The sequence below is a fragment of the Mesocricetus auratus genome, unplaced genomic scaffold (genome assembly GCF_017639785.1).
Source record: "Mesocricetus auratus isolate SY011 unplaced genomic scaffold, BCM_Maur_2.0 Super-Scaffold_100010, whole genome shotgun sequence".
Taxonomy (NCBI): domain Eukaryota; kingdom Metazoa; phylum Chordata; class Mammalia; order Rodentia; family Cricetidae; genus Mesocricetus; species Mesocricetus auratus.
This window is the reverse complement of record NW_024429194.1, coordinates 58,450,552-58,561,568: the sequence shown is the minus strand read 5'-3', so window position 1 is coordinate 58,561,568 and position 111,017 is coordinate 58,450,552. Positions and strand designations below refer to the sequence as shown.

General features: G+C 41.9%; 1 protein-coding gene across 2 annotated transcripts; it reads right to left on the bottom strand.

Moving 5' to 3' along the window:
* Positions 1 to 7,231: 7,231 nt before the first annotated feature.
* Stat4 (signal transducer and activator of transcription 4) lies at positions 7,232 to 99,715 on the bottom strand. Of its 2 annotated transcripts, none has more exons than XM_021235566.2 (24): positions 99,181 to 99,715; positions 96,344 to 96,488; positions 93,332 to 93,476; positions 46,656 to 46,754; positions 43,322 to 43,414; positions 39,275 to 39,353; positions 36,265 to 36,350; positions 34,605 to 34,756; positions 31,296 to 31,454; positions 30,573 to 30,665; positions 27,451 to 27,510; positions 27,186 to 27,203; positions 27,004 to 27,097; positions 25,847 to 25,891; positions 16,828 to 16,911; positions 15,347 to 15,445; positions 13,121 to 13,256; positions 12,369 to 12,418; positions 12,058 to 12,152; positions 11,673 to 11,809; positions 11,262 to 11,453; positions 9,272 to 9,338; positions 8,775 to 8,883; positions 7,232 to 7,522 (listed from the first exon to the last, which is right to left on the bottom strand). In XM_021235566.2, the coding sequence occupies exons 2-24, from the start codon at positions 96,469 to 96,471 to the stop codon at positions 7,496 to 7,498; spliced, it is 2,247 nt and encodes a 748-aa protein (XP_021091225.1). In that variant the 5' UTR covers positions 96,472 to 96,488; positions 99,181 to 99,715; the 3' UTR covers positions 7,232 to 7,495. The 2 variants fall into 2 exon arrangements, with proteins under 2 accessions (XP_021091225.1, XP_012979422.1); XM_013123968.3 differs by having other exon boundaries at positions 96,344 to 96,472.
* Between the last annotated feature and the right edge of the window lie 11,302 nt (positions 99,716 to 111,017).

Genomic DNA, 111,017 nt, shown 5'->3' with positions numbered 1-111,017 from the left:
TGAAATACAAGATACATGGCACATGTCATTTTTTTGTGTGTCTTCACCTGTTTTAGTATTGGTGTTAACTCAAAAGACAAAATGTATAGAGTAAATACAGATTGCTAACGCATTGTGATGATTTATCAGAAAATTGGCTTGTTATAATTGATGTAAATCTTCGTCTATTTCTGGGGTATGCAACTGCCAAAACTATTGGGAAAACAAGTAGGATCGAAGATTACAGGTATACTCATTGAAAGAGTAAGTTTTCTCTGTGTCTGAGGTTTACAGACTAGACATGCAAGTTCCATTGGGAGACACCATTGGCTATTCTAGTGCATCAGCGGCTACAGATGAGACTTTTCCTCCCTCTGTGTCCCACAATCATACTCTAACTTTTTCTCTTCTTATGACATGGCACATTTTAAACCTGCTGTGTGCACATGGTATGTTTCTTCCCAATACACTTTTGGGAGAATGGCCATGTACTGCCAAGTCAAATTCTTTTCATTAATGACAAGTGGTACGTCTTGAAAAATTCTGCTAAACATTAAAATGCTGAGACTGGAGAGGCGGCTTAGCGGTTAGGAGTATATTCGCTTTTACAGAGGGCTTGAGTACCCACTACCCACGGTAGGCAACTCATAACCATCTGTAACCCGTTTCAGTTCCAAGGGATCCCGTATCCTCTGGCCTCTGAGGGCACCTGCAACATGTGGTGCGTATAAACTCATGTAGGAGCGCACATACCCACATAAAAGCAATAAACATAATTTGTGAAAACGTGTACAATATTCTTGGACTTAGAGGAAATCTACCACAAGGAAATGATCAGATATGTGTGAAAGGTTTTTGCTAGAGGGCACTGTTACCAAAGCTCTATTTATATCAGTGAAAAGTCTTCTAGCTGACAAATTGAAGCACAATTCATGTGACAGAATATCAAAGTTATGCTGACAGAGACTATTACATTGAAAAGCATACAATTAACAGCTAAATTAAAAAAATAAGAATAAAAGGTAGTCCTATTGTAAGGGTCCTGCAAATGTAAATAAATAAAACCCAGGGAATATATTCTAAAACGCTAATGTGAAGATAGTGGATCGCTTTCACATACATTTTTACATGTCCACGAATGACCTGGCCGGGCTTTAGGACCCTGCGCGGCCTTTCTGTGCTTGCCGCTAGGGGCGCTGCGCCGCGCGGGCTGCGGGCTGCAGCGCGGCGGGGGGGAGAGGCGGCTGCTGGGAACAGCCGCACCACGTGCTTTCGGGGAAACCAGCCGGCACCGAGAAGCCGCGGCTCTGAGAAGAAACCGAAAAGCGAAAGCACCTGCGGCAGGCAATGCGCAGGCGCGGGCCCGGGGCTTTCCCAAGGCTGCCCGCCCCGCCCCGCCCCCCTTCCAGCCCCGCCGCGCCGCCCACTTCGCAGGATCCGCTTGAGCACGGAAGGCTGTCCGGAGGCTGGGTGGACGTCTGGGGACTTGGAGGGAGTGCAGGGTCCTCCTTCCGGTCACCCTTCCCTCCCCCGCGTGCATACGGGCTACCTCAGATGCTGAGCCGGAGATGGGGGTGTGGACGCCTCATCCTCCCCCAGTGCCCCCCCCCCCGCTAACCCTCCCACCCCTGCCACCCAGAGTGATCAGAAAGTTTGAAACGACTACAGAGGGAGGAGAATAGCTTGTCACTGGAAAATGATTCTGCCTTTGGTTGGCAAAGAGCACTGGGCCTTGCCTGCCATTTTTATGACTTAACTGAATCCGGGAGGCAGGCGGCTTGATTTAGTCACTAAAGGCTTATAGGTGAAATTGGCAGCAGTCTAGGTAGGGTGTGAAGGACCTGCCTCACTGGCACACACCATCAGGCCACTTCTGCTTCCACACCCCAACATGCAGTTTGTACATAAAATCCCACGAGGCATAGTTTCTTTCCCGCATTAGAACACTGGGCCAGCAGGATAATATGCAGAGCCCAGGACAAAATGAAATGTGCAGCAAAGTGCAAAACCTACTAAGGATTCTGAGGCAACAGTCGGGCAGCAACTCAAGAACAGAGTTCTGTAGAGTAGAAACCATCCCACACGGAGGTACACGATGGTGACGGTGGGGGGCATCTTCCTTTCAAACCAATCCTGTTGGCTGTTCATTTGAACACAGATATAATGAAGAAGCAGATTCTATACCACCACTCCTGTATTGAATTCTTCTGGCTTTTCTACAACATTGGCACTCGTTTTCCTCACAGAGGATCCTACATAATTTGGTCCCATCAGCCTCTTCCTTTTTTCCCCCTCATTTTATCTCTGTCCATACTTCATCAGGCTCCTCTTCCGGGGTTCCTGAAGTACCCCAAGGTTTTACCTCCTGGCCCTTGGGACACTAACTGGCTGAGTTCATGGACTGGCCCCTGCCATGTTTAGTTGGGTCAGGTCCTTGGCAAGACCTTCACTGATCATGTCTTCCAACAATGTTTTACAGTCCATATAGCACCAAAGCTGCCCCTCAGTACTATGGTCTGTTTTCATTTATCCTCACCGGAGCATAGTCATTTCAGGACAGACCTTTGCTGTGCTACGTCTTTGCTTGACCCCCATTTCATGAAAGAAACCTAGAATCCCAATGCATCTCTGTGTAACGATCACCTTCTCTCCTATAAATACATGGAATGCCACTGCATGCTCGCCATGGGAGAATCGAGCAAACAGACACAGCAATCACTTGGTATCTATGTGACTCCAATGGGAAATCCTGCATGAGAAACACAATACTTGATACGGAGCAGTTCTCAAAATGCATTACTATCATTAACACTGGGGGTTAATTCAACTATTTAGACTCTACATAGGCCCTTGGGCCTACCGGGCTGTGCATATGTATTCTGAAAAGCTTCCCTACAGAATGTAAATGGGGCCAGTCCTTTGTACCGCCCCCATACTCATTGCCTGTTTCCCTTGCCTAGATGGTTTCTATATTTCCTTACATTTGTAGCAACGACTGTCGGGCCTGACAAGTAGCAATGGACATGGGTTAAATGTAGGCAGGGTTGGAAATATTTCAGGGACACTGGGTTCACCTGTGAGGGGGCAGACATGGGGGCTGTTAGGTACACACGAGAGGTCCCTAATTCAAAGCGAGGTTGGAAGTTAATAACCATATGATTCTAGATCATTTACCAGAGCTTAGAAGTTCAACTTGCTGTAAAAATGAGAGGAAGTCCATTCTATGCTGTATGAAAAACAGGTGTGTTGTGGTTAGACAGGGTTGGTAAAGGAGACTGTTCCGTGAGTTTAGAGTTTGTAGGTATTACAAAGAGAATTCTAACTTGGTCTCGCAGGCCAACCAAGAAGTAAAGTGAAGGAATGAGCCATTGTTCTTTTCGTGTTCAAACACTGTGTCATTAACTGTCTATGAAGATTAGATTGTGCCAGGCTCTAGGGATCATGCAAACAGTGCTGTCTTTGTCCCAGGCAGGCAGATGTGTGATGACACGGAAGCCCTGTGCTAGGGACTCGGAGGCAGCTGTGGAAAAGTCATGGCATGACCTGAGCCTTTCTCCCAGACGCTGGTTGACACATGGGCACATTTGGCTGGAAGGCTCTTCGGAGCCTGAAGCACGTGCAGACGTCATCCAGGGGAAGAGGGTTGACAGATTGGAGAATTGAGAGAAGCAGCCGAGGGAGGCGAGGTAGTACGAGCCTCACAGATTTTGGAAAGATTTGTTGAGGTTCGTTGTCCTTATTGAAAGTTTAATGTTAAGTACACTTTTATATTATGGACCTTTTTGGCAGTCTGACAAAACCTATGAACATCTTCTGAGAATAATGTCTTTAGTTACTAAAATAAAGTTCATAGTATTAAAAAGGAAATGAGTTACATTGAAATATATCTAGTGAACTTGGTGATACATCAAACCAGACTGAAATCACCTTTGTGACATAGTGCAATTGCTTCTTCATGAGTGACCTTACATAGGATCTAGCAGCAGGCCTGATGAATGCAATTTATAAACTGTGCTTAGCATATACAATATTTTGAGGTAACTATGTAATATGAATTTAAAGTGGCATGAGTTATGATTTGCTACCCTTAATTCAAAATTGATGGAAATCTAAACTCAGCTAGAAGTTAGTAGAAATAAAGCTCTCAGTTTTGCTGTTCAAATTCACGAACCCCTGAATTCTATTCCTCTACTGCAGACAACTTGTGGGGTGTTGTGAGTCACCCTAAGATTTCAAGCAGGAGTGAACGGATTCCATTTTTGCTTTTAATTTGTATGATGTTTGTATGTGTGAGTGCAGTCACGTGTGAGCTCAGAGCCCATGTGGAGGTCAGAGATCAACCTTAAGGACTGAGTTTCTCTCACCTGGTGCTTGAGGAGGATCTCTTGTTTCTGTCAGACTGCAGCACCAGGCTGGCTGACCTCTGAGTTTCTATCCAATTCTCCCGGTTCCGCCCTCCGTCTCGCCATAGGTTACAGATGCAACCTGCTGCATCTCATTACTTAAGTGTGCTCTTGGGACCAAACTTAGGTTTCTGTGGTGAGTGGCTTATTTGTAGCTTTGTCTCAGCATCCTCTTTGTGATTTCATGACTATGGATTTGTTAGAATTCATGCTGACACAATAAAAAAGAAATCTTTCTGTATTAAGTAACTGACAAGCCAGATTTTAAAAATGCAATCAGTTCAATCACTGAATGTTCAGGTTCAACTTTTAAAAGCTACCTGCCCTTTTTCAGAAATGGGAACAAGTGTGAGCAGTACCCGATTTGCTAAGTCTGGACTGTGTCATTATCTATGCTTGACCCTAAATTCTATAGCCTCTACCTCAGGGAGTACACAGCCTCCTGAAACAGGTGAGGTGAAGAAAAACCCCTTGGCTACTCACGTGTGTGGAGGCCAGGTGCTTCTACCTTTCCCTTGAGATATGGTCTCTCACTGGCCTGGAGTTAACCTAGTAGGTGAGGCTGTCTGACCAGTGAACTCAGGAATGCTGCCTCCCCAGATCTGGGGTTACAGATGGAGGAGTGCATGCATGTGTGTATGCATGTTTAATGTGGGTTTTCAGCTGTAAACTCAGAAGCACCCCCCCCACGACTTATACTTTGAATACTTGGCCCTGGGCACTGTTTTGAAGGTTGTCAGTCTTTCAGGAGGTGGGGCCTAGCTGGAGGAAGTAAGTTCCGGCCTTTGAAGGCTAAATCGACTCTTAGCGGCCTTTGAAGGTTAAATCTACTCATAGTTCTGGATTGTCTTTTCTTCTGTCTGTCTGCTACAATGAGAAAAGCCTGGCCCTTTCGTCCCTTTGGTGCTGCCCCTCCCATGTGTCCCCATCATGATGGACTGAAACGCTTCCTCCATGCTTCTCCAAGGCATTTGGTCACAGAGGCTCTAACCTGCGGCTCTTACGAAGATGAGCTCTCAGGAATGGGTTGACACAAGCAGGTGAAACGTTGCCTTTCTGCAGCCTGGCACCTGCTCTTGTACTTCCAACTTTTGGAACAGTGAGAAATAAGCTCCTGTTGCTGGACTGGACAGTCACAGTACTTTTATAGAAGTCTACACTAAGCCACCTGTGGTGGTCGTCTATGGTGGAATTATGCGCTAAATTCCATTCCATTCCATTGCATTTCCAGCTCATGTAGCTGTTTAAGTTGTACTAAACAAGTATCTCCAGGATACCTCTGGCCAAATCCTGTCACCCCAAAAAGATGACCTCTGGAGCACAATCCTCACTTGAAGTATCTCAAAATCCTAGCTAGACTCAAGGACTTGGTTTTAGGGGCTGGTGGTTAAGGGCATGAACTGCAGTCACAGAGGACCCACATCTGGTGGTTTACAAGCTGCCTGCAGCTTCAGGGAAAGCCAATACCCCTGGAGCCTGAGGGCACTTACACATGCCTGCCCTACACATGGCTAAAAAATAATATAAACTAAGCTTAAAAAGAGAACTTATTTTGATTTTTCTGGATGTAAATATAAATAACCACTTATTGAATTCATATTGAACTCATTGTCTCTATTAAGAAAGCAAACCACCAGCTTCCATGTACCCTCTAGTCCAGCACAACAGCAATGACAGCTATGAACATATAGGGAACCTTGGCATTCTGTCACCAAGCCCTATTTTGAAAACTTTCTACAGTCTCTGTAGGTAAGAGTTTGTGTTACTTCTGATAAATTCCAGGGATTGAGAAGCTTCTAGATCCCTGTTTGACATCTTAGTCCAATGCATCATTTCCTGGTGGGAAATTATAAAACAGATTACTGCACTGCCCAAATTTATAGTAGTTCCTTCAATTTGACTGTCAGTTTCAGGCAACTTCAGGAAGCTGATTTCCAGAAGGCAGTAGGAACTGAGAATGTCCTAAAGTTGACACGGTCCTCATCAGTCACACACCCAAGACTACTATCGGGAGCAGAGGGTAAAGGACTAGGCTTGGAAAGCTGGAGGGCTGCTCCATAGAAATAGCCTATGGCTTAGCTGGAATGTGGGTGAGTAGCAAAGATAAGGATAATAATTGGCTATAAGTGTGTGTGTGTGTGTGTGTGTGTGTGTGTGTGTGTGAAGATGAATACATATGCATGAAAAGGCCAAAGGCAGAGAGTAAACAATGACATCATAGACCACAGTCAAGTTGAACTATTGTGCCAGAGCCTATTTATATTTACTCAGTAAAGTATCTCCCTTCTCTCTACCAGAGGGACGAAAACATCTTGTCCCTCCTGTAGTTTCAGGTTAACTTAACAGGATCAGAGACTAGTGAAATCAGAAGGGATTGCTGAACCCACCAGTCCAACATGTTCTAGAGATGTAAACTGTGTGTCCTACAGGTGACGTCGGGGATCCAAGCTTCCCAGCCTTCATTTCCTAAGACTTTTACCCATCTGTCCACTTGCAGTGTTTTAAATGTTAGTGCATTTGTCCAACCTACAAGGATGACTCTGGGTCCTTCTTCCTACTGAGAGACCCAACTTTGGTAGTGGCACCAGTAGCTGGGAACATCACAGAGGTGATGAGGTTGGCCTGGCAATCTGGAGGCTTCATGATTCACCCCCGAGGCCCGTGAATCCCTGCTGTTCATGTCCCATCATTCCCTCATCTACTTTGATGATTCTTATATGGGTTTTCCCTTCCTGTGGTTTTGAGTAATTCAGATAATGATATTGTATTCTCGATCCACCCTGAAATGTTAACACAGCTTCCAGAGCCAAAATCATAAGACCTGAGAAATAAAATCAGAAACAAATGCATGCAAAGAAGTCTTCTGTTATATTGTTACTAACACGGGTTTCTTAAAAGCTGTCTTTCTTCCACGTTTATTGGAAGCTTTGGTTTTTAGCATTTTGGTCACAGCACTCCCAGTTGGGGGTGTCACCTAGTGAGAGGAAAGCTTCGGATGTCTACCATTTTCTAGAAACCAGTATTTACAAAGCTGAAGAAATAAATTGTGATCTTTGGTGAAGAACAGTCTCCGTTTTCATCTGCTCCTGTCTCTGAAGAGTCACTTTACGCTGTCACTCAGCAGAATACGGAGACTTCATCTAAAATTGAAAACGGAAATGATTGTTAAGGAAGCTGTTTTGCAAATAAATCAGTTTCAAGGCAGTAAACACTCTTTTGTCTACTAAACAATCTGTAATCTTTCTACCAATTAGCTAAGAATTCATTAAAGTAACCAGGGCTGATAGACCTGAAATAAAAGGCATAATTCAAGTAGATTAAATACTGCATTAAGAACTCCACTCACGGAGGGGGGAGGGGGAGGGGGGAGTGAGTTGGGGAGGGCTGAAGGGGGGGCAGGCAAAGTGGTTCAGCAGGTGAAAGCACTTGCTCCGAAACACACAGTAATTAAAAACTAAAAGATCCGTTCATCACACTAAAAATAATAACATGAAAATGGCAACATGTAGCAAAAGTTCAGCTAGATATAAATAACTTGGTAAGCCAAGGACATCCAACACTGCATGGATCCTCCATCCTTGGAAGTCTTAAAGAATGTAATACCATTTGACTTCTAGCCAGGTACGGGTTTCCTGGGCATCCAGATCCCTGCAAGGTTTGTTCTGGTGTGTGCACCTTACGTAAATTGGGGACGTTGAACCCTTTTGACAGCATCGGGGAATGGAAGGTTTCCAAGTAAAATGGAAAGATGGTGACACAGCTCTTAAAAAGCATTTGGGCTCAGGATGGAGAGATGGCTCAGTAGTTAAGAGCACTGGCTGCTCTTCAAGAGGACCCAGGCTCCATTCTCAGTCCCACACGGCCACTCACAACTGTCTGTAACTCTAGTTTCAAGGGATCAGACACCTTCACACCAATGTACACAAAACAAAGTTAAATAAATTATTTTAAAAATGCTTATGCTTCTATTGCTTTTCATGCTCTACATGGAAGGGCCACGCAGACTGGGTATGCAACTCAAGAGAAGTTGGAGCTCGTGGTTCTTGAGCTTCTTAAGCAACTGCCAAGGTAGACTTACAGGCTTTTGTTGTGTGTGTTGGGGAGCGGTATAACCCATGGCTGCACCAGGGAGAGAAGGATAGGGATATTTGGCTCTCTGGTTTTGTGGTAAACACCTTAAAGCAGTTCTAGCAGGCTATGGTGTTTGCCCTTAGCTTCTGTACGCATAGCAACCCGCATGCCACACAAACAGCACCTTCTGTTACAGGCTCTTGAATTTATGCTAGCAACCATGCTTTCTGCTTGCCCAGGCAGTGCTGCAACCCCTGGGATTCACATGCCACCTTTGTTCCATTGTCAACCCCCTAGGCCACTGAAAGGGAGAGGACATACCGCAGTTTCAATTGTGGCAGGGCTCAGGTTTTCTCTCAGCACAGCATATACACTCGGAGACATGGGGAGAAGGTCTGAAGGAGACTGTGGCTCCATGGAATCACTTCGGCTTAAAGAGATAACAGGAGAATAGTACAAGGATTATAACATAATAGCTCGTGGTGACTTGCTGTGTCCAGGACTCGTCTAGTGCTTCATCTCTTTGTGGCACTCAGCTGCCTAATTCATCACTTCTTATCAGAGCATTCAATCTGCTATGGAATATATGGCGTACAAAAAGGCAGCATTATAATTCCAGCCTTAATAGACTGGAGAGTGTGCCCTGAAGACCAGCTTTATGTGTTCAAAGGAATGAGACACAAAATGTTTTATTGAGTATTAAACATGCTTTATCCTCAGTTATATGGACTCTGATCTGCCCTTAAATCTTTTAGGAAATCTTTTGGGGAAAAATCAATTCAATAATAAATATTTTACATGTGACTAAAGTTACTCACATTGTTGAAATGGGAATAAAAACTGAAGGAACGTAACCTTTGTCTCCCCGTTCTGTTGGTCTTGAAACTGAAAAAGAAAGGCACGGCATTGGGAAGAACCGTTAGCATCATTGATAAAAATTGGAAGTAAAACACGTAGGAAAATGTCTGCAATGCTCAGAAGAAAATAAATAATGTGGTTGTCTTGTAATTGCAAAAACTTTTAGTTGAATGGAAGAAATTGCCACAGAGGCGAATATGGACTGCATAGGCAAACAGTAAAGCTTTTAGCAGGCTGGCATGACTTCACATACTAATGACTCTAAAATATCTGGTGACAAGTGAGACACTACTTCATCATCTGTCTTTTCTGCTGCATTGTGGTTTGTCAGTAGTATCCAATTCATTTGCATATTGGGAAATTCATAGTGCTGTAGTGTCTCTCAAAGGTCCTTGCCTTAAAGGTTTGGTTGTCAGCCTGTGGGGCCACTGGGGAGTAGAAGAACCTTTAAGAAGTGGGGCCTGGAGGAAGGGAAGTCATTAGGTATGTGCTCTATAAGGAAGACTGAGACACCGGCCTCTTGCTTCTCTGCCCCCAGATCACATACTCCCATCATGATGTCTCATTGTAGGCCTAAAGGTGATGGAATCAACCTCCATAGACTGAAACCTTCCAAACTGAAAGCCCAACACACCTCTGTCTTTGACTGACACACATAGGAACACAGTTCTTTTCATTAAAACACCATCATAATTCAAAGCATGATCACCAGCTTGCCTAGAAGTAACAATACATCATGAAAACCACCACAGTACCACAGTAACGCTAATGGGCAAACCTTGGTCTTCTCGGGTGCGCCACACCAATCTAGTGCCAGTACAGTGTCCCAGCTTTAACTTGTATCAATATTTGTGTTTTGTTCTCTTAGACACAGAGTGAAACTGAAAGCCAGTCCTCTGGGTTTGCTTCCTTTTGTGTTTTATTTGTTTCAGATGAAGTTGGGTGGCAACAAGTTACACTGTCTGTGGTAGCTGTAGGCTATTCCACCATCTTAGAGCCCTTCCGGTGTTATCCCTTGGTACCTGTAGGGGACTGGGCTCTAGGAACCCTGGCAGGTACTGAATCCACAGTGCTCAAACCCTTTGTGTACAATAGTGTTGTATTTGTTTGGAATTTAAGCACACCTTTTTGTGTGCTTTAAATCATTTCCAGCTTACAATACTGCTTCAATATAAACGTTGTTTTGAAAGCTGTTGTGCTGTACTGTTTTTGGAAGAAAAAAGGTTTACATGTTCAATGCAGTTGCAGTTTTGAAAACCTGGTTTTGATCTTTGGTTGTCTGAATCAGATGTGGAAACTGGACAAAGAGGCCGACTGTGCTTTCATGAAAGAGAATGGTGAGCCCCTTACCTCAGACAGCTGAGTTTATGAGTTTTCTTTTATGTGCTCAATATTTACTGGATGCCTGTTTGGACAGTTATTCTTCTAGGCCCTTAGGGTACATGTGAGAAAAATATGCCAAGGTAGGAGAATAAAGCACAGATCCCCATGTCTCTCTTTGGCAGAGAATAAACACTTTGAGTAAGAATTACAGTAAGGCCCGATGGGGTGTATGACTCAGTGTTACAGTATCTACTTAGCATTCATTAAAGCATGAGTTCCATACAAAAATGCAGGTCTATAGACCTGCTGCATTTTCCGAAAACTTGTCATCATCATCTCTTCCTTCCTTTCCCTGAGCCGTAGAAGTGCAAAGATCAGCACTTCTGTTGAGGATGAACTCCAGGCTCTGCAAAGGGCTGGTTTGGCCATGGAGAAGTCTAGTTGCAGCTGTGACTATTACTCCACTAACCACTGACATAGCACTTTATTTCCTAAATCCTACCTCCATCTGACCCTGGTGATATTACACAGATCAGAGTAATGAAAAAGAGTCACTTCGTTCGCTGTGCTCTGATATGACAACATTTTCTAAAATCTCAAGAGAAGAGTAAATGCAAAGGCCATCACCTTCACACGGCTGGGAGCTGTAGTGTTTACCGAAGGCTTTGTCTTTGGGAATGTCAGGGTAGAGGTACTTCAGAGGGTTTTCAGGAATGTTCTCAGCCATAATAACCTTGTAGTCTCGCAGGATGTCAGCGAATGGCAGAGCTGACAGTCGCCCTTTGTTGTAGGGTTCTACAGAGTGGAATCTCACTTCTCCTGAAAACACAGAAACTGGAATATTTAGGTGGTTTATGGTCATTCCTCCCATCCCTGTTTTCTCCATAGCTAAAAAGCATGGCCTTCCAAAGTCTGGTCAGTGCAGACTGTCTGTGTGATAGAGGATGGCAATGTGGGCTTTCAGAACTCAGAGGTGCCTGTTTATAGGCCAAATGGACCAATTCACATTCAAACCAACAAGTGAGTGTGACTACATACCGTTTTCAGAGTGGTCCACCCAGGTGAAGGTAATCCCTCCAAGATGGCTCTCACTGAATCTTAACAAAAATGTCCCAGGCATTTTATCCTTGAGCAGAAGCCGTTCCTTCTCTTTGCTAACAAAGCCCATGACATACCTATAATTAGAGCAAGGGGCAAGACATAGTCTCATCTGATTATTATTGCATCTTCATTTATTTCATTCATAAAGAATAGACCTAACACAGCAACTACGGAACCCTCATATCATTACATAATACACTTGACAATGCATACATATGTAGTACATTATTATACAATATTCTCTGAAGAAACTACAATTGTGGTTTCCCCTAAACACATTTTAAAGAAAAAAGAAAGAAAGAAAAACAGTCTGAAAACTCACCCATCAATCCAGAGGGGAAGAATGTGTTTTTTAATTAGGTCCAGTATTGCTTCAAGCCAGGTCCAGAAGGTAAAAGGTTTGCCAGGCAAGTGTTCCTATCAGGAGGAAGACACATACATGAGAGGGAAAGCAACTGAAGCCGCACTGGGGCAGAACCCGATCGAACTTTCACAACTGTTCCCTTTGAGCAGGATAGGACCTTCTGTTACAGTTGCTCTCATCCAGGAGCGCCTCCAAAGCACAGGCAATGGCATGGGAAGCAACATCTGACCAAGAGCTCTCCACAGGGCATCCTGTGGAGATGTTTGTACCTTGCAGAACTTGGCCCAGGTGAGGTGACCATCACTGTAGTTAGACTGAACTAAAATGAAAGAAAAACGAAACAAAAATTTAACGACAGCAAGACTTCGTTCTGTGCTTGACTTAGTTTTTCCCCTCGTCCTTTGCAAGCGTGTCTTACGGACTTGCAGTGGAGGTGTAGGGTATGAGTGCTGTGAGGCCTCTTGTGCCAGGAAGTTCAGAATCTAATAAACAGTTTATGAGGGAGGAGCCAACAATGGCTTTAGGAAGCTCTGTGAATGGCAGGACAAACTGGCAGGGGGTGAATGGAAGCGTCCCTAACGTGTAGAATTCGGTCTTTGCCGGTGTTTTATAATTTCTGTTACCCTTTCTGTCCTCGGCCCAGCATGTTATAATTGGTTAACAACATCATGAATGAGTCACCCCACATTCAGAGGAAGTGTCTTAAGAACTCCCGGAAATCAGTGTCAATGGAAAGGAGGAGCACTGGTCTGGTCACAGTGTGGCTCTGCTGCCTCCTAGCTGTGCAGTGAGGTTGTGACCTCCGAGCCTCAGTGTCCTCAAATCAATACACTACTGTTGACTCCAAGGAACACTGTGAGAATTAAACGTGAAATGACACTTAGCCCTGTGCCTGGCAATATATTAGGCATTTAATAAAGAGTGACAATCATCATAACATCAATAGTAGTAATGCAACTGTTTTAAAACACTTGGGTGCCACCAACAGGCAAACCTTCTGTGCCGGCAGCCAAGCCCTTACCTGTCAGCTTCTCTGCCAGCATGTTGAGCTGGTCTGAATTAAGGCCACGGCCAACATAGGATGAAAACTGCCAGCTCATCACTTCCAGGAGTTGACTCAAAGTGACAGACGGAGGATTATTAAAGAAAACCAAGTTCTGAAACAAAGCCATGGTGATTATATCTGTTAATCACACGAGGAACATCACATTGAATACATCGTAGTCCTGATTTACATTCGGGGTCAAGTGACATCAACAACACAGATTGTTTTTAGGATTGATCTTTCTGGTTGCTTTTATTCCTTAATATAATACAAGTTGGGGATCCATCTTTTCCTGATAGAATCACTTGACATCTCCCGATATTCTCTGGACTACCAACTCAACTAGCAATCAAGGTATACAAATAGTTACTGCCCAACAGCAACTGGACAGATCACCTTCCCTGAAACACTATTCACCTTAAACATGTTTAAATTGACTCATCACAAAAGGGGGCACTACATTCAACAAAGATCACAAGACAGGAAGAAGAGGAGGGACGTGAAAGAATTCCCAGGGACACCATTCTCTCCTTGAGAAGTGTGCCTGGAAAATGACCAGTGAAGGCAGAGTCTAATAAATTGAAGGAAGGTAAAGCTAATAAGTCAACATTAGTTGTCTGGTTTGGTTTCGTGAAGAAGCTGTGACCTCAGTGTTCAGATCTTCACGCTGGAGCTGAGTTGCTCTGGGAGGGTGCTCTGGTGGCCCTGGTGGCTTCCTAGCAGATGTTGCTAAGGAAACCCAAGTGTGGTGCTGCACTGAGACTAAAAGAGAGAGGTACCACACTTTCCTCCCATGCCCTAAAGTTGGAAGAGATGAACAGACACATAGCTCTTAAAGGGAAGTGTCATTTAGTGCCAAGGGCGGTTCTTGGCCTTAAAGATCAGAGAATTATCCAGTGGATTATCTGGCCTGAGAGGAGTCAGCCCTCAGCAGTCTTCCTCTTTGCAGGATTCCTGAGCATCTGGAGATGAGGTCTGAGCCATTGGGGATGAGGGAGAATAGGGCTGAGCCATTGATCTGTCTCAGATGCTTAGATATCTGGGGACGAGGGTGAATAGGGCAGAGCCATTGATCTGTCCCAGATGCTTAGATATCTGGGGACGAGGGTGAATAGGGCAGAGCCATTGATCTGTCTCAGATGCCTGGGCATCTAGGGATGAGGGTGAACAGGGCAGAGCCATTTTCTGTGTGGTTTCCTTTTAGGACTATTGCATTAAACGGAGAAGATACTGAAATCTGGCCTATTTAGTGATCAAGTCTTACACAGTCACTCAGTGGAAAGAATTCTTCTGGCAGTAACTGACTTGAATAGAGAAGGAAGGTTTTATTTGAGTTGTTTCTTCTGGAACTAAATACTCGGCAACACAACACACAGTCTGGAGCTTCATTTTTCTGTTTTAAGAACAGAGCAAAGGGGAGTGTGGATAATCTCCCTGCCCCTCTCTCTGGTTTTCATGTAAAAACATCTATAACCACTGGCACAGTGACTGAAGTCCATTTTGTCAAGTGCCTCAAATAACCACCAGATGGCACTAATATCCAGCCTAAACCTTGAGAGGCTCAAATCTATACCTAATCATCTGCAAAATTTGTGCTGTCAGAACTCTGGCAAGATTGATGGACATTCTGGCTACTTATTTGGAAACTAATTCTGTGTTTTTCTAGAAGAGACCCAGAAAAAGTATGCCCAGAAGTGAAGGTAGTCAATAGCAAGTTCTGGCAGCCATTAGATAGAAAATTCTGGAACAAGGTGTTTCCCCACAGGACAGCCTCAGCATTCAGTGATGCAGTCCTGGGGTTGGTCAGAACTCAGAAATAATAGCCAGCACCTGTCACAATCACTAGCCAGAATTCTCAGAGCACAAGTCTGTCAGAACACATGACCTCCTCCTCGCCACTATTATACTTAGTTTTGAGGTGGACTCTTGCTGTGATACCCAGGTTTGACTCAGACTTGCTTCCAGTCACAGTCTTCCCGCCTTAGACTTCCAAGTGCTTGGATTCTAGATGTGTGCCACTGTGCTCAGCCTGAGCAGGACTAGTTAAACAAGACCTAACATCAGCTCCAGCCATGCACCTTAGACATGACATAGAGGGACTCACCCATCTACAGAAACCCTCACCACCACCACATGCAAATTGTTTATTAAAGGAAAGGTTAAGTAGGATGAGAAACGGAGAGGTAGGAATAGGAACTTTACCTGGCAATCATTGGTTGACACATTGTACCAAATGATGGATGCCCAAGCATTGGGCAGTTGGCTGACATTAGAAATCATCACCACAGGTAATGAGCTTGTCTAGTTAAAAAATAAAAGAAAGGTTATTGCAGGTAGTCCAAACTTGCACTGATGCTACTCTTGTACTCTTGTCCTTCTCTTCTAGAAGGCCATTTTAAGTTAAGCAAACCCCTTCTTCCAATCCTGGTAGCCAGGTGCCATGTGAAGAACGTTAGTACAAGCCAGAGCACAGTAAGAAAAGGAACAGGAACTCTTTCTGGGCACCTGATGCTAACAGTCAGTCAGTTTCCTCAGCATCTTCCTTGACGCTGAGAAATGATTATACTTCCTTATGCCACACAATGCCCCAACAGCCAAATACAACCAAAGTGGCTTTAGTGATGATTTAGTAGTTACCATCCTTTTAAGTTATGCTAAAGAATTTGATATGAAATTTACCTTGGGGGTGAACCACTATAATCAAATTATGACACAGTGCCTAATTGAAGTCCATACTGGAAGTAGGAGTTTTATTTGAAGCTGGAGAGGTGTGCTATGGGAGTTGGAGCTGCCCTGTCTGCTTCTGCAGAATAGTTTCGTACTATCGCCGGTGCAGTTTTCTATCGTAGGAAGCAAGCAGACTTTCACAGACTAGCCTGGGAGGCTAACCTCCATACGGTAGCCCCTTCCTAATAGACATAAAATCCCTGTGGCTAGTAAAATACCCAAGAACTGAGAAACCAAGGCTGAGGGGAATTTTACACACATCTGAATGCTGCAGACGAAAAGGGAAAGACAGACCCTAGAACAGCACACTCTGAAGTAGAATCACACTCAAGATACCTGAAGTGGGGCGTGCTAACCTACACACTCATTTATTTATTCAACATATGTGGGGCCGTTAGCATGTGCCAGGAGTTGTGTCCAGACCATGGTGTACAAGCAAAGCATGGTGCCTTCAAAGAGTTCATAATTACTGTGTTCAGTTTAGCCCCCCAAAGGCTTCTCTGTCCTTAGAGTTCAATGGCAACTGTTGAATGACTATAAAACAACACACCGCCAACATTCCTCCCCTTTCCTTTGTCCATCGCCACAGAGAAGCTCTCCACGAGATTTTAATATATAACTTAAAATTTTGACAATATTTCACTCACTATATGACACAGTTCAAGGATAGTTATTTCTCTTTATGCTTTCTATTGAGTATTCATGATTCAGAAAGTAAAAATGTGGGTAACAAATTATTCAACATATATTGAATTCACAATGATCATGATTGTGTTTTTTATCATTTTTATTTAACCAGAATGGCATCTCAACTACTTACTGGACATTTGATGCACCATTTTTTAAAATAATATGTAAAGAATATACAAAAACCTAGAATGACCGGGCTTTCATTATAAATGATGACTTGCTGCTGTGAATATTACTAGTGAGTAGATGTTTTTTGAAACACCTACCTCCAAGTCAATGGTGAGACCATAGAGGCAGATCTGGGTCTCGAAGGCTATGGAGTGCAGCTCCTCCGTCACCATGTGGCAGCCCTATGGGGAAACAAAGGAGTTGTTTTCTCACAAATGCAGTTTTTCTATTAGAGATCTGGAAATTAACAGTGTGAATGTCCTCAAAAAATCCCTATTACATTTTTAAAATAACATGAAGTTAGAAAATTTGTCTTTTCCATGAACAATGATTCTCAGTTTCCAAAACATGAATTCTTGCTTTTAAAACTTTGGCATATTTTTAGTAGTTGAAATGCAAAGTCATTCTTTATTCTAATTTTTGAAAATTAGTTCTTTGGATTTGCCAAATGACTAATAAAATAAGCCATCTATAGGAAGAATTTATAATCTCATAATGAATTGATTGGAAAACAAATCAAGACCCCTCTGGTTAAAGATAGCATGTGAGACATATATTTTCTTGTTTGCTCCAGAGACTTTATTAAGATACCAGAAAACAAAATTGTTGTCTAGATTCCCAGTGAGAGGCAGGAAAGTGTGGGAAAGTTGGAAGAGGTCCAAGGCTCTTAACTGCTCTGAGGCTGAAAAAAAGCCCAAACAAGCCAGCTAAGAACCCCAGCCCATGCAATGACTTCTATACCACTCCTTGACCTGTCAAGTGACAAGAAGATTTCTCTTCAGGGCAGATGAGTCAGTGGAATTAGGAAAACTTTGCATTCTGGGTAGAGGACAACTTGTGGGCAGTGGGGCAGAAGGAGGGTTCTATGGAAGTCTGCTGAAGTCCAGTCCCCATCTGCATTTGACATCAGGAAATACATCTTGGATGTAGAGCAGACCAAAGGCAAACTCCTTTCAGGAACTTCTCCCCAAGAAACAGCCAGCTCCTCATAATTCATTCTTGATTCTGCAGTCTTTACATATACACAGGATTTCTAAATAAGTTCTATGGCCTCAATTGTGAAACAGCAAGCTAATGATCGTTAGACATTTTACAAAGTCTCTCGTGTGAAATACAAGTGTAGAACAAACACGCAAAAACAAAACGAACCAACCAAACAAATAAACCACTGAAGAAACTACAAAAAGCGAAAGCTTTTTTGAAAAGTGAAAAATGTATGCCAGACTCAGTTTTTTCAACAAAGAAATGACAAATGACCCATTGTAATGAGTGACTATTGCCACCACTATGAGTCAAGCAACCATATATGAGTCCAAAGATGCCAACCACAATGGATAAATGAAAAGTCATACCAGCCCCCACCACTATAAATTTCCAGAAAACTGGAGATTAAATGGGAAGTCTAAGGTTTCAGGAGTGCAGAAATGAAGTACAGAATCAGAATATAAAATGACTAGACAGTTTTTTTTAAATTCTGAAGAAAATTATGTCAGTGTTCTATACCCACCCAAATTCTAGTCAAGTGTACCCACAGAGAATGTTTGAGATACACAAAGCCTCTAGAAGTTAGTTCCAGAAAACCTTCTCTCTGAAAGCTACTGCAAGAATTCCTCTAATAATCAAAAGAAAGTCAGTTAAGAAAGAGGAGGACATGGACCTAGCAGAAGAATGGGAAGAGACCCCTACAGGCAGATGAAAGGAACTTTAACACAGAAAAGAAAGTCAAACGACCAAGCAAAGGCAAACCAAGTAACGACTGTGAAACAGTATCAGAAGGCAAACAGGCAGGACTAGAGGGAGAAATTACAGCTCAATTCAGATCAACACTGTATTTTTAAATAACAGAAAACTTCACTAGCCATGAATATGGGATATAGTCATTCAAGAAAAGGAAAAGAAAAACCCAGATTGACATGCTTGACTGTAAATGAGGGAGTTTCTCCTTCTGATGGAAAGTTTGGGGCTACATGAGGGACAGGTTCTAAAATTAAGCAAAAACTCAAGGAACCACTATATCCCGAGAATCTGGAAAGCAATGCAAGAATAGGAATGTAATCATAGTATGCAAATTGACTCAGATGTTAACTTTTATATAATTGTATTCCTTTGTATAATATTATGAAAGTAGAGGGAAATTTATATGCATCAATACTTGCCATTAAAAAGGTCACAACTTAATCTTGTATTCAGGACAGAATTTAAGAATGTAATATGCAAAATTTTAAAACTCAATTAATAAAAACAGAATTATTCGCAGCTCAGAAAAGGAATTCAAGAGAGGAGTTTAGGTGAGAATGACTGGGAAAGAAATTGCCATTTTTCTCTGCTGACACCCTAAAGTACTTTGCTATGCCTACAACCAGCAGACCTGTCATCATCTAGAAGTTTATTAGAAAAATGGGGTGTCTAGCCCAGGCTTACAGAACCAGATTTTGCATTTTAACAAGAACTACAGGTAGAATTTGGGAAGCAATTATTCTTGATGCGGTCCATTAACATTTCATTTAGTCTCAAAAGGGACGTGGGCAGTTCTGTGATGGAAAGCTTAAACCATCCATAATACAAGCCTAGGAACACGTGGACAGAAATGGACTTGTCTACATTTAAAAAGTCAGGTGAGTCCTCAGAGGACAGGGTCACCTGGGAGAAGTGGAGGAATAAATAACAATTCTGAATCCACTGCATTGATTTTAAAATCATAAAAATTAGCCAAATATAGTATAAATAAGAACTACATGAGAGAACTTTAGTAATGCTGATCATGTTAAACTTAGGGTGTTTTACTCAGAAGAAAACACAGAGTGGAAAAGTCTTCTCTCCCTTGAGCTAGAAGGTCGTGGTATGCTTGATTACCTGGGTGTAGTGAAATAAGTAGACAGAGTTACATTACACTAGATTAACAGAAAGTTCCGTGCAATAAATGCTGCTTGCAAGTCCCTTAGACAACCACTGAAAGTATTCCTAGTACATGAACATACCAACTAGTACCTGATCATACCAACTAGTACATGATCGTAACAACTAGTACATAACAACTAGTACTAGTACATGATTATACCAACTAATACATGATCATACCAACTAGTACATGATCATACCAACTAGTACATAACAACTAGTACTAGTACATGATTATACCAACTAATACATGATCATACCAACTAGTACATGAACATAACAACTAGTACTAGTACAGGATCATACCAACTGATACATGATCGTACCAACTAGTATATGAACATACCAACTAGCCAATTTCTCTTCCCCACACAGCACTGACATCCATTGTTGGCTTCTGTTGGGGCACCAGACTCAAAACTGTATTTTTAAGGAAGATAAAAGCTCACGAGCTATGAGGAAAGGTGCTTACACTGGGCATGCACATCACCAAGACAACCAGAAAACCCGAATTTTCACTTAGGGATGCTCTTCATTTTTTAAAATCCAGTGCAATAGTAGATAAGCATGAGCAAACTACTTGAGAGGACTCTAGCAACAAGCAAATGAAACGCCAATAAATATTTAAATTTAAATATTTAATACCCATAAATCATGTCAACAAACTGCTACAATGTGGTCTAGTCTCTTGTTTTGACATATAGCCTTCACCTGACTTAACTGATTACTTCAGCACCTCAGAATTGTATACACTTGGGTGAGCAGAAAAGCGCTTTCTCTCCCCCGACCCCATTCTAGTCTGTAGCTTCATTCATATGAATAAGCATGCGGCTAATAGTTATTATGACTATTTTCCTCCGCTTTTTTTAAAGTTGTGACACGTGTGTTTAGCATGCAAATGTGGGGTCTTAGAACACACCCACACACATATTTGGGAGGGAGCTGGGTTAGGGTCATGGAGGGGTAGGAAGGAGAGGGGAAATGGTGTTAAAAGACAGTAGGCAAATGATGCTACAAACATCATGACAGTCAGGATTGTTCATTAAACTTAGTGGAAAATTTCATGCTTTAGGGTTTCGGTGTTTTTACGTTGTTTACCTGAAATCCCCTGATCCGTTAGGATACACATTTACAGCAAAAATACGGCAATGAGGCCAATATCCAACACACAGGACTGGATAAAAGAAGTCTGACAGAGAGATGCATCATTAATTTCCAGCTCTCCATGGCCATCAATCAAAGTTGTCATTATTTTGTCAGTGCAGCCCAAGCCAGACAACACTCAGCTCCATCGTCCTGGCCTCACTCCCTCAGTCTGTCCCTATTATTTTTCCTGCTGACTGTCTAGTAGCACATCCTGGAGCCCCCAACAATGTGAACAAATGCTTAAATCTTCCAGGAAGGGGGAATTCTTGTTTACTCCTCTGCATTTGCTTGTCTGATTGCTCGAGATGGGCGTCCTGTAACCTAGGCAGGCTTCAAACTTGCTATGAACTGACGTATACCTTGAAGTCCTCTGCTTTCCCTTCTGTCTGCCTCTGAGTATGGCGATAACGAGCATGCACCACATCCAGGCCCTTTCCTAGTTTAACAAGCTATAACCTACATAACAGCACAGGCAAAACTGTACTACGTAGGAAACAATCCTACCGGCAAATATTTACCAAGCATCTTAAAAACAAAACTAAGGACTGGCTTGGATGCTGGCAAATAACGAGGAGAGAGAATTAATGGTACAATCCCATGGTCACAGACTCATGTGAAACAGCAAAGTATTCTCCGCATGTACAACGAAGATACTGAATGGACACTGCGGGCAGAAAGGACCGAATTTATAGGAAGCCACTGCTACCACCGTCTCTCCTAAAGAAAGTGTTGCCACTCCTCCATTCAGTTCAAAGGAAAACCACTTGCTGTGAAATGCCAGGGGCTAGTTGGGTCCCGAGCAGTGAGTGTGCCTGTGTTTGAGAACATCGAACCATGAATGAGCATCTGTCTGGCTGTTTTGTGAAGTGAAACTTGCCACCCGGGCTTTACTAATAGCTTCTTCGTGCCTCATGACTTTCCATCCACCTACATCCACAACACTTCAGTCTGTGGCTAAAATTCACTTCTCAGTCAAGCCTATGGACAAAGCTGGAGCTGGAGAGATGCAATCCCAGCACCCTTCCGCAGTGTCCACATTTCAGTTCTCTCTCCTCCCTCCCTCCCTCCCTCCCTCCCTCCTTCTCTTCATCCCTAAGGACGGAGGAGAAAGGTCATTTCCAGGGAATGCTTATTTTACAGGATAGAGTGGTATCTTCAAAGTCTGGTCACTTGCGAGATGACAGAATCGTTTTATTTATCTACTTAGTGTTATTGTGACTCTCCTTGGAAAGGGACAAAGGTGGGAGAGGGAGGCAATGATTGCTAAGTGTCATGGTATGCTGAGACATTCCAAGTCGAAGTTTTAAAATTCATTTAAAACAACGTGAAGCTCCTCCCCTACTGTGCTCCTGAGGACTGTAAAATTTTAGTCAAAGAAGCTTGTTTAGAGACTATCTATTCTAATGAGTTAAAAAAAAAGTTAGTGTGTGTGTATGGGGGGGGTGGGAGACACATGCCACAACTCATGTGGGGCAGTCAGAAGACAACTTGTTTCTCTTCTGAGCATGGGTCAGCATGCTTGGTGACAAGTCTTTTTACTCACAGAGCCATCTCGCTAATAGAGCTTCCTTGTTTTGTTAAACCTCAAAACACATTTTCAAAATCTGTCCATCCGTGATCCTATCTGTAAAGGATTAAGTAAAGCCATCCCAGAATAAGCAAGGATGAAGAATGCAGAGCAACACCATTGCTCAGTCCCCAGTCCAAGGTGGGGAGGCCTAAGACCTTTTGGTCCCCTGGATCTTTGAGAACGGAGTGAGTCTCAGGCAACTTCCTCCCTTGTCTAAGTCAGTTATGGGTGCTTTAGAGCTAAGGGAAAATGGAGACACTAAGGAATGTGTCATCCCCAACACCTTGCCATCTCCTTTGCCATTTAACAGCCATCCAGTATGATTCTCACAACCACAAGAGCACAACTTAAGAATCGAAAGTTGTGTGTATGCTTGTGTTTGGTGTGTGTGTGTGTGTGTGTGTGTGTGTGTGCGCGCGCGCGCGTGTGTGTGTTAATGGTAGGATCAGTGCTGTGAACCTTAGGGTGGCACCAGGAAACTCGAGAAGTTTCCACAAGGGGGCAAACTTGAAATGTAGTGTGGGTTGGACTTGCATACTTTTGAGACAGACTTGCAGACAGATCCGGGATGTGCCCTCCCATGAAAGAGGCCATGTTTCCAACTAAGCATGTGTCATGTGGGCAGAGGACAAGTTGCTTCAGGTGGCTGAATGTTCCCATCCATGTAACACCTGCCCTCCCCAGAGAGGGCAGCATGGAGCCCTGATCTGCAAGAGCCACACCCACCTCGGCCCCATATACCACCAAGAAACTAACTCATCATCCTCATGTGGTCCTGTGAAAACCCTGGGAATAGTAGGTTAGCACTAACCATGTTCTGCAGACAATGAAATTGAGAGGAACAAAGTTAGCTCCCCCACGTAGAACCCACGTAGAAGCAGAGCTCAAATCAAGTGCTGTTTTCACAATCCCCAGAGGCATAGCAGGGATGCAAAGGGGGGCCCAGCAGGTAAAAAGCATTAACATTTCCTAAGGAATTGTTATGTTAATTTCCTTCTAGACTCCACAAGGAGTCTATGCTGAGATAACCCCCACTTCTGAACTAGCAGGCAATGTGTAAACTGGGGTAGGAGGAGGAGAAGTCCCCCTCTTCCAGAGACTGTAAGATCCCAAAAGGATGTACCCGAGAAGGATGAGCAGTACAGACTGCCAGGGTTTAGTGTTGATCCTTGTCGTTAACTGCCTGTGCAAACCTGAGCCCAGTTCAGCTCCCCTAACTGGAATGTATATGCTACCCACTTAATAGTGCTAGCACTGAATACCCAGTACATCAGGGGGAGCTGTTAAATGGATTCTCAGCAGGGTATGCACACATGCTGCAGGTGCTCCTAGAAAAGCAATAACAACCTTTGAAGCTTGAAAACAAGGTCATGGTATCCTTGCTTCCTGTCTTCCTAAAACGTGTCACCACGACGTTGGCCCTGTGGCTTTATGAACACTATCTCCTGCCTCCTAGTCTACCTTTCCTCATGTCCCTTTGATCATTTCTATTGACTGACCAAACCCCGGTGGCTGGATTATCTTTCTCCATGTTTCCTACTAGTCAACTGTTTCTTGAGCACATAAAACAGCATTTGAGCCCCAGGCTTGCTCTAAATGTACCTTGGCGTCATACTAAGAGCCTGTCAATAGGGGGAGCTCAAAGAATATCTTAAATGCAGTGGCCCCGCTTTAGCAAACTTGAAAAAATAAAAAAGAAGCAAAGTCATTGTATGGCTGTATGATTTTGTTATCAACTGGAAAATAAGAGGACATAAATCCAAAGCAATATAAGTAGACATTACTAATAAGACAGTGTTTGGATTTTCTATAGAGGAAGATGATTTACTTAGAGTTGTGTCTTCAAGGAAATCCCAGTACAGATTTTGATTTCACGTTGATAAAGATGTCAATGTGGTGCAGGAGTTGAGCTATTTAGATGCATTCCCATTGGATCTGTTTTGCTTAAGAAAAGTTCAGAATAATTGTGCTTGGTTTGTTCAGACTTGTAAATAATAACATTCAGGGATGTCAAGCTGAATGAAATATTAAGACTGTTCAAAATTCCACCGAGGTGTGCGTAATGGGCTTTTGTTTATAACAGTAGCTCAGGAAACCTAGGGGAAACTTCGTGGGAAAGAATTCCTCCTATGAATTTGTTTTGCTAGAACCCTCAGACTCCAAAGTTCCATTTGTGGCGTCACTGGGAAGAAGAGAGACTTGCTTGAGGCTCTGCCTGAAGCAGTATCTGCTCTTGCTAGGCCACACTGTGCAGCAATGTCTAAGGTACCACTGAGAGGATGAAGGGTTCCTAGAGGAGAACATGACTGGATGTTAAACCTGGAGGTAGGGCATGTGGCCTGGGGTGTGTGGCAGACTGGATTTATACAGCTCCTCCGAAGGATTCCAACATCTTTGTCCTAAGGGCTGTGGTTTAAAAGCCCAGTGACTGGATCTGTACAAACAGGACTGTAATGCTCCTAACTGCTGGGCAGATGCTTCGAGGAGTCAGGTTCACCTCAGCAGCATCTCCAGGCAGGTGTGTCAGGTGTCATCTCCTCTCAGAACACAAGAGTACAATATTTCTCTATTGTGTGATTCCAAAGGTAACATCTTCAGTCACTGTTAGGAGTGTGGACTCAAACTTACATTTCCCACACTCAAACATGAAGATAAAAAATATAATGCCAAATTTTCCAGGTCAGCTTCGAAGATGGCCTTCACAGTCAGAACTTGACCAATCTCTTGACTGGAATGTGAGTATTCAGACTGGCATGTCTGTCCAGTTCAAATATGAACTATTTTTAAGATCAAAGTAATAGATACTACACAATAAAATAATTGTTTTTTTTCAGCTATGATTTTCATGTAATGTACCATGATTTTTGAAACTTACTTCACATTTGTGGGAAAACAAATTATTTTAAGATGGTTTACCATGATGGAGAGCTAATTAAAGAAACCACGACACCTATATATTTTATAATATAATGAAACAATTTAAATCATGCTCTCTAAAAGGATTGGGCATGATGGAAAGCTCCTAGCCATGTGTAGCCGGGTCAATCAAAAGTTTATGAAACAATATATATGACATACTTATGTTTTGTTTTGTTTTTGAGACAGGGTTTCTCTATGTAGTCCGGGCTGTCCTGGAACTTATTCTGTAGACCAGGCTGACCTTAAACTCACAGAGATCTGCCTGCCTCTGCTTCCTGAGTGCTTGGATTAAAGGCATGCACCACCACTGCCTGGCTGATATATTTTTGAAGCATAGACGATTAGACTGATATACCTAGAAGTTAATGTTTTCTTTGCAGGGTGGTTTTTTTTAATTGTTATTGATGTATTATTTTAATTTCATCCTTCAAAATTTCCATATTATCTGCAATGATCAAGCTTTATGTATATAGTCAGGGAAACACAAATTTGATTTAATATAAAAATTAAGCAGTTTAAGAGCTTTGGGGAAACAGTATTGCAGGATGGTTCCTAGAAAACTTTCCCAAGTTACTATATCCTACCTCATTGCCTTTACTTCCAGCGCTGGATTTCATTTCCTTTGGTTGCTGTGTGAAAGAAAACAGAGTTGCGATGAAGGATCTTTTCAGAAACATATCAAGTTGGTCACACCTACTGCTGTCATCATGTTCACAGTCACAGTTTTGGCTTCTTTAACAATAACTCATATCATTTCACACACTGAAGCCTCACTTAGGCCTAGAGCCAATAGAAGTTAATGTTGAAAACCAATCTAAACCCAAATCATCACATATTTGTTTTTGCAGATGTTTTTCTGCTAACCAGTTTTGTGTTTTCAGAAAGTGGAGCCTACGGGCTGATGTTGGCTAAGTTGTTAATAAACCGGAGAAATATTATGTTTGTGGCAAGAAAGGCAACAGGGCCTTTAGAAATCTAAGAACGCAGAGGGAGGGAGAGAGAGAGAGAGAGAGAGAGAGAGAGAGAGAGAGAGAGAGAGAGAGAGAGAGAGAGAGAGAGAGAGAGAGATTGAGAGAGAGAGAGAGATTGAGAGAGAGAGAGATTGAGAGAGAGAGAGATTGAGAGAGAGAGAGAGAGAGAGAGAGAGAGAGAGAAGACAGGAAGAGAACTCTAGGTCAAGAGGAAGTGGTAAACAGGAGAAGCAACAGGATGGGGCGTGGTCGGAGCTTTCTAGACAATGCCAAGGTAGACTGCACAAGAGTATGCTGGGAAACCCCAAGAACAGCCCGGGGTTGTTCTGAAATGAAAGTGCTTTCTGCCACACGTTATTGGATGTCGCTTCCTGGGGGACTTTAAAAATGAAAGCAGAACTGCTCTACACTTAATACAGGCCTCTGCTGTTGTCGTGATCAACATGGGCCAGGCACGGTGAACGCTTGATCATTCTGCATTGCAGCTCAGAAATCTGTCAGGGTTCCTACTCAGTGTCTTTTCTACTGTTTTAATTTTTCAATGATACAGGTACTTAATGTTACCATAGTGAGAAGTAAGAAATTACATAAGAAACGTCTTTCTTTTACAGAAAGTAAACTAAATAAGAAACTACGGTACACTAAGAAACTTACATGTAAGGGGCACAACAAAATGCCCTGACTTATACAGCCTGTTAGCAAAGCTTGGTCAGTGTGTGGGTGGGTGGGTAGCTGGGGGAGATGCTGTCGTCATCGTATTTGCTACTTACCAAATGTCTAAATTCTACTGAGAGGCTCCCATTGGAGGATTCCTCGATGGACATGGCTTTGACTTGAGTTCCACAAAGCACAAATCTTCTATTGCTAGAGAGAAAAATTATCACTTTTAAAAAATGTTTGGGTCAACATGTACTTAATAGCAAGAAAAAAATCTACAAGGTAAATATCTTACCTTAGAGTCGAAACATTCCTGTAAAACCAAGAAAAGCCTTTAAAGTAAGCTGGTTATTAGACCCAGGAAGATATTTCTAACTACTTTTTCGTACCACATGGTGCATTATCTAAGTCTTGATAGGTAAATGTTTGAACCTGAAACCAAGTATTTGAAGTACAGTGATATGTAAAGTTAAAGAAATAGGTACAAAAGTTCAAAATTATTAGAGAAGAATTTAAGAAGTCCTTCATCGCCATAGTTGAAATGAAATTAGAAAACTTACTTGTCGATTGATGCCTTAACTTTCACCTGATAGTTGAGTTCTGGCAATTTTATTAGTAGTCTGGGAAGAGATGGGAATAAAGAATCAAAGATAAAAATTAGAAGTGGCAAAAGCTTTCTCTACATTTAGGTATATTTCTAGCATATACATGCAAATAGAGCATTATCTCCACTTCCATGCTAATGTGCTTTAAAATATAGAACCCTCTTGAGTTTGCTCTGTGACTCTCCTGGCACACGTCCATGCCACTACTGACAAGCACTTTCTACTTGCACTTTTTTTTTTCAGTTGATAGGTGCTAGCTAGATTGACCCATTCAGAAAAACAACTGTATGGGTTGAAATCTGGGTGACAAATATTTAAGAAAAGCTCTTTGCAAGTCTATTAACAGGACTCTATAGTCTTCCCATGCTACAGAAACAAATGTTTTATAAACTTAGCAAAACTAAGTATCTTTGATAATTTTGGTGGTGAAAATGTTGACAAAGATCAAACTTCTAAAGTGAATATAGAAAACCTCAATTAAAGCCGGGCGGTGGTGGCGCACGCCTTTAATCCCAGCACTCGGGAGGCAGAGGCAGGCGGATCTTTGTGTGTTCGAGGCCAGGCTGGACCGATAGCCTCCGAAACAATACAGAGAAACCCTGTCTCGTAAAAACAAAAACAAACAAACAAACAAAAACAACAACAACAACAAAAAAGAAAACCTCAATTAAATTATGTTTTTAATTTCAAGATTAGGAATATATTGTCATAGCAGCAAACATTATTATAACTAAAAAATACCCAACTTCCAACAAAGGAACAATTCATGCCCAGATGAGAAATCCTTCTTTGGACATTAGCTCTTCTATTTTTTGGCTCCCCCACCCCCAAGTCCCAAGGCATCCATGATATGCTTATGTCTGTGGGTTCATGGACTTGGACATCTGCAGACACACTCACTCAGTCGCTTACCTATTCTTTCATGCATGCATGCATGCATACATGCATTCATTCAAACCTTATACATTCATTTAATATATACTGATCTCGTTATGTGCATTGAGTATAGACTCAGATATCTGAAAACTCTTGAGCAAAGATTGGCTAATGGAGAAAGGTGGGCAAAGTTATGTGGAAAGAAAAGAATCCAGCCAAGTAGATGTCGTTTATAGAATGTGGAGGCAATGCATTAGAATTAGAGACACAAAGCCATAGCTCATCCACAGCTCAAGCAAAGATGTGCATGCCGTGAAGAAAAGGCTCCTTCTATGTGTTGACTGGAGCACAAGGTTGGCTCCAGGGTGGAGTGTGTAAAGTCAGTAGTGGATGGTGAAGACGGTGTGTGGGCTCATGGACATGGACATATATTTCTTCTCCATCGTCCTCCTTATTCTGCTCCAAAAGGATCTGGTCCACTACAAGGCACTGATGACAGGTCCCAGAGCAGTGGTCCTCAAACTGTGGGTCACGACCCCTTTGGGGTCACATGTCAGATATCTACATTAGAATTCATGACAGTAACAAAATTACAGTTATGAAGTAGCAATGAAAATAATTTTATGGTTGGGGTCACCACAACATGTGGAACTATATTAAATGGTCACAGTGTTAGGAAGGGTGAGAACCACTGCCTGAGAGTCTCCCATGTCACTCTCTCTTTGAAACAATGCTATGGCAAAGAGCAGCTTTAGAGGGAAAACTGGCAAGAGAGTGTGTACAAACATCGGGGAAGGAAGATGAGGACCCAGCAGTCAAGCTGAGGAGAGGACAGGACACCCGCTCCAGGATAGTGGTCTACGCTCAGGCATCATTTCAGACAAGTGCTCCCTGCTCCCTGCTTTCTAGACAGTTCCTTTTCATCTCCTCATTTTCTCATACAGCATTTCAACTTCCCTGTCATCTACACAGATGTCTCAAGTGACAGTAGGACATCCGCCACACCTCCATCCCACTTCCCTTGTTACTGTCTCCTGGCTTCCATAGAGGTATGGAGATGGGGAATGAACAACTTTTAAGAATGAAAATTTGAAGAGGAGCCTGGCTAATCACCTCTGCTTTCCATTCTTGCATCTTGGTGCAAAATTCATACAAAGAAAGCAACTGAGATTTTTTTTGTTTGATTGATTGCTTTTTCATGACAGCGTTTCTCTGCGTAGCTTTGTAGACCAGGCTTGACCTATAACTCACAGAGATCTGCCTGCCTCTGCTTCTGCTTCTGCCTCCTAAGTGCTGGGATTAAACGTGAGTGCCACCACCACCTAAGAAGTTTAACCAGGGGCTTTGAAATGTAAACTGAAAAATGCCTTCACTTTAAAAATTGGGTTCTAGTGCTGCCATGTGACCAAGAATTCTGTCATAGAACCCTAAGTTGCTCTCCATCATGGAATCAATAAAACCTTCTTAATCTGCTCAGCATTCCTAGTGATTAGGAACGTGCAACTCTGGGCCTGGAGTTTAAGGCACAATAAGCATCTTTGAAAGCAAGACTGAAACACACTGTCTTAAGTTTACTGGGGAAAACCTAAGTTTTCATTGTTCGTGCACATTAAAAGTGTCTCAAATACAAAATGAAAGCTCAGTGAGAATCATGCAAGCCCATGTGTCTCTAAATCGGGAGCTCAGCAAGTATGTATTGAAGACTGCAATGCTCCGAGTTTTTGTTGGAAACCCAGTAAGCCATTTCCTGGGTGGTAATCACAGGGGAAGTATGTGCCACTCATTTCCCGGATGTTCCGTTTTCCACCGTCCATCCCCATCCGTCTTTTCTATTCTATTCTCTCTGCTCGCTCTGTTACAGACCAGACTCAGCCACTCTTTGGGTAAGCTCACTCTCCCACAATTCTTCCCTTCTGTCTTTCCAGTCTTTCCTCGTGTTGACCTTTTCAGCCATTAATCCCAGAGCGCCCGAAATTATGATTGCAAATTTTCATGCTAATAGCCCTCATGTCTTCATTAATATCCCACGTTGTCATGTTCTTGACAAGCAAGCTCTCATCATAACTTTTCTGCAGGGATTTGCCAAAGTTCAGCCTGGGACCTCAGCGGGTGCTCTATGAAGAACGGCTGACCGTAGCGCGCCTCGATTAACAGTGGCTGCAGTGCCGTAGACATAAAACAACAGAACGGGCTCTGCCTACCTCAGTTTTGCAGTGAACTGAATGAGGGTTTTAAGTACCATCGGCCTCTGAGGGTGTGTTGGCATGCATGGCTGTCGTTCAACCACAAACGAGCTAGATGAAAAGGAAATGCCATTTGAAAAGGTTAAAAATATTAACCACGGAGAAACTGGATGTTATTTTCCCACAAAGTCCAAACTTTTTACACCTAGAAGATGCTGAAACCCCCATCCTACTCCAGTCTTCCCAACAGGTACTCAAGTGATTAGTGTAAAATAACAGGAAAAAAAAAACGCCTGAAGGTCATCTCTAATTAACAACAGTAATTCTTAATTACCAGTTATGGGCTCAATAAAGATAATATATATACCAATATATTTATATATATCAAAAGATAATATATATATCAAAAGGTACTTGATTTTAAAACATTTTGGACTGAATGTTGGGATTTATGATCCAAAAATTGGAATTTTTTTTCTGCAGTGATCTCACACCAAATGCTCTGCACCCTCATTTCCTGGATGTGCTCTCAAGAAGAAATCCTTCGCCTTCTCTAAAATGCAAAAGCTGAGTGGGCAGTGGGTGATGGGGTTGGTCAGCTTCCCGGTGACTGTTGCTAATTAAGGAGTAAAGAGTGGGAATATGGTTCTGGAGGTCTCTGGGGCTCCGCCACTGGGTCCTGGGGTCCCTACTGCTCTGCCCCATGTGGAGCCAGTATGATGGTGGCAGCCATGCACTTACTTCTTGAAAAGGTTGTAAATCAGGAAGGTGGCTCTCTCCAGAAGATGCGCTCTCTGGGTAGGGATGGGGTCTCCTTCGTAAGTCATCTTAGTAGACTGCTCCTCTAATTTTTCCAGCTGTCGTCTGAGTTGGAAAAGACTCTCTGCCAACAGTGTAAAGCTATGGAACAGTAAATGACAGGCTTTTGTTTTCCCTACTTAGTGACTGAGCCAGTTTAACAACTGACCATATTTCATAAATAATAATTAAATGATTAAATTAATTAAACAAATCACTTAATCCCAATTATGATTTATGACAATTCTTTATTGTTTTTTTCTAAACCTCCTTCATGTTAAATATTTTTCTAATTTGTGCTTTTAATTTACACACACCCTTTGTGAAATATTGTCAACATCTGGAGCCAAATCCCTTTTAATTGCCTTTTAGATCCTGTTAAGTGTTCATATTAAGAATATGGCTTTCACTAAGTCAGAGACAGGCCAATTTAGAATGTAGAGTACAAGCAATGGAGAATGTTACATATAAAACCCACCTTCCTCCCCAACTCTACAAATCTCCAGTTCCTGGGTGTTAGTGGAAAGTGATGGCGAGTCACTCTGACAGTCGTTACACAGTGTTTGGGAATGCTTGCTTCTAATGCCTGAGTGGAATTCTGCTCATTATGTGCCTATCTTGCCTTAGAGATGGAGGTGAGGGTTAGGTCAGCTGGAGAGGAACGAGAAAGACTGAAACAGGAAGAGGAAGTGGGCTCCAACAGGAGGAGCAGAGCACTTCAGCTGTCCTTACTGCCACTCTTCCCTCAAGTGTTAGACAGAGGGGACCAGGGGAGGAGCGGTGACCCCTGCTAGGTTTCCCTGTAGGCACCATCACCTTCATCGTTCCCTTTGTTGCTTGTCTTGTTGTCACAGCAGTTCTTTGGGTTTAGAGAACTGAGGAAAATCAGTATGTTTCCGAATGAGCGCATGTCTTTACTTCTCTTGAGAAGTAAGCCTGAACAAGCAGGGGCACGACACACTTCCATTTTCTGCAATTATCCCTTAGAAAGCAATTTTGAGTTTTAACTGATTTTGTTTCTCCCTGTGCTTTTCGATTGCTCTCTCAGACAGTCTTATTTCATATTAGAGTCAGAAACCTTTGTCAACATTTTTATCATGTAATGTAAAAAGATAGCATCTAATTTGATGTCATGTCTGTATTTTAAGTAGTGATGCCTTGCATTGACTGCTGGAGATTATGTCACTTGCTATTGTGTTATAATTTTGTTTTAGATCTTGCTATGTGGATGAGGGTGGATTGGAACATGTGTGGCTCCCGTGAAATGGTGGTGTGTGTCACCATGCCTAGCTTAACTTTATTTTTAAGTGGCCAGCAAATGTTGTGTATATTTTTTCATTTTATGCATGGTGTTTTGATATATTTGCATATTAAAGGATGGCCAAATCAAAACTAAAACATATGTATTGTCCCACACAACCTCCTTGCTTGTAAGAACAGAAAATTTACTTAGTAATTTTCAAGTATATAAGCTGTTGCTAACTACAGTTATCTTGATGTATTTTTCCAACTAAAATTTTGCATCCTTGACCAACATCCTTAACAAAGTGAATGTGTCTGAAAGCATAAAGCTAAATGCTTTACTCATAAGACACACGTTTTAAAAGCTGTTTTTAAAATTTTTGAAGCTAAATGTTTATTATATCCTTAAAGGCAATTCATTGTTGGCTTTAAAAAATCATTTTTGTTCCTCTTAGGGTCCCCTTTGCTACCTAATTTCTCTGGGGTTGCGGGTTGTAGTCTAGTTACCTTCTGCCTTACATTTAATATCTACTTATGAGTGAATATATCATGTTTGTCTTTTTGGGTCTGGGTTACCTCACTCAGGATTTTTTTCTAATTCCATCCATTTGCCTGCAATTTTCAAAACATCATTTTTTTTTTTACTGATGAGTAATACTCCACTGTGTAAGTGTTAACACATTTTCTTTATCCATCCTTTGGTTGAGGGGCATCTAGGTTGTTTCCAGGTTCTGGCTATTACAAATAATGCTGCTATGAACATAGCTGAGCAAATATCCTTGTGGTATGGATGTGCATCCTTTGGGTATATGCCTAAGAGTGGAATTGCTGGGTCTTGAGGTAGAATGAATCCCAGTTTTCTGAGAAACTGCCATACTGATTCCCGAAGTGGCTGTACAGGTTTGTACTCCCACCAGCAATGGAGGAGAGTTCCCCTTACTTCACATCCCTTTCCAACACAAGGTGTCATCAAGATCTCCTGGGTAAACTGGGGGGGTAGAAGGGCGGGGATGGGAACATGAGGGATCCAGAAGGCCGAGTTGAGAGAAGGATGGAAGGGGAGAGGGAGAGCAAAGAAAGAGATCTTGATAGAAGGAACCATTATGGGCTTAGGGAGAAACCTGGTGCTAGAGAAATTCCGGAAAATCCACAAGGATGACCCCAGCTAAGTTTCCTAGCAATAATAGAGGTGTCTGAATAGGCCTTCCACATTAATCAGATTAGTGACTACCCTAATTGTCATCATAGAACCTACATCCAGTAACTAATGGAAGCAGATGCAGTGAGTCCCAGCCAAGCCCTGGGCTGAGCTCCTGCAACTCAGTTGAAGAGAGGAAGGAGGGATCCTATGAATAAGGGGGGATCAAGATCATGATGGGGAAGCCACAGAGACATCGACCCAAGATAGTGGGAGCTCACAGACTATGGACTGGGAGCTGGGGAACCTGCATGGGACTGACCTAGGCCCTCTGAATATGGATGGCAGTTATGTGGCTTGATCTGTTAGAGGGGCCCCAAGCAGTGGGACCAGGACCTGTCCTGGTTGCATGAACTGGCTCTTTGGAGCCCATTCCCTATGGTGGGATACACTGTTCCGCCTGGATGCAGGTAGAGGGGCTTGGTTCTGCCTTAACTTGGTATGTCAGACTTTGTTGACTCCCCAAGGAAGGCCTTACCCCCTCTGAGGAGTGGATGGTGGGTGGGAAGGAAGGAGGGATGGGGTAGGAGGGGGAAGGAGGGGGAACTGGGTTTGGTATGCAAAATTAAAAATATTTTTTAAATAAAGAAAAAATCATTGGAGTCTTTTAAGATATCATGTCTGCATACTGAGGAATTCTTAGGCATGGGAAATGCTTCCTTTCCCTCCCCAAACGAGGGAAGCTAAGAACACTGAGCTGGTGGTGTCTCTGTGCACGGCAGTCCCCAGCTTGGTGTAACCTGCGTTCCCCCAGCACACTGGAGCCTGCACTTCCTGTGGTTTTCACTAGAAACTACGGTCGACAGCTTTACCAGTTTTGAAGCTGGTCCAGCCCGTTGTGGAGCGGGCCACCGATGCAGGCGATCTGCTGCCGCCTCTTCCAGTCCTGCAGCTCCTCTATCAGCATGGTGTTCATTAGCAGGTCCGACTCGTTCACTATTTGTGTCATCTTACTGAGCACTTCCTGAAAACAGACGGCAGGTGAGGACATCTGCAGAACACCCAGGTTCCAATTCTGCTTATAAAGCACACTGCTCTGGGAGATGAAGGTTTGACTAAAAATCAACCAGATACTTGATCAAGACAAGTTTCTATTTGATATAGCATTGCCTTTCCTAACAATAAAGTTGCTACAATTGGATAACATCACAAGAACTGTGGCCACAGCTGACATTCTCATGTTTCAGGTTAAATGTGTCCATTGAGAACTTCTGTGCCAATATTAAGTCTGGCTGTCCTAAACATGCGTTTGAACAGTCGTTTGTTTTACTTATTCCCGTGTGTATGGGTATTGTGCCTGCATACATGTCCGGATGATGTGTGTGCAGTCCCTGCAGAAGCCAGAAGAGGTGTTGGATTCACTAGGAGTGAATCACTTGGTGGTGAGCCACCACGTGGGGTCTGGGAATGCAACCTGCATTGTCTGGAGATCAGCCAGTGCTCTTAACCCCCAGCCATTGCTCCAGCGCCTCTTGCTACATTTTTTAAAGAATGTGACATTACCCATCTATTTGCAAACACACTGATTAAAACTTGGGTATTTCTGTGCTACTTTGTCTTCAGACTTTATTTGAGCTTAGGGAGGCATTGTGAAGTAACTTTCATAAGGATTAGGAGATGGAGTTTTCAATAGCATTGCAAGTTTGGACAAAGCATTTATAACCTTGCTATGACTTAGTTTTCTAAGAAATGTAATTGGGTGGATGGGCTAAATTATTTTCAGAGTTCATTCTCTCTTGAATTTTATTTTTCAAAAAAATAAGATGGCACATGTCAAATATAAACAGATTAACCATAAAAGCCTGACATTTTTATCTTGGACTAATTCCTCACATGCTTGCAATATTATGTATTCCTAGTTATATTTATAATCAATTTAAAGTGAAAATAAACTTATTTGGATTCATATAGGTTCATTCACTAAAAAGTAATCATTTAGAAATGAACTACTGATTCAACAGTTGTTGGTTAAATACCAATTGCATTTATTTTTAAAGACAGGTTAGAAGATTGAAGTCAGAGGAGTATTTAGTCTCTTGAAAATACTTCATTGAGCAAAAAAAAATTATGTTTGGTTGTCAACAAAACAACTGGGAGATTTCATGACTAGGACAGTATTTAACAATGCCATCCTCAGAATGGAATATAGAACATGAATTTTTTCAATAAAGTTTTAAGTCATCAAGTAATTTTTAACTATAAATATGTAGTGTAGCCACTTCAGCCTGTTAAATAGTGAAAAATAAAACTTGGTGCAGTTTTCGCCTTCCAGCAGCATTTCAAAGGCTGGGGGCGTGGTGCAGTGTGACTGTCCAAGTTTACTCAGTCATGGCGGACAGCTCCTGGAAATGCTGGCATCTTTCCATTCAGTGTAAACGGAACTGATATAATCTGAGGTCTTGGTTATGTTTGGTAGGATGAGGTTTAGGAAAAGAAAGCCTGGCAAGTGGCAGATTAAAATTCTTTGCCAACCTTTCTCTTGAAGTCCAGGCTGTTAAGCATTTCTTGCAATGTCAACACTTCTTGGTTCATCAGGATACTATTCTTGTCGCCCTGATCTGCAAAGGAGAGAAGAGCAGATCCAGAATCATCACCACCGGGGCAAGCCTTTTATTCCCCAAAGGCAAGTCTATCTCAATCCACCCCCAAACCAGCCTTGGACAGGACCAGGGGCATAGGCTGTCAGAGACAAAATGGGCTCCCGGTGTTGAGCATGGAAGTCCAGTCTTGGAATGTTCTCATCCTTCCAGGAAAGAATTCCAGCCAAGCATGCACAGGGACCCCTTATCTCTCTACATGACAGAAGGAGGATGCCCTTCACCTGGTACTCAGTTTGGTGGTGGACAAAGCAAGGGTTTTTAAAAATTTATTTAAATTAAAAACAATCTTATTTTACATACCAATCCCAGTTCCCTCTCCCTCCAGTCCTGTCCTCCCATTCCTCCCACCAATCCCCCATCCCACTCCCCATCCATTCTTCAGGGAATATGAGGCCTCCCATGGGAAAATCATCAAAGTCTGTCACACCATTTGGGCCAGAACCTAGGCCCTCCCCCATGTATTCCTCCATAGGGAATGGGCTTTAGGGATCAATACTGGCTAAAGGAAGGGCTTTTAATGGGCTTGTTTTACTGGATCTGCTGCACTAAGGAAAAAATGCTTGCTAGATATAAGGAAAGAGAATTCCTTGTGATCAAGATTAAATCACATGACTCATTCTGTGACCTCCACCTATCTCTCCCCAATCCATTCATTCTCTGCCTGGTAAAGTTATTTAGTCTCAATGAACTTACAGGAACTAATAAAACTAAAATTTCTATGTTTCTGTTTTCCCTACAAAATGGACTAGCATCACAGCAAAACTGGTCAAGGAAAACAATAGAAAATAAAACAAAATAAAAAATAAGTTAGCCTCTTGGATGGGAAGATATGCAATAGAACAATACCATAATGCTTAGTTTAAACATTAAACCCATTGGTACACACTGTGCCAAATTTCTCTGCAAATTGTTGCTAATCTTCAGGATGTTATTTCTGGTTCTAACAGTTCACAAGTTCTCTGCTTCTTGGATGTTTTGGGTACATTGATTTATTAGCTGAAACTTCATTAGCCAATACTTTCCAGTTTTCTCTACAATCTTTTTCTCTTGTTATCTCTCATTTCACTTGTATCCATGTGGGGAAAATATTGGTTGATTTAATTCATTAAAAATGATTTTTTAAAACATTTTTGGTGTCTGTCTGTTTATGACAGGCCATCGCACAACCCAGGCTGCCTTTATACTCCCGTGCAGCTGAGGGTGGACTTGAACCCTTCTTGCCTCCACCTCCTAAGTGCTGGGTTGTAGGGTTGTAGAAATAAACCACTACACACTTCTTAATTCTTTACAATGCACATGAAAACTGACAAATATTGAGGTAACATAGATAATAAATGCTGCATTCAAAATATTTTTATTGTTTAATGTATCTTGTTATATTGCAATTCTTAAATTTCATAGTTTATGTGGAAATTGTAATAAGTCTGTCTTCAATGACACTTGATGAAATACAGTGCTTTCAGACTTTTCTAGGATCATGCATCCCTTTGATAAGTGGTTAAACTTAAGTTGTGCTGCTTCTTCTAAAGAGAACATTGGAACATGTAAATAATCATGAACATTTTGAATATTTCATGGCAGTCATAACATTCTGAAGATGACAGGAGAATTAAACGCCTTCTTCAGAAAAATTATTTGATAAGTCATTCATACTGCCTTAAGAGTATATGTAACATTTGAATAGTTAAAGGGGATTTTGCAAAATAGATGTTTATATGTGCTTTCTTTTAAAAATACTTTGAAACATTGTAAAAGTGTTACATGGTTCCCATCTTTCCTTGTGATAGTTTGAATGAGAATAGCCCCGTAGCTTATATGTTTGGATGCATAATCCCCAATTAGTGAAACTGTGTGATACGTCCTCTGTTGTCTGACACAAGCACAGCATAATGATCAAAACCGACAGGTCTACACTGGCATAGTTTTGTCAACTAATTCAGACAAAACCAGTTAGAATCGCAACAATTATCCCAATAATTGCAGCATAGTTAGACTATCAGTCTGCTGTTGCTTGTACATCTCAGGACTTATAAATATTTTCATTTTCTCATCTATTTATTAAAAATCATCTAACTATAAAAACTTAATGTTTAAGTACACAGAGTCAAATAAATTCAGCCTCTTTATATTTTGACATTTATTCAATTATTAACATGTCTTAAAATACTTAAAAATGAAACTTTAAAATTGCATACACAAGAATATATATAATATCTAATTTTTTGGAAGTTAAAATAAATACAAATATGTTTGTGACTATGTGGCAAAGGTGTAAGATATTTTAACCATGCCTATCTGTAGATTATGAAGCTTTCATGTGATTTTTAGTTTTAAGAATTTTGCAATTTTTATTCTATGAAGTTCTACTTTAGAAGTTCTGAAAATTATAAGGACTCATCTAATATCAGTAACTCCCTGACTGTATTAGATGATTATTTTTGTTAGTTGGGTTTTATTTTTCTTTTAAGGAAGTTTCTTGCTATGTATCTCAGGCTGGCTTCCAACTCTCCATTCTCTTGCTTTAGCCTCCAAATCGTTTGAATTCAAGGCATGTGCACCACACCTAGCCAGAAGCCCTGACTCCTCAGAATGCTCTTCCAGGGGGAGACACGTGCTGTAGTGGGTACCATACCTCATGTAACTCGTGATTTACTTTGAATCTTTTAGTAAATAAATTATTGCATAAGCTAAATGGAGAGAAGGAAAAAGCAGACCTGGAAATATTCTTTGTCTATATTCCTCAAAAATAAAATTGGTAGGGAGCTCACATAAGGGAAATGATCAAATTAGCTTGCGACTCGATGACTCTAACCAGTGAAGAAGCCCAATAATTATGTCACTTTATGTCTCCATGTAGAGTCATAGACAGAACAATAACTTACCCATTGTCTGAATTGTTTTATACCTGTAGTCAAATTCATCTTGCAGATCTTCTAAGTATTTGGTGTCTTGTTCTGTCATCTTTATACAAAAGAAAACATGCTCAAAAGAAAATACCAAACTATGCTGCAATGTTTAAGCACCCCATAGATACAACATATGTACTTCTAAACAATTCACTGGAGGTCCCAGCCTCCAACAGCATCTATTGGAAGTCTACACATCCAGAGAGCTACTCCACAAAACCACTACATTCTGCTGGAAGGCCAAGTTAAGCATTCTCTTCCACCTTAAAAACATTTATATTTTATGTTTATGAGCACACATGCATGCAGTGTCTGAGGAGGTCAGAAGAGGGCATCAGATCCACCGGAAGTGGAGTGACAGAGTTGAGTTGCTATCTGGGAAACAAACATAGGTCCTCTGCAAGAGTAGCAAGTTCTTAGCCATTGAGCTGTCAAGTTCTTAGCCACTGAGCTGTCTCTCTGTCTCTCCCAATTTTCTTCCTTCCTGCTTAGGAAATCGTTCAGCATCTTTTTTTTCTCATTTCTCAGTTACAAGAGCTGCTAACCACATAACTTCATTGCTGGAGAAAACTAATCCTTTTGTCCTCTTGGATTTTGCTTCTCTCTGTAGTAGTGTACAATAACCAGAGAAGCACAGCTTATGACAATGCTGCCTAGGCAGTTTTTCTTTCTACTTCTTAAAATATGCCTGCATTTTTTTATTTCTGTCTTGGAATTTTTAAATTTCCCCCCCAAACCCATTAGTGTTTCCGGTTCAGTCATAATAATTGAGATCTTGAGTATTGGCTTTTCATGCATCGTCTTCTCTAGCCCTCTCGATACTCATCAGGAGTATATACTGTACCCATTCTTGTCTACTGTATTCATTCTTGCTTTTGCTGACAAAGAAACAGAGGTTTGAGCTGAGCAGTTGCTCACGCCTTTAATCCCAGCACTTGGGAGGCAGGCTGATCTCTGAGTTTGAGGCCAGCCTACTCTACAGAGTGAGTTCCAGGACAGCCAGGACTACACAGAGAGACCTTGTCTCAAAAATCAAAACCAAAAAAAAAGAAAGAGGAGGGGCACGGGGAACAAAATTTTAACAATGTGAAGTGAGTTGCCTGTCGAGGGAGACCTAGCAGCCTAGCTGTGGTCCCCAAATCCTAACCAGACTGCCCATTATGCATTTAGACTGCTTCCCTCATCCCAAAAGTCTTCTCTAAGGAAGCACACACCCTTCCCTTTCTCCACAATTTCTCCATAAATTACTGATTAGCAAAACTACCCAAGTTGGTGTCAGTACAAATTCATGTATCAACTCTGCAGCATATTGATACACTTGAGCATGTATCAAGCTTTAGCCTCTGTTTTTTGTTTGTTTTTTGCTTGTTTTGTTTGTTTTTGAGATAGGCTCCATGTTTCCCTGGCTGTCATGGAACTAGCTATGTAGACCACATGGGACGAAAACTCAGAGATCCCCCTGCCTCTGCCTCCAAGTGCTGGATTAAAGGTATGCATCACAGTTCATAAAATGTGTCTGCCCCTGTTTATAGAATAGAGGCGTGGGAGGGAGAGAATAAGGAAGGGAAGGGAAGAGAGAGGAAGGGGAAGAAAGGAAAAGGAGACCGGGAAGGAGAGGGACAGGACAGAGCCACATTGCTTCAGGGAGCCTTGTCAGGTCACATGAGTTGTATACAGTGCTCAGAACACTGCCTATTCTCAAGCTCGTGCCTGGCAAACATTAGCTGTGATTACTATTTTCCTCTGTTATCTCATGGTCTTGACATTTCAAATCTTAGAGCAGGAATTGACTACTGACTGTGCAGCATACTGTCCACCTGATGACAGCACCACAGTATTCCCGAAGCTTCATCAGGCCTGAACCTTACATGCATTGTCCTCTTGGCAACCTGCCACAAAAATCGTTTCCATTTTTCGTATAAGAAAACTCATAGACACATGGCAACAAGTACGCAGCTGGGAGCTCAGAGCCATCTAGATCTAGTTTAGCTTCTGTCTTCCCTGTTTTTAACTCCGCATCAGCACACTTGAAGCATTTCATTTGAATGTTAAATTTCTCAAGAGCAAAGATCTGAAGCAATCTGTGGACGACTTAAAGACAGGGCACTCACTTACTTGAGAGAAATATACAATTAAATATAGTTTTAAAGTAGGAAATATATTGTTTGACCTCCGAATTAAAAGATGCTTTCAGAGTCTTTTAAGCAAAACACTAAATAAATAAAAAGTGCATTAAACCATGACTTTAAAAATCAACAATAAAGCCAGGCGGTGGTGGCGCATGCCTTTAATCCTAGCACTCGGAGGCAGAGGCAGGCGGATCTCTGTGAGTTCGAGGCCGGGCTGGACCGACAGCCTCCAAAACAATACTGAGAAACCCTGTCTCGTAAAACCAAAAAAAATCAACAATAAAGTAATTAAAAGGCTTCAGATACTGTCATAGGTTATAGTAAATTTTTTGCAAAAATGGTAATAATTTGCAAAAGCTCTCATGATGGTCAAAATCCTTTTGTGAATGCTACATTCCAGAACATTCCACAGAGAGGTGGAGGTTATGGCCTAAGTGGCAAAGTCCATTGCTGGAAAACTACTGTTCTGCCTAGGGATCAGGTCTGACATCCTGGAATCAGAGCCTGTGCCCTAGATTGGGTTCTGGGATCTACTGAGGGTGCGTTCGCAGAAAGAACTTCCTGAACCGGGATAAGGTAGCAAGGAGCTGAGCAAGCACATGGTCTGTGCTGGGCTTCAGCTTTGATCCCATAAGGAACTCAGGAGCATGATCTGACCCACAGAGTTAACACCAGCGTGAGAGCAGGGGCTGGTGTTTCCTCTTTGGCTATGCCATTCACTTCATGTCTGAAGATGGCCTAGCCTTCTCTGGACAGACAATTTTAAAGAAGCACTTCGTAGCCAAATTCACAGACCTGGGATGATCTATGGGCCTGAGGGAAAAATCAGAGCAGAGCTATAATGGTGAACTCTGGTTGCACCAGACTTCTCAGGAGTTAACAAAGAATCCGAGAACTATGGAGCTCAGTGGAAGAGAACTGGCTTGGCATGCACCAGATCCTGGATTCAGTCCTAGCATATACCACTACCCACAAAAAGTACTGGAGACATCTGTGTACTTGATTCATATGCCTAAGTATCCTTATTATAATACAATAGCCACTGTCTGCTTTTACACGCTCATGCACTCAGTACAGTCCTTGGTTTAATGCCACAGGATGCTCAGGCACTGGCCTGAGGTCCACCGTGAGAGTCTGATCCTGTTTTGCCACGGTGGAAGCAAAGACATGTCTGTTTGTTTGCTTATAATGGAAGATCACTAAACTGCTGGTCTGGAAGTAAGCCCTTAGAAGTCCATTCACTTAAACTCTGCCTACAATTCAGTGTATGGAGAGCTTTACCTTGGTATGAGTTGATTTAGTTTTAGAGAATTGTTATTTCCACAAAAAAGACAACACCAAATGAATACTACATAGGTCCTTTATATACAACACAGTGAAAAGTCTGTCCCACTTAAAACAATCTTTTCTAACTAAATGAAAGTAACAAATCTATAAGACCAATGGGGAGGACAAAGCAAAATGTACTAATATCAGAGGAAATAAGTGACATAACAGGTTCTACAAATAAAGGATAATAAAACACTATAGAACTCAATTAGATTAAACGTATACACTTTTTAAGAACCACAAGTTACCAGACTTACTCTAGAAGACATAGTGTAACAGCTCAATATCAGAAACAAGTTGAGTTTAAAAGCCTTCTCATGTGAGAAATATGAGACGTATGTGAGAAACACTGCCCTCTGAGAACTGTCTGCACTGGCCTGTGGCACACAGGCTGCCACTAGCCTTTCGAGGCATCTACCTAAGGCCACTCACCTGAGACATCCACCTAAGGCCACTCACCTGAGACATCCACCTAAGGCCACTCACCTAAGATGTATACCTAAGCCACTCACCTGAGACATCTACCTAAGCCACTCACCTGAGACCTCTACATGAAACCACTCACCTGTACGCTGTTTTTAATGGCAGCCACTTTGTGCTCTACATTCCTTTGTCTTTCTGAAACTGAGGAACTTTGCAAGGATTTCTCCAGAGGTCCCTGGAAAAAAGAATGTATTGAAATTTCACTGTTGTTGATAAAACATGTTTATGATTTTTGTAAAGGATATACTACTCTGGGGCTGGAGAGATGGCTCAGCCGTTAAAGGCTAGGCTCACAACCAAAAATACAAAAGGATATACTACTCTGACCCGAGGTTTAGAACAACAGGATACAAAAATACTCTATGGCTATTAAAATTCCTGTTGAAAGAGCTGGGAATATAACCTCCTGGCAGAGAATGCACAAGGCTCCAGGTTCCCACTCCCAGAACAGAAAATAATTATGCTTGTAGTGTCCACAGTCAGAGCAACTCAAGATTTTCTCAGATTCCATGGTGAAAAGACAAAGGGGATGTCTGTTCTGTGTCTTTACTCCTGTTGGTTTGGGACAAGGGGTGCCCCATGTTGGGGGCCACTTGACCCATACACATGCCTCCTCATATTGGGCTCCACTTGTCCCCAACCAGTAGAAGACAAGAAGCAACGAAGAAGGAGCAACAGCTGAGACCAGGAGATCTTACACAAGCTGATCACTTATGCCAAGGAACTTCATTAAGGAGTACAACATCATATATACTAATTGGGGGAGGGGAAGCCAAAGTCAGCAGGGGCCTAGGTCAGGCAATATTGGCAAGGAGAACATGGGATACCTCAGACATTTGCCTAAGGACAGATAACCACAGTCCAGGGGTGAGAGTTAGGTCCCTGATAACTACAACTTGGCTCCTCCCAAGGCAATAGCTCCAGCCCTAACCAGCCTTGATAAGTCCACTCCAGACATGGACACAGAGCTAGTTTCCTTTGTCCTTTCTTTGGGACCTTAGAAAAAGTCTTTTGGCTCATTCTGTCTCTGCACACTGTAGAAAGTACTAAATGATATGATGTAGATAGTATTAACTTAAACAACTAAGCAGATTATAAAACACTAGACATAATTTCTACTTAGATATTCATGTAGATATATATCCAATAATATGAATATATACATAGGTATTTGGAATTAAGTAGGTATGACAAAAACAATACATATACCAAAATGTAATAGTAACACTAAATAGTAAAATTGTGTGCCATTTTATGATTTGTAAACGATTTTATTCTGTGTGTGTGTGTGTGTGTGTGTGTGTGTGTGCCATGTATGCAGGTGATAGCAGAGTCTAGAAGTCCCATGCCCTGCAGCTGGAATTATGGGCAGTTATGAGGTACCCAATATAGGTGCTAGAAACTGAACTGGGGTCCTCTGGAAGAACAGCAAGCGCTCTTAACCATGGAGCCATCTTTCCAGCTCCTACCTTCATGACTCAAAAAACGTTCATAATTTCCTACAGTCTATTTCCATTACTCTTGAACTTCATGTAATTTAAATTAGTGTTATAGGATCACATTAACTTGGGCTTAAATTAGCAATTGAGGGTGTTGAACCTGCTGAGATATGATTTATTTTTACTTTAAAGAAAAGGGAAATTACTAAAGGAAGTGGAAAAATGATTTGGTAAAGCAAAAAGGCCAAGTGGCTCTTCCAAACTCTATATCTTGGCCACAATAATAATCCGACCATGAGTGGGGCCTTAAACACCAAGTTCACAGCTATCTGAAGATGGGAAGAAGATATGTGAGTGGCCCCTGCACCATACAGATGAACAGAGAACAGGGTTACAAAGGTTGATAACTTGACAATACACAGCAGAGCAGTGGTGGACTGCCAGGAAAACCCTTGCTTTCAACTCTGGGTAGAGTGTCTTAGATCTATCCCACATCCTTCAGATTAGTAAATATTTCCCTCTCATCACGTCCATCTCCATTATTCCATTATTTGTCTACCTACATGAAATTTAAAAAAAATGCTCAGTCCTTTGTTTATGTAATATGCAATAGTAACATAATTTTAGTTTCTTTAATTAGTATGTGCTTCAAAATTTTGACTTGACTAATATTTGATATTTGGAGAGAGCAGAAGGCACACATGAGAGAGAAATGGGTGAGACAGACAGACAGCCACATACACAGAGAGAGAGAGGGGGAAAGAGAGAGAGAGAGAGAAAGAGAGAGAGAGAGAAAGAGAGAGAGAGAGAGAAAGAGAGAGAGAGAATGGGAATAACTATACATGTGACAGGCATAAAAATGGACAGCTCCGTTTTTAAATGAAAACAATACTATTCTTTATCATCCAAGAATACCTAGTTGTTAAAACTTGAAAGTCCTCCATAAACATCCACAATCTGATAGTAACTTGAAGTTTAAACGGTTAAAAATATATTTTTTAATTCTTCATAAGTTGTATGACTAAAGTATGGAGAATGTCATTTAGAAAATATATTATCTTATGAACTTGTTTCTTACAGGATTAACTGAAAAAGTGTGCCTTAGAGACTGTTGATTCCTCTACTTATCTTTGCTAGGTTCTTACTGGATTCAGAAGAATGAGATAAAATATACTGCAAACTACATTAGGGCAAAGAACAGTCGAACAAGTACTTAGGGAGCTTCTTATTTTTTTTTTTGAGTTAGTTCAAATAGTTTTTTTTTTGCTTTTTTAAATTTATTTTTCAGTTTAAATTTAGATTAGAAACAAGGTTGCTTCACAAGTCAGTTCCAGGTCCCTCTCCCTTTCCTTCCCCTCCTCCCGTGCCCTCCCCCGAACCCCTAGGGAACTTCTGTAAGTCAAAATTCCTGTTGGTGGAGTAGGTCTTGAAGCATCAGTCAGGTCCAGGCTGTGAAGACATACACGCCAGGGAGGCAGAGTCCAAACTGGAATTGGGAATCTAACTGAAATGTGGTCACTGTGTTCCTAGATTAATATTGTAAAATCTTAGACCAAAATTTAGCCATGGAAACATAAAGGAATCTTGAATGAACAGTCACGTGCCACACATCTGTGACCCCCCCACACTTGGAAGGAGGACAGAAAAATTCCAAGTATATATTCTCTATATAGCTGGCCTTGAGCTACATAGAGAGCTCAAGGCCAGCCTGGACTACATGAGATCCCATGGTCAAAATTAAAAAAAGAAAAAAGAATTTGAAAAGACTTGGTAATTGTGTCAAAAACTTTTCAAAGATGAACCCAAGACCTTGGGCATGAGTGCCTGGAAGACTGGTAGAACCAGCAACACAGAAGAAGAAGATTTTGCAGAAAACTGAACTCAAGGAGAAAGCAAGATCACAAACTTAGAAATTATTACCTGGCAAGCCACCAGTGAAATGGATAGTGCACACAACTATGGATCAGAAAACGTTACCTGGATAGGCATGTTGGCTGCAGCCAATATTCTCCTCTCTTCCCTTAAACAATTCGAGATTACCACAGCTACATGCATTGGATTTCCATGAAACTTGCCCTGAAAAATAGGAAGCAAAAGCAGAATAAAATGCTTTGAAGAAACACATGTAAGTCATAAGGCAGTGCATACTTGAAAACTAACAATAATATCCTTATAACATTATTGGGATCATTTTCAAAATCTATTCCTTTACAATGCCATGGAAACCTAGACTCTTTTCCAGGTGGGGGTGAGTGGGTGGGTTGTTTTTTGAGACAGGATATCTCTGTGTAGCCTTGGCTGTCCTGGAACTCACTCTGTAGACCAGGTTGGCCTCGAACTCACAGAGATCCACCTGCCTCTGCCTCCTGAGTGCTGAAATTAAAGGCGTGCATCACCATCTCCTTGGGAAATCTATATTCTTAATGAGAGGATGCTGCTCTCTTTGCTTTCCAAACTCTAAATAGTTGTTCTTTGAACTCTTCTTTATGTAAGACCCTGAACACACTGGAGGGTCATCTTACTTTAGGCACTAGGCAGGTTTTAGACACAGTGGTTATGTCGCTTTGAGTTCTCAAGAAGGATGCTAGCTGTACATGTGGCAGCTCTCTGTTTCAGACCAACAGTCTATGTTGTGATCCACAGTTGATGGCATTCCTGTCAACTACCTCAAACTTAACACTATACTCAAGCAAAACTATATGTACCCACATGTCAGCAGTAATATTTTGACATTGAAGCATGCATACATTTTATCATCAAGGTTAATGGTGCATATGTTGTTCATTGGCAGCCTGAGGCACAAATCTAGCTATCAGATACATTGTTGTAAATGAAAATTATGAATCCCTTCAGATTGTCATAGTGCCTAGCAATGAGCCAGCACTCATTTATGCTACCTGCAAAAGCTATGTTCCCTAGCCCTGATTTGCAGAACTCTCTGGAAAACCATAATTTAGCTGTAGTGTTAAAACCTCTTTACTAGACTCTTTGGAGGCAAGATTAGCAAGAGGCACTGGAGACAATCACGCTAATTGAATCTCTGCCCTCCTCTCTTGAGGTGGTACTGAGACTCACGAAATGGCCAAAAGGTCAATAGCAAAAAAAAATTAGCAGTCTGAAAAGCAATCAAAAACAGATTATACAGATAGCAGCTAAACCAAAGGATCTTTCTGGGGAAAAGAGTGAGGGCTGTTGGCTGTTGGCTGTAAACATTATGGCTGTGACTTCCGTGGTAATATATCAGATTCTGTGTCAACTAACATTTCCATTTGTGAAATCAGGGTGGAAAACCAACTATTCGGGTCCCTGTTCTTCCACATTCACTCTTTAAATATCTTTTCCTTCTTTAAATCAGAAATTTCTAGCAGAAAACAAGGGGATTGACTGAAACTCAGAAGGCACAGCTATTAAAGTGACCCTGCTCCGTATGTGGGAATACCATGTTTCTATGACATCTACAATTTCACAGTCTATTTGAGCTTGTGCCTGCTAATATTGACATCTCTCGGATATTTTCACTTGCTTGCCTTTAAGTGTTCTCCCTCCTCCCTAAACCTATGTCTTCTCATCTTTTCCCTGAAAGTCATTAGAACATGTTTCATTGCTAAGAAGAAAGGTTATTTTTAGGGCTAATTTGGAAGCTCTGCGATTAATATAAATTGAGAATTTGTCCTTCTGGGATGAGGGGTCCCTCTAGTGCTGCAGGCACACTGTGTTGTCTTTGTTCTTCTCTTGATGGAAGATCTCCCATTGAGGTGCTGTGCTCAACACTGCTGTGCTGAGCTCATCTTCATTCTCCCGCCAACCTTAAGCTTCCATTACCATCGTCTCTGCTGTCCTCCATGCCTTGTGAGGTTAAGTCATTTGTTTCTTTCCTTTGTTATGGGTCAAGCATCAACACTTTTTTCATCGAAGAATGTTTTTACTTTCCTCTTAAACACCCCCCTAATTCAATGCCTCCCTTAAATATCTGAGACAAAATGTCTTATGAAAAACCACTGTGTATTCAATATCAAATCACTATTTTCACTTTCCTCGGTATTGACATGTTCATGCCCACCTTTGAGTAGTGACTATGTGTATAGAACTCAGAACAGCAATAAAATGATTCCCAACATGTGTTGGTGACAAGAGAAAAAGCAATTGAGAGGGAGATGTGGCAGTGGTGTCCTACTTCTCTCTCTGTTAAGATATTGTGAAGGTCGTGCTCTCTGCAGTGTCCTCTTACCGTCTTTCTTTCAATGCCAATCAACAGACGCTTTTTAATTGCAGCACAGTCGGCTTTATTAGTCTTTTCCCCAGCGATTAGGATTTTAATGATGCTAACTTTTACTAAGTTTCTGGAGTGGGGACTTTTTTCTGCGTCTTTTTGAGTCTAGATGAGCACTGGGATATTGGGTTGTAAACATCCTTAGGGCTGTGAGTACTGCTATAATATCATCACCTCGCATGCTGGCCAGCCCTTCTATTTGTGAAGCAAGAGTAACTTTGTAATATTAAGAATAACAACACTAGTAACCCTAATATACTAGCTTTGTTGTTAATTGCAGTTTATTTGGAGCTTTTTACTGAGGAGGGTTTCTTTTAATTTTTCCTTTTGTATAAGCAGTTCCAACAACATTCATTGAGAACCCTTTGTTCCCACTTTGCTGGCCCAGTTCTGCCATTGTAAGTCCCGTGTTCCCACCAACATGAGAGGTCTTCTTCCTGTCCTCGGTTCCATCTTAGAGATCCGTCTCTATGTCATCAGTGAGGTATTACTGGAGCTTTCCGGGAAGTCCTGATAGCAGCAGAAGAGAGCATTTTGCATTTCCACACAAATTTCAGAATCAGCTTGTAAGATTCCCCTACATGTGCGCACACGCACGCGCGCACACACACACACACATACACACACACACATAAAATCTCTCACATACCTCACACATTCACACAATCTCTCTCCCACACACATTTCACACACCCCACCCATTCATACATGCACACACACACACACACACACACACACAAACACACACACACTCATGTACCATTGACAGTTTCAGTATCACTGATACTTTGGAACAGTTAAGGGGGATTTGGCATGTATATGGTTTTGTTCTGGTCCAGTCATATCATGATTATAAGTGTCTCTCTATTAAACATTCTTAATTTCCCATAGGAGAGCCAAAACATCTTTTGTTGGGGTTACTTCTGTTTAGTTGATACTGTTTTGATATGAGAATATCTGATACCTTCCTGTTGTGACAGTTAAATTTGTGTTTTGATTTTGAGTCTAGCAAAGTTTCTGACTCCTATGGATTCTAATGATGTATTTGTAATATTAGTTTAAAATTCTAAATTTTTATCTGAAGATTCTTCTAGATTTTCTACACCCACTAATCAGCTCTTGAACAACATTGGTAGAATCTCCATCCTTTTTAATCATCTCATTTCCATCTTGCCTTCAAGACTTGTTTGGAAGTGTACTGGTTAATTTCCAAACACAAGGATTTCCATCTACTTTTTCTGCAACACAATATCTTTTTGTTTGTTTGTTTTTGAGACAGGGTTTTTCTCTGTAATAGTCCTGGCTATTCTGGAACTTACTCTATGAACCAGGCTGGCCTTGAACTCACTGAGGTCTGTCTGCCTCTGCCTCTCAAGTGCTGGGATTAAAGGTGTGTGCCACTACCCCATGGTTTCACGACTTCTTTTTTTTTGAAGAGGCAGGTTGGTTGTAGAAACCATACTTGATTAGTATTTAGTGAGCTTTTCACTATGAAGCATAAATCCCTGGAGGCTACTTCAGAATGGACTTGTCTTAGGATGTTTAAATGATTATTTTTTTATGTAGGTTAGAAACAATATTGTTTCACATGTCAATCCCAGCTGCCTCTCCCTCCCCTCTCCCCCCTGACCTCCCTACCAGGTCCCCCAGTCTCCTACCCAATCTCTACTCTGATCCCCATGGAGGGTGAGGCCCTCCATGCTGGATCTCCAGTAACTGTCATTTCATCCAGGGCAGGACCTAGGCCCTCCCCCAAGAGTCCCAGCTGAGAGAGCCTCCCATATTGTGGCATGGGCACTCAAAGTCTATTTGTGTGCCAGGGATAAACACTACCCACAGCCCCATAGATTACCTAGGCCTCCTCACTGACACCCACATTCAGGGTGTCTGGGTCAGTCCCACACTTTCCACACAGCCATCAATCTGGAGTCAAAGAGCTCCCCCTTGTTCAGGTCAACTGTTTCTGTGGGTTAAACCAGCCCAGTCTTAACTCTTTTGCCCATCAGTTCTCTCTTTCTGACATTGGATTCTAGTTCCATCAGTTGCTGGATGAACATTCTGTTTCCCAGACTCTCTGGCATTGGAATTGTATGCTGGCACTCCCCTGATTCATGTCTAAAATCCATAAATGAGTGAGTACACACCATGTTTCTCTTTTTGTGACTGGGTTACCTCACTCAGTATGGTTTCTTCTAATGCCATCCATTTGCCTGCAAATTTCAAGATTCCATTGTTTTTTCCCACTAAATAGTACTCCATTGTATAAATGTACCACATTTTCTCTATCCACTCTTCAGTTTAGGGGCATCTAGGTTGCTTCCAGGTTCTGGCTATTACAAATAATGCTGCTATGAACATAGTGGAACAGACGTCCTTGTTGTATGAGTGTGCATCTTTTGGATATATGCCTAAGAGTGGAATTGCTGGGTCTTGTGGTAGACTGATTCCCATTTTCCTGAGGAATCTCCATACTGATATCCAAAGTGTCTGTACAAGTCGGCACGCTCACCAGCAGTGTAGGAGCATTCCGCCTTTTACACATTCTCTCCAGCACACACTGTCATTGGAGTTTTTGATTTTAGTCATTTTGACAGGAGTTAGATAGAATCTCAGAGTTGTTTTGATTTGCATTTCCCGGATGGCTAGGGATGTTGAGTACTTTCTCAAGTGTCTCTCAGTCATTTTAGTCTCCTCTACTGTGAATTCTCTATTTAGTTCCGTACCCCATTTTTTGATTGGATCCTTTGGTGTTTTGGAGACTTGCTTCTTGAGTTCTTTGAAAATTTTGAACATCAGCCCTCTGTCAGATGTGGGGTTAGTGAATATATTTTCCCAATCTGTGGGTTGCCTTTTTGTCTTGCTGACCGTGTCCTTTGCCTTACAGAAGCTTCTCAGTTTCAGGAGGTTCCATTTATTAATTGTCGGTCTTAGTGTCTGTGCTACTGGAGTTATGTTCAGGAAGGAGTCTCCTGTACGAATTCGTTCAAGGGTGCCTCCCACTTTCTCTTCTAACAGGTTTAGTGTGGCTAGATTTATGTTGAGGTCTTTGATCCATTTGGACTTAAGTTTTGGGTTTCATGACTTCTAATATCCTTTAATTTTGACAAGATAGAGATTTCAATGGCATCAGCCACTAAGTTTGTTGATATCTGCTTTGTGGCCCAGCATATGAATAACATGTAAAAATTTCATGCTACCTTTCAGGGAATGAGTGTTCTGCTTTATTAAGCTAGGAGTCATTTAGCATGAATTTCTGTTTTGGTGCTGGCTTGTTTTAACTATTAATTTTATAAGTTATTGAAAAAAGTATGTCAAAATCTACTTTGTGAGTTGTTCTGTTTCTGATAGAAATATTTAGATGTCTAATATATTGCTTGTGATCAAAGTCCTTCATAGCTATGAATTGACCTTTATCTCCAGTAACAATTCTTACTTTAATCAAGATGACTAACTATGACATAATGCTTTTTAGTCACATTTTATCTTATTCCAAAAACTCTATTTTAAAGTGGATATGGATAGTTATTGAGTAACTAGCATCACACATACATAAAGTGGTAAATACACATGAAATAAGCATGGCTAATACATTCCCAACCCTTTTTTGCATTTTAAGAATTAGCTTTCCTGAAACTCATTTAAGCTCAGATTCATAGGCTGCTGTATTCTTCCACAGAGCAGTCCTGCGGGCTGTCCACATGTCAATGATGCATTTATCTAGGGTGCAGACAGCTCCTCAATCCTTTCTGTAAGGTTTCATACTGGAACTTTCACCAGAAGTCCTCAGTAGCAGATTTTCAGACAAGAACTGGCCTTCGACTCCTTTCCAGGTGACCAGCTGGCTTGTTGACTGATGCACTAAGAGTCATACTGTCATGATTGGCAATCGCATTGGTGTGTAGTTAGGGTGACTGCTGTGAACTGCTCACCTAGCTGTCCTTATCCATCTACCACTATGGCTTACTTCCAGTGACATCACTGAGCAGCTCTTCTGTTTATGTGTAGGAGTGTTTTGCCTGCATGTAAATATGTGTACCCTGTGCATGTCTGGTACCAGCAGAAGTCAGAAGAGGGCATCAGAAACTGGAATTACAGATGGTTGTAAACCACCATGTGGGTGGGTGCTGGGAATTGAACCTGGGTCCTCTGGGAGAGCACTAAATGCTCCTAACCTCTGAACCATCTCTCTAGCCCCTGTTCTTGTTCTTAGATATTGTTGTAGAGTTTAAATTTAAAGAGAGTGCAATGGTAGTAATCAACTGATAGACAGTAACAGGGATGTTGCCTTTTATGATCTGAATCTTATGCCCTTTAAAGATTTTTTTCTTTTTCTCCTTTTTTTTTTTTTTACAAGACAGGGTTTCTCTGTATTGTTTTGGAGGCTGTCAGTCCAGCCCGGCCTCGAACTCACAGAGATCCGCCTGCCTGTGCCTCCAGAGTGCTGGGATTAAAGGCGTGCACCACCACCACCCGGCTTTTTTTTCCTTTTTTAAAAAGAAGATCCCTAGAAGTGCAAATAATGTAATTTTAGGTCTTGCCAAGGCAAGCCTGCTTCCCACCCTCTGTTTTATTAAACATATCTTTCCACTTTTCTGCAGTGCCGTTGTGTTGGAAGTGAAGTGTGTCCTCCTCAGCCAGCAGGATGCTTCTGAACAGATGTGCGTTTTAAAGCTGATGCTGTACAATGCAGGATGCTTCTGGTACAAATGCGTGTTTTAAAGGTGATGCTGTGTAATGCAAGATTCACTTCTTATGACCATTCAGAGTTCTTCATCTCTTTTAAGGAATCTGACCATTGCTGTTGCCACTGCCAGTGTGACCAACACTGTGTACATCATGAATTCAGACATAGAATACAACCTATCACCTAATAGGTGGATCCCTTTCTTACATCCCATACAGCATTTAATGTTGCTTTCCAAGAAAATATGAGGCTGAGTCACTTAACCAGTAACAAATATGTATTAGACAAATGTCAAATGTGACATGCTCTTGACTCATTCTGTGCACGCAGCTATTTGCTCTAACTATAAATTGTTGTGTTCTATTTTGATGACATTTAGAAAGCAATTAAACAACATGTGTTATCACAACAGTGTATAATTCAAGTCAAGTGACAACCACACATATAGCTATGACCTAATTTCACATCATGCACAATAACAATGACACAGGGACTGCCACATGGCAACGGCAATTAAGAGGTGTTGAATATAAGATGCATCATCTGATTCAGGGGGCAGTTTCTCAGTCACTGCTGATGGGGCGGTAAACAGCAACCACAGTTTGGTAGTTTCTGATAAAACTAAACCCACTCTTGTCATGACATCTGGCAATCACTTTTCAGTATCTCTTTAAGGATGTTGGGAACTTATTTACACACAAGCACCATCTATGCATAGAAGTTTGGGACATCTATATTAATAATTGCTAATATTTAGAGGTTGCAAACGTCCTTCAGTTGGAGAATTGATCACATAAACTATTGTACACACAAACAAGATATTATTTAATATTCAAAAAGAAGACAAAATAAATTTAAAAACACACTGCTAAGAAACACTTCAGTTTGGAAGGGTTCTGGTTTTATAATTTCAAGAAAACTTAAAACTAGGGAGGTAGGGCTCGGCAGATTGCTCAGTTAGTGCTTGTCACATAATAGTGCTTGCCACACAGTGTGAGAATTTGAGTCCTGTGCCTTGAGTCTAGGCATGGTGGAATGCACTTGCAATGCTTGCTCTGTAGGGCAGAAATGGGTGGGTCCCTGAAGCTCAACTGGCCTGCCCATGTAGATGATTGGTGAGCTCCAGGTTCATTAAAAGGCCCTGTCCCAAAAATAAGGTGGTGAGCAACTGAGGAAGACACTCTGAACTGACCTATGGCCTTCAACTTCATGTGTACCCACATGGACACATGTACCCGCACACACACACACACACACACACACACACACACACACACACACAGTAGGAAGATAGTAAGAGAGTCGGTGGTTGCCAGGTGTTTGGAAGGGAGGAACACAGATGATATGGGGTGAGAGTAGAGAAACTGTCTTTTGTAACATCGTTGTGGTGGAGACACGACATTGTTAAAACTCAGAACTATAATGTAAATTATAGATTTTAGTTAATACACTGCCAGTTCATCAGCTATAACAAACGTATCGCATTAATACAGTATTTAAGAGACTGGTGGGAGAGAGGATGGGAGGGTAGGATGTATGTGGGAACTCTGTACTTCCCACACGATTTCCAGGAATCAATCAATCTATCTATCTATCAATCTATCAATCAATCTATCTATCTATCTATCCCCTCCCACCTTAAGCTGCCCTCTCGATAGAAATGAATGAAGTATAATAAAGTGCTTTCCTCAGACAAAGTTAGACTTAAATAGCACAGAATGGGCCCTAAGATCACTAAGTAGCTGTGGATGACCTTGAACTCTAGATCCCTCTGCATCTCTGTCTCTCTGGTGGTACAGTTTCCAGTGTGTCCCAACCACGCCCAGCACAAAGCTGGCTTTGATGAAACAGGAATGAACTGTAGGTTCTCAAAGGTTTTGCTATTTGTTTTGGCTAGTCTCAAACTCATAGAGAACTACCTGCCTTTGTCTCCTGAGTGTTGGAAGTAAAGGCTTTTGCTACTACACCCAGCTTCCAAAAGGTATACATTTTAATGACTTTTATTCATGCCAACACCAACACACTTTAACTGGCTAAAAATCAGCTGCAAGTGTGTGTTCATTTGTGTATTTAAGACCACACTTCCTGAAGGCACTGAGAGTCTTTCTGTAAAATTCGAGTACATTCTTGGCACAATGTTCTATGTCTGTTTTGATTGGCTGATGTTCATTGTCAGCTTGACAGTCTTACTATAAAGTCATCAGGGAGACATAACTCTGGGTACATCTGAGGGAGTTTCTAGATTATGTCAGCTGGGGTAGGAAGACAAGACAAATGTGAGTGCCACCGCTCCATGTGCTGGGGCTCCTGGACCTGGCCCTTGTAGGAAATTAAGGTATACCAGGCCTAGAGAGCCAACCTGAGCCGGGCAGTTGCTATCAGTGGTATTGATCCTGCCCAGCCAATGAGGGGCGACTATGAGTCCTTCCTGAGGCCCTAGCAACAGGAGCTGTCAGAGGTACTGATCATGACTAGCCTATGAGGGACAACTGTACAACGTCAATGGACAAGAATGCCTGGGTGCTGAGAGAGTTTGCAAGTTTGTATCCATTGCTAAGAGTCTGCTGTTTCCTTTCTACCTGACTCCTGAGGCCTGTGTCATTGACTTTGAGCCTTCTCACCCCTTTCCCCAAGGGAGCCATTAGGACCCAGCAAAAGGCACTGTCACCTGTCTCTGCTTCCTGACTGTAGGTACAGTGTGACCAGCCACCTCACACTCCTGCCTTTCTCAAGTGGCTTTCGTCAGGCACTCTGTCACACAACAAGATGAGGAACTAATTAATGCACCCACGAAGACTGAATCTACTTGACACCATTGCTCTGTACAGCCACAGCCACAGGACCTGACTCTGTGCCTCGGACATTAACTTGGTGACTTCAGGTAAACGATATGTTAATCTTCATTGCTTCATTTGCCCTATTACTTGCGAGACTAACCCTTGAGAAGAGCACTCCAGACAATTGAAAGACCTTTGCAACTTGTAAAGCACACTAAATAATAGAGGGTTTCTGTATTGCTTCAGGGTTATGTTAGGGAGTTTTAACTCTCATACACGTAAATCAACAACAACAACAACAATAACAGTGTTACAAGAAACACTAATTTCGTCCTAGTTTAACAGACATGACCAGACTGATTGATCTGTGTTCCAGGAAGTATAAAAGGTACTCAAATATAAAATACAAAACTACAATAAAAAAGAAGTTTCAGAAAATGTGAAACTGTGCTTTTTTTTTTAAATAAATGACAGTTGGGGACTTTCCTGGTATTTCTTGAGGACTCAGAAGAAAGGCACCAAAAGTGACTCTGAATAAAATAATTAATCTCTCAGCCCACAGCTGTTAGCAAAGCCATCAGCAAATGCTACATTTTTTCTTGCATAGAAAAGGCACGGAAAGCAAGCGTCCAGCCCTCAGCAGTAATGGCCTTTGACAGCAGGCTCAAGATGGAGATTCCTACCTCTATTACAATCCTTTGGTATTAGAATTGCTTTTAAATATTTAAGCGTGTGTCGGTGTAATGATTAAAACTGAATAGAAATGATGAAGCACGCACTAGCAATATATATGCAATATATATATTGCAGATCTTTCACTTTGATTTCTGCAGAATTTTGATTTTGAAAATTGTCCATCAAGTCAAAAGGGAAGTTAGAGACCACTCTGATGACTAAAATTCCATGCCCATGGGGAATTCACAGCTTGCAATTGATACACTTTAAGTAGGAAATTAGCAGATGTAGATGTAACTTTATCATTCTTGAACACAAGAAAAATAGTCCCTGTATTTACGAACTGCCTACTGTATACTGGGTACTTTACAGGCAGCTTTAATCCCAGATAGATCTGGCAAGGTACCCATCAGGAAGCATAGGTGTTACATCACTTGTGGGCATTATATCACTTGTAAAGACTCATAGAACCAGAAACTTAAGGAAAAGCAACCTCAAGTCCAGGTGATTTTCAGGCTACAACTTTGGTTTTTGCAAGTCACTACTACCTCAAGACAATAGCAATCTGATGCCTTTTTGGTTAATAGACTCTGTGAACCATAAACTGCATTTATTTTACTTTGTCAGACAGGTTCAAGGCAGTTACCATTTTATGGAACCTGAAGATGGGTGCAGTGTTTAAACAATTAGTAGAGAGGTGCCACATGCTGATTATGAAGTAGGTGGTTTGGACTGAAGTCACAGAGGTCTGATGACTTCCGGAGGTTCTACTTGTTGATAAAGGCAGCCCACCACAGCTGCTGAGTGCTCCTGTGTGCCCTTGCGGAACCTAATGAGGAATGCCGAGGGTGCAAAGCCCTGACCACTCTTGGCTCCTCTTCCCTCTGGGATATTCTTAGTAGCAGCCTTGATGAAGTAATGCAGCTCTTAACAGTATGCTCCCAAGTTTGCTGCTTCCATACTGATGGGGGAGGCAATTTTAGATTCTGAAGTGCACCACAAGTGCAGTACACTATATTGACAATGATCAGCTGTATTGATAAGCACAATGTAAGAGAGAATTGTGGGAAATATGAGAAAGCTGGTACAGTTCCATTCAAGTGGGAAAAATGAGTCATGTCTGACAGCACACACTCCTGTAATCCCAGATTTTAGGAGGCCGAGGCAGGGGGACAGCAGGTTCATAGCCAACCTGATTTACACAGTGAGACCATGTCTCAAAAAAAAAAACAGACAAAAATTGTAAGGCTTCTTTTGTGCAGAGTTTCATATTAATTAAAAGATGAGTTTTTAAAAAGTATTAGAATTGACAAAAAGTTGTGTGTTGGAGGGGCTGTTTTAAACCAAGATGGTACTTTCAGAAATGGTGTAAAAAAGATAGGCTTTTTATTCAATTAAAGGGGGGGTTTTGGTGTGTTAAATAATGAAATCAAAAGACATGGTAAACTAAGAAAATATTAACTCATATGGATTATTAGTATGTGCAAAGATGTGTTTAAGGTTTTAAAAACTTATGTATATATACGTATATACGTATATACATATATACATAAGTGTGTATACACACACACACACACACCTTTGAAGCTGATGGAAAACCCAGTGTAAAAGAATGGGGAATTCACAAAAGAGTACAACCAAGTGTGGGAATGGATGCCCAGCCTCACAATTATCAGACAGACAGAAAGAAAGAGGAAAAGAAGAAAGAAAAGGAAGGAAGAAAGGAAGGAGGGAAGAAAGGAAGGAATAAAGAAAGGAGGAAAGAAAGGAAGGAAAGAAGGAAGAAAACAGTTTTCCAAATATTGGCAAAAATGAAAGATAATTAGAACTGTAGTTGGAGCCAGAAAGATGACTCTGTGAGTAAAGGTGCTTACTGTCAAGCCTGACAGCCTGAGACCTCCACAGGCGTGCCCTGGGATGCATACCATATACATCTCTCTCTCTCTCTCTCTCTCTCTCTCTCTCTCTCTCTCTCTCTCTCTCTCTCTCTCTCTCTCACGCACACACACAGAGGCACACACATGAATACACACACACACACACATATATATATAGTTAGTGAAAATGCAGAGTCCATTCTTTCCTATTTTGCTGATGAATTGTGAATTTGTGACATCTTAGAAAGGCAATCTCATATTGACCAAGTTTTAAAATGCTTATGATTTTAACCAGTAAGTACATTTCCAGCCCCCTATCCTGTAAAACTTAAAGCAGGGCTCATGATCTACGAACAACTGGAAGAGCGGAGATTACATACAGAGCAGGAATTGCCCGGTAAATCGCAACGCAACCACACTGCGGACTGTTTGTTACCATTGATAAGAGAGGACTTCTGTGAAGTGAAATTTGGAAAGCAGAGAAATGAATAATAAAGTTTCGCTTTTGTAAGCGGTAAACTCTTGACATCATCACTTAGAAAACTCTGTAACCGCATGCATACATTCCCATGGGCATAATTCACATACTTTCCACTTTTACTTACTCATGGAATCATGGACACGAACGCCTGTATATTTAGCTGTTAACACTGACATCTGCAAGGGCGGCGATGGTGGGCACAGAGGTGAGAAATAAACAAGTGAGGGAGAGTTTAATAAAGTCAGATGTGTGATTCAGTCTGCTTCAGGGGAAGTGATACTTGTGTGTTTATGCAGCAAAAGTACAAAAGTATGGCAACTGAAATGTAAACAGTGGTTGCATTATTTTGGTGGAATTTTAGGGTTTTCGTTCTCTCTTCTTTCTTTCTTCCTCTTTCTTTCTTTCTTTTTAGACATGTCATTATCATTTAAATTCTCACAAAGGCCTGCATAATGCCAGGCGGTGGTGGCACCCAATTGTGTTTGCCTGCGTCCCTCCCTCAGACCCTTACTGATTTAGAACTCATTAAAGAGATGTATTCACCTTTCTCTTATCTTTAATCTCAGCACTCGGGAGGCAGAGGCAGGTGGATCACTGAGTTCGAGGCCAGCCTGATCTACAGAGCAAGTGCCAGGACAGACTCCAAAACAATACAGAGAAACCCTGTCTCGAAAAACCAAAAAAAACCAAACCAAAACAAAACAAAAAACAAAAAAAAAAAAACAAAAACTGTAAAAAAAGGAAAAACAGTTTTTATTCTAATAAGTTTTATTGGTAATTTTAAAATTTGGTTCATGTAACGATCAAAATATAGGGCATTAGAACCTAAAACAAGACATGGAGAATCTTCCAATCAGAAGAAATAAAGAAAGCTATTCTGTGGGTTGACATTTGAGAAGCAGCCTTCAAAGAGCCAATAAATGTTCCGTTGAACAAATGTAGAAATTCACCCCAAGTGTGGTGGAAGCATGAATACTAATTGAAACACTGAGAAATTGAACTGAAAGTGTTGCTAATGGCCTGTAAATAATGGGGGGGGGGCTAGTGCTTAGATGACCTGTAAGCCAACTGCAGAAGTGAGGAGGACAGGACCCAGGACCTTTTCAGAGTGCTGAAGCTGGTGTGCGGGCACCTACAGTGAACTTACCAGTGGTCTCTGCTACTCTAAATGTCTGCATGTGGACACCCTTCTCCACTAGAACACTGGGAGGAGATGTTAATAGAGTTTCTGCGTTTCTCAAATGTCAACCTCTTAGGGTGGCTGGCCCGGGCCTCCATGACCATCTTTCCATTTTCCATTTCAATCCAAATGTGTTCGCCTGCATCCCTCAGATCCTTACTGATTTAGAGCTCATTAAAGAGATGTATTCACCTTTCTCTTATCATTTTTGGGTGCAAACTCACACCAAGCGATGCATTTGTGTATTTTGTGTCTTCTGGGCATGAATGCCCTTGACAGCCTGACCCAGCAGCATTGAACACAGCCTTTGTGGTGATGATTTACCTAAGTGAATTCCCTGGAATGTATGTCTTTAGGATTCGAGGTCAAAATCAGAGCTTTAGACCCTTTCAGGACATTGTCAACAGTGACATTTAGAGAAAGGCCACCCCACTTTTTCTACCTTGATCGTCTCCCACCTGTGAAAGCTCAGCCTTGCTTTCTCTCCTAAGCGATGAGAACTAAGTGGGATGTTCACATGGTCACAATCAATTGTTAAATTAAGGTCAATTATATATGTGTTTTTGATTGCAGAAGTAAAAATATCCTTTATGGGAAATTTTTACATTGCAAAATCACTAAGATTCAGGAAGATCCACAAGAAAAGAAAGATCATCTAAATCCAGTATATTTTCTCCATGTGTGTAGCCTGTAGGCATACATTAAAAATACATTCCAAAGTGTGCTATGTATTGTAAATCTGCTACTTCACTTAATTGATACTTCATTGCATTAAAATTCTTCAATGATGTAATTTTAGTAGTGGACTGATTTTTTAAAATAATTTTTCCATTTAGATTATTGTTTTTCACCATCAAAGTGTTTTATTATTAGCCCAAGTGTTATTGTTATAGCACTTCGATCTTGTGCATTAATATTTTTAACTTGTCAGGAAAATGAACAAGATACATTAAAATACTCCACACTCGCCTATTTTTTGTTTATAATGTTACTTAATATGTCCTAGATTCCATAAACTTGATCAATAAATGTTCACTTGAAATTGTCTCTTCTAATATTATAATATTTGTCTTGATTATTACTTTGGGGTTTAAATTTGACATTTTAAAATTGTTTCATAAGCAGTAAATTAAATATTACATGTCCTTAGTGCCAAATTAATGTCAGATGTATTTTCTCATTTTCATTCTATGTTACAAAATAACATGGTGACAATACTTTGTTTTGTATCATTATACACTCAGGGTTTTATTTTGGGTTCTGCTCACACCCTGGATGGTTGCTTATAAAGATCAGGGCTAAGCTTTATGTTGATTCCAAATGAAACCATATTAATAACAGGAGGACTCCATTGGCTTACACTATTACTTTAATATGCCTCCTTCTGCTCTGTCGGTTCCCCATTTCTCTTGCTTGTCTGTCGCTATACAGCCTCTGTTGCCTTCGCGCTTACGTTCTCCAAACGTTTGGGTACGTAGTCTACTATGATAACAGCAATGCCTACTCAACTTACTGGAAGCACTTTTGCACACAACCTTATTTGTATTACCATGCCCAAGGATGACTTCACCTTCACGGCTGAGTGTGGGCTGCTGGGCTGATAGAATGGGTCCTGGTTGTGCACAAGTCCCACTTCCGCCATCTGCGCTGTCACCATTTCACTAGCACCAATCAGTGCTCCGTGGTGAGAACACTGCCCTTGAAGTCAGAATTCTATTGTACGAAATAAAAGCTAAAGTTTTAAAATGTCCATGGCGGATAACAAACTTGGCGTTTCTTAACTAAACATCTATTTGTTTATTGTAGCGGGGAGTGGGGTATATGCCATAGTCCTTGTGGAAGTCAGAGGACAACTTGTAGGAGTTGCTTCTCTCCTTCTAACTTACGGGTTCCAGAATTGAACTCAGGTTGTCAGGCTTTGTCTTAGTCATTTCTCAATTACTGTGATAAGACAGCATGACCAAGGCAACTTATAGAAGAGCTCCTTTTGGCAGTCTTACAGGGTGATCCGTGACCGTCATGGTGGGGAGTATGGTGGCAGACACGGCATTGCGGCAGTAGCTGAGCGGTCACAAAGCAGAAACTGAGACAGGAGAGAGACACAGAGACACAGGCAGAGACAGAGACAGAGGAGAGAACACAATAACTGGGGAACGGCATGGCTCTTGAGACCCCAAAGATCATCCCAGCAGCACAACTCCTGTAACAAGGCCACACTTCCTAACCCTTCCCAAAGTGATCTTACTCAAACCACGCAGGTTTGGCAGCAAGCGCCTTGATACACTGAACCATCTCGCTGGCTCAAACATTTCAAATTCATGCCTCCATGGTTTCTTAGTTAGCTAGGAAAGTGTTCTAGAACTTATCCTCAGTTGCCATTCTCTTTCTCTTCCATTTTGCTTTCTCTCCACCAGTTACTCGTGTTGGTTCTTTTGACTCTGGTGTTCTTTAGTGTTCCCAGACGGTGACTCCAGTGTCTTCTTTGTGCTGTCCATGGTGTCAGCTCTATCCAGCATGATTTTAATTTTACCCAGTTCTTTCTCCCTCCGTGGGATCCTTTCTTATGTTAGTCACAATATATTCTTTTTGCGTGTTGTTCTTTTACATTTTTCATTTTAACCTATTTGCTGTCTTAGAGTTCTGCCTTTCTTAGGAAGTTCTTCAGACAACAGAGTGTTAATAGATCATTTTCAGAAGTCTACCCTCTGATACTTAAGGCATGCTTGGAGGTTTTTGTTCTAGGGAGTCAAGGTTGGTTTTGTGAGTTTTATCTGCCTGATCCTTGTATATATTTCATTTACATTTTAGAATTAGAATTCAGTAATATATATATATATATATATATATATATATATGGGTTTTAGTGGATATGGGGTGTGTGTGTGTGTGTTTTGAAACAGGGTTTCTCTCTGTAACATCTCTGATTGTCCTGGAACTCACTTTGTAGACCAGACTAGCCTCAGACTTAGTGATCCTCCTGCCTCTGCCTCACAAGCGCTGGAACTAAAGGTGTGTACCACCACCGCCCGGCCCTTTCATATATTTTATCTGAAATCTCTGAAATATTTTCATGCTAATTATTAACTTGAAGTCCTCATTTGGCTCTCTATACAGAAAATGGAGACCAACACAGAAAACCACAACTAAACACAATCCAGATATCAACAGGTCATGGCGAGCATCACAGTTCCTACATCTATGGCAGCTCCTGAGACTGTGGCTCAGGGAACTTTGTGGGAAGGAGGCAGAAAGGTTAACAGCCAGAATACCAGGACAACTGCTATGCAGCCATCTCTCACAGAAACGTCTGCATCAACAGGACAGGAATAGAATGGGAGAAAATTTCATGGGGTCTGTTGCATGATAAATAAAAGACCCAGAGACAAATATTGGGGTTGAAGCTTCAAGCTGTTGATCAGAAAAGCAAAGCAGCCAAGCCAATAGATCCTACCTCTACCCAGCTGAAATGGCAATCCTGTCCCCATGCATCCCCAGAGGCAAAAGCTCTCAGTTCCTGTCTCCTCCTCCTTATGTTCCTTTCTCCACTCAGCAGTACCTCCTGTCTTCACCTCCCTAGTGCTGGAATTAAACATGTGTGATCCCAGGTGCTGAGATCACCTTTGTGTGAGCTGTTTCTTGTAGGACTGGATCAGTTTCGTGTAGTCATTATGGCCCTGAACTAACAGAGGTCTGTCCACCTCTTAAGTCTGAGTCCTGGGATTAAAGGTGTATGCCACCACCTCCTGGCTTCTATGGCTAACTAGCATGGCTGCTTTGCTATTGTGATCTCCAGTGGCTTTAAGGAATCATAAACAATGTATCACCGCAGGGGTCCCTCCTTAGACAAGCAACCACAGACAACTGATAACTGCCAGGCTCCCCTGTAGAATATACTTCCAAGTAGAATATACTTCCAAGAATGGGCCCTCTTACTGGTTGTCCAGTGCAGTGTGGTCAGCCCTGAAGCCATACACATACAACCAACAACAATGGGCCTAGCAGGCGACATTTATATATAGTTGTGCATATACATACGTTCTTATGTTTATATGTATGCAACATTATTCAAAGAAAAAGAAGCTATCAACTTGGGGGATGAGTTTGAAAGAGGGCTTCTGGGAAGGGCTGGAAGGTGGAAAGGGAGGAGGGAAAGTGATGTATTTCTATTTCAATTAAAGACATTTACATTTCTTGAAATAACTTTTAAACCAAATAAATAAAGTAAAATGGTCAACGGCCCATTTCCTTTCATTTATCTCCCCTACTAATCTTAACTCTTAACTTTGAGAAAAATCTCATCGAGTACTAATATGTCTTTAATATCTGTTATTCTGTGTTTAACTTGAAGGAAACTGTTCAGACAGTGAGACGTATGGTTTCCCCTGGGCTCCTGTCTTACAGCCTGTGTAGAGATGTTCACCCATCTCTGGTGAGCAAGTCTGAGACTGTGAGTGGTAAGGACTGGAGTGTTCTAGGTACCAGAGCCTTTTATAATCTTTTAATATAAAATACCACTCAAATTGTCACATAACACAGTTTTGTGAAAAATGCATCTCTCCATCTGCAATTAAATTTCACAAACAGAAGAAATGTACAGGGCCTCATAGTGTCAAAGCTTACCACTCTAAGACTATGGGAGCTGGTATCACCTGCTTTTCATTTGTCTTTAATTTCCAAATTTCCCGTAGTTAGTAAGACAAAAAAACCATTCTTCTAACTAAACAGAAAAGGTCCAACTGCTACAGGAACCACCAGTGAACAGTATTTTCCTTATGTTCAGGTCTAACAATTTCTGGGAGAAGATAAGACCTTAATGTAGATACAAAATTCTATAACTACTTGTCATTTTTATTTATTTACCAATAAGAAAAAGGAGAAAAAAGTTCACAGTGGGCATATGTGAAAGATTTTGGTTTATTTGTTTGCATTGGCCTGGGTGGACCAGAGCTCACTGTGTAGCTCAGGCTCTGTGGGAGCTCACAGATATCAGCTTCTGGAGCCCGCAGATAGTCCCCTGCACCCAACTATGAAGATGACCTTTGTTTTCCATACTTGGGATTTAACCAGAAAACGTCAGTATGAGATTCTGGGGCTGAAATAAACATATTAAAGGACACTCCACAGCCACACTGTGTGAAGCATCAATCATGTCTTCAGCCAGCAGAATGGCTCAGCAGGTAAAATGCACTTGCTCTGCAAGCCTGAGTATCTGAGTTCAGTTCTCAGAAGTAAGAGGAGAGGCTCTGCTCCTGAGAATTTTCTCTTGACCTCCACATGTGCACCATGACACACATACATCATGATGCATGCATGCATGCACACTCATGTACCATGCACACATACATGCACAAAATAATGCAGATAATAAAATTTAAAAACATGGTATATTCCTTCCCAAAAGACTGGAAAAATGCATATCATCACAGCATAAAGCAACATCCATTGGAAGGAATAATTAAACTCCAATTATCTTACCGTACTGCCAGCTGCTGAAAAGCATATTAAATATGACTGCTGGCTGGTGTGTAAGACTTTGTCAAACTGAGACTCAACTCCCCTGGTGCTTCTGCTTCTGGATACAAAATCCTGTCTTATTTGGCTCCTAGAAGCAGAGTCACTGTAGGGACAGAGTCAGGTAGCGTCAGGTTTGGCATTAATTTGTAAAGAGAAGCCCTGCTATACCCAATGCTTTTTAGATTCATCACAGCTTCCAGTCATCAAATGTAAAAATAATAGACATAAATAAATGTCCATATAATGCATACCAGGTTGTGGGGAACTAGTTTTAAAATCTAATGCTGTGATGGACAATTAGCCAGAATCCAGACCCCCATCCACACCTTTCCCACAAGCAGTTTCAACAGCTCAGCTTACCACTGTATTAGAGCTGGGTTCCCTGCCTTTGCCCTTGCTTCCCCACAAGGTTACTTCGACATGACAAAGTATAATTTGGATCACACCATTCCCCTATCCACCCCCAATAGCTTCTCAATTCAGAATAAAAGCCAGAGTGTGCAATATCCTGTGCAAACCAAAGCCAAGTGTGACAGCCCATAGAGTCAGTACAGACTTGCACGTCCTTTTTAAAAAGACGAGAATTGGGGTTGGGGGAGGCTAAAGAGACGACTCTCCGGTTAAGAGCACTTCCTGTTCCTCCAGAGGACCCCCATTTAGTTTCTAGCATCTATGTAGGGTAGCTCTAAACCACCTGCAACTCTAGTTCCAAGGGATCTGATGGCCTTTTCTAGCCTCTGCAGGCACTGCTCCTCCCAGGCAGCATTCACTTAGAGACACACATGTATGCACATAGATAAAATGATGATCGTAATAAACATATGTTTTTTTTTAAATAAAGGATCAGCTGTACAGCTGCCAACTTCCCTCTATGTTGATTTTTAGCACAGTGGATGATTTTATTAAAAGTTCTTTGTTTTTCAGGCGATACTCTCCTATTATTGAAGATATGGAAGATAGGAAAAGTAGAATATGGGGCTATAAATCACTACTGAGACACACTACGGAAAGCATGGCTGGCATTTTGGTATCTTTCCTTCCAATCTAAAGTTTTCACCTAAAATCTAGACAGAATGTGCACCCCAGATGCTTGTTTGTAGTCTGTAGCTTTCACTTCGCATTTTTTTTTTGTTTTTATGAGACAGGGTTTCTCTGTATTGTTTTGGAGGTTATCGGTCCAGCCCGGCCTCGAACTCACAGAGATCCGCCTGCCTCTGCCTCCCGAGTGCTGGGATTAAAGGCATGCGCCCCTACCGCCCGGCATCACTTCGCATTTTTACATGAGTCTTCAGCAACAGAATAGTAAGCAAATGTATGCTGTTGCATGGTCTGACCGGGCCACACTCTATCAGGCCGTTTCCACCTTAAACTCTAATGCTTCCCTGACTTACATCCACAGAACTTCAGCATTTTTGTTAAGTGGAAAATAAGTAACCAGGGCAGCTAGAGTGGGGAAACATTGGCAACTGCACGGGGCCTCATAGACGGTCTGCGATGCGGAATCTGCCGCTGGGGTTTTCTGCGAAGACAGCACAGCAGAGAGAAGGGCCACAAAGGCGTCTGGACAGCACTGCTGCTAATGAGCTCTGCTCGGGTCGCCCTGGCCTTGATGGAAACATCACTAACATCACAAGTTAGAGTGGCAGTTCATTTCCATCTCTTAATTTTCCTGCTTTTGTGTCGGTCTATCTCAAGCCAAAAATAACTATCCACCCACTAGAACACACATGCTACAAAACAAAAACAAACAAAACAAAAAACAAAAAAAACCCTGTATTCTTGAGGTCTCTTTGAGCTTTTGAGGGTTTTTTAATCAAATAAATTACTTGACCTGGGAACTTTTCCAACTTGGGCAAGCAGGAGACAAATCAAAACATGTGCCCAGTGATGCTTGAGTTCTGTGATGCAGGGAATGCTTTGAAAATGAAATTAAGTATGTCCAGTCTACAGGACCAACAGATGGTTTCAGGAAAGCAAACACACATCCCTTAGGAACACAGCAGGACAGCATCCAGAGCCTCTTCGCCAGAGTATAACATGAAACTCCCATTTTCACAAGAGAAAGAAGATATTACAAAGCAAGCCGAGCTGGACTCTGCATTCCAGGGAGAGGAGGTGTTGAGCACTTGTCAGCGGACTCAGATTGTCAAGCCATAATAAATTCAGGTGTCCCATACATTCAATATCGTCAGGAGAAACTTACAGTTGCATGAAATAAAATGCATCTGTCACACTAGGTCTAATGGATTCAATAAAAAGAAAAATGGTTAAGAGCCTCACAGGTTAGTATTTGTGTTTTTTAAAAATCTTTGGCATGAAAATCATTTTAATGTCAGGGCTAAACCTAAGTGTGTTGATCTCAACATATGTGTAGAGTACGTTTAGTTACTGGGACAGCAATGTAGCCCTTTTTCCTTTGTTAGTTTCCTGCCTGTTAACAATCTTAGAAAAATGTGCCATCCACACTCAGTTCGAGATGTGATAAAATGACACATCTGGAGTGGCAGGCTCTGTGTCAAGCTCTTCATTTGATTATGTCACGTAGTCTCAGCAACGTCTTGATGCTGCTGGTGGACACAGTTCTGCTGCTGTCCCTGTTTTTCAGGGAAGACCAAAGAACACATTCTATAGAAGACATTTTTTTAAAGTTGGAGTCTCAGGTAGCCTATGTTGGCCTTCAATTGCCAGTGTGTCTGAGGATGGCCTCGAACTTCTGCTTCTCCAGACTCCACCTCTGGGGTGCTGGGATTATGACACCCAGTTTATTTGGTGCTGGGTATCAAACCCAAGCCTGAACATGCTAGGCCAGCACCCTACCACCTAAGCTATAGCCACAGCCCAGAACAATTCTCATGATTAATGTTTATATTCTATAAAGCATGGTTATCTCCATGACCTTCAAAGACTTACTGTCATCTATGAAATTCATCAAAGATGAGGCAGGGATAGTATCCATCATTAAAGTCGCAGAAATAGCTAGGCGTGGAGACTCATGCCTTTAATTCCAACACTTGGGAGGCAGAGGCAGGCGGATCTCTGTGAGTTCGAGACCAGCCTGGTCTACAAGAGATAGTTCCAGATAACCTCCAAAACAATACAGAGAAACCCTGTTTAGAAAATACCCCCCCCAAAAAAACAAAATGAATGTTGTCTTGAGCACACACACTCACACACACACACACACACACACACACACACACACACACACGGACATACACACAGATATACACATACATGAACACACACACAGACATACAAACGGACACAGACAGGCACACACAGAGAGACATACACATGGACACACACACACAGACATACACACACATGGACACACACAGGGACAAAGGCGCACACACATGAATCCACACACAGGGACACACATAGACATATACACATTGACACACACACACAGGAGTTTACACGGACACAGGCGCACACACACACATTTTGAGAAACAGATTCAGAAATTGACATTAGATGCCTCAGGACAAGGACATCAAGTACAAATGGTGCAGGTGCATGGAGGAAGGAGACAAGAGACGGGTGAAACACTGCTGTTCATTCGCCACTCCATGCGTGCGAGTTATGCAACAGTTAAAGGCGGATGAGTTTTTGTACTTAGAAAAGGAAATCTTTTTAGTTAGCATCAGCAAATTGGGCAGTGGATGAGCTAAAAAGAAAAAACGAATGCCTTGCCTGGGACCTTGACTCTGTGGTCAGGCCTGACAGAAGCAACCCAGATGAAAGGTCACAGCCAAAGCAAACACTGCTCACTAATGGAAACTCCCTTAAATCTCTAAAACACCGAGGACATGACACTCAGTTTTGATGAAAATTCACTAAAAAAATTAAATTTTCCACGTCTACCAAAATATCTGAAAAATAAGTGTGTGTGTGACAACTCTTTCCATCTGGCAAAACAGAAACCACTTGGTTTCTACTGGAAAACCACCAGATATTTGCTTTATTTACTTTCCTACCTACAAGGCACTTGCCAACGGCCAGAACTGTTCACATGCTGACAAGCAGTGACAGTGTGCTGTGTCTCCTGTGGGGAAAGATGCGTTTGAAATGTCTGGCGAGCACATTCACAGCCAGGACCTCTGGAAACCTAAAGGAATCATGCCCACTGTATAGAGAAAAGGGGGCCATGAGGAAACTGATGACTTGTGATATAAATTCTTTCAGCACAGCTAAGATGATGGCTTGGGTGGTAAAGAGCTTGCTGCAGGCATGAGGACCTGAGTTCGAATCCTGAGAACCTACATTTTCTTTTAAAAGGTGTGTGTATCTAATCCTGTGCTCTCGTGGTGAGTGAGGCAGGGGGTGAAGGAGAATCTCTGAGAGCTTGAGGGCACCCAACCTGTGTGTGACCTTGTCTCAGACAAGGTGGTAGGCACAGGCTGACACAGGATGTCCTGTGACCTACACTCATGTGGCGTGGCACATATACTCACACACATGAACACAGACACACCCAAAGATTTGAGACATTCAGTTTTTCTTGGAAACGTAGAGAACAGGAGAAGGGGATGTTAGAAGGATGGTTTCCGTTTACTTCCTTCAGGCTTTCACTTGGCTGATATCTCAGAGCACTTAGTGTCTATCCTAGTCTTGTCACATCACTCAGTAGCATAGGTGCTATGATTCACCTGTTCCTAGACAGGAGAACTGAGGACTCATGAAATGAATTGCTCTGTGAGGTCATATACCTTCTAAGAGGCTGACTGAAACTCAAACTAGGTTTCAGTGCCCCCCGAAAGCCCTTCTATTATAGTGTATGGAGAGTTTTCTACATGCTAACTATTCTTCTTTAATATGTAAGCTGTGTTGGAGTCTCTTAATTTCAGTAATGTTAAAGATGTTTACACCATGACACTTCCCATATCTACCCTTCAGCAACCATCCCACTGTGACTTTATGTGGTCATGTTCTAATTCAACATGACTATGTTTCTGAGCATTTAAAATCCTCTAGCATTCTCCTGATAGGATGCCCTGGCAACTTCTTTGGGTTTCTCACAGCAGTGGTTTGCTAATTAGCACCTGTGAAGGTTGTGGGAACACTCTAGCTAATCCAAGAGTTTTTAGCACCCAGAGGGCATTCATAAAGACCACCGGTTACCCAGATCTCTGGTTTCCAATATGAGCTGTTCCCTCCCACCTGGGATCAACCACCATATCTTCTCCCAAAGGCTTTGTGGAAGGTTTTAGCCACACAAGAGCCTTGATCCTTCAGTGAGTCACTCCTTGACGTGTGATCATAAAACAAGCCCTCCTTTCCCCTAAATCAGTACAGCCACAGAGTTGGCTTCATGCCAACACTAGGAAGGCAAAGTCTCCCTCAGACAGTTATCCAAGGATGCTCCCAGGCCTCTGTGTTCTGGCTCAGTGGTATATGTCATAAGAAGTACATGAAAAGTGCCAAAACAGCAATGGGCTACACCACAATTGGGGGAAATAATCTACCTATGTGTCTAAGCATCTCTTCAGACAAAAAAGGAGGCAGGACCAAGGAAGAACATTTACAGATGTCTCCTGTATGTTATGTGCTCACAAATGCCATTTGACTTAAAACCCAATGTAGCCTTTCAAGACTGCCATTGTCATTTTATAGACAGAGGAATGAGGATCAAGGAAGCTCGGCCTGACAAGCAACCTACCTGACACTTTATGAGTCGCCCTAGCATAACACCTGGAACAAGGCATCGGGGATTCCAATCTAAAGTTTAGCAAAAACAGCCATCCATCTTCCTTTAAAGTGTTGGTCTTATTTTGCAATATGAATGTACCCAAGATGGAAGAATTTATTACCTAGTTACAACTATATTACCAAAGAAAATGTGCATTAATTTAACTGATCAAAGGAAAGTTACTGTAATCAGAGTTTCAATAATGTATAGCACCACACTGAATTATTTTATATAAATATAAACAGAATATTAGATATGGAGTGCAAAGTTGTATGATCTGTTTGCAAGCATCAGAGTCAGATGTGAAGTTAATTTATGGGTTTTGTTTGTCTGTGATTCTGGGGAGTCCAAAACCTGCGCATTCTGGACTCATGCCCTACAACTGAGCTACACACCTAGCTCTTCACGGTACTAGAGGATAGGAATGATGTTCTTTTTATGGCAAATTCCTTACCCTCTCCTCCATTCCTCTCCTCTCTCCCATCTGATTCTTTCTCAATTTAAATACTCATTTAAATTTCAAGGATGTGTGCACAAGTATTAATAAGTTTAAAGGATGGAATTTAAATTTAAAATCTCATGTGTTTTTACTCCTTACATATGCCAAAGTTTAGATAATTATAAAATACAATCATGAAAAAAGGACAAGTTGTAATGTGTCTATACCATGGAGCACTCCTCAGCAGTAAGAAGGAACAAACTGTTGTTGATGCATGCAAATATATGCACAAACCTGAAAAACAGTGACCTTCTAAGAAGCCTATTAAAAAGACACACAAGGACCCTGGAGATGGCCCAGTCTTCGTTACAAGTGCTTGCTGCTCCTGAAGATGATGCAAATTTGGTTCTTAACACCCATTTCCAGAAGCTTAGCACCTGTCACAGGTCCAGCCCCAGATCCAAGGCCCTTTTTGCCCCTCCTTTGGCATTTGCACACATATGCATACATTCACACACAGAGAGGAGTATATATATATATATATATATATATATATATATGCACAAAACGCATCTTTTAAAAAGATAAAATAAAAAAGGAGTGCACACTGTGTGGCTCTACTTAAACTCTAGAATCCCTGCAGTGAACAGAAGCAGGCCAGTGGTTGCAGGGGAAAGGAGACAGGTGGGGGAGGTAGGAAGGTGGCCTGGAAAGGGGATGAGGTAGATTTAGATGCAGTGTTGTGTTTGTTATCTTTACTGGGGAATGGATTCTCATGCACATCCTTACACTAAAATCTGTCAAACTGATGCCCTCCCCTGATAAGGAGATTAATGACTACCTGATATGCTATCCTAGAACCCTCATCCAGGGACTGATGGAAGCAGAAGCAGGTACCATAGCTAAAAACCTAACTGAACTCCTGGGATCCAGTTGCAAAGAAGAGTGATGAGCAAAGGAATCAAGACCCAGCTTGTGAAACCCACAGAGGCAGCTGACCTAAACAAGGGGAAATGCATGGACCCCAGACTGATGACTGAGAGGCCAGCATGGTACTGATCCAGACCCCCCCTGAACCTGGGTGTCAGAGAAGAGGCCTCAGCAATCTATGGAACTTCGGATAGTAGATCAGTATTTATCCCTGGCATACAAATGGACTTTGGGAGCCCATTCTATGTGGAGAATGCTCTCTCAGGCTGGACACATGGGGGAGGGTCTAGGCTCTGCCAGGGATGATATGACAGAATTTGAAAATCCCCTATGGAAGGCCTTACCCTCCCTGGGGAACGGAGGGGGGGACGGGATGGGGGCTGGGGGAACTAAGAGGGCAGGGGAGGAGGGGAGGGAGAGGAAGCTAGTAGTAACATTTGTAAAAAGTTAAATTGAAAATTATTATAAAAAATCTGTCAAACTGGTCAGTTTCTGTAGCTATTCATTTTATGTCAATACCTCAAAGTTCTACATTAGTAATTGCTGTTTAGTGACTACCTCTTACCAAGATATAAAAATCAAAGCAGGCTATGTAAAATGTATAATTACTAGTGCAGGAAGCATAAGCCTACAATTTGGGGATTACACGAACCATGATCAACCCAGGTTCTAACAGCAGTGTGCTTTCAGAAGCCCCAGGGATTTTCCTCCGGAGAAGGGAGCGAATGTGCAAGGCTGCATTCTGTGACTGCAGGTACATGACATGGAAAAGACAGACGCGTAGGAACAGAGAAAAGAATCAGAGGATATCTGGGTGTGGAGCTTGAGCAAAGTGATCCACAACCAGCATGAGGAATTTCAGGATGATTAAACACTGTCATTTTATTATGATAGTGGTTCCATGACCATGTGCTTTTAATGAAGATCTTACAATATCATAAGCCAATGTTAAAGAGGAAGAAGGACACTGTTTGGGGAAATAGTCTACCTATGTAACACTTCAGGCACAGGCTCTGGGTTTGGAAAAGCAGGTTTATCTCAACACTTTCACCTCTAGCTCTGTGACCTTTGGCAGTTTTGTGACCTTTCCAAGCCTAGATCCCTTCATTAACAAAATGGAGGAATGTGAGTACCTGCAAGGATTATTTGAAGACTGAGGTGACAAAAGCAGTTGGCACTCCGTTGAACTAAGCATATAGTGAGTGTCCCCATTACTTTAAGATGTACACATGCATATGGAGGCGCTTGTATGGCTATGTTTACACATTTTTATTTAGATAGTATGGCACAATCTATACATGGTACAAAGTTGTGGTAAACATAGAAGCAGTAAGGAATCAATCTATTAAAATGTAGCTCTCATCATTATGGTTATGTGTAGAGAGCTGCGAAGTGCCGCACCCTTAAGATGGTGCTGGCTTCAGCCTTCTGCTAGCCCGACAGCAGGTGCTCTCTGTGATAAACAACACCTGTATTTGGTTAAGGCTGGATATCAGGCTTGCTTCCGCGTATGTGGACTTATCTGCATGTTCCACGTAGCATACTGGGGTTGGCCGCCCAAGGGCTTTTAAGGTGTGGGTTGGCACTCCCCGGGGTCAGAAGATTGTTCAAGGTTCCTGAATAAACTGCTTAAAGAAGAGTCTGGGCTTTGCGTCTTCCTTGCTGGTCGAGGCGGGCGTGACAGTTATGAGTTTCATAAACCTCTTATATTTATGTCACCCAACTGGGCTGGTATAGTCCTAAGGGGAGCACAGGTACTGCCTTCAAGTCTAGGACTCAGCAGACAAGCCAAAAGGGGGAAAGCCACCACCATCCAACTTTCTAGTTGGTCAGACACTGAAAAGCTTGAAAACAATTACTCAGCCTTGCATTCCACTGTGCCCTCTTGCACGAAGGGCAAACTTGTCCTTCCCAGTTGCTCTACCTGCCTTCAGCTACTCCTACATGCACAAGTGTACCTCCCACTTCCCTTAGTCCAAGCTCCCTCAGTCTCCCGTGGCCTTACCTGTCCTGTGCCTTCACAAATGGTCTGGTTTACCTGTAACACCTGCTCCTACCTTTTTTATGGCCACCCGCCCCGTGTATGCAAAGCCAGGGTCAGCAGACATTATCAGTGCCCGATGCCGCTGATGCCATTTGCCCCACACATTTGTAATGGATAATCCTCAGCACTGTTCTGGGTGTTGAAAAGACTGGCATCAAACAAGTACCACTCCCTTTGTCTTGGTCTGCATGGATTTGACCTCTGGCTTCCTCTTCAGGTTGTTATGGGTCCTTCACTTTTGGGGGTAAAACAGGATCAAAGTTTAGGACTTACGTGAAACAATTTTAAATGATGAAAAGGAGACAAAGCCCTGCATTTGAAGGGACAAAAAAGCATTTCATTTAAACAAATGCTCAGAACAAAACCACACAAAGTTAGCAAACCTTTGTGTGAGCCTTTTGTTGTAAGCCTCTTTTTACGGCTGAACCATCTCTGCAGCCCAAGCTTGGCAAACCCCAACAAGGTTGAATTTGTTTAAGAGATTCCAGTAAACCTCTGGGCTTCTGGAAAGGTCTCCTAAGGTAGCTGTGTACCACTAAGGCCGTGTTGCTGTGTGATTACCATGTGGAAGAGAAACATAATAGCTAAAGATAAACAAATTGTTCACATTGGTATTTTAGCAAAAGGACTTGGGGAACAGTATAGACTCAGGTAACCACAGGCAGCAAGCAGTTTGCTGGACTCTGTGGGTGGCCCTTCTTCTCTAACATCCTATTTTCTCATAGAGGACCTTCCCTATGAGAAGGGGCTAGGGTCACAAGTGTTTATGTATTTGTAGCAAAAACATTTTCAAATGTGTCATGTTTCATATTCTTACCCCTTGCTCCCAGCCAGCCCAACCAATCTCCTGTGGAGTGAAAAGTTGTCAATACACATTATTTCTGAAGAAAGCTGTGGTCTAAACCCAGGTGTGAGATACAGGAAGCTGTTGTTATAATTAGGTCTGGGCCATTATTGTTTTATGACTAAATTGCTAGCATCAAGGCAATAATTATTAATGAAAGCAATGAAAACCTCAAGCCTTATGTGTTGTATTTAATGCTAAAAATTAGTATGATTCTAAAGTTAACTAAGTAAAAATTGTATAGCTTGATGTCATAGTAAAGTCACGGTAATAATACCATATAATACCAGAATTCGTCCCCTATATATGAGTTTTGCTGATAATTTGTTACATACACATCAGTCATACCTAAGGTTCTCTCCAGAACTAAAATGCTAGCTTTGTACGTTTTCTGAACACAATGTAATAAACAGACAATGTGGATTATTCTATGTAATATAAAATGGAGGAAGCACAAGGAATGAATTATCAAGACAGAAGCATTCCGGTGTAGTTTCTCTGGCCGTTCTCACCTCCTCCATAAGGTGTACCAGGAAGTCACAACTCTGAGCTACCCAGCTTGTGTTCGCCACTCCCTGAGCACAGTCAGCCTCAGTCAGAGCACCATCCTAAGCCCACGTTGCACGTGACATTGTTTTTGCCTGCACATCACCAGGGCTCACCTACCACAGAGCTAACGTTGTGTGGATCCCCATTGTCCTTGGTCACAGAAGTTAGGGGATTCCTTTAGAGCGGGGAGACAGCCAGTAGGAGAGTGACAGAAGATAGGGTGTGCCTCTAATGCAGAGTGGCAGCCAGAAAGCACTGGCTTGGGGGCAATAAGGTTGTTCTCACTATCGTGACCCAGATTTACAGTCTTCACATGTTGTCTCTCTGTTGTTACTTGTGATTCTAGAACTGATATGCTGCTGTTCCATTATTGCTTGTGCTATTAAAAAACAAATTATATATATATGTATATATATACATATATTATTGTATAGACAGAAAAAATGTTTTCCACCAATATACTGGAGCACCCATCACACACTAGATACTGTAGCAAGTACTGGGATCCCACGGCCCATATAATTTGACCCCCAGGTTGATCCAATAGAAATCTGTTCACCCAGAGCCCACTTATAACGTGATTCCAGCTACTCACCTCAGAAACTCACAAGCCAATAGAAAGCCAGCCTACGTGCGAGCAGGGTGCTGTGCTGCCAGATTAGTGGGTTGTATTTGCATAGTAGGTTAGGGATGGTTGTAGTGGGGACTGGTTTGACCTGGTCTCTGGTCCAGGGATGAAGATGGTGCTAATCTATGTGTGTCTTTTAGGGTTTTCTTTTTTCATGACTTTAGGCAAAATGGCAGAAAGTATTTGGTTTGTGTTTTGAGGGTTTTGCTATGTAATACAGGATGGCTTGAACTCAGGACTTCCCTGACTCAGACTCCTGAGTGCTGGGATTATTGGTCTATGCCACTATGATTAGCTATAATGATGTTTTTGTTTCGAAATATGGTGTAGGTAAGTGAGAGGAGAGTGTTTCTTATAGCCTAGGCTGTTCTGAAATTTGCAGTGTGGCTGAGATGACCCTGACCTTCTGACCTGAACGTACAGGCTAAAGATCAAACCCAGAACAACTGAGTCACATCTCCAGCCATTCATCCAAATGGTGAATATTTTAAAGGCCACTTTGAGCCCCAGATTTCATTACAAACCAAGAACAGGAGCATTTTGCTTTCTTTTTAAAAAAGGTTATCTGTTTCTGTGTGGCTGTTTTGCCTGCATGTGTCTGTGTACCATGTACATGCAATTCTCAAGGAGACCAGAAGAGGGTGCTGGGTCCTCATAACTGGAGTTAGAGATGGTTGTGAGCTGCCATGTGGGTGCTGAAAATCAAACCTAGTTCCCTGGAAGAGCAGTTAGTGCTCTTAACTGCAGAACCATCTCTCCAGCCTTGCCAGTTTTCTTTTTCATGTTTTCACCCTTATGCTTACAGGATGTTTTTAAGTAATAGACAAATAAATGGAAAATAATTTTTAAGTATTCATCTCTTTAGTTGAGGCAGGCAAGTCAAAAACAGTTGAGTACACCAGGATACCCTTTGGCATAAACCCTGTAATAATGCACTTGGCAGGCTAATTGTGTCACCTGTGCCTACTATGCAAACACAGCCCTCTCCAAACAATGGACCTACAACCTCCTTCACACCCCACCTACATGGGCCTACATGTACTCCTTTCTCTGGGCAATGGTAGACAGTCTCTCTTCAAACGTATTCCCAACACACCAGAGTGTGAAGGCTAGAAGGGCTTGCTCCAGCTCTGGTCCTAGGAGTACTGGTTCTCTGCTCTTGAGGCTTTCTTAATGGATTTCAGGCCATTTCTGTGTGTCTTATTTGATTGTTATCCATCTGTGCACAACTGGGAAGAACGCCACTCCTACCACTGGCTCCCTTTTGTGATGCAGATCTCCAAGTGATGCTGACATCTTGGTTCAGGCTCTTTTATGACTCAGTACTCAGAAACTGACTTCCAGCCATTTACAGAGAATGAAGAAGTCCTTGGCAAACTGTTTGGTTTCTTGTATATGTTATACAAAGATTGCACATACCAATGGGGGGTCAATTTGTATTCTGATGATATTGTCTTGTTTTTGTTGCATTGGGAATTGAACCCACGGCTTTACATTTTCTGGATAAATACTCCACCCATAAGCCATATCTATAGCTTTGGTCTTCGGAATTTAAAAACTATGTTCTTTGTTGAATAATCCTACATGCCTACCTAAAAATTATGGCAAGCCGTATCAGTTAGATGCTACTGGTGGGCATTCATTAGGAATCATGTGGGAAGTTGAGAATACCGATGAGTTGTTAGAAAAACTACAATCCCTGTGAAAAATCAATCCTCACGATGGGATATTTTGAGAAAGGTCACGACTTTGTTATAGTATGCTTTCATAGGTTATATGAAGACCATATACTTTGGCACATGAGAGGACCTGAGATCTACCCCCACAACTGAAGGAAAAAAAAAACAAAATGTTTTATCCAGGTGTAGTGGCTCACACCTGTCACCCCAGCACTCAGGAAGCTGAGCCTGGAAGATTGTTGAGAATTCGAGGCCAAGCTGGTTTACATAGTGCCAGGGAGAGCAGGAGCAAACATATTAAGTATATTGTGACTGGGGAAGAATAATTTTTCGATGAAACAATGGAAAATAACTGAATGCCCCTTTGTTTGCTGCATCCATCAAGGCAGGCAAGAGACGTGATCATCCTGTCTCTGGGACCCTTCCATTTGTAATTCCAGCCTGGGCTGGTGCCTCCTTGGCTTCTCTTCCAGCTGCACAGCTGCTCTGTAAACCAAAGCATAGGCAGTGGAGAGCCAGCTGAATTATAACGCAGCACTCGCTGGCAGAAAGCCAGCTGAATTATAGCGCAACACTCGCTGACAGAAAGCCAGCTGAATTATAACGCAGGATACACTCCCCCCACAAAATACCCAACTGATCTACAAAGTCTCTGTAACGTCAGCACATATTCCTGATAAATTAGAAGGCAGAGATGTATAGTACATATTCCTGATAAATTGGAAGGTGTGGGTGTATAGACATGGGAAGTTTGTTTCGACTGCCTTGCATTAGATATAGGAAAGGCAGCACGCATGAAGAGGTTGCCTCCTTGGTGAAAGCAGGCGGAGCACCGTTTCCTGGTTGACTCTCTCTCTTCACTAGATCTTATGTGTCACAGACGCTGATAGGGCATCTCTACTTGTTGCCTGCTCTATTCTCAACATGGGCAGAGTACCCTCAATGCACACTTGGTGGACGAGTGAATGACTAGAAGCAAATTTGCTCAGACTTGTCAGAAATGACGAGGCATGAGTTACATTTTGGGGACTCCCTTCCACAAGGCAACTCAAGTGTCCCCTCCTTCTGGAGAGAGAAGGAATAATGGTGTGTGTGTGTGTGTGTGTGTGTGTGTGTGTGTGTGTGTGTGTGAAATTCACATGGCTGCTTTTCATTACTTATGGACAGTGAGGTTCTGCCTTGGCTGCTCGTGTTATAAATACCTATGGAACTTAGGAAATTCTCAGTTGAAACAGAAGTTCTAGAATGGGGCTGATCATGGCTGATTTTTCAATATGCCTGCGGGAATTTTTAAAATAAAACAACACTGAGAATAATGACCAAAAAACTCGCCTAACTAACCCAGTCACAAAATGACAAACATGGTATGTACTCACTCATATACGGATTTTAAACATGGATCAAGGGAGTACCAGCCTACAATCCCACTGCCAGAGAGTCTGGGAAACAGAACCTTCAACCAATGACTGATGGAAGCAGAGGCAGACTCCCACAGCTGAACACTGAGCTGAATCCAGTGACAGAGAGGGAGGACTGATGAGCATAGGGGTCAAGACTGGGCTTGTTTAACCAACAGAAACAGTTGATCTGAACAAAGGGGAGCTCTTGAATCCCAGACTGATGGCTGGGAATCCAGCATGGGACTGATCCAGATCCCCCGAATGTGGGTATCAGTGAGGAGGCCTAGGTAATCTATGGGGCCTTGGGTAGTAGATCAGTATTTATCCCTGGCATACAAATGGACTTTGGGTGTCCATCCCACAATGAGAGATGCTCTCTCAGCCTGGACTCTTGAGGGAGGGCCTAGAACCTGCCCTGGATGAAATGACAGACTATGGACACCCCCCATGAAGTGTTTCACCCTCCCTGGGGAAAGGAGTGGGGATTGGGGGGTAGGAGGATTGGTGGGAAGGCATGGGAGGAGGAGAGGGAGAGGAATAGGGATCTGGGATTGACAGGTGAAGCAACCTTGCTTCTAATTTAAATTTAAAAATTAAAAAAAAAAGAAAATAGGAAAAAAAACCTCACCTCACTGTGAGAGGCTCCTCACTGGCCCAGTTCACATCCAGCAACATGTGGGTTTTAATTTTTGCCTTTTGAAAAGTAAAACTTAACATTGGCAGAGAACTTCTTGATTACCAATTTTTTACAGGTTTGTTTTATTGTTAATTAAACCTACGGGTTTCTGGGTGCGTACAACTGTGAGTGTAGGTACCCAGAGCATCCAGAAGAGGGTATTGGATCCCTGATGCTATAGTTACGGTTGGTTGTGAGCCACACTATGTGAGTGCTGGGAACCAGACTCAAGTCCTCTGCATGAGCAGAATGGGCTCTTAACAGGCTAAACCCCTCTCCATCTCCTACTTCTAAACCTTTAAGTCTGCTACAACTTCAGATTCCACCATCTAAACAGTGGCATTGCCCCTGACTAAGGGCTATCATGTGTGTATTTACTGCATGGTTATATTCTATGCTAGCCCCTTGCTCTGAAATAATACTTCGACTGCCTTCATTAGACTGTTAACAGTTATCCATTATCCATTACTATTATCAGTTGATTATTACCTGTCTAAAGTGGTAGCTGAAAAATCAAGTGAGGATGGGTTGTTTGGACACTAAGGGCTGCAAGAAAGCGGAATAGGGAGGAAGCAGTGTGGATTTTAATGGCACACAGAGAAGGCTACATGGACCACGGTGGAGTGGGGAAACTGTGTCCCAGGAAGGGGCACGGCACAGATGAGCTGGAGTCCGTTTTAGGAACACAGATTGTGCATATTGTGTATCTTGCGCTGCTTGCTGTAATTGTGGTCTTCTTGCCCAGGACACACAGCTCTGTCCCTGGATCACCGTCCCTTGCCTTCCCTCATTTCTAAACCCATCTCTACCAGCACAGGCAGAATTACAGGGGAGCCACAAATCTACATTCTAACAAGCTCCTCGAGTGATCGCTATCACCAAGAACTAACTGAAGGAGACTAATCGACCTACACAGTTCAAGAGGGAGACAGATGGGACAGAATGCCCCCACAAAGAGCGAACCGCAGCAAACTATTGCCTCTGTCAAAATCCATCAGATATGCCATTTTTCATTTATCAAGCTGGCAAAGATGAAAACACTCTATCCCACTCCGCACAGGCGATGAAATAAGCTTTCACACACTGGTGGGAATGTGAGCTAGCACATTACCAGAGGATGCCCTGGCAATTCTTATCGTAAGCCTTAGCATTTTTCACTCCTTTGACACAGCAATTCCACTTCTAGGAATGTGTCTCAAGGCTGTTTACTGGGAAACATTTATGAATCAGATTTCTGGGCCCTCTCCCTGGGTGTCAGAGAGCAGTGCTTGTGAATCTGGTGATTTTGGTTTTAATACTTACGTAATTTGGGCTTATTCCCTTTAAAGTTCATCTAATAGAAATGCTGATAGTTAGCGAGAACTTTCTCCCCTACTGCCTCTGCATTGTCACACCAGACAGTTGTCCGATGCTTTCACTGTTAGAGACACACATCGTAGCAGCCCTTCCATCTCAGGTAATAGTCATGCGCCGTGTGACAATGTTTCAGTCCACAGTGACGATTCCATCAGGTGATTATGGAGGTGTAAAATGTCATGACATAGCCACACCGTAGCTGCCATAACATCATGATGCAATGCCTTAATCATGTGTTTGTGGTGACACCAGTGTAAGCAGATTTTCTGCCTTGCCAGCTATACCACAGATGATAATGTTTAGCATTGTTTTTCTATTATACTAAGCAAACATATCAGTAAAGCAGCATGCACAAAACACAGGCATTCTCCTCTTGTCTACACCAAAAAGCCCCTGGTAAGTGACTTACCAACATCATCCAGGCTGCATAGGAACACTGTGATGCTTCCACAATGGTGACATCACTTAACGGCACATTGCTCAAATGTGTCCATCATTAGGCAAGGAACCACTGTATTCAGGTTTATTTCATTTGTGTTTTCTTTGATTCTTAATAATAGTAGATGTTTCTTTCATTATACATGAGCCATAACTATTTTACCTACTATAATTGTATTCTTTACAGAAAAAATCTGCACTCTGCAATCTATAGATATTCACAAAGATTAACATTACTATAAATGAACTTGAGCAACTGTAAGAATTTCTTCTATTCCACTACATTAAGTTGGTAGGGTTTTAATATTTTGATAGTATATAGAAAAATACTTCACTCTCTGCAGACATTCAAGCACAGGCATTTTGGATCATTTTCACATTTTTGCTACAATGACTAGTATGACAATGACCATTCTTGGATGTCTATCCCTCTATTGACCTATGTGACAGTTTTATAGGACACATCCTCAGAGATGGATTGCTTAGCCATCAAACTTGGATATTGAAAATTATTTTCCAAAATGTTTTTAATTTTTGCTTTTGCCAAATGTGGCACACTTACCGTCCACTTAAATTCCAGCTCCTCTTGGAAAAAAATGAAGTAAAACCCAGCAAGGTAGTGCTGATGCTTGTCAGCTAGTTTGTGGCATCCTCTGTTTGGATGAGGATAGGATGTGGAGTTTCTGCTAACTGGGTGTGTACGTAATGTGTCAGCATTTTATAGATATATCTGTGGACTTACAGGCTTACTCTCTTCCTGTCTGCAGAGGCATTCAGGTCTCTTAGAAATAGCTGAACCAAACAAAAAATAAAAAATCTGAGCCACAAAGGGAAGAGCTTAGATGTCCTTATCGCCACGAGAGGATGAGTCACACATTTATCTACCAGAACAACGAGCATTAGGTCGTGTATTGTGCAATAAACTTTGCTGTTTGATAGTAGTTAGTGTTCTCCTCATTGATATGCCAGCTTAGATCATAACAGTGGGTATTAAAAACTACAACGTTGGATCAACAAGAGATGCCACAGAAGTTAAGAGTGCATGCTACACTGCTCTTGCAGCAGACCCAAGTTCAGTTACAAGCACTCCTGTGTTAAACAACTAACAACAGCCTGAAGCTACAGCTTCAAGGGGTTTGACACCCCTGGCCTCCACAGATAACTGAAATCCTGTGCACATACACAGACACACAACACACAGAAAATATAAAAATAAATGTTTTAAATAGTTACAATATCACAAGTGATTGTGATGCCTACAGTGGAAACACACTGTCCTAACAAAACAATCACAAGCATGAACAAAAATTTTATAATAGGTATTGTGATAGCTTGAATGAGAATGGCTCCCATAGGTTCATAGGAAGTGGCATTATTTGAAAGGATCAGGACCTGTGGCCTTGTTAGAGTAGGCGTGGCCTTGCTAGAGGAAAAGTGTCGGGAGGGGGGACTTTGAAGTTTCAGAAGCTCAAGCCAGGTCCAGTGGCTCACTTTCTCTGTTCCTGCTGCCTGCTGATCTAGATGTAGAACTCTCAGCTACCTCTCCAGCACCATGTCTGCCTGCATGCCACCACGCTTCCGGTCTTGGGGATAATGGACTTAACCTCTGAACTGTAAGCCAGCCCCAATGAAATGTTTTTCTTTATAAGAGTTGATGTGATCATAGTGTCTCTTTGTATTAACACAACTTTAACTAAGACAGGTATGTAAACCACCTATAATAGTAGTGAGAAAAATAAAGTTCCAACTAAGAGGTAATTAAAACTAATATCAAATCAGGCACAGTGGCACATGCCTCTAATTCCAACACATGAGAGATTAGCAGAGGATTACTGACACAAGTTTGATACCAGTCTTGGCTATACAGTGGTACCCTATCTCAAAAGAAAACAAGACAGAGATGACTAAAAAATAATGATATGAAAAGATGTTGCCTGCTTAAGAAGGTGATAAAATAATATTAATTGTTGACGAAGTTATTATTGTCAATAAATTTGCTATAAATATGCATGATCATAGTAGTTGTTAGTTAAAGATAGGGTTTCAGGTTGCTTACATATGTGAATTTTCTGGACTTTCTTAGCCATAGATCACCTTGGTAATAAAAAGGTTATTGAAGGTACTGGAGTGATTGCTCATTGCTTAGAGCACTTACTGCTCCTACAGAGGACCAGTTCCATGGGATCTGATGCCCTCTTCTGGCCTCTGTGGGCACCAGGCACACACATACAATGCACAGATACGCATGCAGGCAAACACCCATACACATAAAATAAAAATAGACACACCTTTAAAAATTAAAAGTTGGCTATTTAAAACTCAGTTGGTATATGTTAAACCACACTCTCAAAGAGATATAAAGGAACAAAAAATGGCCCCCTTCTGCATGGCTCTAGATTCTCATGGCAGGCTTTTCAGTGGCCTCTGAGAACTGGCTACTTCTGAGGAGAAGACCTGAAACTGACATCAATCACATGCCTATCAAAAGATACTGTGTAAGACATTTATTTTACCAAGTATGTGTTTTTAATTCATCAGCAATTCTGGGATTAGGATGTACACTCTTGCAGATGTTTAGTAGAGCGGTAAAGGTAACCAAACCCATACACACATGAACTCGTGGGGACTGGAACTGTACACAAAATCCCTGCACAAGACCAAACTAGCCAAAATCCCAGTATGCATCAGATGGGGGCTCAAGAAGCTCCACCCCCAAGCAGAGGAGATAATGGCAACTGACTGCTGTAGGGAGGAAGAGTCTATCTATTCTGGGATGTGGCCTCTAAGAGTCTTCCCATGCCCCACAAGATGACCCTCCACCTGTGCATATACAAGCATCACTAAAGTGCGCTCTGTAGGCTGTAAAAAAGAAACTAGGAGAGAAAAGTGTGGTGAGGATAAGGGAGGATTGAAGAGGTGGGTGTGGAGGTGGACTTCATCAAGATGCATTGCGTTATTCTTAAATAATAAAAAGATTTTAAAAATAAAGGATAAAGACATGGGAAAGTAATAGCCCACAATATACAGGACATATAACGTATGAAGGAAAAAATTCAAAGATGAGACATTCTTCCCTTCACTAATAAGTTCCTCTGTGAACTAAGTGGAGAGAAGGAAAATGGCTTAGTTGATGTCAGAAGTGACACAGAGAGGTATTGCTGGTGGTCACACTGAGCTGCAGGCAGGACATAGGTACTGAACTACCTGCACACCATACACTAACAAAACAGTTTTTAAAGTGATGCACATGGTTCTAAGCACTGTACTAACATTTTTTCCAGTTAACTACACACCTGTTTCATGAAAGTGTGTGGAGAAAGGAAAGATGTGCAAGCCTCGTGCAGTTTCTAAGTGACTCTGTATCTCTTGGTCACCTTATTGTTCTGACATATGACCTATGCTGTTTTATTGCAAAGAGTCGGTGCGCTTGACTGAGCTCCTGGAGAGTGGAAATTGGTTTAGAGAGCTCACCAGTGCCTCTCCTGTGGAAGTTAACTCTAGGGTGTTTGGGTGTGGCCGCCTTTCGCGTCCATCCTTGTCCCTGGTTACTGTTTTTCTCTTCACTTTCTTCCCTGGCTCTTCTTGCTCCTTGCAACCTTCTGCTAGGTTAGAAGCCTAACTTTCTCTATCCAACCATTTGTTCTAAACACTACTTTTTAAACCAGTTCCCCTTTCCTCAGAAACTGATGACTTCAGGAAGTCAGGTGATTATTGATCTGAACTGCATTTGCAATGATGTGACATTTGACCTGCTAGTCCAAGGATAGTCAGAGAAGAAGACAATGTTCATGTTATATAGACAATGTAGTCCCAAGTTTTTCATGTTTGTTTCCAACAGCACAGAACATGTCAAACTCATCTTGTTGTCTCACCTCCCTTCCCCAAACGATTGATTGAATGATTGATTGATTGAATGAATGTACACAAGTGCTCTATTTGCATGTACACATGCAGACCAGAAGAGGGCATCTGATCTCACTACAGGTGGTTGTGAGCCACCATGTGGTTGCCAGGAATTGAACTCAGGACCTCTTGAAGAGCAGCCAATGCTCTTAACCTCTGAGCCACCTCTTCAGCCCCCAAACTAATTTTTAATATGCATTACTATCTGTGCAATAACCCAAATTAAGCGACTAAATCATCTCATTCTAATTCTCTCATACTTTGTATCTATTCACTCATTATATGTCAATTCTTTTACCAAATTATCTCATAATTCCAGCATACAGCCTTCATTCCATTGTCCCTGCCTATATCAGGCTCCTTTTTCTTTCTTGCTGACTTGTAATAATGACCAAATAGGTCTCCCCATCTATACCTTTAATGCTAAAGTCACACAGTTGCCATGGAAATCTCTCCCTACATCTCCAGGAAGGCTTTTATTACTCAGACCAGGAACACTAGAACCTAAAGCAGGCAGCAAGGCTATGCTTAGCTACAGAAAGCCAGTGGGACATAGGCTTTTCCAACGTAAGTCCTGATAGACAGGGGACAAGTTACAAAGGGTGGCTGGGTTGTCTCAGTGTCCCAAAGCATGCTTAGTTTCGCTCCCATGTCTATTCACTAAGGCAGGTTAGATGACAAGAAACAGGCAGTTTCTTGGCATTGACAGCTTAGACAGGGGTCTTATTCTTTAAGCATCAACAAAGCTCTTGGCTACTGTTGGCTACGTTTCTTGTTGATGTAGCAAAGTATCTGAGAAAAGCGACTTCCAGGAGGAGGGGTTTGTTTTGGCTCACAGTTTGAGTGTGTATAACCTATCATAGTGGGGAAATCATGGCAGCCAGAGCAAGAAGCCAGAACAAGAAGCCACAGCACCACGAGATCTCCATGAGAGCACCATAAAAGCAACATGCACCATAAAGAAGCAGAGAGGAACCAATGCTAGTGCTCAGCCTGATTAACCCTATTTGTCCAGCCTGGGATCCCAGACCAAGGCATGGACACCCACATTTTGGGAGAGTTCTCCCAATTAAATGTTAAACCTGTAAGCTCCTTGACCGACATGCCCAGAAGTTTGTATCTTAGATGATCACGGATCTTATATGAGCAGTGTTAACCTTTACAGCTACCTATACTGCCTTCTACTTCACTGTGCACCATGCCTGGGAGGCCACAGAGCAGCTGGGTCAGTGAAAAGATCTACAGCAGAGGAATAAGAAAGAGAGCAATAGAACAGGACACCTCCCATCTTCCTCTGGCGCCTTTATGAGTGCGTGGGCACACACACAACACATACCACCACATACACACATGCCAAGTACAAGCAAAGAAATGTACATGTTCTATATTATACACAAAGTGTCTATTTCATGAAGAAGCCCAAACACTTGCATCAATTGTGTTAACATTCAGAATCCAGGGAAAGGATGGGTTGTTATGTACTCAAGTATTAACTCACTAAAATTTGATTTTTTAGATCAATTTGATTATTTTATTTCATGTATGTGTGTTTTGCCTGCATGTATGTGCACTGTGTGCACACCTAGTGCCTTCATAGTTCAGAAGGTAGCATTTGATCCCCAGAATTAAAGTTATGGATGATTGTTAGCCATCATGTAAGTGCTGAGAACTGAACCCGGGTCCTGTGCAAGAGCAGCAAGTGTTCTTAACCACTGGATCACTCCTACACCCCAAGATTCAATTTCTCAAAGAACTATCTAAGTGGTCTTAGAGAGGATAAAGGGCTGGAGGAATGTGCACAAAGTGATTCATGAATGGAAGTTGAGCTGTTCAGAAACATCAGTCCCTGGTGTTGGATTCCAATTTTGTGTGATGTGCTTAAAACAAGGAATTAAACTGTACATCATCCACCTGTCCCCTGTTTCAAATCAGGCCACAAAGTCCTGACAACTAATTAACAACACATAGGTCTCCAAGCCGTTGAAAATACGAATGCTGTGAGGTGGGTACCAAACAGATGACAGATGACAGATCTCGAGGAAGGATTTGTCAGGAGTTTGAGGAAGCAGTTCAGCTCTGTGAACTAACTGATAAATTGGCAGGATTGTTCAGTGATAGAATGAAAAGGGAATACAGAACCTCCTACTTGGAGGTTTTCACAAAGTGTAAACATTCTACTCTTAGATTTACACAACGTGGCTGCACTTTCCTTTCAGGGCTTAGGCGGTGGCTATCTCTCTCTCTCTCTCTCTCTCTCTCTCTCTGTGTGTGTGTGTGTGTGTGTGTGTGTGTGTGTGAGTGTGTGAGTGTGTGTGTGTGTGTGGCACAGAGGGGAAGGAAGAGGAGTGAACTGAGAAAGCAGTGGGTTAGAGGATAAGATCTGAAGAGTTCAGAGGGCTCCATATACTAAGCAATATTTCTCGATTTGTTTTATTTTATCTTCCTGGCATTGCCAAGTGTGTCTCTTACTCAGATGGTCTCATTAACAGAACTAAGAGCACATTTTTATTCAGGCACATCCAGGTGCCCTCTAACACAGAGGACATGGTGAGGCAGAAGGTAGGCCAGGCATTGAAAAGGTTGTGCTTTCTGGTGTCACCTCACCCACTGAGTTTCAGCCTCCCACCACGGCCTGTGAAGAGCACTGTGCAGGTGGTGGGATTAGTAACCACAGAACTAACACCAAGACTACAAACAGAACTTTCTGATTGACAGGAAAAAAGATTCTCTCATCAGAGCAGATGCCCATGTCCACTGGCCCCATCTCACTCAAACCTGAAGTGTACCCACAAAATTTCATCTAAATTTAAAAACCAAAACACAGGAAGTGTGAACTCTTTAAACTGAAAGATCATGACATCCCCTAATTGCATTCCTAGTACTTAAAATATGACCAGATATATACCCAGTATTCATTAAATAGTTGATGACCAAACAAACTTCTGTGGAATATTTCAGTCCTGTAAGAACTTAGGTAGATTTTAAGATGATGGACTTTGTATTTCATGTTTGTAAAGAAACTGTTTTAAGTTTTCGATTCTCTGGCAATCTTTTTTATTTTATCTTGTGTTTATTGTGAATTTTTTGTTTTATCATACTTGGAAAGTCTTAGTAAGAATGTATGGAAATCATCTTGCCTATTGCCATTTATAGTAGCAGCTTCTTAAATACTATCCCATAATTCTCTAATTTTTAAGTGTGTTTATGCTTTATTTTACAGTATTTGTGTGTAGTTGGGTCATTTCAAAATTTATCTAGGCAGAAATAGTCAAGGATGGAATTGTGAATTATTTACACACAATGAATTACAAATTGGAGTATACAAAAGTATCTGTTAAAATGTGAACTTAAATGCATCTATTAAAAAGAAAACATATAAATGAAGTTAGAAAAATTACACAAAGGTAAGCTGATATATACTACCAATATTCAGCACAATTAAATACACACAAACTGCATAGTTCAGAAATCCTACTACTACATGTGTATTGTAGAGAATTTCTTGTACTGTACCAAGGGGCACATGCAAGATGTTCAGGGCAATGATATTTGAAGTTGAAAAGGAACATGCTAAATAAATCAGGTGTCCACCAACTATAAAATGAACAAAATTTAATATAGCCATATATAGGAATAGAGTGTAGGAATAAAAATGAAGAGAATATTGCAACCAAAGTTGGTGGTGTTGGATCTTGGAAACTATGAAACATTGTTGAACTGTAAATATAGTGTGATCCCATGTATGTGAGATTCACTAGGTCACAAACCTCCTCTATATTCTTTAGGGGTGCAAATATACAAGATAAAACAGCAACAAAACAGAAGAAACTGGTAAATACTCATTTTATATCATCATCTTGGTGGGGAGGCAGCAGTTTGGAGTTAAGGAGGAAGTACAGGAGTTTTAGGAGAAATGAAACACCTACAAAGTTCTAACAATCCATCCATGGTGTTTTGTATTAGAAATAGTGGACAGATGCCAAATTGCATGGCATCATTTGACTATTCAGACTGAACCAATAAACTTTGTTCATTCAGATTCGTGCCTTTTCTAGATGGTTCATAGACAGCTGTCATCAGCTCAGAGAACCAGCACACATGAAAAAAACAGTTTATTATGTAGATTTGTGAGAAATCATGCTATTCTCTTTGAACCTTCACTATAAGTAGTGCTGTGCACAGCAGGTATGTATCTGTGAGGCTATCTGATTCTTGCATGCTGCATCTCTTTGAAGGGTCAGTGTTTACAATAGCTTAATCATAAAGCAGCATCATGATGACCCTAACTATAAGCAAACATCTGATAGAGCTAGCCTTTCCTCAGTATCTGTAGAGCAATGTCTATAGAAAGCAACCTAAGGTTTTTATACCCAGCCACAGTGTCCCTTAAAGTGCCAGACCTGGGCTGACGAGAGTAAAGGCACTTATAGCCAAGCTTGCCAACCTCAATTTAATTCCTGAAACCCATGTAGTAGAAGGAAACAATCAACTCCTGAAAGTTGTTCTCTGATCCATACACATGACATGGCACACGTGATCCACAAACATACACAATGAATAAATAAATAGTTAATTTAAAAGATTAAAGTACCAGACATTCTTAGGCATAAAATTTCTCAAATATTGTATTACCATTTAGACCCTCTTGAAAAGAATTACTATATAAAATCTAAGCAATTACAAATAAATTAAAATTTTTAATCCTATGAATGAAGAACCAATAGTAAAAAGTTCTTGTGTGCACTGAAGCCAATTAAATGTGAAATTAAAGAAATACATGTTGTCGTTTGACAGCAGAATAAGAAAGTATAACTAATAAACATAGAGGTGGGTGACAGGTGAACAATAATTTCCTCACATTTACTATCTTTAAGTCAACAGATAGCTGTTTAAAAGTCAAAATACAGTTTGAGATAGTATGTATATTTCACTATTATATGCTTTTCATGGTTTTGTTAACTTGAGTGGAATTTCTTTGAGAAAAAATCTTTCTGTAAGTGAGGAAAAACTTATTTGATAAACAACTTTTAATATTCCATCAATATACATAAGATTTATTTTCAGAAGTACATATAACACCACTCTCCTTTTACTCCAAACAATCCTATATTGATGTTTATTTATGAAAATTATTTATTGAGTACCTTTTGTGTGACTAGGCACTATGTAGGCATTAAGAATATAAGAGTAAAGTAAACAAAGCCCTTCCCTTGCTGGAGATTATATTCTTCAAACAAGAAATAGATAGATGTAGAAATTACAGGCCAGCAGTTGTGGCACACACCTTTAATCCCAGAACTGGGTAGAGGAAGGGAGGAGTAGGTGGATCTCTGAGTTGGTGGCCAGACTGGTCTATAGAGCAAGCTCCAAGGACATTCAGGTCTACAGAGAAATCTTGTCTCAAAAAAAGATAAAGGAAAGGAAGGGACATGGAGATTTTGTGGTGTGTGTGTGAGGCTGAGGGGGGAGTAACTGTCCCGCCTCTCATCTGTGTATGCACATGGCGTATGGAGACAGGAGTGAAAGTTGTACAGGTGGTAGTTGCAATTTACTCTATGGAGCTATCTGAAAATACACATGTATAAATAAGTGCTGCATTGATATTCATCAAATATTAGCATGCTTATTTCCAAGAATTAGGTTTTGGATTGTTTCTAGCTTTCTTTGTATTTTCTAATGTTTCAAGTTTTATTATGAATGTACATCATTCTATCTGAGGGAAAAAGAAAGGAAGTTGAATAAAACTAACCAAAAAGTCCAACAATAGTAACATTAGAAATCATGGTTTTTGGTAATGACTCAAATGAAATGAACACTTAGACCCTTGCAAAAGCCCACATGTAATTCCTAACAGTAGCTTTATTTAGAATGAATAAAATAAGTATACTGGAATATTATATAGTGATTAATCTATCACACCATGAAATAGGGGCTTTAAGTGCTTGCAGCTAGGTGGAAGAAGCCAGTCTTTTAAAAAGCCACGAACTATACATTTCTAACTGTAGGACATTAAAGAAAAGGCAAACTTCAGGGAGGAAATGGCCCCTAATTTCAGGCATTCGGTGTGAAGACAGGAGGGGAAATGACTGAAACACAGGATACTCTGTATTATGAAACTCCTCTGTGAAATGTTGTAACGGTAGATGAGTGACATGTTTGTTAAAATCCACAGACGTACTTAATTCATCTTAACTAACTCCTGGGATTTAAGCTGATAATAATGTGTCAACATTATTTAATCAATTATAATTTGCATGATGCTTACACTTACAAATGAGAATACTAACTCATTGTTATATAAGAGACGAAGGCACGGAAGGGTCAGAGAACAGCCATGAATAGCTGTTCTGTTAAATTTGTTTTCATGACATTAAACTTGGTGATAATTAGGAAATAAGCCAGATGAGTAACACACACACACACCTTCTCACTTCCATAGAATCTTAGGCTAAATATTTTTAAAAATAAAAAATAACTAAGCAGAAAAAATGTAAGTGATGAAGAAACAATTTTTCCTTTAAATCTTTTGAAAGTAATTTAAGGGTACATATACAAATTTTATCCCAAATTTAAGACTTGCACATTCCTTTTTTTGATAAGTAGAAATGCATTCTTACCTGAAGAACTTTTCTAATTCTCTTTAGATTATGGATCAATAGCAGGTTTTTCTCTTTGGAAACACGACCTAACTGTTCATCCAACTGTATTAATAAGTTTTGAAGAAGAATTGTTGCCATAGTTTCATTGTTAGAAGCCACCTCCCTAAAATTAAATAGAAATGTCAAGGTGTTAATACTCAGTAAGAAACAGTTAATAAAATATTTACTTCTTTACCATATAAATTTTAAATGTCAGATTTATTCCACAGTGACAAGCATTTAAGTGTTTTAAAAGCTAAGTAGAATACATAAAATACTTCAACACTACTAATCATTATAGTTTTATAAATCAAAACTACAGCACAATGCCATTCATCCTCAGTGGAATGGCTATTATTTAAAAAAATAAAAATAAATCAGAAAAGTCTTGGCAAGAATAGTAAGAAATTGAAGCCTTTATATATTGCTTATGGGAATGCAAAGTGTTACAGTGTGAAAAGTTTAGCAGTTACTTATAATATATACAACTGCCAGCTGACTCAACAGGCCTGTATTTGGGTCTACATGCAAACAGCCAGGATGAGACCAGGCACTGGCAATGGCTTAAAGGTAGAATAACTGAATGTCCATCAGTGAATACGTAGTTCTGACCTCAAGTAGTGAGTACACGGTCCTCACCTTGTCAGTGTGTCCACACAGTGAGTACACAGTCCTGACCATTAGCAGTGTGTCCACACAGTGAGTACACAGTCCTGACCATTGTTGTGTGTCCACACAGTGAGTACACAGTCCTGACCATTGTTGTGTGTCCACACAGTGAGTACATGGTCCTGACCATTGTTGTGTGTCCACGCAGTGAGTACATGGTTCTGATCATTGGCAGTGTGTCCACGCAGTGAGTACACAGTCCTGACCATTGGCAGTGTGTCCACGCAGTGAGTACATGGTTCTGACCATTGGCAGTGTGTCCACGCAGTGAGTACATGGTTCTGACCATTGGCAGTGTGTCCACGCAGTGAGTACACAGTCCTGACCATTGGCAGTGTGTCCACGCAGTGAGTACACAGTCCTGACCATTGTTGTGTGTCCACACAGTGAGTACATGGTCCTGACCATTGTTGTGTGTCCATGCAGTGAGTACATGGTTCTGACCATTGGCAGTGTGTCCACGCAGTGAGTACACAGTCCTGACCATTGTTGTGTGTCCACGCAGTGAGTACACAGTCCTGACCATTGTTGTGTGTCCACACAGTGAGTACACAGTCCTGACCATTGGCAGTGTGTCCACGCAGTGAGTACATGGTTCTGACCATTGGCAGTGTGTCCACACAGTGAGTACATGGTTCTGACCATTGTTGTGTGTCCACACAGGGCAATGCTATTCAGCTTCAAATATGCATAAAATTCTGGTACATGCAATGACAAGAATGAATCTGAAAAATGTTACATTCAGGGAAATAAGTCAGGCACAGAAGCAAAAATATGTGGTTCCTTCATACAAAGTACCTCCTGTACTAACATTTGTAGGAGAGAGAGACAGAGACAGAGACAGAGACACAGAGAGAGAGAGAGACAGAGAGAGAGACAGAGAGAGAGAGAGAGACAGAGAGAGAGAGAGAGAGAGAGAGAGAGAGAGAGAGAGAGAGAGAGAGAGAGAGAGATGGGAACTGAGTTTTGAAGAGCAGGGTTACTGTTTAATGAGCCAGAACTTCAGACAGAGAGGGCCACCTGCTGCAGATGGGGTGATAACAGCAGAACCATGAGAACACGGTTACTACTACTAAACTGAACAGTTCAGAGTGGTCAAAATCCTTTGTTCTGTGGTTTATATAGAAAAGATGACTGAAGTAAAAAGCAAAATTTAGTTATAAATGGGAAACAGAACTTTGCAAAAAGTCTATTAACTGGACAGTTTCATATTCATATAGAAAAAGCTGTTTTGGTTTATTTCTCATGTATACAGTTTGGTACAGTAAACTCTGAGCATGCTATTTGCCATCATCTTACTTTAATTCTAACAAGTTAGAGGCAGGCAGGGACAAGGAAGGAGGTTGTTAAAAATAAAACGGGGTGGGGGGAGGAGTCAGGGCATGGTATGTTTGAGGGAGGTGAATGCTTCCCACTGAAGGTGGAAAGGGACTCCTTAAAAGAATATTTACTGGCATTGGGACTATAACAACAGAACTGACATTAATGGGCTTGGGACTTTTTATACCAAAAGCATTGATGTGTTGGTCGGAATAAAAATGGTTCCCATAAAGCCGGGCGTTGGTGGCGCACGCCTTTAATCCCAGCACTCGGGAGGCAGAGGCAGGCGGATCTCTGTGAGTTCGAGGCCAGCCTGGTCTACAGAGCAAGTTCCAGGACAGCCTCCAAAGCCACAGAGAAACCCTGTCTTGAAAAACCAAAAAAAAAAAAAAAATGGTTCCCATAGGCTCATATATGTAATGCTTAGTCACTATGGAGAAGCATTATTTGAAAGGAAGAGGTGTGGCCTTGTTGCAGGAAATGTGTCATTGGGAATGAGGTTTGAGGTTTCAAAAGCCCAAGCCAGGCCCAGTGTCTCTCTCTCTCTCTCTCTCTCTCTCTCTCTCTCTCTCTCTCTCTCTCTCTCTCTCTCTCTCTCTCTCTCTCTCTCTCTCTCTTCCCCCACCCCTGCCTGCAGACCAAGTTGCAGGCTCCCAGCTACAACTCCAGTGCCACCATGCTCCCTGCCATGATAATAATGGACTAAACCTCTGAAACTGTAAGCAAGAGCCCAATTAAAGTCTTTCTTTTATGAATTTTCTTGGTCATGGTGTCTCTTCACAGCAATAGAATAGTAACTAAGGCAATTGAGATAGGAGGTACTTAAAGACAATGCACTAAATTCATTAAGTTTTTATCTAGAGTGGATGAAACAAAATTAGTCTTTGAGAAGGATTTCCAAAACCTTGAGGGTACATATTATATACGAAACCTAAATGAATGCAGACCATAAGAATACATGTACGTGGCTAGGACACAGAGCATCTATCCATCTTAACCTACCAGTCTTGATGCTCAATCCACTGGGCCAGCAGGTGCCGGATTTCCATAGGAAAGTTGTCATCATAGAATTGATCTACTTGCTCCAAAAACTTGATTTCTAATTGTTGGACTTGATTCCACTGAGACATGCTGTAAAAGAAGGGTACTGTTGGAATTTTAGAATATTGTTCACTGGGAACCATAGGACAGGGTTTCTCTTGTCTCAGACCTGAATAAGAGGTTAGCTATTTGGAGGGGGTGGGGATCACTTTTATAGTTTCTCAAAGAAGAAAGGAAGGAGAACCTACAGTTAGAGCCCAATGTTCAGCGATTCCTCTTAGTGTTTTCTTAAAATATATCCCTAGTGCAGGACAGTCTTCTTCATCTGCCCCCAAACCACATCCTTCCTTGCTCTACCATGACCTCCCATGCCTCCTCCCCAGGAAGTCCCACCCCTCCTCCCGAAACACTCATGCCCTACCCTGTCTGTCCCATAGACTCCATCACAGAGTCTGTAATGTCAGCAAACTGCGTCCCTAGCTGTCCTTCCCTCAACAAGGGAAAGTAAACAGATTCTCCACATTGACTGTGCTTCCCAACCCTTATTCATTCATTTCTTCCCCAAAGCTTCTTTAGCGCGGAAATGTTCAAGCATGGTTTTCTTTATTTCATGTTTGTCTGAACTCTACAGTCAGCTTTACGCACTGGACTCGAGTCCAGTTGTGTGGCAGCTTCCTGAGGAAGTGCATGCATGCACTTCTCCAGGGTTCTAGCTATATTCATGCAAAACGTTACTAAACCCATAAACACTTTTCTTTTTCTCTAGTGATTTATGGTTGGGTAAAGCCTTTTTACATACAAAGTCCACCTTGCATCTGACCACAGTTACGCTCTCAAGTTAAAGTAGCATAAACCATCCCATTTCTATAACAAACACACAGAGAAGTGTGTTCTTCTCATATAGCCTATATATCACCACTCTGGCCAGCATGGAGGCTGTAAATATACTTCCTAGCTTAGAAACATGTTTATGATGTAATCCCACTGAAGTTACTGTGCTTTGCTCTTTTGGAATGCAGAATTCTTGATTAGTAATGTTAAGTCAAAGGAAAAACTTTCACATCTTGGAGGTACAGCATGTTTCCTTTTGCTTACAGAACAAATTGAGTATATACAGTCTTCAGGATTCAGGGGGAACATTGTTAAACATCCTTTCCTTGAGCTTCCACTAAATGTTCTCAAGTGTACCAAAAAAGCTGTGTATCGATCAGGAGAAAGTAGTTAGGGAGAGAAACCATCTTGATCTTGCATATGACTTTCTGCTCATGAACACTCGCAATTGGTCATTGCAGGTATGCTGTGAGTGAGCCTTAAATGCTTTTTAAAGACACATGCTCATCCTTCCTAATGGCACCACGAATAGGTAGGATAGAAAGCATCTCTGGGTTTACAAACTCTTGAAACAAATGAGGGCCAAAGAGGGCATGTGACTTCTACCCACAACAGCGTGTATCTCTGACAAACCTCCCAGATCTGGGAACAAAATTGGAACATTCTTCTCTCCTACCAGCAACAAAGCCTTGGTACAATGAAGGGGGGTGGGTGGGATGGAGACAGCAGAGCCCCTTTCATTGTTTCTATTGCTAAATCCTTTCCATGGTTTGAATGCAAGTCTGTTTTCTATCTAAAAATGTGTCTAACAGGTAGATCACTCAGTAAAGATGCTCTTTCGAATCAAGGCCGAAACAGAGTGCAGAAGGACCCTCCTCTCATGGTCTGACCCTGGAGGTGAAAGCCTGTAGACCTTGCTGGCTTGAGCTTGCCAGTCCCACCCCTGGCTGAGGAACTACTATGGCAACTGACGGTTGCTGGGGGGGGGGAGTGTCAGTGTTCTTCAGGGATGGATTCCCCCCCCCCGCCCCCGCCCCGAAGCTACCCATATTCCAGTAGACAGTCTAGCATCCATCACCCATGCGAACACAGGTAGCACTCACTAAGTGAACTTCGTGGGTTTAAAAACAAACATAAAACAAAGCAAGAAGTTGAAAGGGAATACTCCGGGGAGAACAGAAGATTTGAGGGTAGGGGATGTGAACGGATTTGATAATTTACGTTTCAAATTACTTTTCTAAAACATTAAATAAATGTTAATAAACATTAAAACAGTAAGTGAAACTTTAAGAAATTAAAGGGTTTTGTTCATTTGTGTGTTTGTTTTTTTGGGGGGGGTGTTGCTGTCTTGTTTCCAGACCCCCAGCGAGGTGTCTCTGTTTTCACTCTCTAAGGGGCTTACTCTCCTACCGCAGGACAGGTATTTTCCATCTAAAACCTGAGTGCCTGGCAGCTCCTTCCCCAGCATCGGGTTCCTGGTCCAGAGCCAGCAGTGCTGTGTTTACCCTGGCCCCTTCGCCGGCCACCCACCCTGCAACACCACTCACTTCTCAAAGCCACAGTTACCCACCACCCAAGCTGGGTGCTGCTTCCCTGAAACCCAGTTATGCCCATCTCAGGTCAGACATCACAGCTCTCGGCCGGCTACAGAAAACGAAGAGGGCTCTCTTCCAGCCCCCAGCGGACACACCTCCGCCGCCGCAGTCACAGCCCCCACCCCACCGGAGGCTCAACTTCAGGATGCCGCAACTTCCCCCTCCTCCAGGAAGATCCGCGCGCCAGAACTTCAGCTCTTTGGAAGATGATTTTAGTGAGTGATTTGAGTGTAAGACATGAGAGCCTTCTTCGCATAGGCACCCCTCCCCGGGCATGTTCAAACAAGCAAAACAATGCCAACTGCCGGGAGCAGCTTTTCCTCCCACGAAGAGGCCACACACGGTGCGATGCGATGAGGCTGCCGGGCTTACCTGGCTCTCCCTCCGTCCAGGTGCTGCTACTGATCAAGTCCAAAGTCAGAATCGACCTTCAGGGTCCACAGCCGCTGACGCCATGCCACTAGGGGATTTGCATTTCTCCACCCACTTGAGACTTTCCTGTGCGTCAGTGTTCGAGTTTCTGGGACTCTAGTCGCTTCCCACCCACTCTGTTCTAGAAGTGCTTTACAAAGTCAGGCTGAAGCCCCCTTAAGGAGCACAGCCCCCATCCCTAGCAGCCAATCTCACAAGTGCTAACGGCCCGATAGGCTACACACTCTTTCTTTTTGTTTTTCTCAGACAAGAAGAGATCCTCTGCGCCTGAGCTAAAGGCCCGGGATCCCTGCTTTCCTCAAACAAATCCTCAGTCTTTCTGGTGAGCCAGCCCTGGAATGGGAGGGCTGGGCAACCAGGACCAACACACTAACCTCCCGCAGGTCTGCTCTCCTGTGAGAGACCAGCCTCTCTCGGAGGTTTGGGCCGACTCCTGTGAAGGTTCCCAGGGTCTGCCCTCTCTGGCCAGCTCCCTCCTACTCTAAGTAACCTTGTTCTGGTAACTGTGAGGTGTGCTCCATCTTTGTGACAGGAGCCTGTTCTAGAACCACAGAGCTGGGTGGAACCTCGATGCCATTTGGTTCTAAATCTTACGTTCTGTCCGGAGACCCTGAGGTCCAGGCAGGGAGCAAAGTTATACAGGAGAATAGCCACTGAGCCATCACCTTCGGCATCACACTACCTTAAACAGGTCTACAAGGGCTCAGCAAAACAAATGAGCGGACTGCAAGGTAGAAAACCATGCCCTGTCTGGACACACGTGTGTCTAGGGGAGAATGCCTAGGCGAAAAGGATGCGTCACACTCAACAAAGATCATCACACCAACTGAATCCTTCTCTCCCAAGTGACAAAATATCACCAGTGTCACCCATTTCCCGCCATGTGTCAACCAACATTGTGGTCAGCTTTGTACGTTTATGGCCCAGGAAGGCCAGATCCTGGCTGCTTAACCACGGGGAAGATTCTAGAAGCCTGGGTTGCTCAGTTCCCATGAATAAAGTCCACTTCAGGCAATCCATAGACTGCTAGAGAACTCTGGTTGTCTTCTGCGAGTCATTCTCTGCTTACATACCTACAGAGCCAAATTTTGGTGCCCAAGTTCAGTTTAGTTTGGCCCCAACCTACCCAGGAAACTTTTCTCCCTCCCAGGAGCAGATTGGTGCAACTCAGAGGAGCCTGTTTGACACTGTCATCATTCACTACCCATGATCCCCTGGCTGCATCTCCACTCTGGCCACCCCATGCAGTGAAATCCTAGCCTTTGTGAAGACTTCAGCAATGCCCCAAGCCCGCAGTACTTTTTCCTACTTTGAGTTTCTTTTATTCTTCTTTCCGAACCACGACTGTATGAGAGAAACGGAATGTATCCTTGGACTTTTGGTCTGCCTCGTGTTCTTGTTCTCTGTCTGTCTCTTCCTCCCTCCCTCTCCACCTCCCCCTGTCACTTTCAGGGTATGGGTGTGTGTGTGCAGGGCACAAGAGAATGCTGCCATGCCGCAGATTTCAAGTGAAAGTCAGAAAACGATGTCCAGTGTCAGTCCTCACCTTCTAACCCTGTTTCTGGGTCTCCTGTTACCCCCAAGTCAGACAGCCCGGTAGCCTGAAAGCTGCTGGGGATTCTCCTGCATCGTCCAACTTCACATGGGTTCTGGAGATGCAGCTCAAGTCCCCACACTTACATGCAAGTGTTTTACCCGCTGAGCCATTTCCCCAGGCCCACCCTCGTTTAAATAGAAAGAAGTAGATTAAATTAGCTCCCATAGCACAAATCACCTAATATCTATATTAACCTTTCTGGATATAATCAGTGTAAAAACTTAAATTCCTGTGTTAGCTACTCAGTGTTCCTTCATGTTGAACACTTGGGGACATGAAGCTCTAGGTTGGGACTGCATTTCTTTCATGTGTCTAAAAGCCCCTGATGGCTAGTGGCTACCGTCCTAGACAACAAAGGTAGAGACCACTGACTTGACACTTTTACTTCCTGCCTTAGAGTATTAGTCACATTGGTTTTCGTGTCCTTGTTGTTACATTTAACTATCGAGTGCCTGCTGCACAAAACATGTCTTCTCTTTCTCTCCTCGTGACTCCTCTAGCTGTTCTCAAGCAGTTCTTGAAATACCTTAATACTTTTTAAAAATTGACGAGCATCCCCCGTGTTTGCATATTACAATTTTGCAATAATTGTTAACTCTATTGAAACTCAAATCTGGAGGAACCTATTCAGTCTTCCAATAACATGCCCATTATATGTTAAAACGAACATGTTTTATGAAAAACAAGAATGTCTTCGGCATAAAAGTTCAGTGAAAAAAGTAGCTTTAGGGTTTGCTTTGAGACAGGGTCTCAAGTAGTCCAAACTGACCTCAAACTCACTTTGGAACATGACCTTGAACTCCAGGCCCTCCTGCCTCTGTCTCCCAAGCTAGGATTATAGGCTGTACCACCTCTCCTGTTCTGATTTACATTCTTTAAATCTCCTTCAAGTCTGTCGTGAGGACAGTCGGGTGCTCATATTTGCTTCTGCAGTTCATATGTTGTAAAACAGCATTTTGGTTAAGATATTTGAATAAAATCCAGACTGACATCACCATACAATTGAAAAGGGATGAGTTATTACAATGTCCTTTTGGATAACAAAGTTACGCTTTGAAACCACACTCTCAGTAAGTGGTAGTTTCTCAGGAGCCAGCTATTTTTGTATAGCCTGAAACCTTATCAAAAGCTGTTATATCTATTTTTTGAGCAAACTCCATCGGTCTGACTTGCATTTCACTTTGTGTGGCTTTCTCCTTGGAGTTGGGGATCAAACCCAGGGCCTTGGGCACCCTAGGCAAGAACTCTGCCCCTGGATTAGCCCTTTGAATCTTGTGTTTTGGTGGAACTCTTATCCACATGTGGTTTTACACTGCACTAGTCATTTGCCTGTGACTTATGCAGACAGCCTAAATGCTGGGACATTTCGTCTACCATGGTAGAAGTTTACCATGGACCCCTTACATACTGGGAAACTGTGGATCTCGTGGTGGGGAATAGAGTTTCCCCATTTAAAGTTTGGCTTGAAAGCTCTCCAGCTTGCCAGTAGTAATAGACTCCCTTTGTCAAGTCAGACAACTGAGCCAGTGCTTTCCCCCCAAGAGACCCATTTATGCCTTCACATGCACCGTCCTATTTCCCCATACGTACTAATAAAAGATGAACCTTGAAGGTCTGAGATTCTGTAAGGCTTTTAAACCACTTTATCAACAATATTCTTTAGCTAATTAGTGCTAACGTTTTTTCTAAGTGCGTGAGATGGTGGTTTCATTTGGCGCTGCCTCCTTTGACGTGTGTTAAAGCATCAACTATTTCGCCCAGCATTTATTGTAACAAGTGCAAACATCAACTTGCTGGAAAGCAAAATATTATTAGAAAAGTAGTTTAATCTCTCAAAGCCCCTCAAAATACCTTGGAGCCACACGTGGAAGTGGGCAGATGACAGAGAGCACTGGCTATTTGCAACACCCCTATCCACTGCAATCACTTCTCCCAAGGGGCGTTCCCGGGGGAGTCTTTGTGAAAGGCATGCATCTTTATTGATGTGTCTGTCTTCAGCCTCTGGCTCTCCATTTCATGGAGGTATCTCAGAAAGGACTCTAACCCCACCGTCTGACTAGTTAAGTACCCCTCCCCCATTGGCCCTGGCCCACCTTAGAACCAAACAATGAAAAGTATCCAAGTGAAACAAGCAAACTAAGTCCTAAAATGAATTCCCTATGAAGAAGCTCAAACTCAAAAGCCCACAGGCTCCCCTTTCCTCCCCAAAAGACAGTACCTGCACTGGACTAGGAACCTTATTCTGGGTGCTCCATTGTCCTTTCCCGAGAGGGAAAGTCTCAATTGCAGGCTTCAGGAAGACAGGTTCTGGTTCTGCTGTGCCTCCTTCTGGTAGTGCCATTCCCCTGAACTCTCTGAGTCTCAGTCTCCTTTCTGTAGAGACGGCAATATAGATTCCATATAAAATGCTTGGGAAGATCAGAGGGCTGATGCTGCCCAGTCAACACTAGCTGTTGGTAACAGACCGATTTGCCAGGTTATGGGGGAACTTAGGAGGTCAGAGGTTGTTCCTCCACTATCTCGTCTGCCTTATTACACAGATGGCAAGTAGAAGCAAAATGGTGGCTCACACCTTTAATTATGGCACTTGGGAAGTAGAGGCAGGCAGATATTTATGAGTTCAAAGCCAACCTCAGCTACAGAGCGAGTTCCAGGACAGCCAGGATAGCACAGAAAAACCCTGCCTCAGAAAGTCTTAATTTCTAAGGCAGTGTTCTCAACCTTCCTAATGCTGTGACCCTGTAACACAGTTCCTCATGTTGTGACTCCCAACCATAAAATTATTTTGTTTCTACTTCATGACTATAATTTGTTACTATTATGATTCATAATGTAAATATCTGTGCTTTCCCAATGGTCTTAGGTGTTTCCTATGAAAGCGTCATTCGACACCCGCAAAGCGATCACAACCCACAGGCTGAGAACTCTGATCTGAGGTTTCTAAAGTCTCGTTCCTAATTGCTGTGCTCCCTCTACTGTCATGTCCAAGCATTGCAATACACAAATCATACTCTTTCAAACAATAGCACTTACTTGGCTGGACCTCCGTCAGACACGGTGTTAAGAGCTTCATCTGTGGCCTTTACCTAGCCCTCATAGCACTGCCTTGTGGTGGTCAGTTCTCAAAACACAATAGTCTGCTAGTTAGAAACAGAGTCTACCCATCTACCCAGTGATGAGACACCATGACCAAAAGCAACTCGGGGAGGAAAGGGCTTATTTCAGCTCACAGTCCACATCGCAGCCCAACATGAAAGATCTCAGAGGAGGAACTCAAGGCAAGAACCGGGAGGCAGGAACTGAAGAAGCATCCATGGAGGAGTGCAGCCCCCGGCTTGCTTTCCATGCCTTGCTCCACCTGCTTTCTTATACAACTCAGGACAACCTGCCCGGGAATGGCACCACCCACAGTGAGCTGGGCTTTAATCGAGAAGTTGTTCCACAGGCTTGCCGACAGGACAGTCTGTTGAGAGTGCTTTCTCGATTGCAGTTCCCCTTTCCCAGATGACTCTAGCTTTCATCAAGTTGACTGAAAAACAAAAATCAGAACCCATCAGCAGCGTCCTGAGGCGTACACTTGCATTTAAAATTTCCCAGCACACCATGATGACAGACATTGTCAAAAGAATTCCAGAACATTTGGCAAGAAGTCTGGCTCCATAGCATCATCTGTGTTGTCCACAGGAGGACTGTCACTGTTGAGGCAGAAATTTGAAGAGTGAACACCACATGTGAATTGTAGTTTCTTTCCCAAAACTTGTCAAGCAAGTTAAACTCTCCCTAGTTACTTTATACTTCAAGAGTGTGTTTATATGTTGATCTCTCCCTGAGCTGGGTATTTAAAGTATCAAGACGAAATATTATTTTTCTTCATGTCTCAGTGTTCACCTGTGCCTGGAATACACAGGTGTTCTGTTGTGGAGTACTGGTGTACACTGTAAAGATGTGTCTCTGCCTAAGGTGCCTTCTGATTGACTTAATAAAGACCTGAGTGACCAATATCTAGGCAGGAGAGATAGGTGGGATCCAGGTAGAGAGAGGAAGAGGAAAAGGAGTCAAGGCACATGGATTATGCCAGAGAGGTACCAGGGAACATGCAGAAGAGACAGGAGATGCAAGACAGAAGAGCAATAATGCCATGTGATAGAACATATATTAATATAAATTGGTTAATTTAGGTTATAAGAGCTAGTTGAAACAAGTCTAAGCTAAAGGCTAAGCTTTCATAGTTAATTTTAAGTTTCTGTATCACTATTTGGGAGCTGGCTGGTGGAATAGGAAAAAAACTCCCTACTGTGTTTGTTGACTGTCCAGTAAATAGAAGGAAGGGCAGATGGAGAGCTACATAGCTTGTCCTCTTTGGGGAAGTCTTTCTAGTGACCTGCCTTATCCGGGTTCTTCATTCCCACAAGACTGCTATTGCCATAAAAAATATAAGAATATCTTGCCTTTTATGTTTACAAATATCTGTACAAAGTCAACAGGATCTTTGCATAATATTCCACTGAGGTTAATTTCCTCTTTCTCACTCTGAAATATTTTATCAATCTTTATTTAAAAACACATCTTAAGACATTGGGGAAATGGCTCACTGGGTAGAGCATCTGTTGCTGTGCAAGCAGCACAACCTGAGGTAGAATTCCCAGAACCCACATAAATTGCTGAATGCATGAGTGCTCATCTGGAGAGAGAAAGGTAGGGGCAAGAGAATCCATGGATGCTTGCAGGCCAGCTAGTCTGGTGTATACATCAGGGAGTCACAAAAAGACCCTGCCTCAAACAAGATAAAGGAGGAGGGCCAACGCATGAGACTGTCCCCTGACCTCCATATGCATGGTCACATATGTATAAGATGACATCTGTGAACCTGCAGTTGATGGGAGATGTCTTTCTGTATACATGCTTCTCTTATTGGTTGGTGAAGTAAACACTATTTGGCCAATAAAGCCAGGAAGATAGGTGGGACTAGGAGATAAGGAGAATTCTGGGAAAGGTAGGCGGAGAGAGCCCTCCAGAAGGAGATGCCATGTAGACCACAAAGGCGTAACAGGTCTGGGCATTCTCCAGTAAGCCAAGACCATGTGGAAATACATAGATTTATAGAAATGGGTTAATAATTAAGATAGAGCTAGCCAATAAGAAGCTCTAACTATCAACCAACAGTTTTGTAATTAATATAGTGTCTGTGTGGTTATCTGGGGCTGTGCAACTTGGCAGGACAAGAAACTCAAGCAACATGCAGTCACACATACAGAATACACATGCATCATGTACACACACACACACACACACACACACACACACACGAAAATACCTTGATAAACTAGCTTGAGACAGTACGAGAAAGAAAGGGCAGCTACAGGACTTCGCTTGAAATTTTACATAAGAACTATAGAGCAAAGAGAAAAATAAGATTTGGTGTGAGACATAAGTAAAAGGTAGGACACTGGAAAAGTTTCTAGTGTGAGAGCTGAATGACCAATGTCTAATGATCCCCACTGAGCTTTGTCTCCATTCCACAGCCCTCCCCAGTGACCAGTTTCTGTTGTGCTGGTATTAGAGGAAATGTTCATTTTAAGAAGTGTGCTGTGTGAAACAGGAGACAGGGGATCCTGGGAAGTTTGCTGGCCAGCTTGTTTGGCCAATGTAGCAAAGATCAGGCCAGTGACAGACCTTTGTGTCAAATAAAAGGGAGGATGAACCTGAGGAATGATACCCAAGGTTTTCCTCTGACCCCAAACTCATAAGCACAAATGTGTACATGCACCCACAAATGGGAACACACATGTATACACATAAGTACATGCTATGTCCTTTAATAACTTTAAGTCTTCTTTCATCAGTGTAAAATCCTACCCATATCTAGTCAATTACTTTTCTTCTTATGAGTGAAAATGACAAATTAAACTTCAAAATTTTAGTTGTTGTTTGCAATTAACTTTTTGTGCACTGAGAATATAATCTGTGATATTGCCAAATTTTTATATTCTAGAAGCTTTCTTTTAAATTTGTTGGGAGTGTCTCCATGCACAATCATCTTTTCTATTAATAAAGATTATTTTATTTCCTCATTTCCAATGTGTGTTCCTCTCATTAATTTTTCTTGCCTTATCGCAGGATCTCTCAAATAATGTTGCTAAGATTGGTAGGAAGATATACCTTGCACTGTTCCCATTCTTGGGGAAAGTGTCTTGTCTTTGACTAGTAACTACAATGTTAACTATAGGTTCTGATAGATACTTAACTGGAACAGCAAAGTTACTTCCATAAATATATTTGAGGATTTTATCATAAATATGTGTGAAAGACTGTCAAGCAAGGAATGTTTTGCATCTCTTGGTATGATTGTGGTGGTTTGAATGAGAATGGCCCCATGAGGGGTTGGAGAGATGACTGTTCTTCAAGAGAGCCCAGGCTCAATTCCCAGCATCCACAGGGCAGCTCACAACTGTCTGTAATTCCAGTTCCGGGTACCCAACACCCTCATACAGATATATATGCAGTCAAAACATCAATGCACATAAAAATAAATAGAAAGAAAGAAAGAAAGAAAGAAAGAAAGATAGATAGATAGATAATTTGAAAAGAGAGAGAATAGCCCACCAAAATATTTGAATGATTGGTCTCTAGATGATGAAACTGTCTGGGAACCCTTGTTGGAGGAGGTGTATCACTGGGTCTTGAGGTTCCAAGAGATGACGATTCCTACTATCTTTCCCTCTACCTCACAGTCATGGCTCAAGATGTGAGCTCTTAGCTGTTCTTTCTCTCAACTATCACAGACTGTACCCCTCTGAAGTCATAAACCATATTAAATGCTCTCTTTTATAAGTTGCCAGGGTCATGATCTTATCATAGCAACAGAAAAGTACCTAAGACAAGCATATTTTTCCTTACTTAGTTACTATAATGGGTTAAACTGGTTTTCAAATGTTAAAACTATTCATGAATTTCTGAACTATATACCGCTTGTCTGTCATTATTGAAGCTGTTTTCTCTCTCTCAAGTGACCTTTGATAGCATGTGTCTCTCAAATGATTTATCAATTTACCTAAAGAGCATAGGCATAAACTTATACTACTTCCTTTTAAATACCTGTAAGGACTGGTGAGATGGCTGATCAGGTAAAGGTGTTTCCAGCCAAGCTTGATGGCCTGAGTTCAATCCCCACAACCCACATGATAGAAAGAGAAAATTGAACCAGGCAGTGGTGGCGCATGCCTCCAATCCCAGCAATGGAAAGCAGGGGCAGGCAGATCCCTGAGTCGACGGAGAGAGTTCTAGGACAGCCAGAGAAACTCTGTCTCAAAAACAAAACAAAACAAGAACAAAGAAAAAAGGAAGGAAGGAAGGAAGGAAGGAAGGAAGGAAGGAAGGAAGGAAGGAGAGAGGAAAAAAGCTCACAGTAACACACTAAAGTAAGTAGATGTCCCAGCACTTGGGAAGCAGGAGGATCTCTGTGAGTTTGTGAGTTCCAGGCCAACCTAGTCTACATAGAGAATTCCTTACTGGCCAAGCTATAAGTAGTGAGACCCAGTTTCAAAATTCAATTACTGTTAAAAAGACAAAATCCTGTAGGTTCTCTACCAATGTCACCATTTTCAGTCCAGATAATGGTAATCAATGTTCCCTTTTTTCTTTTCTTCCAGGTAAGTCAGACTAGAAGCTTACCAATTTTATTAATCTTCTTGAAGAATAAGCTTTTGGTTTCATTGATTTTTCATCTTTTTTGTTCCCTTTTCCTCTTGTTTCAACTTGTTTTCTATCTCATGTTTTTTAGGTAGGAACTTAGATCAGTGATTGATTGTCTCTCCCTTCCTTTCCTGCCATAAGTCTGTCTACATTTCCCCCTTTTGCTGCTCAGGCTGTGTTCCAGAAATTTTAATGTGTTGTATGTGAATTTTCATTCATCAGGTTGAAAATGCTACAGCGGAGTGCACACCTTTAATCCCAGCACTTGAGAGACAGAGGCAGGGAGATCTCTGTGAGTTCAAGGCCAGCCTGGTTTACAGAGTAAGTTCCAGAACAGCCTGGACTGTTGTACAGAGAAACACTGTCTTGAAAAACACCCCCTCCCACCAATACCACCACCTGTGTGGTTGCCTGTGACCTCCTTTAAGTTATGGGGTTTATAGGGTTTTATTGTTGTGGCTGTTCTTCTGTTTTGTTTTAGAAGTGTGTGGTTTCATTTCTAGAGATTTTCCATATTTTTAACATTACTTTTGTATTTAGGTGATTTTAAAAAATTATTTTAGTTATTTAAGTTTATTGAGTCTTGTTCTATAGTACAAAGTATGGTCTACCTTTGTCAATATTTAGGACTAATGTTCTCCTGCCTCTTGAAAGACAAGAGTTCTGCCAATTGCCAAGCTGGTTGGCAGTTCTATTCACATTTGCGTATGTTTTCCTTCTATTTACTCTATCTGATACCATATGACTATGGACTTGTCACTTTCTCATTCTGTCAATTTTGATCTTATGTGTTTTGAAACTCTGTTATTAACTGTAGAAATGCTCAGGGCTGTCTGGGGTGTCAGATGAGGAGTTGTTCTAGAAGGAAATGGGAGCACAGTGTGCATGCTGCGTCTAGTTGCATCCCCAGTCCGTGTTGTACCATTCTCTCGGTCATTATGGCATGATGGTCATTTCCTTACAGCGCATTTTACATTGTTCTCTGACCTGCATTTACAGGAACTGGAGCTTCCTGTGATTAGCATGATCCTGGTACATCATTTTCCCAATGTACTCATTAAATGTAGTTATTTATATTTTAAGTGCATTTTTTACCAGTAGCATATGATTGAGTCTTGAGAAATTCTCAATTTAACTATTTCTGCCTTCCAGGCCTTGCCTGTGCAAGGTTCAAAAGTGTCTTACCTGCTCCATGGCAGTATAATCTCTGTCTCCATGCAAACGAGCACCCAAGTGAAGAGTCTACTCTGTAAACTCTAGCCAGCCAGGCATCCCCAAACTTATGTGTACCCCAAACTCTGAGAGGATGCCACGCTGTGAATTCCCTCTGCAGTGGGGAAGCTTGTGGATGCTCTCCAGCTATCCTGTTATGGCTGCCTCCTCCATCCACGTCTCTTAGGGATCATCACACCATTGCACTGCCTGTTAGCCAATGTCTGAAGGCCAGTTTCACATTTTGCTTGTTTCTACTATTTAAGATGAGAGGATAAACCTACACCAGAATGGTTTCCAGTGTTAGCAAGGAAAAATGAAATTATACAAGACCCCCATTAAATTTGAATCCCATGTCAACAATATACTTTTCACTCTATGTATGACCCATATTCGCATTATAAGATGGTCTGGAATTCAAGCTGAAGAGGGCTTCCTAGACTTTGTCTGACAACATCACATCCAATAGCAGAAGTTCCCAGTGGTTCTCTTAGGTGCTAAAGTTGTAGCATTGTTCCAAATCTGTTTAATTCAGTATGAAATTTTTACTGAGTTCCTACATCATAATCATCATAATACAATGAACTTGGGTTAAACTGGCAAAGAAAACAAAATAAATATGAGAAATTAACACATGCTCAGTGGAATGACAATGTTAACAATAAATGCCCAGGTATCATGGTGGCATGGGGTGAAGTATGTCCTTAATACCAGCACTTGTGAGACAGAGGCAAGCAGAGTTCTGAGTTCAAGGTCAGTCTGGTTTACATAGTGAGTTCCAGGACAGATAAAAACACTATATAAGGAGACCCTATCTCAAAAAATAACGAAGAGCAAAGAACTACTTTTACAGTTCTATCGATGACTGCAGACACACAGTTGAGAAAGGGGGAGGAGGAAAGCCTCTGTGACAGCCCCATTGCACCCACTCGTTGATGGAGAGTGGTCTTACACACAGTGAAAGAAGAAAGTGAAAGAAAAATGCACAGTTTTAGGGATGACCACTCTATCGTAGTCTTTGACGTTGGTCAAGTTGTAAAAGTCCCTTTTCCTTAGCCTTTTCCTTCGCCTGCCCTGAAGGACTCTGAGGAACTCTATCTGTGCACCAGGGGGCACTATTTTCCCATGGAAAGCAATTCCCTAGTGCAACAATGGAGACTCAGATCATTTTCATTTATCTCAAGTTCCTTTCACATTTGAACAAGATGGTGTTATTCTTCAGCTGTTTATCACTTGTGGTCAAGTAATGGTTTGCCATTGTGGTATCACAGGTTTT

Bases quoted from the DNA above. Each gene is read 5' to 3' on its own strand.
- Stat4 (XM_021235566.2), bottom strand. From the start codon at position 96,471: ATGTCTCAGTGGAATCAAGTCCAACAATTAGAAATCAAGTTTTTGGAG. The intron at 16,912-25,846 runs GTAGGATATAGT...GTTTCCCCATAG, and splicing joins CTGGAAGTAAAGGCAATGAG to GGCTGCCACATGGTGACGGA. The intron at 11,810-12,057 runs GTGAGTTTTCAG...CTCTAATTATAG, and splicing joins CTTCCCCTCTGGATTGATGG to GTATGTCATGGGCTTTGTTA.